The 144,179-nt window shown below is 44.6% G+C and overlaps 1 protein-coding gene and 1 long non-coding RNA gene across 3 annotated transcripts; both read right to left on the reverse strand.

The window, feature by feature from the left end:
- Positions 1-16,003: 16,003 nt before the first annotated feature.
- On the reverse strand, positions 16,004-37,143 carry LOC117071437. 2 transcript variants are annotated; one of them, XR_004432294.1, is made up of 3 exons: positions 36,851-37,143; positions 34,644-34,806; positions 16,004-17,652 (listed from the first exon to the last, which is right to left on the reverse strand). It is a non-coding gene; the product is annotated as an uncharacterized LOC117071437 (long non-coding RNA). The 2 variants fall into 2 exon arrangements; XR_004432295.1 differs by lacking the exon at positions 34,644-34,806.
- Positions 37,144-37,600: 457 nt separating this feature from the next.
- Positions 37,601-121,157, reverse strand: LOC117069714. The gene is made up of 6 exons (XM_033188170.1): positions 121,059-121,157; positions 119,582-119,669; positions 119,354-119,503; positions 42,171-42,304; positions 37,770-37,892; positions 37,601-37,648 (listed from the first exon to the last, which is right to left on the reverse strand). Exons 1-6 carry the CDS (start codon positions 121,155-121,157, stop codon positions 37,601-37,603), a joined length of 642 nt encoding a protein of 213 aa, XP_033044061.1.
- Positions 121,158-144,179: the final 23,022 nt, after the last annotated feature.

Here is a 144,179-nt window from a genome sequence, read left to right on the forward strand (position 1 = left end):
CTTCAGATGTTCAGTAAATGCTCCTGGATGCTGCCCCAGATGGCGACAAAGCACAGACAAAGACATTAAGTTGAAAGATGGACTAACAGGTACCTTACCTGCCAGAGCCAGGAAATTGCAAGGGAAGGAAGAGGAACCTGACTCATCTTGAGTCATCCACGTATCAGGCATAGTCCCTGCCATAGCCCCATTCTGCCTTGTCCTCATTTTACAGATGAAAAAACTGAAGCCATGACTCGGGGAAGGTTAGAGACCAACAAGCAGCTGAGCAAAGACCCAGCACAGTTGTACCCAGCCCTGACACCATTTCTATTGGGACATCTCACCCCAGTTCAAGACGTTCCTCAGGTTGATCCCCTCTGAGATTCTCCTAGGATTCTCCAGATACATAGGATATTTGACAGACCTCTGTGCATGTTTAAGTTCGTGTCTCAATAAGAAGCTATGGAAATTGCAAATTATATTAACAATCATGCAGTACCACACACTGCTGTATTTTCCTAACATGATTTTGATGGGAAGAAATTTCCATAAATTATGTGACTTAGAGTTTTGAGAGCTACGAAGGAGCTTGGAGATTCCTTCACATCTAACTCCCTTATTTCATGTGTATGGAATTTATTTCTTCCTTCACTCACTCAGCAGGTATTTATTGAGTATCTGCCTATGTCAAACATTATGCTAGATGCTGGGGATGCAGACATGAACAAGTCTTATTCACCTGTCAAAGAATTCACAAAGTGACTGGGTCAATGAACAATGCACAAATAAGGGGAAATGTGTGGGGAGAGACAGTGATAAATCAGCATGGCCTGGAGACCACGGAGCCCTATGATTGAAATCTTGTGACCTGGAAAGCTTTGTGGCCTTGGACAAATCCATTTTTATAAGCCCCAGTTTCCTTATGTGTAAAATGGGGAGAAAAGAACTCGCGAGGTTTTAGGAGGACTGCATGAGACAAACTACAAGCACTAGGACCCAGGAGGTTTCTCAGAGGAGGAGTTGCTGGAGCTCAGAGGATGTGAAGTGACTGGGCTACTGGCAGAGACAAGAGGCTAAGCATTGCAGGAACAGCTGGGTGTAAACACAGAGAGATGAGTGGGCTGGCCTGAGTACAGAGGGTAACAGAAAGGGGAGAGGATGGGAATTTTTTAAAATGATGACAACAACAAGAACTAGCAGATAATAGTTATCATTTCTTAAGCAAACTCTCTGCTAAATGATCTGTGTGCATGATATCTCTTGATCTCCCCAACCACTTTTAAGATAGGTACTGTGATGATTCCCATGTTACAGACATGGAAGCCAAGGCACAGAGAGGTGAAGTAACTTCACTAAACCTGCACAGCTAGGAAGTGGCACATCCAGAGTTTAAGCTCAGGCCTGCAGACCAGGGCTGGGGAGTGATGGATTCAAAAACCCTTTGGGCAGCCAAGCACAGTGGCTTACACTGTAATCTCAGCACTTTGGGAAGTCGAGGGGGATGGATCACCTAAGGTCAGGAGTTCGAGACCAGCCTGGCCAACATGGTGAAACTCCATGTCTACTAAAAATACAAAGAATTAGCCGGACATGGTGGCGGACGCCTATAATCCCAGCTACCCAGGAGGCAGAGACAGGAGAATCACTTGAACCCAGGAGGCAGAGGTTGCAGTGAGCTGAGATTACGCCACTGCCCTCCAGCCTGGGCAACAAGAGCAATCAATACTCCATCTACAAAAAAAAAAAAAAAAAAAACACTTTAGGGACCATTACGCCTTTTGCAGATATGGTGAGGAATTGTCGCTATTTTCTGCTCTAAGTACTTCCTATTCCCAGTGACCTCAATCGTGTCATCCAGCCAAAAGGGAGGTAGGGGAAAGGATTCACATTGCAAGCTAAGAGTGAGATTATCCACATGGAGTCTTGCTTTCACACCTTTCTCAACATTTGCACGGCTTCATTAAGGAGGTGACCAGCTGCCACAGCAGGTTTTTTGTTTGTTCTACAGCAGCAGGAGGTACAAGAGAGGTCCTTAAAAGGCCCAAAAGTGGTCACAAGGTCTCAGAGAGGGGCTCAAACCAGCAGATTTGCTGCTGGAAGCCAGCTTTCCTTCAGTGGGCCATGCATCAGGCAACACCAAGCCGCCATACCCAGGCCCAGGACCAGCCTGGGGCAGCAGGAGAGGGCAGGATCTCAAGTGCAGCTCTGCTGGGCAAAAAGCTGTGAACCGCATCCATGAGTTTAAGGGTTTCTCCTGCATCACATGTCATCCGCCACACCATGTATTATCTCACTGAAACCAACCACTCGACAGTGCTGAGGCACAGATGCCGCTCTTATTAGCCCCATCGAAAGATGGAGACACTGAGACTGCGGGGTTAAGTCATGATGCCAAGACCCCACGCCCAGCAGGCGACGAGCCAGAGCTCAGCCGGAATCTTGTTCCAAGCCTCTGTGCTTGACCTCCTCACTGCTCGGGCCTTGCCTCCCTCGCGGGTGTGCTCCCGGGAAGACTGTTTCACCCTCACCCTCTGTCCGTCATACCTGGGGGGACGAGGTCCACCTTGCCGGGTTGCCGAGGGATACCTAGAGATGTTCCCTGTGAAGCACTTCTCATGCTGCCTTGACTGAGCTCAGGCTTCTGCAAACGGGAGCTGTTAACTGCTATAAGAGGGCTGTCCAGGTGTGTTAGTTTGTTACGGCTACCATAACAAAGTACCCCAGGCTAGAGAACTTAAAAAATAACAGAAATGTATTTTTATGCAGTTCTGGAGGCTGGAAGTCTAAGACCAAGGTGTCGCCAGGGGAAGTTTCTCCTAAGGTCTCTCTTCTTGGCTCGTGGATGGCTGCCTTCTCCCTGTATCTTCACACGGCCTTCCTCTGTGTGTGTCTGGGTCCACATTCCCTCTTTGAATATGGACCACAGTCATACTGGATTAGGGTCCATCCCAATGACCTCAATTAACCTCAATTACTTCTTTAAAACATTTTATCTCCAAATACAGTCACATTCGGAGGTACTGGGGGTTAGGACTCCAACAAAGGGATTTTGGAGAGGGGCACATTTCAGCCCATTAGACCAGGGAAGCCAGACAGGCTGTTTCAGCAGGTGAATCCTTCCTTTGCAATTCCTTAGTGTTGGTTCGGACTGCCCCACACTGTGCTTTTACCCAACAATCGCCTTGGAGAGGGAGCAGGGCTTCTGCCAGATGCCACAGTGACAAAGCTGAGTCACTTGCTGTCCCTGCCCTCTGGAAGCTGGCAGTGTCCCCAGTGACTCAGATGTGAGGTGTGACTTACCGTTCACACATCACTTTTCATATTCTTTATAGCATTTAATTCTCCCAACTCTTCTAGGGGAAAGGTTCTAGCACTGTCCTTGCTTTCAGCTGTAGAGACTGATGCTCAAAGACCAGGGGATTGGCCCCAGACCACAGTGACCATGCATGAAAGCTGAATCCCAGGGTTCTCAGCTCTAGTTCAGAGCAGTCTGGAATAGTCTTTCTTCAGCCTATCTGGAATATTCTTTCTTCAGCCACAAATTTCAATATCTGGTCAACAAGAATTTATTAAGTTTCTACTTTGTGCTGGGAGTTTACATAAAAACAGAGGGTGTTAGGATAAAGGAAGGAACCAACAAATTACAAACTGCAGAAATGAACAGATCAATGTGATAGATTGTAAGGGGGAGAATGACTTTAGATGACATGAACTTGGAAGGTCCCTCTGGGAAGGTGACATTTAAGCAAAGACCAAAAGAGGCAAAAGAGGCCATGCAAAGGCCCTGGGATACCCTGGTTTGAGATGATACTGGAGAGTTAGGCAGGGGCCAACTCACACATGACCTTGGAAAATATCATTCTAAATATAGTAGAAAAAAACCTTGGACTTCAACCAAGAGAACGTGAACTGTTCATCCGATGATGTTTGCTAGTCTCTCTGGTGTTCTCTCTCCATTATTGTAGGAAATGGAAGTAGAGTTAAAGATTTCTCTGGGATTGAAATTGTAGTCAAGACTTAGGCTTTCTGAATCCACAGGGCAATGACAGTCAACTTCTTTGCAACTAAAGGGATTTGCAAGGGGTGGATGCATGGAAGACAATGGGTTTCAGTGGAAGCTTTACTCAGGTCAAACCAAAGACACTATACTATTCAAGTCGAGTTTACAGAGGGACCCATTGTTGCCTGGGTCTCCCATCAGCCTCTGGAGTGCAGATCAGCTTGAGTACTAAAACAGGACAGCCAGTTCCCTGTGGCTGTGGTTGAGGCTGGATGGAGTAGGCCTGTGGATGAGAAGCAGGAACAGAAACCTGGCTGCCCTCCCGACAAGCATCTACGGGCGATGAATGAAGGAAAATGGGCGACCCAGTCCCATCTCATTGTGCCTGCTCCGGCAATACGAGGCACATCACGCCACTCTAAAACAGCAGGACTATTTTCTCCGTCCTAATTGACGAACAGCTGTGCTTTAATAGACTACAACGTGTAGCTTCACTGATCTCTCCTTAGGCCACCCTGTGAACTGAAGGCTCCCCAGGGAACCGGGAAAAACAAAATTTTGCCTTTCTGAGTAGGTGAAGGGGTAGTGTTAGTGGGGGTAAAATTTGTTGTTAATAAATTAATAAACAGATAAATGAAAAACTCAGCAAAAAGGATTTCGGAAAGTTGATTTTTTTTCCCCCTTTTACTGGCCATTTAACAATAGTCATCACCGTGAATTCTGGTTTCCCCTTAAGGAACAAGTGAGGACTAACACGATGAAATAGACAATGTTAAGACCTTACAGTGGCCTGGATCTTTGTGGTGTCAATCTCCTTCCAGATCAAGGAGTTTAACCTTCATTACACAGACTTTGGTTATTCCACAGTGTCTTACTTTGTTTTCTCTTGCTACAACTGAATCTCTGAGACTGGGTAATTTATAAAGAAAACAAATTTATTTCTTACAGTTCTGAAGGCTGGGAAGTTCAAGGCTGATGGGGTCACATCTAGTGAGGACCTTCTTGTTGGTGGGGTCTCTCTGCAGAGTCCCAACGTGGTGCAGGGCGTCACATGGCCAGAGGCCTCACAAGAGATAGCCAAACTGGCTTTTTCAGCAGTCCCACTCCGGTGATAACTAACCCACCCCCAGGATAACAAAGTAACTCATGACTTTATTTATTTGTGAGGGCAGAGTCCTCATGATCCAATCACCTCTCCACACTGCTGTGCTAGAGACGTGTTTCCAACAACACATGAACTTTTGAGGGACACAGTCAAGCCATTGCACACTGATGTTTGTGCCTATCTGCTCTGCACAGGAAATACCCTGGAGATTTTGGGAAGAGCAAAGTACACACGGCTTCTGCCCTCCAGAGGCTTAGGGTCTAGAGCAGCACTTGGCAAACTCTGGCCTGAGGCCTCATCCAGACTGCCACCTGCTTTTGTATAGCCCTCGATCTGAGAATGGTTTTTTTACATTTTTAAATGGTTGAAAAAAATCAAAAGTACAATAGCATTTCATGACTCATTAAAATTATATGAAATTCAAATTTCAGGCCAGGTGCAGTGGCTCTAGTTTGTAATCCCAGCAATTTGGGAGACTGAGGCGGGCGGATTACCTGAGGTCAGGAGTTCAAGACCAGCCTGGTCAACATGGTGAAACTCCATCTCTACTAAAAATACAAAAATTAGCCAGGCATGGTGGCATGCACCTATAATCCTAGATACTCAGAGACTGAGGCAGGAGAATCGCTTGAACTCAGGAGGCAGAGGTTGCAGTGAGCCGAGATCGCGCCACTATACTCCAGCCTGGGTGACAGAGCAAGACTCCATCTCCAAAAAAAAAAAAAAAAGAATTTCCAATTTCAGTGGCCACAAATATAAAGTCTTATTGGAAGACAGCTGCACCCACTTGTGTATATATTGTCAATGGCTGCTTTCATGCTACAAGAGTACAGTGGAACAAGAGGGACAGAGACCGTAATAAATATACTCTCTAGTCCTGTAAAGAAAAGGCTTGCCAACACTTGGTTAGTGGAAACGATGATTCAGAAAGGAAGCAGAAGGCAGCCTGCCTTTACTGAGTGTGGGACACCTTAGAACCATCAGGTCATTCAATTGTCACCACCAGAGAGTGTGACTGGGATTACTTTCCCCACCTTATGAAGGAGGAGACCAAAGTTCAGGAAAACTAGCAACTTGCCCAAACTTCTAGCAGAGTATTGGTCACTTTACACCACAGTATTTAAGTTACAGGATCGCAAGAAGCGTGACATCACCTGAGGACTTTGCATCATCTTCCGACAAAAGGGTTAGTGCATTTTTCCTTGGTACATAGTATATTTGCATTCTGTTAGGAGTAAGTCTGACATCATGAATGTTTGTATTCAGAGAGTAAGAATGGCTGAAGAACATATGTATGGGCACCAAGTTCACAAAAGGCTAACTTGTTATGGTTAATTTTACATGCCAACGTGGCTGGGCCGTAGTACTCAGATATATTGTCCAATACTAGTCTAGATATTGCTGTGAACGTATTTTTTAGATGCAATTGACATTTAAATCAGTAGACTTTGAATAAAGCAGATTCCCCTCCATAGTAGGGTGGGCCTCATCAAATTAGCTGAAGGCCTTAGAGAAAAAAATTTTCTGAGGAAGTGGGAATTCAGCCAACAGATGTTCTTCGAACGTGAATGGCAACATCAATTTTTCCATGAGACTCCAGCCTACTGGCCAGCCCTGCAGATTGTGGACTCACCAGCTTCCATTATCACATGAGCCAGTTCCTTACATCTCAGTCTGTCAACTGTCTCCACGTGGGTATAAAGATGCAGATGGAGAGATAAAGAGAGAGGGAGGGAGAGATAGAGAGAGGGAGAGAGAGAGAGACAGAAAGAGATGCATTCTATTGGTTGTGTTTCCCTGGAGTTCCATAACTGACATAGATTTTGGTAAGCAACCGCCGGAAATTGGAGACAGGTCTATTAGCGGAACCACAGCCAGAACCACAGTTTCCTGACTCCAGTCCAGTGCTCTTTAGACTGAAGACTGGTTTTTAACCAGGTCTGGCAACTGCTGAGTCCTGCCATCTGTAAAGCATAGGGTCATAAAAGCAGCAACATCATGGTGATGTCATGAGGATTTAATGAGATGATGCATATATAGCACTTAGAGCACAGCCTGGTGCACAGAGAGTCCTCAGTAAGTATCAGCCAGCATGCTCATTAATATCACTAACTCTGAGCCTTGATCTCTCCCAGCGGACAAGGGCCAAGTCCTTGCTCACCCAGCAGCCGCTGAGTATGCTCTTCTGGACAATATCTCATTTCCATCAAGTCCTGGATCTGAGTGGGCGATCAGTTGTCTGTGTCTGTCTGAACCTTGATCACACATCACCTACTGACTGCTTGAAAACCTACTATTTATGTTTAAAGGTGCAAGAAACAGTTAAATGTTTCCTATTGTTGTATCAGTGAACCAGTTCAGAGATTGCCGACTCAATTCAATCAAAATTAGTGACAAGTGAGCAATTTTCCCATTCCGTTCAGCATGGCGAGCTTTTTGTTTTGCTTTGTTTTATTGGAGGTGATTCGCTGTATCTTTCCTAGAGGTAGAGCTGAGTAACTCCGGCAGCTTCGTGCCTCCTTTTGTCTAGATAAGTGTTATCCAGTAAAATGAACACAATAAGACTATGTTTACCTTAATGCTGTTTAAAAATCACATCGCCATAAGAGATCAATAGCTCTCCACAACAATTTACCGAAGACCTGTCTGGGGAAGAGAAATTCAAATTGCATTGATTTTTTTTTTTCCGTGAGTGTATGTGTGCGTGTGACAGTAATAGTCCATGAGCAGGCGTGTTGACAATATGGCACATGAGCATTGAATCTAAAACACAAGGCGGAAGGAGCCAAGAGGAGGATTGCTAAAGTGTTGTGGCTGTTACCCATTGCCCTGGGAATTGGTAGAGTAAAGACATGAGAGAGGGGGGGATTTTTCCACACACTTCCCATTTTTCCAGAGCTCATAGCCTTGGAGAATGCATGTCTAGAAAAAAACAGTGGGGGTGACCCAAGGCCTCCTTCCTCTTCTGTACAGATAGAAGGTGAAGATCAGTGGCCATGGGGCTCCTGGGGTTGTGTTTCCATGGGGGTCCATGAAAAAGGAGTTGAGTCTCTAAAGACAGAGGCCACTTTTCACTCACCTTGGACCCTGGAACACAGCAGGTACTCAGAAAAGGTCTTTTGAATAACTAGACAGAGCCAAAACAGGAAGGAAGGCAGGGAGGCAAGGGAAGCAATGGACACATCTGGTCGACCTGAGTTAGGTTCTGACCAGCCCACACTAGCTCTTGACCTTGAACATGCTGTCTTTTCTCTCCAACCGCGTCGACACCAGGGTGGTGAGAAGTAAACTGAATTGTCACATATATACTTCCTGGTGTGCAGTAGGCGCCTAAGTCATGGCAAAACAGAGTTGAGACTAGATCTTGCTCTGTATGCCACAAACATCACATTGAGTCTAAATTCCTCTGAAGGAAAGGTTTCCTTGATCCATGAACAGCGCCCATGACATGCAGGGGGACCACCCTGCTCCACGGCTGCAGCTGGTGGACAAGAGGCAGGGCTTGCATTTGCTTCCTGGTAGCCCTGCAAGCCTGCTCCGACCACTTTGAAATATGCTTTGGAAGAAGCAGAATTAAAAAAAAAAAAAGGAGGGGGAAAGGGGGAAGGAATGTAAGTGGAGAAATTATTGGAACTGGAGAGGGGTTTTAATGGTAACGTTGGCATCCTGCAATTTCACACATTAAAACATATTTTTAAAGAAACGACTACAGTGCTGATTGTATAAGGGCAAAGCTTTCCACTCTTCAGACTATTAATAAGAGCTTCCCATAGAGAAGACAAATACATGCTTGATGCATTTTTAATCCTTTGCCAATACATTTGACTAAAGCTGTTTGCTGTTTCAATGACAGGATTTAACTTGCCCTTCTGTATTCAACGTTGCTGATTATTAATGACATTTAGGAAACACAAGCTATAGAGTTACATTCTCTTCGCTGCAGCTTCTCCTCCACGTTCCGTGGAAGCGAACACACATCTGAAGTGGGGGGAAGCCCTCTTCCACAGGCACCCGGCACCATGGACCAGGGCAAAGGGATCATCCCCAATCCTGTGCTGCCCCCTGCCACCTGCATGGGAGCTGGTTCAAGGCCAGGGCTGAGCACCGGCACCCGTGGTTCCAGCTCTTTAACCTTGACAGCCATTTCCAGAAGAATCTCCGACCTATCCGGCGATAGTACCTTGGCAATATTAAACCAAATTCACGGAAGATACTTAGATTTCTCAGGATCTCCCTCATTCAAATGCCAATAATGAAATCTTCCAGGAAGAAGAGGCGGCGAGGAACCTGAATAACTTTGAAACAAGGGATCAAGGGATCACGAGAAAGCCCTTGGATCGTAATAGAATACAAGCAGAGAGAAAAATCCTTACCCGGACACAGCTGATTATTGTGTGCTTTTTTATTATTTTAAGAAATAAATTAATGCTCGGGTTAAAATGAAATTACATGTGCGGATACCCTGCAGGCCACTTCCTTTATTCAGCCGGGTTATGGTATGTTAATAAGAGCATTAACCAAGTGAACACAATGGAATGCCATCCAGAACGGGTGCAGAGGAAAAAGCCAGGAGCTGGGGTGGGGGTGGGGGGACAGTTAGCTTTGGTTTTAAACTGTTCCTGCTCTGGCGGGGAAACGGGGATCAACAGGCAAGTGACAAGGCAAGAGGAATCGAAAGAGAGAGTTGGATTTACAGACAGTGTCTGAAGAGGACCCCCCCCTTTCCATCCACGAAGAGTCATTCGCACAAAAGCCTTTCAGCCTCCCAGTATTATATGCTCAGCCCTGACCCCCTATTGTAATGAAAAGCAGATCCCCCTATGAATCACAGAAAATCAATACTGCATTTTACTAAGTTTGCGTCAATTTTGCACCTTTCAGCCTCCGGATGGGAATTATTGCCGCAAAGATGAGAAATTCTCTTCTCCCCCACTCTGCAGTTGTCTGAGTTTCAGGTTCGGAAAACCCTATCACTATTTAAAAAGAAAAAAAAAAAGGACGATGAAGAAGGAAAAGAAAGAAGGGGTGTTGAGGGGCTTGCAGTTTGAGAGATTTTAATAGCTAATAATAGGAGAGACCATAAAAGCACAGATCCAATTTAAGCGAAAGAGTCCCTGTGTAAGCATTGCTTGTCAGTCTTGGGGTGTACTGTATGGGGCCAGCTCCTGAGCATGGCAGCCCAGAAATATAAAGTCCAGATTTAATTCTGATACAGAGAAATACAATTTCAAAACCGGACGTCTTATCATCGGCATGTCCCACTGGAGAACTCATTTCCCTAGCAAAAGGCTGTCAATGCCATTATGTTGTACAAGGAAGCAATTTACCACTACAGCTAAACAGGGCTACCAGGGCTGTGGGAACTTAAGCATTTGAAGTTATCGCTAGGAAAAAAAAATAGCATTTCAAATGTCAGTGAAATGGGAAGGAATAATTGAAAAGTATCAATCAGAGAAGCAAAGGGGTTTCGAAGGCTGACGGCAGCCTGACTCTTGGGCTCTGCTCCTTTCTCTTTCTTTCCTGCTCTTTCTCCTCCCCTGCTCACCTTACAGCCACCCCTCCCCATTTTCTCTCCTTAACCCTACACCCTCCCATTGCAAGTTCAAATTCAACTCAAGAGAAGAAAAGATAGGTGCTTGGTCCTTGTTCCATGTCAGACGTGAAGGGCAACCTCGTGATCTCCTAGTCTCCAGTGGCCAGCATTACATGGTGCAGATTTGCTCCCGGCCAGGATCCCAAACCACAACTAAGCTCAAGATCGATGGGAGGTCCAACTCTCTAAGTCCTGAGGATCGACACGTTCTCACCAAGCACTGAAATGGTGGCCCTGGGCCCAGTTCCTCTTTACAGCTATTGATAAAACTTGGGGTATGGAGAGCGCTGAATGGCATTTTTACCCTGGTCCCACCACTGATTAGTTCTGATTCACCCTGACAAGGTAATTTCCCTCCCTGCACTTTAGTATCCTTGTCAACAAAATGAGGATAATGGCATCTACTTTGCAGGGTTGGTGTCGGGATAAGACACAGCCTTTATAAAGTAACTGGAATTCTGCCTGGCATGGGCGCAGCTGTCAACATGACTATCATCATTCCCCTGCAAGTCGAAGAACATTCTAATCTCTTGCCAGCTAAAAGGTCGTGTATGATCGGATCACCTCTGAGAGCTCAGTGTTTACCACTGTCTCCTGGCTCTCTTCTGTCCTTCTGGCACTGCAAGCTCATGCCAACCTGCAAGCCTTTAAATTTGCTGTTCTCTTTTTCTAGAATGCTCTCCCGATAGGTCTCTGCATAGCTGGCTGCTTCTCATTCAGTTCTCAGTTCAGCTTGCATCTCAGAGAGGCCTTCCCTGACCAACCTACTGGAGGTTATACCAGCAACCAGCAATTGCTCTGTTATTCCTGGGCTTTATTTTCTTCGTGATACTTATTTTTGAAATCACTGTCTGTCTTCTCCACTGGAATATAAGCCCCATGAGAACAAGGCCCTTGTCTGTCTCATTTTCTATTGACTACTTTCCTCTTGGATCAGGCACCTGGTACAAAGCAAGTATTACATAAATACCACCATTTGTTGATGAATGAATGAACAAGTGAAGGGAAGACCATCCCACTTGAGTAGACACTGAACTCATTCAACACAGCCTGGGAAATGACAGGCATTCCATACGTGTTAGCTGGCCCTCCCTTGCTGTGTGGCTGGTCCTGGACGCACCCATCTTTGTGGGCAAAGCCATGGGGATATGTAGCAGCTGGTCCTGCCTCTTCACAGCCCTCAGAGCTGAATTACAGACTCATGGTGGAAACTCCAGGTGGGCTTGGGTGAAGGTGGTGTGCCCTATGCTGGAGAGGCCCTTGCCTCCAGGCCTCACACTAGGCCCACAGTAGGTCTGTTCAGCCTGCAGCGAGCTCTGGGCCCTGAACCGGGCACTGGTTCCTGTTCCTCGTGCTCAGTCCCAGTTCAGGGCCCTAGGAAGCACTCTTGCTCTCCAGTCTAGCACCCAGGCCATCTGCCATGGGGCCCTGCTTACCCCTCCGTCCCCCACTCTCCACCCACACAGCTCCTCTCGCTTGCCCAAGTCCCACCTTTGCTTGTGCCAGAAAAGCTCTTCCCCCACCTTGTTACCTGCCCAGTTCCTTCTTGTCCTTTCTGACCAGGTCCTGGGTTCTCCCCAGAAAAGCCTCTCCTGGGCCTCCGGGATGACTGTCACCTGCCTCACCTGTGTGCTCACTAGATTCTAACTTTTGCTCAGCACTTAGAATTAATTGGGTTTCCCAAGTTTGTCCCCACTGACCTGTCCCCAGGCTCAGGGATTTTGCATCTGCGATGCATCTACCTGGCTTGGTGGCAGACTCGTGCTAAGAACCATTATAAAGAAGCCTATGTTGAATGGTTTCTGCAGGTCAGGCCCCACACTAAACACTGAGCATTTACCCTCATTCCACTGTTGTCCCCAGTTCACAGGGGAGGGGCCTAAGGCTTAGAACAATTACACTTAGCCCTGCTCCACATGGAGCTTGACACTCAATAAAATGCATTAAGATTGAACTATTGCTAACTACTCTAATTTTCCAGTTCAAAAATACACACTGCTTCCTATTTTAAGATTTTGAAATTCAGATGCATCTTACAATTGATGTAAATATTTAATGTAGGACTGTTTCTCTGTTCTAGAAAAGCTGTTGTTCTGTCTGATGGTGGCTGGCACTTTAGAAATGAGAAGACATAATGGAGTCACCCTAAGGATATCTGAGCTCAAGGACCCCAAATCCTACCCCTAGTACAGAGCTGTTTTTGTTCTAGGGAAACCCCGCTACCAGGCAAACTTTTGGGGATCTCCTTCAGGGAAATGAGTTTCGTGGACTCTCGCAGGGTGACAAGTTTTCGTTCCCTTTCCCACAGTGTGTGTGTGTGTGTCTATGTGTGCTTGTGTGTATATGTGTCTGTGTGTATTTATGTTTGGGTATCTATGTGTGTGTATGTGTATGTCTGTTGTCTCTGTGTGTATGTGTGTGTGCTTGTGTGTCTTTGTGTGTATGTCTGTGTGTGTATGTCTGTGTGTGTATGTGTATGTACATGTCTGTATGTGTATGTCTGTGTGTGTATGGATGTTGTCTGTGTAGGTGTGTGTGCTTGTGTGTCTTTGTGTGTATGTCTGTGTGTATGTATATGTGTGTATGTGTATGTATATTTCTGTATGTGTATGTATGTTTGTGTGTGTGTGTCTATGTGTGCTTGTGTGTATATGTGTCTGTGTGTATTTATGTTTGGGTATCTATGTGTGTGTATGTGTATGTCTGTTGTCTCTGTGTGTATGTGTGTGCTTGTGTGTCTTTGTGTGTATGTCTCTGTGTGTATGTCTGTGTGTGTGTGTGTATGTACATGTCTGTATGTGTATGTCTGTGTGTGTATGGATGTTGTCTGTGTATGTGTGTGTGCTTGTGTGTCTGTGTGTGTCTGTGTATGTATATAGCAATGGACTGAATTGTGTGACCCCCAAAATTTATATATTGAAGCTCTAGGGTGGGGCCTTTGCAAGGTTGTTAGGGTTAGCTGAGGTCATAAGGGTGGGGCCCCCACGATAGCATTAGTGCCTTTTTAAAAAGAGACAACAAAGAGCTTGGTCTCTGTCTCTCCACCATGAAAGGACACAGCAAGAAGGTGGCTGTCTGTAAACCAGGAAGAGAGGCCTCATCAGAACCCAACTGTGCTGGCAACCTGATCTCAGATTTTCAGCCTCCAGAAATATGAGAAGATAAATTTCTGTTGTTTAAACCACACAATCTATGGTGTTTTGTTATGACAGTCCAAGCAGACTAAGACAGATATAGATATAGATATAAATACAGATATAGATAGATAGCAATAGATGCAGACACAGATATAGATATAAAGACATATCAATAGAGAGAGAGGGAGATTTATTTTAAGGAATTAGCACACACGATCATGGGGGCTGGCAGGGCTAAAATCTACAGGCTGGGTATTCAGGTAAGAGTTGGTGTTGCTGCCTTAAGCCTGAAATCTGCAGAGCAGGACAATAGGTAGGAAACTCAGGTGAGATTTCTAGGGTACAGTCTTGAGACAGAATTGCTTATTTTTTGGGAGACCTCAGGTTTTGCTCTTAAGGCCTTTGTCTGAATAGACAAGATCCACCCACATAATGGAGGGTAATCTGCTTTACTGAGTCTACTGATTGAAATGTTAATCTCATCTTTTAAAAAAACGCCATCACAGTAACATCTAAAGTGGTGTTTGACCAAACAACTCGGTACCATGGCCCAGCCATGCTGATACATAAAATTAACCAGCACACATGGTTAAGTTAAAGGATCCAACAGTAAATACTCAGGGAATCTCCATCAAATACTAAATTCTGGACACTGTAGGTCTGAAAACCCACTCGCCTGTGGCATTTCTTAATGCTGTGAGAGATATTGAAGCACCTGATTTGTTTTCTGCCCCCTGGGATTTTCAGAATTCCACTGCACCCTCTAAGTCTTAGAAGGCATTGCCTCTCAGCTCAGGAATGAGTGAGTCATCATTGACTTCCTCTTCATCCAAGTCAGTTCTGTTCCTTCAGCTCTTCACTTCCCAGCATGCTGAGACTCCTTGGTCAGCTCCAGGTGCCCCTCTTCTAACCTGCTTTCCACCATGGCCTCCAAGACCCAAGAAGAAGGGAGCTGCAGGAGCCCTCTCCCCTCTCTGAGGTATAAGGTTATCCCAATCCTGTTTCATTTGTGGATCCCATCTTGTTTTACAGTTGGTTTTTTGCTTTACTTTTCTTTGACTGGACACTCCTCAGCTATTCTTACAGACTTCCAGTGGGCCTCTTGAATCTTCTCCTGTCCCTGTAGCAGAACCCTGGGTTGTAACCCTGTTACATCTAAAATAATTTTCACAGGAGAAATGTTGCTGAGTGTGCTACATAGAGGTACGAAGTGATGAGCATGGCAACAACCATTCTACTATTTCTGTTGCTTTGCTCAAAGATCCCCAGTTAAATAGAATAATTATTCTAGAAATGGTTCTGCCAAGCAGACACCCCAGCTCCCAGTTTGTTGACTGACAAAGTGGAAAATCTCATATTTTGTAGCAAACTGCTTCATAAACCTGAAGGGAGTGTGTTCGTCCACAGCTCCATTCTGGAATGAGAAGTGCTGAATCCAGTTCCCTTGATTCACAGCCAATACCTGCCCAGGCTGAACTGGCTTGTCCTATGGTCATATGGCCTCTGTTCCAAAAGGTGTAGACTGGGTGGGAAGGGGGTTGTAGTGGGGATCAAGGTCTTGGGTTCTGTGCAGCCTTGGGAAAGCCTTTTACCCAATCTTCATTTCGCCACTTCAACTTTAAAATGAGGATAACAACACTTACCTACCTGCCATAGATCACCCAGTTGTTATGAGGATCGAAGGATGCTTGTGAAGGTCATGTAGTGTGCCATACAAATATAAAATAAAAGGGGTAACACAGTATCTTCAATTGCTTCAGCAAAATAACAGCAGCAGACACTTAAATTACACTTTCATGTGCTCTCTCTCTGAGCTTCACATACGTTGACTCATTTAATTCTTAGTCCTCTGTCGAGGGTCCCATTATCCCCACTTTAAAGTTGAATAAACTGAGTCCCAGGGAGTTTATGGAACATTCCCAAGGTCCCAGAAAGACTTAGTGAAGGTGCAGCTGAGACCCATAAAGTCGGCTCTGGGGTCTGTGTTCTTAGCCATTATCCTACGTTGCTTCTCCTACTATACCCTACTTTCCATAGCACCTCACACAGGGTTACTATGCCACATAAAAATCAGCCAACATAAAAGATACCTAAGTCCTGAAAAGATATAAAGAAGTGTAGCTTTCACCCTAGATAACAGGCTTTCAGCAAATATTCGTTATGTGAAAGAGTGATCTACTCAGACAACATTTCTTCAATCTCTTTATTAGTGAAAATTGTGACATCTGAAAAGTATCAAACTGGAGTTGGAGTTTCTAATGAAGAACTCAGCAAGCCAGAGGCTTCCTGATAACATGCAAATCACAGAGAATATGTCTGCCTGGCCAACTCCTAGCTCTGTTTCATCCCATAGCAAAACCAAGGAGTCTCCTTTTTTCTTTACATTATCCCCATGTAAGACATTACAGAGTGAAGAAAAAAAAAAAAAAAAAAAAAAAACTCTGCTTTGAAGAGCTAAGGGCTTGTGTTTTGGAAAATTGTTCTTGGACATCTCTTTAAATATTCTCTATCTTAATTGGTATTAGTGGTATATCTTGCTAAACCATCCAAAACCTCTCCATACTAAATTAATACATTTATTTAACTGAATTTTTTTAAAAAGAAAATTTTCATATGCTACTTTCTTCAAACAGAAACTCTGATGTCAGAATTAAACCTTTGCCCTAGGACCCAGGCTGGCGACTCTCGTTCTAACTTGACCTAACTGGATGGGGAACGAATTCAACTTTGGATGAAATGTGCCAGTCTTTTCTTGGATCTGACAAGAGATGCTTGCACCTCTTCTGAAACAACCTGTATTAGTTGTACTTGGTAGGAAAAAGTTTTGAGTTTTCTTTGTCACTTGCTCACACTAGCCTACCCATGCTTTGCCAATATCCCGTTTAATAAGTGTAGTGTCCACCATGAATCCCAGACGTGGACCAAGCTACAGAGTGGAGAATTAAACAGATCCTTTCTCTTGTTCTGGCTGATATACTACTATTAATACCATTTTAGATATCATTAACAGAACTAGATATTGAGACCACAAAGGTCAAATCAAAGACCTCCTTCCTGTGCATCAATTTGTACCTAAACTCCCCAATAAAACATTTAGCCTGCATTTGGCTCTAAAGAAATCCTGAATATAAATGGCAAAAAGCCAGACCTAGCAACGAATGGGTAGATTTGACGGAGTAAGAAGAAAGTGATAGCCGTGTTAGCCCATCTGGAGAATGAAGAATTGGAGTGTCGTAGAGCAGGGGTCAGCACATTTTTCCGTAAAGTATTTTCAACCTCACAGGTCATACGTTCATGCTCACAACTGATCAACTCTGCCGTTGTGGCACAAAATAATAATAACAATAACAGATGATAACAATAAACAAATGGCCATGGCTGTGCACCCATACAACATTTTTTATGGACACTGACATTTGAATCCCATATAATTTTTATAAGCCTTTTGATTTTTTTTTTCAACCATCTAAAAACTGTAAAAGAGCCATTCTTAGCTTGAGGCCATGCAAAAACAGGTAGCAGGTCAGATTTGGCCCACAGACCCTCAGTGGGGCCTGCAAAAGCAATCTTAGAGAATAATTTGGATGACTTGAGTTCTAGTCCCAGTTCAGCCTCCAGCAAGCCCACTTCCATTCAGAGCCCTCCCTCCTCCACCAGTGAAGGGTTCTAACACATGCTCCCAAGGTCCTTTGAGCTCTCAGATGCCATGACCCTGCGATGGCTGCAGGCTGTCCTACTGAGGACTGTCCGGGTTACTTCCAAATCCCCTGCCACAGCTCCCGGATGCTTCCAAACACTTTGTTCTCATGTCACATTTTTCCCTCATAGGAAGGCTCTGTAATTTTTAAGAAGAAAAAATAATTGATTATAGGACCATATCTTGAAGGACATTTATCTTGAAGGACATTTACCCAATGCTCTGAAGCATGCTCGAAAGGAGGTCATGGGAGCAGGGCGCCCCTTGGAAATGTTTAGACAAAATGAGAGATGGGATGCTTTTCTACATAGAAGATGCAAGGTCCACCAAAAGATGGTAATAATAACAATAATAATACAGGACATTGATAAAGCACTAAAAAAACACAGTGTCCCTCTTGTGGTTTCAAATAAAGAAAAGAAAACCCACGCTTTTCTTCAAAGTGAACTAAAAACAGCAGGATTAATATTGATGCTGCAATGGGAAAAGCAAACAGACAGGCAGGGACAGGACTGCATCCAGCCTCCAAAACACATGTAAAGTTGGAGCTAAAATGTCATATGCATATGTAATTTATATGCAAAAACTCTCCTATAACAGGGCCACTGGCTGCCAAGTCTCCTTTTGCTACTTCCCGATCCTCGCTGAAACTCTATAATTTCATATTATCAGTCACCTACCAAGGGCAAGTCTGTCTGAGGAGAACACAGAAACTTTCTTAAGGCCAGGATATTAAATTCTTCTCGCACATCGCTTTCCTGGTAGCTCAGCAGGTTTCAGCAGGAAGACCTATTTTTGCTCCTGTGCGGGCTCTGTCCCTGGCAATGAGTGACTGGAACAGACTGCAGACAACTCTGCCAAGAATCTGAAGCTCTGATGATGTGAGCCAACCTCAGACTAATAATTTTATATCTCAATATAAGCAAAAGAGTTCCATAAAAATAGACCGTTTTTAACAGGATGGTATTCTGTGCTGAGAGAGGGCTGAAGAACGCGGTGCCATGTGAACATCTTTCCCCTATCTGCGGTACCTAACTTTAGCAACTTCCATATGTCTATTTGTCTGATCACTGAACTTGGGGAAAGAATGTTGAATGAGATGTGACTCTTCAAACTCCACGCCTGGGATTCTTCGGAGGTGAAATACCTATCAGTGTGTATATAACACTTCCTTCTTTCAAGTTTCCAGGAGATAGAAAACAAACAAACCCAAGGCTCAGGCTGTCATATTCCTCATCAAATGTATCCACGCACAAGGCCATGTGCGTGTTCCCGCTTGTAAATTAACGAGAAATATATTGACATCACCGAGGGCAGGTGTGAGAATGGGCTGGTTACTCTAAGACATCTTTTTTCTCAACGTTCAAAGCGGTGACCGGATTCTCAGATGGCCAAATCTCATGGCACACACTGATTCAGGTGGTTTCTCCCTAGAGAATTCCCCTAGGATGAAAGTGGAAGAGGTCAGTCTCAGCATGGAGCTTTCCAAGACTGGATGCCACAGAGGGAGGAGCAGAAACCAAAAAAAAAAAAAAAAAAAAAAAAAGTGTGTTTTTTTATTTGCTTGGTGGGACAGGAAGCCCAAGCATAACATCCAGAAAGCAAATCAGCTGGGTTGAAGGGAGAAGAGAAGGCTTAAAGGAATGGTGTAAAGGCTGTTGTGCCCTTGTATATCAATCTGAGTTCTGCAGAGAGACAGAACTAACAGAATATGTATGTTAAGAGACTATTTTAAGGAGTTGACTGATGGGATTATGGGAGCTAGCATGTCCAGAATCCACAAGGCAGGCCAGCAGGCTGGAGATTCAGAAGTGGATGCTGCAGTTGAAGCAGAATTTCTGCCTCTTCTGGAAACTTCAGTTCTGCCTCCAAAGGCCGTCCAACTGATTGGATGAGGCCCACTCACATTATCCAGAATAATCCCTTTTCCTTAAAGTCACTGAATCTACATGCTAACCACATCTACAAAATACTTCCCCAGCAACACCTAGATTCATGTTTGGTTAAGTAGCTGGCTTAGCCATGTTGACACTTAAAACCCACCATCACACCTTGCATGCAGAAATTAAATTAGGCATGGCTGGGGAAAAGGATCTGCTCAGTGAGAAGGAAACGGGTGGTCTTGACCACACGACAGAGACGCAGGAGGCCAGCTATTCCGAGGATTGGTCCAGAAGACGTAGGCTGAGTTCCTACCGCGTGCCAAGCACTGTGCTCGACGTGGGGGAGTTAAACATGGAGCTTCCAGTGCAGGCGAAACAGACAAGGGGAACAACACTGAGGATCATTGGATAAGACAGTGATAATTCCTCACCTAAATATCTTCCTCAGTTTTTATGTATGTGTGTGTGCAGAGGGAAAAGAGGTGTTCTTTTTGGTCTAGGTAAGGAATGGGAAGAAAAGAACTGACATAGTAGAGGTGGGGAGTGATGGTCATTTTGGGGTTCTGTAAAAGTCTTGGGCACCCTGATCTTTCCAGGATCCTAAGTCCACACATCAAGAGCACCACTAGTAATACAGGCAAATCAAAATCCACAAACATTTACATGAAACACAAATGCACTGTGTGACAAATTTGCATGAGAAGTTAAATATGATCTTTTAAATATCTCATACAAATCTAGGAGACTCACGGGGACAAACAGAGAAAAACATCAGTAGTCCTTTATATTTATCTTTTCATTTTTCCTTCCTGGACTGAAGATTGTAACCCTCCCTAAGATTTCATTATTGCCTCGGAACTTGTGAAATACGATATTGGCATTATTTCTGACATTTCTTCAAAATAGGACCCTTCTCCTCAAAAGATACATTACATAATAAGACCAAGTTGACTGTGGGAAGTCCATGAAGTAGGAAGAAGATAGGATTTGGAAGCAGGAGATCTGGATGGGAGTTCCAGCACTTTCAGTGATGAACGATGTCCCCCCTAGGTGAGACATTCAGCCCAGGAGGTGGTCAGGGACAGTGGATCACAGAGGAAGCTCTGGGGCCAGCCTGCCTGGGCACCTCACAGCTCTGCCACTTGCTAGCTGTGTGACCTCAGGTAACTTGCTCAGATTCTCTGATCCTCAGTGTATCGATCAAATAAGGAAGAAAATAATCCCTCTGTGTTGAGCCATTGTGAGGACTGAAATGGCACAGATAAAGCATGAATACAGCACCTGGCTTTGAGTCTGTGGTTATTTTCTGTATCTTTAAGGGGAAACAATTACAACAGCATCTGCTGTGCCTATTTCCCAGACTTATAGAAGAATCAAAGTCAGACGATGTGAGTGAGGGCTCAATAGAAGCAAGCCAGGCACTGTACTAATAGGTGCTGGCTCTCATTCCACGAACAGTGCTCTCTGAGTTGAGCTCCGGGACCAATGCAGACCACTTCATCTCATGTGCTGGTGGCTGGGCTCTCCTGGTGGCCCCTCCACAAGCTATCTTCTCCCTTTTCCTGCTCCTTTTTCCTAGCTGTCCAGCAGTGACCCAGGCAGCTGTCCTGTCACCTCTAGTAACCCCGGTCACCATCACTGAGTCAGGGTGGTGACAGTGACATCCGCAAGTCTCCACCTCCTCCTTGTCATCTTCTGTCTCATCTGCTGCTGCCTGCCCAGAAGCTGCCATAAAACTTTTTCCCCCGTGGAAGTCCAAGGGAACGCTGGAGACCTGGTCCCAAGACTGTCTCCAACATCAATGTCATGTGTGACCTTGAAGAAAACACTTCCCCAACCAGGGCCACTGTTTCCTCATTTCTGCTGAAGGAAGCTTAGTCTTGGACAGTGGGCGACAGGAAGGTCCAGAGAGCAGGGCAAGGGCTTCAGAGAGCATGATGGTGGGGGTGTATATCGAACCCATTCTCACACACAGGTGGAGCACACCTCTGAGCTCCAGGCCCCTGGGCATGATTGAGAAATGTTATGAATGAGAAAACAACAGAGTACCTTGTTCACCAAGTGCTCCTCTCTAGAGGCAGATAGACCTGAAGTCCCAGCTCCAGCACTAACTAGAAAACTCTGTTTCCTCATCTGTAGAATGGGGATAATAAAAGGGACCTATCTCATAGGATTCTATGTGTGAAGGTTAATGAATTATTACATGCTGAGCTTTTAGGATAGGATCTGGTCAATAAGAAACACTTACAAATGTTAGCTAACCTAACTCATAATATTAAAATTATGGCATATTATCTCATTTCATCTTATATCATTGAGTTTATTTTATTTTTCCAACAACCTTATGGGTAGGTTACTACTGTTTCACAGACAAATAAACTGAGGCACAGAGAGGTTAAAGGATTTCCCCGAGGCCATGCAGGCAGTAAGGGATGAAATTAGGGATCTAACCCAGATAATCTAGCACCAGAGTTGATGCTCGTAACCTCCACACTGTATCTCCTTTTGGTTCTTTGCCAGAATTCTATGAATGTGTGGGAGACAAACAAAAGGATAAGAATTAGCTATCTAGAGCAATGAATTCTGAGACTGTACCAATCCTAGCACTCTATAATTAATCTACAGGGTTGTTTTTCCCACCTTAGCCCGACTTCCTTCACTTCCCAGCATACTTCAAACCCTCTTTGCTTCCTAGATTGCATGCGTGCACTCAGAAAATATCACAGTTACATTAATAACTCCAGGAACACAAGATTAGGAATGTATATGTTCCTGGGAAAAGTTCTATAAGGCATCCACGCCATCAGTGGATAGCAGCAGTGCTACCTGCCATCTTGGAGTCTCTGCACCCTATGAATGAACAATCCCAATGACTCTGAGTGTCTTCAGAGAGAAGCCATTGCAAAATGGACCAGATTTACCTTTAGGGTTTTCCGAGTGAGCCAGGGGATTTCATGAGTGCCACTCTTTTCCCATTTGGATTCTCTTACGTGGAAATCACTTCCCCATTGCATACACAAACAAGGTAGGGCAGACCTAAGATGATCGCTCAGGTTTTGTTTTCTAGAGGCCCCTTAAAATGAAAAAGGAAATGGAAAGAAGAAAAAAAAGTAACAATAATCATAGTAATAATAGTAAATTCTGATTCTACCATTTATTGAGCTCCTGCTCTCTTCTTGGATATTATTGTACAAATTAAGCCATGGAAGAGTAAATCAAGTAGCTGGATCTCCAAGGGCAGAGCAGGAGAAAGGGCTCCAGCTGAGCATGCTCATTTCTACTCCCAAATTTAGCAATCAAGTAACTCAATCTACCTACTTGAGAAGAGTTAGGGTGAGGCAGGTAACCAAGAGTATTCCTCTAACAAGTGTCTCTCCACTTTGAAGGAAATATCAAGAGTGGAGAATGGATACTAACACTAATAACCCCTGTAAACACTCATAACTCACTCCTGCTAACAATTTCCATCATGGAATCTTTCAAAGTACCTATCATAGACCTCCCTAAGAGTTTATCTTGTCCCATTTCATTCCTCCACCCTCTGCCTAAGCAGTGACCAAGAAAAGGGTATTAACCAATTTATTTACTGCTTGTAAATAATCACCAGTTACTTAGGAAAAAGGAAAACTGGGTTTTAAGGTGGTTTACAACATTCAGGCACAGGTAACAGGGGTATGACAAAACTTCCACTTCTAGTCATGATGGAATAACTAGTACTAGATTATTTCTACTGTTGAAAACTACTGTAAAACTGGGCAATATCTGAAGAAAATGTTTTCAGATATTGGACAAGAGTCATCATAGGATTATGATCCCTGAGAGAAAGTAAATGTGTGAAGTAAGTGCTACAATTGTTCTGGCTTTCTGCTTGAAGGTGTTCTACGCTCTGCAGGATAAAGAGGTGGAGCCCAAAAAAACATAGTGGAGTTACTGGACTGAGAAGGCAGAGATTAGAATTTGGGACTGTTGAGGGGCACTGGAATTTACACAGTGGGGTGCCAGAGAGGAAGGAGATGCACAGAAAGGGAAATTCAAAATCTCCATAGGGATTCTTTTAAGTCTCTGGCCATATACTGAACTGTGCATGTGCATGAAAAGACTTCATTTTGGTCTAGCAGGTAACAGCTACTGGGAAGCTATAAGGTGAATAGAGATTTTGAAAATCATACCGTGCTAGTAGTTGGTGCCCTTCCGAACAGACAAGGGACAAAGACCTCAATAGACTCTCCAGGTGTTCAGCTGAATCTCCAGAAAGGCCAAATCTTAGAATTAGAGTCATACTAGCCCTTAAGTAAAGTCTACACTAGACCCACAATAACAAAGCTTTAAAACAAGTCTTAAAAGGATCAGACTGATCCACCAATAAATTAACTACCGGCCAAAACAAAACCCAACAATTTCTAAAGGAAGACAACAAAACCAAGACTCTCATCTATATAACAACCACAATATCCAACATATGATCAAAAGTTATTGAACACGAGAAGGAGCAGAAAAATATAACCAATAATCAAGTGGAACAATGTCAATAAACATGGACACATATATAATAAAGATATTAGAACCAGCAGAAAATCATAAGAAACATAAAAATCTTTAAGTATCTAAATGAGACACTAGATATAATGAGGAAAGAAATAGAAAATCTCTGTAGAAAAATATAGACTATTTTAAAAATTACTAAGTGGAAAATTCTTGAACTGAAATATAAAATAAACCTGAATAGAAAAATTCACTGGATGTGTTGGAATATCAGCAAATTAAACACTGCAAAGAATCAGTATAATTAAATATAGGGCAATAGACACTATTCAAAATAATGCATAGAGAAAGGGGGTAGGAAAAAATATAAAGAGCCTAAGCGACCTGTGAAACAATATCAACTGATCTAATATATGTATAATCCCAAATATATGCAGAGAAGAGAGATTAAGATAGAAAAAATATTTTATAATATAATGGTCCAAATTTTCTAAATTTGATGAGATTAACTTATACTCCAAGAAATTTGGCAAAGTCCAAGCAAGATAAACCAAAGAAAACAACAACAACAAAAATAAACACACTTCCAGAGACATCATGGTCAAATTGCTGAAAACAGAAGATAAAAATAAAATATTAAAAGCAGCTAGAGGCAATTTAAAAAAACTATTACTCACAGAAGAACAATGGTAAGAATGACTACTCTTCTCATTAAAAATAAAGCAGATCAGAATACAACAAAACAACATCTTCAAAATGCTGGGGAAGGGGGGAGCTGTCTATTTATAATTCTATATCCAGCAAAAATATTCTTCAAAATAAAGACATTTTTAGATAAACACAAGCTGAGCTAATCCATCACTAGCAGACTTACCCTCTCAGAAATGTTAAAGGAAATTCTTTATGTTAAAGAAAAATTATACCAAATGGAGGCTTGAATATATATAAAGTAATGAAGAGCCTCAAAAATGGCAAATATATGGATACATTTAAAAGACAAGATTTTTGTTTCTTAATTTCCTTAAAAGATAATTGATTATTTAAAACAACATTAATAAATTATATAATTTATAACAGATGGAAGTACAATGTATGATAACAGTAATACAAACTACAGAAAGGATAAATTGAGATTTAGTGTTATAAAGTTCTTACTGTATATGTAAAATGGTGTCATATTAATTTGTGATAGATTGTGATAAGTTAAACATGCATATTGTAATCCCCAGAGCACCTCTTTAAGAGAAATAACACAGAGGATCCTTTCATGGCCTTTTGGCTAAGATAAGCGTGAAAAAAGAACACAGAAATATAGCTAAAGAGCCAATGTACCAGATAAAATCAAATACTAAAAAATACTTATTTTTTAGAAAAAGTAAAAAAGAAAAAGAAAGAAGAAAAATTAAATAAGACAAGCGAAATTTGAATAACAAAATGGTAAAGCAGGCTTAAACTCAACCACAACAATAGTTGCATTAAATATAAATGGACTAAATATTTTAATTAAAAGGCAGAGATTTTTCAGACTGGACTAAAACATTAAGACCCAACTACATGCTTTTTAAAGGGATGTACTTTAAATAGAAAGAAGAACATGCCCTGAGCTGAGGAGCTTTTGAGAGACTGTGGGAATGCAGGAAAACACCTCAACACAGCCACCCCAAGATAATCCAGACATTCATGGGTCCCAGAAGATCTAATTCAGGAAATGAAACCAGAACATGAAGCCCTAATGAACAGACATGGGAAACAAAAGCACAGCTTTCAAGGCTAGCCAATTTTTGAAAGATCCCAGCAAGTGTTGAGTTTGGGAAAGACTTCACAGTGAGCTGAGCCCAGGCTCTGGGTAAAATCTTTTGGCAAGACTTTGACATGTAATGTGACCTGGCTGGATTCATGATAGTTCCCAAATCCAGAAAGATACCTTCCAGAAAGATGAGGCAAAGTAACTGGGCAGATAGAGTGGGGATCTAAAGAGAGTCCCTGGCTCAGGATCATGAGCCATGGTGGAGTAAGCGGAGCTTTGGCTTGGATCCTTCCTGGCACTCAACATACACCCTAGTCTATCCAATTCTGGGTATGGCTGGAAACTCAAGTTTTTATTTATTCCGTTTCTACACTAATTCACAATGAATTTGGGGCAATGTATAAAAATATAGTCAACACTAAAGAAGAAAATATGTTCTTGAGGAAATCAGGCAGAGGGAGGAAAGGGAAGCAAAATCAAAAAGCCTGGAGTCTGCATACTGAACAGACTCACAGAATGTTTAGAAGTGAGCCAAAAAATTGCTTCTGAGACTCCACAGAAGCAAGACAAACAAAGAAACACAGCAAGCCCTTCTGGGTGGCAGGTTGGGGACACAGCTGGATGAGCTCATAGGTAAAACAAGATGAAAACTGTAGATGGGATTCATCTATTAATGCATCTGTAAGGAACTTCCCCCAGACAGGATCAGAGGAAAACACTGGAGGCTAATATTTTGCAAACTGCAGTCACTCCTTCAAAAAGTCATTATGGAGTACATTCTGGGTGCCAGGCACCGAGCTAAACACAAGAGGAATTATGTGAGTAAAACAAGTGATCCCTGCCCTTTTGGACATTAGAGTCTGTCAGGGAGGCATGTGTTTATTTGTTCTTGTTGGGCATCTAGATCCTGTTGTAGATGCTGGGTTACAGCAGTAAACAAATGATCAGAAATGTAAATGTAACAAATGTCACGACAGAACAATGTGGAAAATGCTGGGGACCATGACATCAAATCAGGGATCTAGCCAGGACTTGAGAGAGTCAGAGGCTGGAGAACAGGGAAGGCAAGGAGTAGCATTTGAACTGAGCTTTGACGAATATAGAGACAGGATTAACAGGCAGAAGATAAGGGACTATACCAGATGGGAACAAGCACACATCCATGAAGGACATGAGACAGGAAACCGCATGGTGTGTCTGAGGAGCAGGTGGGGCTGGGGCACAGGCTATAGAAAAAGAGTTAGGGGGCTAGAAACAAGGACAGGAACAGACCTGACAGGATGGCATTGCTCCTATGATGGATTCAGGACTCAATTTTAAGAGCCATAGGAAGCTGTTGAAGGATTTTAAGTTGGAGCATGATGGTATAATCAGATTTGTATTTCTGCAAGATCATTCTGGCCTATGTGGGGAATGACTTCGAGCAAAGTGGAATGGACACAAGGAGAACAAACAACAGCTCTTTCAGGGATCCAGGAGAGAGACAGGGCAGCTTGAACCAGGGCGGATGGTCTGAAGATACAGACAAATGAATAGATGCAAGAGATTTTCAGGAAGCAAAATAACAGTCTTCAACTCTTCATTTGCAAACCTTTCCTAAGGAAGGCTCTGATCTCTTCACACTGAGCCCGGTGGTTTTCACATCACCAAAAAGATCCCTGGGATGGTGGAAACAGATGAGCACAATGGTTAATGGCATAGACTCTTGGTCAAGTTATGCAACTTTGCCCTGAGCCTCAGCCCTCTCTTCTATGACATGATCTCCCAGTGGGCTTCTGAAGACTGCACAAGCACATGTGATTGCCCTCCTGTTCTCTGGACACAATAAGCAAGTGTCCACCTCTGGCTCTTTGCACTTCCTGTTCCCTCTGCTCTTCCTCAGCTATCCACGTCTCACTCCCTCATCTCCTCAATTTCTCATCTCCTACCTGCCAGATGATGCTGTGTAAAAATGCAAACTCTGTTTGACCACTCCCCCAACACACCCTCTCTCCCTTCCCTGATTTATTTTTTCTGCAGTACTCATCATTCTTATTTTGCATATCTTCCACTAAAATAAAAGCTCCATGAAAGCAGAAATTTTTATCTTTGTTCACTACTGTATCCACAGCACGTGGTGCATACTAGACACTCAGAACGTAGCTCTTGAATGAATGAATAGATCATGTTTGAAAATCATGCAGGCCATATTAATTGCCCAAGGAATAAAAGCGATCAGTCTGTTGACAACACCAATAATACTAATTTTAAAAATTATAATATAAATTCCTTCTTCTGATGCCTTCCACAATGCCAGTTTTCTGTTTGGAATGATTTCTTTCATCACAATGACTACTTGTTTTAGCAATTATGAAAACAAATCTTTCTCACTGGCCTCAGTGTTGTTCATTGAAATCGTGCCCTGACTTTTTTAATTAAAAAAAAGCACAAACCCACAGCATTCTAGGTTGACAAGGACTACAGGGCAGGGCTTAGACTTTATCCCTTAGGATGAAGCCCACAGAGGTTCCCTCTTTCTGCCCAACTTCCTCAGAGCTCATTTTACTGCCACTGGGTTGATCTGAAGGTCAGAGATGCTGAGGCTGTGTCTGCTGCTCACCAATGCATTATCTATTTATATATGTTGCCATTATGTGTAAGGAGCTGAAATTGGAAAGAAGGTAAATAGGACATCTTGATTCTGAGTTACATTTTCCTGTAGTGCAAATGAAACACGATTCATTCTATTCTTACTGCATTGATCGGTAATTTTCATTTTCTAATTTCAAATAAAACCTCTTGCTGCAGTCAAAAGTGGTCGGCTCCTGGATGTAACTTCACAGCTCATTTTAGCTTCATCGCTTAAAGACGTTCTGTTACCATCAGTCTTAAGTGGTAATTCCACTTTTCCAATTAGACTGTGGGAACGAACCAGATAAATGGACTCTTATCCCCCAAGCCATAATCTCAGTCCAGCCATCAAGACTGGGACAATGAGCACCCCAGGAGCTCTTTCCTGTCATTCCACTCCAGAGCCACAGCCCTCCCCGTGCACCCTTTCTAAATAAGCCACGCTTTGAGGGGCAGTTGTATTTTGAGATGTTGACTCCCAAGTGATTTGGACTTCTTTTGAATAGTTCTAACATCCAACACAGTAAACGCCCAGATACCAAGTGGACAGGGCTCGTTTTTAGCATCATCCAAAAGGTAACCCCTTCTATCATTCTTCCTTCCCTCATCGATGTGCACACGCGTGTGCATGCGCACACATACACACGCGTGCACGTCATCTAAACCAGCTGCAGATGCAGAGGCGCCTGTGTCGTAGCATAAAGACCTAAGACTTCATATCAGTAGGCATGAGTTCAAGCCCTGGTTCCACTGTGGGGCCTTGAGCAAGTCATTGCCTCCTTTGGGATGTTAGTTTTCCATATTCATGAAACAGACAGGCAATTTTGAAAAACTATGTAGCACACAGGGATACTGGGAAAGTGAAATGGCATTAGACACAGGAGAGCATTCTAGGGACTGCCAGTATGAGGTCAGAAGACGGCCTGATGGGGGTTGGAGTGGGTCCTGGAGAATCTGATAGGCTTGCTGGCATGGGGCGTTGCTTCATTCCATGTAGCAGGCAGCATTTCATTTCCCCAGCTCCACTGAGGCTTAGTTGCTTTGGCAACAAGAGGAAGAAAATAAGCCTCATCCTCAGGATCTTAGTAGTCTGCTGTGGAGACTCAGTGACGTCTTGCACATGAAAGAATGTTAAAAAGTAAATGCCATGTGAATATATATGATTATGGTTGTGATCAATGTTGTTATTAACTACATAATTCAAATATGCACTTCGTGCATCCTATGATGACCACATGACTAGCCTTTGTGGATGGAGAAACAACGTGGAGACCAAGATAGACATTCCTCTGAGAAGGGCAAGACAAAAACACAGTCGAAGCTGGGGGCCAGACTGCAAGAGAAAGAAACTGGTTATCCCTTGCTCCTGGGCTTCAGGCTGATTTCTTTCTTCTGAAGTCCTTTGGTCATTTAATTCATGGGCTAGACACCTCATGTGTCTCCACTGTACAGAATCACCAGTGACTTTCTTTGAGGTCCTAAGTTACATTTCCTTCCCTCTGTGCTTCATGGATCTAGCATGCTAATCCTGTTTCTTGAATTTATGACTGCCCAAAGCCCCCTTCTCTTTGCCTGTTAATGGCAAGTATGAATTTTTCATACAACAGGGAGAGAGAAAAAAGAGAAGTCAGCTCAAGAATTGCTTTGGATAAGTTGTTTCTCCAGGTTTCTGCCCCCAGGGATCCCTGGCACATCCTTACATCTTCCAACATGATTCTATGGAAAAGAAGAGCCTTTGGGGTCAGATCCCTCTCTCCAGATGTGAATCCTGTCTCTGCCATTTACAAGCTGTGTGAACTTGGGCCGGTTATTTCACCTCTTCAGTACTGCCTTTCTCAACTCTAAAATGGGAACAACATCAGCTTCAAAATGTTCTGGCGGGGAGCCAACAAAATAATGGATGTAAGGTGCCTTGCAGAGTAAAATCAATGTTAACCTCCTTCTTACTCCTCTTCCTTGAAGTGCAGGAGGATAATTTTAGCAAGGGAGAGATTGGAAGTGAAAACTATTACAAAAGGGATGAATGGCCTATAACGGAGAAACGTAAGTTGCTGAAAATAAACTTCAAGCCCTGCAGAAGACATCATTTGGTAGCTCAGATTCAGCGGTAGAGGCCTGCACGCCTCTGGGTGGGTAAACGTTTATCAGACACCCCTGCAGTTCAATCTGCATCACTTACTTCTGCCAAATCTCACGCCCTCTCTTAGCCTCAGTTTACCTCAGCCTGAAAATTGGGTAATTCCTTCCATTTCACGTCTGTGCTGTGATGACCAATGAAGAAAAACAATGCTGTTAACAGTTGGATTTGTGGAGTCCTCAGGGTGGACAAAGTCCTGAAGAGTTAAAAAGTCTGCAAGACACTTTTTTGATTTTTGTCTTTTCCTTTGAATTATCATATAAAACATTACCATTTAAAGAGCCAAAATCTCCTTTACTGTATTAATGCGTGATTGCAAAACACTTTCAGAGGGTAAGACGATCATTTCTTACAGTTTCTCATTTATTTGAGAGGGTCTTTAAAGTTTGCTTTCTTTTTTTTTTTTGAGACGGAGTCTAGCTCTGTCTCCCGGGCTGGAGTGCAGTGGCCAGATCTCAGCTCACTGCAAGCTCCGCCTCCCGGGTTTACGCCATTCTCCTGCCTCACCCTCCCGAGTAGCTGGGACTACAGGCGCCCGCCACCTCGCCCGGCTAGTTTTTTGTATTTTTTTTAGTAGAGACGGGGTTTCACCATGTTAGCCAGGATGGTCTCGATCTCCTGACCTCGTGATCCGCCCGTCTCGGCCTCCCAAAGTGCTGGGATTACAGGCTTGAGCCACCGCGCCCGGCCTAAAGTTTGTTTTCTAAGACAGCACAAAAGGTCTCTGCCACATTCAAGTTTAAGAGACATACAGGAGGCCGGGCGCGGTGGCTCACGCCTGTAATCCCAGTACTCTGGGAGGCCGAGGTGGGCGGATCACAAGGTCAGGAGATCGAGACCATCCTGGCTAACACAGTGAAACCCAGTCTCTACTAAAAATACAAAAAAACTACCCGGGAGTGGTGGCAGGCACCTGTAATCCCAGCTACTTGGGAGCTGAGGCAGGAGAATCGCTTGAACCCGGGAGGCGGAGCTTGCAGTGAGTTGAGATGGCACCACTGCACTCCGGCCTGGGCAACAGAGTGAGGCTCTGCCTCAAAGAAAAAAAAAAAAAGACACAGAGGACAGATGCAGAGACTGGAGCCACCCAGACGATCAATGCCAAAGTGTTCCCTTCCCCAGGGCCCTGTGACCCCAAGTCACGGCTCCCATGGGTGTGTCCTGGAGATCACCAGGGCCCCCGCCGCAGGGCCAGTCTGCAGGGCACAGTCGATCTCACTATTAAGCATCTCAGCCGGCCTCCCGTAACCAGGCACTGTAGAAAGAAAGTCCTTTTCAAGGAACTGTCTGCAGAGAGGACTCTTTAAAAAGGTAGAGGTCTCCAGCCACTGTGGGAAGAGAGAACTGGGTGAGGAGCCCGGCACAAGAAAGAACAACCCACCGCTCCTTGGGCGATGAAACACATTCCATCAGAGCTGAGATAGAAATGGCTTCTGTCTCCTTTTGTTTCGGGGAACAGCCCAGCTGGGGCGGGCCTAGGGGCAACCACAGCAAGCAGTCACACAAAGCCAGTAACATGCCCCCTGAGCCCTTTCCCATTAGGCCTGAGGCAGGCACCCGTGTTGCAGATAATAACTGGCCACTTTGAGACATCTCGGACAGAGACAGGGGTCTGGGTCGAAAGACTCCGTGCAGAGGAGACCATCAGCGGCCCTTCTCCCCGCCGGAGTGGGTGCCCTCGGCCCGTTCCGGGACTGCAGGAGAGATTCTGAGTCCTCTGCGGTGCGGGAGAAGCCCGGGCCGCCAAGAACTTCGCGTCCCTTCCAGCCTCTGGAATTTGGCAAGAGCCGCGGACCCTAAACCCAGGCCCGGGAGGAGCTGGGCGCGCCGCTCTCGGCGCAGCTCTGGGCCTGCACTGTGGGATTCCGCTGTCGCAGCGATCAGCTCACGCGTGGGGACAGAGGAGGCCGAACAGATGCCTACCACGGCACCAGCTGCTGCGCCGCGCCCCGGGCACGTGGAACGCCGAGAGCACTGTGAGAATGGAAGCAGGACGAGCTCGGCCGGCCAGGAGCTGGGGCGGGAGCCTGGGCGAGGGGCGGCACCTGCCCGGGGCCCGCACCTGCTGGAGGGCCCGCTCCGCCTTGCGGAACTGAAGGAGCGACTCGCGGCTGCCGCGAGGACCCCGGCGCAGACGCCAAGGAGCTGAAGCTGCGGCCCCAGGGCGACGGATCCCGCGGCTCCGGCTCTCTGGCCCTGGGGTGGCTGCTGCTCGGTGCTCAGAGGGGAGGAGAACCTGGATTGGCACATGCGGGGCTGCTGGGGTCACCCCCAACCCCAACAGGGCGCCCAGAGGCGGGGAGCTCCACGCAGCTGGGTGGGTTGGGGCTTGTTGAAGCGTCCTGGAAGCAGCGTCTTTAAGGTGGGCTCCAGGTCTGTGCACATAGGACCCCAGTCCTCAGAGCCCCACCTTCCAAGAGCCACAGCGCGCGCGCGCTCTGGGAGCAGTCCCCACATCACACTCTCCCGGAGCCTTCGCACTCCCAGAGCCATCGGACTGCTGGCCACAGCTCCCCCAGCTCGCTGCACTTCTGCGTGTGTGTGTGTGTGTGTGTGTGTGTGTGTGTGAGAGAGAGAGAGAGAGAGAGAGAGAGACAAAATCCACAGAATGTGAAATTCCCCACTTTAACCGTTTTGAAATGTACAGTTCAATGGCTTTTAGCACATTGACAATGTTGTGTAACTACCACCACTATCCAAGCCCGATACCCGTTAGCAGCCACTCCTCACTCCCCCTATCCCAGCCCCTGGCAACCACCAATGTGCTTTCTGTCTCCACAGATTTGCCTCTTCTGAGCATTTCCTATGAATGGGTTCACAAAAGATGTGGCCTTTGTAACTGACTTCTCTCATCATGTTCTCACAAGCTTCAGCCATGTTGTAGCATATGTCAGTGCCTCATTCCTTTTCATGGTTAAATACTATTTTATTGTTTGCATATACCACATTTTATTTCACCAGTGGATGGATATTTGCGTTTTGCTCAACCTCTTGGCTGTCATGAATGGGGCTGCAATAAACATTTGTTTCAGGTACACGTTTTTGAGTACCTGATTCTAATTCTTTGGGTTATATAGCTAGAAATGAAATTGCTGTGTCATACGGTAACTCCATATATAACTTATTGAGTAATCAACAAACTGTTTTCCACAATGGTTGTCAACATCTTTTTGTTATTGGTATATAATGGTTGTATATATTTTGGGATACATGTGATATTTTGACACATGCATACAATGTGTAATGATCAAATCAGGCCAACTGCAACATCATCACCACAAATATTCACCTTTTACTTATGTTGGAAACATTCCGTTTTGTCTGCCACAGCTATTTAGAACTATAGAACAAATTATTGTTATAGAATGTTGCCTTACTGTGCTATCAAACACTAGAATTAATTCCTTCTATCTAACTTCGTGTTTGTACCCATTAACCAATCTCTCTTTATCCCCCTTCTCCCACTTTCCTTCCCAGCTTCTGGTTACCACCAATCAACTCTCTACCTGCATGAGATCCACTTTTTTAATTCCTATATATGAGTGAGAACATGTATTATTTGTCTTTCTGTGCTTGGCTTATTTCACTTAACATAATGACTTCTTACCATATTGATGCTGATGACAAGATTTCATTCTTTTTTATGGCTGAATAGTATTCCATTGTGCATACATGCATGTGAGTGTGTGTATGTAATGTACACATGCAATGAAAGTGACCCTAAGTTATTCATGGTCCCATATATATATATATATATATATATATATATATACACACACACAAACACACACACACACATATATATATATATATCATATCACCTTTTTAAATCCATATATCTACTGATGGAGAGTTAGGTTGATTCTATGACTTGCCTATTGTGAATAGTGCTGGATTGAACTTATTTTTTAAATAGCATTTACCATAAGATACAATCAAGCACATAGTGATTATTTGATCAATATTTGTCTTGCCTCATCAGAATGTAAGCTCCATGAGGCAGCAACCACTGAAGTTCCATTTACTTCCATCTCTCTAGTTCCTAACACAGGGATGAGCCCCAAATGGTGCCCAATAAATACTCATGGAAGGAAGAGAGGAAATATCCACGGATGGCAGAAAGGAAGAGATGGAGAAAAGGAGAAAGAGAGGGAGGAAAAGAGGAGAGATGGAGGAAGAAAGAGAAAAAAACTCATTTGCAAAAATACCCTTAACTATTTCCCTCCCTCTACCCACTGCACTCTGCAAGTGACTTCACAGCTTCTCTTACCAAGAGGTTGAGGCCATCACACCACCACTTGAACCTGGGCAGGCCTTGACCAATAGAATGAGCTGGAGAGGCAGGGTGCCCTTTCTAGGCTTCAGGAAGCCCGTGTGCTTCTGTACTCTCTCAGAATGCTGGCCAGCTGCTGAACGAATGAGCCAGGGCTAGCCTAGTGGATGATAGAGACATTGCCCCAGTCAAACACCAGACACGAGTGAGGATATCCTAGACAGCCAGCCCCCCAGAGAACCAGAGAGGAGCCCCGCCCATGAGATCAATTAAGACTGATCCAGGACAGCCTAACTGCCCAGCTGATCCACCGGCTCACGAGCCCTAATAAATGCATGTCGTTTTAAGTCACTGCATTTTGGGTTCGTCTGTTACACAATAGATAAGGTATACAAAACTGTCTTTCAAAAATCTGTCCCTCTAATGAAATAATGGCATTTGCAACAACCTGGATGGAGTCAAAGACCATTATTCTAAGTGAAGTAACTCAGGAATGGAAAACCGAGTATCTTATGTTCTCACTTGTAAGTGGGAGCTAAGCTATGAGGATGCAAAGGCATAAGAATGATATAATGGGCTTTGGGGGTTTGGTGAGGGGAGGATAAAAGACTACACCTTGGGTACAGTGTACACTGCTCAGGTGATGGGTGCACCAAAATCTTAGAAATCACCACTAAAGAACTTACATAGAACTAAAAAACCACCTGCTCCTCCAAAAAAACTATTGAAATAAAAAATAAATTAAATGAATAAGTAAATAAATCTGTCCTTTTGTTCGTATATCCCCTCACTGTTTAGGCCTCCTCCCAATCCTGTCCACACTGAATCCTTTTCGTTTTTCAACCTCCAATTCAGTCATCCTCCTTCAGGCAGCCTTCCTTGATTTCACCAGCCTATACTACACTTTTCTAAACTTCTATAGCCTCAGTGGCATGGTGTCCTGCTCAAAGTACATTCCAAAACTGTCTTGGTTTGTATGTTAAGCTGATGGGTGACCAACTAGTTTTAAACTCCAGGAGGATCAGGAATTAACTTCTTCCTCCTTTGAATAGCTTTGGAGTCTTATGAATTGGGGCTAACTGACCTCCTTGCCCTTTGCCTTAAAGAAGTTGCACATCTGTAGTCAGGTGCTTGAAAGCGGAAGTTCTTGGTCTGAACCCTGGTTGTGATCCTTCGTATCTGAGTGACATCAGAGCAGTCATGCAATAACTTGCATCTCAGCTTTCATCTGCAAAATGGGCACAGTAATTCCTCCAAGGCGATCCCACAGTTAAAGTGGGTTTGTGTATTAATATTCAGTAAGAGTGAAGCTCTAAGCAGATGTAAGAATTTCTTCTCAGCCCTCATTATCTTCTTTGCCATCTCAACCTGACTTCTTAGTAAAATTGCCTTGTAAAAGAAGTGATGGGCTCCAGCATCTCACCCTGAACTCTCCAGTTATCCTCAATGCTAAAGCAACTACCACGGCTTTGGGAAAGCGGAAAGTGAACCAAGGACTACAGAGCTGGAGCCCCCCCAGCCTCTGCCCTATCAGCTGGCCAACTGACCATTCAACATGCCCTTTGCCATCTGCTGCTTCTGTTATAGCAGAGGTGCTTCACTTACCCTGAGATGCGGGTTCACTTAGTCTGGGGTGGGCCCCAGGCATGGATGCTGTTAAAGCTCCCTTGGTGATTCTGATATGCAGCCAGCATTGAGAAGCACTGCTTCAAAGTAAGCATTGCTTTATTGGTGCATTCATTGGTTTGCTTGTCAAATATTTATTGAGCACATACTATAGGCCAAGCCAGATATAGGTACAGGAATCACCAGCACCCAAAAAAGTGATGAGTCCATGATGGAAACTATTCATGGAAGGAAGGAGGGAAAGAGGGAAGGAGGGAGAGAGGGAAGAGGGAGGGACAAAGGAAGGAAAAAAGAAAAAGAAAAGAAGGAAATAGAAGAAAGAAGGAAGAAGAGAGGGGGGACTCATCCTGCACTTCCTCCATCACCCTGCCCCTGTTGCACCTGTCCTCCTGTCCTCTCACCTCCCACTTCCCCTCAGGAGTCTCAGGAAGCAGGAGTTTGTGCCACATCCACAGCACAAACACAAAAGAGAGAACAGGGCTATTTCAAGCACAATGCTTAAGCACCCTGGGCAAAGGAAACCAGAATCTTGGTGCTGAAAGTGGGTCACCCCAAAAAGACACAATTACCTTTCTTACCCCAAATTGAAGCCAAATACATTGCAAATGGAAGCCACTGGGATCAGAGAAGTTAAGTGCCTTGATGGTAAATGGTCATGTGACAATCTCCTGATGCCAAGTTGGTGTCCTTTCCAGGGTGCCCTGTGCCCTCCACCTCTTCTGTTACGATGACCATGATTGCCACCAGTTCTGAGCACTTCCTGCCTGCCGGGCACTGTGCTAAGAGTGCCCTATGCTATTTCATCCTTACCTAGAGGCCGGCCCTATTACTCCCCTCTAGGGCTGAGGAACTGCGGCTTAGAGAAAACTCATCTAGGAAGTGCAGAACCCGCATGAGAAGCTGGGTCATCCTGGGTGGAGCCGGGGGGAATGTGCTATCCTTTACACCAAGTCGGTCAGAATGTTTATTGCATAATCATTTCTCGTTTTAGAAAGGGTCTGTGTCTTCTTTATCATTGGATTCCTAGCTCTTTGCACCCTGTCTGGCCACACACAGGCACTCATTAAGTTCTTAAAACAGCAGAACATAACTAGCACTTACCACTATTGATAAGTATATATTCATAAGGTGTTTGCTTAATGTCTATCTCTATCATCAGCCTTAAGCCCACAAGGGCAGCGACTGGCTCTGTTTTCTGCATCTTGTATCACCTGCATCCACCCTCTAGGCCCTCAGCAAGCAGCTTTTGAGTAGATGGATGCATGGCTCCGTGGAGATTTGGGTCACAAAGCCAGAACATCGTCACTACTTGATGGGGATAGCTGCTTTCAGATCACCAGAGAAAAGGAAGCTACCCCAGGGGACAAGCCAAGACCCTGAGAGGAACGAGGCCCCCTTAGGTAAGAAATAAGGACCAGAGGCAGAAGGGGCTTCCCTGGCTCCATTTTCAGATGGAGCTTTTTGGAAGCTCTGCCACAGCTTGTTAGCAACACTCACCGGGACCAGGCAGTTAACCAGGAACCAGGTTAGCTGGGAACCAGCCATGAGGTCCGATGTGCTCAGCCACAACTCAAGATGTCGGCAGCTCATGTATGGAGCTCGTGGCCTGGGCTGCTCATCCTGTTCCCCAGTAAGCAAAGGTCAAACACAGCATTCCCCGGCCCCGTGATCAGACGTCCAGTGCTTCACGTTCTTTGCGCTATGTTCACCCAGTTTCAAGGTTGGACTCAAATCCATCCGAGTGTTGTTGGAGGCAGAAACACTGAAAGACGGGCATGCTGTCATTGTGCTTTCTACCAAGGTCACAGTGCATGACCCTTCCCAGCTACACAAAAAGCTGTTGCCATGGGAACCACACAGGGTGTTGCCAACTTGACAAGAGACATTCAAACCAGGAGGGACATTGACCTGACCCTCCCACCCCACATTCTCCCCTAAAGTGCCAGGGGAGAAGGAGCAAAGAGAGTGTCCTTTCCTTTACCTGAAGCACTTGCTTATTCATATGCATTTAAATGAGGATGACAAAGACATAACTTCTATTACAATTTGCTACCAGAGGTGGAGAAAAAAGCTGGAAAGGATGGGGGTGCCATTCATTGCTTTCAGCCTCCCCGGCCCCAGGCCTAGGAAAGAACACAATTCTCTATGTTATTAGCATTTGGTGGGCAAAGGGACAGCTCCCTCAACACGGGGCCATCCCTAATGGATAAAGGAAAAATCAAATATTATTTCTCAGCAGATGTGCCTAGAACTTATTTCTCACGTTACCAAGCCCAACATCGGGGAGGCTTTGCCCAGGAAACCTACATGGCATAGTTCCAAGGTCCTTGAGCAAAGAATGATTTGTACATGGGTGGAAAAGAACTCAGAAGACTTTGTGACCCTTGAAAATTACAGGAAATTCCTATTGCTGTGTCCATCAATAAGGTCTGATGGGAACACAGTCCACGTGTTCATTCCTATATCATCCAGGACAGCTGTTGCCGTATAGTGGCAGAGATGGGTGGGAAAATGGGAGAGCAGGTTGCCAGCCAAGCAGGGCCCAGCACTCCATTGGGCCCACCAGGCACAGTGCCTCAGGCCTCAGTTACTTTTGGGGGCTCACAAAAATGTTTTAATTCTAATTATTTTAAAATCAGAAGAAAACATGAATATAGTAATAAGAAATCCAACCTAGGCTATCTTTGTCTTTATCGTAAATAGACAAAATATTGTATAATATTGTAAAAATAGTATAATATGTTGTAATATATTTTATATTTTCTTACAAAGAAAAGGACCCAAGAAGGTAAAAGTGCCAAGGACCCACAAAAGTCAAGATGTGGCCCTGCCACAAAGCCTGGTGTTTACTCTCTGGCCCTTGCAGAAGGAAGGACTAGTAGATCAAGTCCTGGCTGGGAACCAGGAAATCAAAGTGCTTGCCTATTACTGATGTGCTGGCTGACCTTGAGTAATCCTCTGGTCTTCCCCACACTGCTGGGATTCCCTCCCTGCTCCACCAACTTCCTGGCAGTCTGACCCTGGACCAGAGACTTGATCTCTCTAAGTATTCCGGAAAATGTGGATGATGACAGTCCCACTTTGTAGGGTTCGTGTAAGCAGGGGTAACCTTGCGACCCACAGCACTCAGCCCAGGGGACTTGGCACTTAAAAAGCAGTTCATTCTACAAGGCCAAGAAGCAGGATGAGTCCTTGCTATTTGGACGACAAGGTGACAGACCTCACTTCCCTTGGTAAAGCCCGTCTTGCAAAGCGATCAGGCTTGGGAAGTCTTCCCATGCAAGAAGAGGCCCTGGAAGTCCCCAAATAGCTCTACAGGTTCAAGGGGACTCCCGCAGGCGAGGGGAGCCCTCCCAGGGGCCTCGTCTTGCACTGTCGTCCACCCTGTGGCACCTCTGCCTCGGACACTGGTGGGTCTTTCTGCATCTGGAAACTGCCGCCTGGTAATCTCTACATAACCTTTGCAACGTGCCTGCATATTTCACCCTTCCAGGCGAGCACTCCCATTTTTTTTTTGTCATTCCAATTTCATTTCCTGGGCTGTGTGGACTGCGGGCTCAGCAGTCGCTCCCGTCTGAAGTGACTCCTGGGACCTCCTCACTGTTCTATATGCAAATGGCCTTGCACCTGGGCAGCCGAGCGGGCTCGCAGACAGTTTAGTTATGCAAATCTGATTGATCGAAAGCATATTGCAGGAGCGCGCGCACAGACCTGGGACACTGGCAGCTATATTTCACTGGCTAAATTCCCGAAGAAGGGGGAAAAAATTAAATGCCAGGCATTTTGATGCATATTCCCTTTCAACCCCAGTAGTGCAAGAATGTTTATTTCTGAATGTGTTCAACACTCGGGTTAGACGTTGCTAATGCAATTTTTGCGTGCAGGGTGTGTTATTGCTGAATTAACAGAAGGCTTGTTTTCGGTGTAAAAAGCCAGTTGCTGTGATGTCACAAGCACAATAGGTCTGTCAGTTGATTTGAAATAATTCCCCAGGCAAAAGCAGTAACGGCAGTGTTAAAAAATAATTAGGTCCTTCGGCCTCTAAATGCTCACCCAAGTGGAGGGAGTAACGTTAAGTTCCTCCGACTTTATTCTCTTCTACAACAAAAGGTAAAATAAACCGCAGGGACGCTGATTACATATTGTCATCCTATGTTGAAGGCGTTTGTCTATTTCCCAAACACGGGATTTGAAGAGGGAATATGGAGTAGCAGTAGCAGCTACCGCCTTGGAGGAAATAAATTTTAAAAAAAGAACCTCAAATCTACTTGAATCTGCTTAAAATAATAAATTCCACATCAGACACGTCGCATTCATGCATGTAATTCTGTAATTCCAGAGGTTTGGGAAGCCTGGCTTGTCCCGCTATTCTGCATGGTCCTTATTGATTTATAATCACTGATAAATAAGGTCCACCTACATGGCAGACTATAGCTGCAGAAGGGAAACAGAAAGATATTTTTGCCAGCATCTTTCTCTACAACCCCACCACCCATGGATCAAAATTAAAAATAAATCAATGTTTTATGTGGGAGAAGGGACAGTGATGAGACTGGTAGAAAGACAGAAAGAGTAAACATTGGTGTCTCAACCATTAAAAATGGGGCTACAAAAAGCAGGTCTTGAAAAGTACAGAGCCTTAAGAGAGGAGACGGCAGGGCGTGCAACTTGGTTCAGAAGTTACACTGATTGTGCAGAATGACATTAAAGTCAACGTTAGCAAATACATGCAGTCATTCACTCATTCATTGATGTCAATTACATTACCCTTTGCATATGGCCTTGGACAGCATTAGTGTAGCTGTCTGCATGGAGCTACCTCAGGTGGACACATCCTATGCACATGAATATTTGCCCACAAAACACCTGTCTTTAGCTACAAAGGAAAGGGAAGGAGTGAGATTTAAAGGAGTACTTATGGACAGAATTTGCCACAAGTGACAGACACAGCATGAATCCTTTGTTTGCCCCTAATTTCTTCTTTCTCACTGCCTTGCACACACACAGACACATATGCATATGTGTGCACACATGCACAATACACACTCGCATTGTACACACACATGGACACATGCATGGCCTCATACGTTCACATACACATCAGCATACACCATGCAAACATGCATACATGCACATGTGCACACACATGCAAGCGCACACACATAGTGTTGCAACTACATGTATGCACATGCATGAGTGCACACACACATGCACAGATATACGCATTTGTGCACACGCACATACTTTTTTTTAAAAAAAGCAGCCATCTGACAGGCAAAGCCCAGCCGCAGGGTCAAAAATGAAGACCCTAGGAAAGGTCAAGTTTAATCTCTCCCCACGATGGCCCAGCACACCCCTCCCACCACTGACTAACAAAAGGGCCTCAGCACTTTGACTGACAGAATTCTTAATTGTATCCACTCATTCATGACAATTTGATTAAAATATTACGCCAAAGTCTCACCCCCTGTTTGCTTCGATCCTCCAAATCTAATTTTGAATTTTCAGAAAGGAGATTACCTCCACAAGCATGACTGGGATGCTATTAACTTCTACTTAATCTTTATTACTGATGTGAATTTAACATATGTACCGCTTCGCTCTGCTCCTGTTGTTTTCCTCTCAAAAGTAACGTCTAGGCAATATACAAGCAGCGGGCATTAATTTTCACTTTGATATTCTGTCAGAGTCCAGCTCCCACTTATCTGTGAAGAAGAAGAGGTGTCTCTCAGTCTAGGGCCCTGATTAGGACATGAAACCTCCACCTTCCACTCCTCCCTAAGGTATACCTGCAGGGAGCAGCCTTGGGACTCCAGGTTGTGCAAACGCGGAGGTGTGAGGCTGGCCGTCCTTCCCTCCCTGCCTCAGTAGCGATCAGCAGATGCTAATCAGCCTCACCCTCGGAGAGGCTTGCACAGAAGAGACCAGCAGGTCTAGAGCCCTCCAGGCCACCCACTGTCCTGCCCTGTGCCTCAGAATCACGTCTGAGACAGAGCCCATCACAAAATAAAGGCAAATCAACAATCGGTAACCTAAGAATAAGAACCCGGACAGGCTTTGTGTTTTCAGGGATTTCTCTGTTTTCCATGTTTGTAGGTTTATCCTTTTTTCTTGATTTTTCTCTTATCACACATGGCACGTGAGGGTATGTAATCAAGGGATATGTAAGCATAGGAAAGTCGGAATCATGGCCTCCAAGGTATTGACAGCAGTTGCTTCATCCTGGGTGGGAAACAAAGGTCACAGCAGGTGCAGGGAGCTCCTTCTGTTGTGTTTCTCCCTATCTGTTATGGCTTGAATTGTGTCCCCCCTCCCACAAAATTCATGCGTTGAACCCCTGGTACCTCAGAATGTGACCCTTTTTACAGATAGGGTCTTTCCAGGAGGAATTAAGTTAAGATGGGTCACTAGGGTAGGCCCTAACCCAATACGAGTGGTGTCCTTATAACAAGGGAACATTGGAGGCAGACACACACACTCAGGGAGCACTGCATGTGAAGATCCGAGTCTGCAGCCACAAGCCAAGGAGGGAGGTACAGGGGAGGGAGGCCTGGAACAGAGCCTTCCCTAGAGCCTTCAGAGGGAGCACGGCCCTGCAGACCCCTTAATCTTGGACTTCTAGCCACCAGCACTGTGAGAATAAGTTTCTGTGTTTAAACCACTTTGCTTAAGCTTTGTAATGGCAGCCCTAGTACACGAATACACTCTCCATTCCTATACTTCTTGAATCAGGTATCATAGTATTGCTTTGGAAAATTTTTAAAAGTAAGTGTACAATTTTTGATTCCCATAAATTACAACCCTGTCTTACTGTGTAGAAACAAAGCCTCACCTCCCTTTCCTCCTTCCTTCTTATCTCCTCTAGAGATCCCACTGACCAAACCCAACCAAAACCAGACAGCAAGGGAAGCCCCTTGATGAAGTTCATGAGAAATTTCACACAGGTTAGTTCCTGGGGCACTGAGCAGGGGGAGAAGGGTAGACAGGGGGTCTGCAGGAGCAACAGGAAGACGTGGGAGAATTTAAACTTGAGAGTGACCTGGACCATCTGTCCATTTAGAAAAATCACTTTGACACTTAGTCAAGAGCAGATCATTCTGTTACAGGACACTGAGGAGATGGGCTGCAGTTCTAGGTCTATGATCTGATCAGAAAGAAGGTGAGGAGAGACAGTCTACCCCAACTTTAAAAGGAGCAATTTGCATTTGGCTAATGTGGGTTCTGTGTTCCTGTTAAATACGGGACCTTGCTTGTGATAAGCAAGAACAAGAGCACAGTCTGCCACAGCTTCCTCTACCGCCTGTGTGCTTTCCGTGTCACTGCATCTACCACAGGCCAACCGTTGTGCAAGGCACTATTTATCTTTGTTGGAACTTCCCAGCCCCCAAAAACCACTGGTGTTTGAATATTTGGGGAAAATGGAGTACACCTAGAATAATTAATTCAAGATGTTGTTCTCCAAATCGTACATAGCCCAGATGCCTTCCAAGAGCTCCTTCCCTACAAGGTGAGGGTGTTAGACATCTGAATTCCCAGAAACTGCACAGAGCCTAGAACAAAGGAGTCACTCTGGAAACGCTTGTTAGATAAATGGATGAATGAATTGTTGGGAGAGTTCATTCATTCATTCTTTCATCAAACACAGGTGGGCCGGATGTGGTGGCTCACACCTATAATCCCAGTAATTTGGGAGGCCGAGGCAGGTGGATCACATGAGACCAGGAGTTCAAGACCAGCCTGGCCAACATGGAAAAACCCCATCTCTCCTATAAAAGTAATAAATAAAACACACTTGAGCCCCGACGATGTGTCAGGCTCTGGGTGCTTAGCCCACATAATCAGGGCCCAGGAGGGACTGGGAAACTTCTGGAAAGAGAAACCAAAGATGTTGTTCCCAAGATCAATCATAGCCCAGCTCCACATGTGAGGAGTGAATTCACCAAAACACTTTCAACACTGCTAGAAACAACAACAACCAGAAACAACAGAAAAGTCAAGTTGTGTTTGTTTTTAAAAGTACTTCTTGTTTTGTATGCCAGCGCTTTGCAAGAGACACTGCTGGCAAGGGCTTTTTAATAGACTTTGAAAAAAATCTGTTTACAACATTCACCTCAAAGTTAAAATAATATAAAACTTTTCCTTATTTCCTGCTTCATGGTCTTTTTCCACTTAGCAAGCGTTTGATTTATTTTGGTCCTGTTTTCAGTGGGGCTGAAACTAGGAGCATTTGATTAGCTCACGGGGCCATCTCATGGATAAAGAAAATGTGATATATTTACACAAGGGAGTACTATTCATCCATTAAAAAGAAGGAAATCTTGGCATTTGCTACAACATGGATGAAGTTGGAGAGTATTACGTTAAGTGAAATAAGCCAGGCACAGAAAGATAAATTCTGCATGATCCCACTCATATGTGTGAGCTAAACAAGTTGATCTCATAGAAGTAGAGAGTACAACAGTGGTTACCAGAGACTTGGGAGGGGAGAAGATAGGGAGATGGGGAGAAGCTGGTCAACAGGTAGAAAGTTGCAAATTAGGGAGATAAATTCTGATGTTCTGATGGGCATTAAGGTGACTACAGTACCCCTGAAGAATAATGTATTGCGTATTTCAAAATAGCTAGAAGAGAGGGTTTTCCATGTTCACAACACAAAGAAATGATAAATGTTTGAGGTGTTGGATATGCTACTTACCCTGATTTGATCATTGCATGGGGTATGCCTGTATTGAAACATCACATTGTGCTCCATAAATATGTACAATTATTAGGTATGAATTTTTGTTAAAAACTTCTGTTAAAAAATGAGCCAGCTGCTAGGAGTCAGCAGGACAGGGTTTGTCCTTTGGCTCTGGGCATGGAATAGAGCAGCTCAGGACTTCTGGGCAGCCCAGCCTGAGAGATCTGGTGGGACCACCTGCAGAACATGCCTTAACCCCAGGGAGACATTCAAATATCCAGAATATTTAGCAACTGGTAGACAGGACAAAGACCAAGCAGAATGAGCCCTGGTGTTGTGCCAGAGCTGACCTCTAGTGCCCCTTCCCCTGGTCAGGCATTCACTCTTTCATTGCTAAGTCAAGGGGAGTCCCCAGGGGGGTTCTGGGACAGCCAAGGGAGCTATCACAGCATAGCTACCTTCCAAACAGTAGATAAGTACTTCAACACGTAACAATGCATAAGCTGTGCCAGGGCCTTCCAGGGGATGGAGGCTGCCTTCTCCCCAAGACATCACCAATGCTGAGATAGATGGGTGAGAACTCAGAATTGTCTATTACACACCCAGAGGTCCTTGTGGTCTTGGGTATGTGTATCAGTTTTCTAGGGCCACTGTTACAAATTCCCATAAAGCTGGTGACTACAAGCAACACAAATTTATCCTCTTGTATACAGTTCTGGAGATCAGAATTTCAAAATTGATTTCCCTGGGCTAAAGTCCAGGTGTCATCAGGGCTGGTTCCTTCTGGAAGTTCCAGGGTGAATGTGTTGTTGCTTTTTCTAGCTTCTAGAGGTCTCCCACATTCCTGGGCATGCATTGCTTCAACTTCTGCCATCACATCACCTCTCCCCTGTGTGCCCAATGTCCCTCAGTTTCCCTCTATAAAAACTCTTATGATCACCTCAGATCCCTCTGGATATTTCAGGATCATCTCCCCATCTCAAGATCCTTAACCAAATCAGCCGTATACCATATTAGGTAACAATCACAAGTTCCAAAAATTAGGACCTGGATATCTAGAGAGGGTCGCAGGGAGCTGTTATTCAGCCTCCCACAGCAATACAGTAAGAGTATCTGGGTTCATGTTCCCGCCTCAGGGCCTTTGCAGTCCCTCTGTCAATAAAGCTCTTCCACCAAATATCAGCCTGCTTTACTCTCTCAGTTCATTAAGATCTCACTCAAATGCATCTCTTTGGAAAGGCATTCCTTGAGCACCTTGTCTAGAACTGCTCCTTTTTCCCAGGGAGGCATCTCTTCATCTCCTTACTCTTGTTGTGGTCCTCACAGCACTGATTGGTACCTCACGAATCAGGCAACACTGTTTCCTACCCATTTTCTTCACTAGAACATGAGCCCATGGGACAGAGATTTGGCTGCCTTGTTGACGACTGTAGCCATAGTGATTAGAACAGTAATAGGCTTATAGTAGAAATTCAATAGATATTTGTTGAGTTAATCTAACATGAGGATAATTATAAAAAACAACTTTGTAGGCTTTCTATAAGGATGAAAAGAGATGGCAAATATAAAAATGTTTCGTAAACAATAGAGTTCTGAATGACATAACTCAGCAAACATTTTTTTGAGTGTCTGTTATGTGCTCGATGCTGGGACATAGAATTAAAAAGACAAAAGTCCCTAGCCCTAGTGGAGCCTAAAGTCAAGGGCAGAAAGAGAACAGAGACAGAGACTCAATAGCCACATGTCTCGGTATGTAATTATAAAGTATAATGTAAGCAATGGGTGGATTACCTATTGATACACATAGAAACACCCCCAAAACTAAGCAGTTTACAGTAACAACAACCTTTTTGTTATATCTTATGGTTTTTTGGGTTAGCAATTTGAGCAGGGCTCAGCTGGGCAACTCTTCTGCTCTGTGTGGCATCAACTGGGATTACTGGATAGTATTCAGCAGGCAGCTGGGTGGAGTGGAACACCCAAAATAACTTTACTCACAGGCCTGGTGCCTTGGCAGGGATGGCTGGAAGGCTGAATCCAACTGCGTCCCTCTTCTTTTCATCTCAGGGTCTCGCTACATGGTCTACTCAGGGCTCCAGAAGACCACAGGGGAAGCTTCTAGCCCTCTGGAAGTCCAGGCTCAGAACTGTCACAGTGCCATTTCTACCATACTCTACTGGTGAAAGCAGTCACAGACTGGCCCAGATTCATCAGAAGAAAAGTCTACTCCTTTTCACAGCAGGAGCGGTGTCAGAGAACAGCAGCCACACTCCGCCCACCACAAACATCATAAAGGAAAAGTACCAGGTATACATGTAACCAAGGAGCTGAGTTTCCATCAGGGAGATGAGGTAGGTGTTTCTGGGGTCTATGTGTAGAAGCTGAGAAGGAGAATGAGGTGGGAGGGAGGGTGTTCCTGACAGAAGGAATGGTGTATGCAAAGAAGAAACTGTAGCAGAAAACAGCTCGGCCAGTGTGAGGAACTAGAAAATTCCTGGGGGCAGGGGTGGGAAGGGGCAGGAGATATGGGCAGGAGCCAGGCCACAAGGGCCTGCTTGTAAGTTTCCAAACCCACTCTGTGTCTCAGTTGCTCCATCATTAAAAGGGCGGTAATAATTTTAACCAACCTCATAATGTTAGCCCATGTCAAGAACTTAGAATAGAGCCTGCCTTGTCATGGGCATACTCAATAAGTGATTAGCTGTAAATTATTACCTGAATTCTTTTCAAAGATGCCACTGGCTGCAGCAATGTGAGAAAGGGACCAGAGAAGGTCCCGGTCTGCTGCTGCCATCCCTGATCTGTTGTTGTCTCCTACTTGCTTCCTGCTCTTTGAGCCTCTGCCCAGCTCCTTCAAACTGATGTTTTGGGGTTCCCTGTCTGCTTGCCTTATCACATGGAGTCCAGGCATAAAAGACCCTTACTTCTTTCCTCCACATGCATTATCTCCCCAGGAGCAATTTACATTGAGACTTAGGAAAGGTCAGTACTTGTTCAAGTTCACCAAGCTATAAACCTGAAATGAGCCTGCCTGACCTCAGAGTCCTACTTCTCCACCCAGACACAGTACCAGAGCCTGTCTGGGCGCATTGCCAGTGGCTGGGGCTGAGCAAGTCCTACGGCACGTGAACTCAGCCCCAGCTTCCAGAACCTTTGCCCAAATTCAGGGCCTGTCCAGGCGGGGGCGGAAATCAGGGATTCAGGACACCCACAGTACAGAAATTATGATCGTCAGCTCTGGGGAAAGAAGAGGAGAATGAGGAGGAACTTATGTGGCAGACACTCAGGCCATGGCCCCAGGCCTGGAAGAATCTGCAGGTTCATTAAAGGTGCATAAAGCAGTACCCAGCTTTTTAGCTGGGCACAGGCCTACAAGCACCAACACCTGCCAGCCTTAGGCAGCCCTTGCCTGTAAACCCAGCATCAAGCTCACTGTGGCCTTTTGCAAAGCAGAGTGAGTTATCGGATGTTCTCTTCCAACATGAGACATAAATGCTGGGTACTACGTGCTTTGAGAACTCCCCTCTTTCTCCCTGTTTCTCAGTTAGGGTATAAATAGGCAATGGAGACACAGTAGAGGTTTTTGAGTTAATGGCAGCTGATAAGGCAAGACACTCAGGGTTTGGGGAGTATACCAGCTCGATAACCATCAGGAAGCGATTTACCCTTTCAGAGCCTCAGTGCCTTCATCAGGAATATGGAGATAGAAAACTTCTTTCCCCATATGGTTGCCATGAGGGTTAGCAATAACCAATAGTGCTGCCCCTGACTAAGAAATCGATTTTTTTTTTTTTTTGAGATAAAGTCTCACTCTGTTGCCCAGGCTGGAGTACAATAGTGCTGTCATGTTCCCTGAAACCTCCACCTCCTGGGTTCAAGTGATTCTCCTGCCTCAACCTCCCAAGTAGCTGGGATTACAGGCACCCGCCACCACACTCAGCTAATTTTGTATTTTAGTAGAGATGGGGTTTCACCATGTGGACCAGGCTAGTCTTGAACTCTTGACCTCAGGACCTCCTGCCTCAGCCTCCCAAAGTGCTGGGATTATAGGGGTGAGCCACCACACCCAGCCAAGAAATCAATCATTTGTAACTGTTGCAAGTGTATTGTTATCACTGCCTTGTAGGCGCCTAAAGAAATGAGTGGCACTTCGTGTGTTTTCCTTCTATTACATTAAGTATTTTTGGACCCACTTACCTGTATGACTTTTCTGAATGTGTCATTTGTTCTGACTCATTTGCATCAGGAGTTTCTTTTGCGTGTTCTTCCTAGGACTCATCCATCACCACCCGGCATGGTGCCTTGGTTCCAAAGACCCAGCAAGCACTCATGCACCACATCGCAGACCACCTGCATCTGCAGTTGACTTAATTAATTCTCCCTCAAAACCACCAGAAGTAGGCAGGAAAAGAGTTCTTAGCTCCATGCTGCAGATGAGAAAACTGAGAAACAAAAGGAAAAACAAAAAACAAAAAAACAAGCATGGTTCAGGTCACACAGCTAGTAAATGGCCAGGATTTGAACATAGATTTTATCACCCTCAACTGAAGCACTGGATACGTTTGCATAAGATGTGCATTCTAGATTTAATGAAAAGCATACATCTTGGGTTGAGTAATTACATTTCAGCATAACACAAAATGTCAAATGAGATGGTAGAGAATTAAACCGTCCTAAAATTATTCCAAAGGTGTAGCTACTTAAGAAAGATATTCTTTTTATCCTATAGCAATTCTTTAAGTTTTATTGAGATATAACTTATACACCATAAAATGTGCCTGTTTTAAGTATAAAATTGAACATTTTTAGTATATTTACGGAGTTGTGCAACCATCACCTCCATCTAATTATAGAACATTGACAGACAGCGCTGGTAGGATGTGTCAAGATCGGTTGAAAATGCTCTTTTAGAAGGGAGCTTAGCAATATGTATCGAAGCTTAATGCTACTCATGACAAAAATGAAAACTTCTCAACATAAAAAGTTCTGCTGAAGTTAAAACGTTATATACACTAGGTTGTGCATTTTAGAATTTATCATCACTGAAAATTGAAAAGATTCTAAATTCTGCCAAATCCAGAAATATTTGCCTAGATGATATCACTTTCTCCTCACAGAATATTCTGTCATTAATAGTCATGGTTGTCATATAACCCAGGTCTATGTTAAGATTTCTAGGATGCAAGGTGGCAAATAAAGCATTTGATAAATGGAAAACAATAAAAATTCAACATAACACACTAGAACATAACATCCAAAAATGAAAATATTTAGTAGATGGTATAGAATCTTGATTACAGATTTTGTCCTCAATTTTCATGCATTCATTTAGTATGTTGTTGTCCAAAGTCTACCAAGGATGGCTGTGGTCACCCAGGGTGCTGGCCCCCATGGGCCTTGTTCCAGATGTGGCCCCCTCCCTGCCCTTCCTTGTTCCTGTACCTTCCCTTCCTAGATAACTTAGGGTTTCAATGACTATATCCACATTCTATAGGAGAGACCTATGAACAACAGCTGGCCAGAAAATTAAAGGAATATAATAAGTGTCCATTGAAAACGAAAAAAAAATTGGGTTCAATGCTACACAAAGAATGAGAACCAGATCCACGCACACAAGCTCCCCACACGCACATCTGGCACCCACTTACGGATGCTGTCAGTGTGTGAGCAGTAATGCTCAGCTTTCAATGTGAGGTATGTCGAATGGTTTGTGGTTATTTTAAGCAGTAGCTTTTTTTTTTTTTTTTTTTGCCAGTTCATAAATTCCTTCTATTGTCAATTAAGTGACAAGCCAACGTAGATTTCAGGCCACTGGGGTCCTCCTGCATTGTCCTAGACCTGGGCATAGTGAGAGGAGGCATGACCACCTTCTGTGCACAAAAGAGAAAACATGCCATGTCCCTCAGCACTAGCTCATCACTGGTCCCAGACAGGCCTGCCTAGGTAACAGCCATTGTGGATTCCGCCAAATGCAAGACTCGACTGTCATAGTCCACATCAGAGACAAAGACCAGGGGAAGCCCCAGCCATGTTCCTTCTGCAAGCAGCTGAAAAAGGATGCCAGCCGACCTGCCCAACAATGTTCTCAGGAACACGCAACCTCATCCAATACAATTCCCAAGGAGCTGCCTTCTACCCAGTTTTGGAGAAGGAAGATGACAACTCAGAAAAGAAACCCCCTATGCAAAGGAGGAGGGATGATTCCATGATGAAAATGAAATGCTGGCTGCACTTGAGTGTCCTGTGAGTCATTTGATTTTTCGGAAAGTATATATTGAGACCTAAAATGTTCTCTCCAACCTCCTAATAGGTGTAAAGAAACATTAAAAAGTCTTTTTGGTTCATTCTTCTTGTCAGTGGTGCCCCAAATTGACACACTCCCCCATTTGTCTTTCTGCATACATTTCCCGAGGATCTGGGAGGTGTGCCACCTGTGCCAGGTGTTAGGGACACAGAGATGAGTAAGACAGCATCCATGGTGTAAACAGAGAGTGAGCAGGCTTTCATAGAAAAGAAGAAGTTTTGGGAATGCCAAGATTATCCACTGATTACAGAGGAGATTGAAGAAGACTAGGGCTTGTCCTGGGGTCACTCAACTTCTCCCTCCACCTACCTGAGCATTTTAGCCAGACGCCAATTATTTCAAACTCACCCTTGTCTGCCAAGATGAGTTGCAGACTCCCTTCAGGGAGGAACTAGGGTTTCTTTTCTATCTCTACTAGTCCAAAGCACACACTGGGGAGAAAATAGGTGCTCAATAAAAACAGCAGTGGTCCTGGCATGGCAGCTCACACCTGTAATCCCAGCACTTTAGGATTCTGAGTTAAGAGGAGTATTTGAGTCCAGAAGTTCCAGACTAGCCTGTGCAACACTGCAAGACCCTGTCTCTGCAAATAAAATAAAATAGAATAAAATAAAATAAAATAAAATAAAAAATTTAGCCTGGCGTGGTGACACACGCCTATAATCCCAGCTACTTGGGAGGCTGAGATGGAAGGATTCCTTGAGCCCAAGAGATGGAGGCTACAATGATTTATGATTGCATCACTGCACTCCAGCCTGGCCAATAGAGAGAGACCCTGTCTCAAATAATTATGTAAATATTTGTAACGCTGCAGTGATTTACTGAGTAGTGGAATTTATGCCAGCATCAAATGCTTTTCTTGGAGACCTACTCTTATTTGCTGAAAGGAGAGATTGTATTCCGCAGCCTTGCTTTGAGACTTTGTTGCAAGCCCTGTCCACATTCAAAAGCAAAGTTGCCCAATGAGGAGAGCGTGGTTCTTTCATTTGGGGAATTATTCAGTTTTGCATTCTCCCCTTGGTTGATCTTCATTCCCTTAGCTCATCCCTCACATCCCTTTAAATGAAATGTCACCTCATGCTTTTCTACCCATTAATTTGTCATCTGGGACATTCCGGGCTGGGCAGTTCTTGGTGAGCCCATGGTGGAAGATAAATACCCCTTTCAGCAACATTCCTGGGAATTTCATTGTGGGGGGCTTTGTCCTGATTCTGATGAAGGAGCACGCTGAGGAAATAGTTGAGGGCTGAACCGAGGAGCTGAAGAAACACCAGAAGTAAGATAAATTTTTACCATTATTTCTCCAGTAGACAAAATCATACAAGAATTATAATGGGTCCAATTAGGATTCCAACAAGTGGAACTCTCTAATGTTTAGAAAAAAGGAATGAGCTACTTTGTGTGGAATAGAACTCCCCAAGAAGGAAAAAAGTCTGCAAGCAGAACCTAGATAGCTCTCCGTCTGAGGCACTCACTCACTCCATAAGGAATTACTGTGCACTCCACAGGCCTGACACTGTGGCAGGTACTCCCAATGCAATAGAGACTCCTGTTTCAACGAAGCTTGTATGACAGTGAGTGAGACAGCCAGCCTATCAATAAACGAGGAAGTGGCCCAAGAGTACTCACACTCAGATGTGTAAACACAGCCGCCTTGTTCAGAAACACTGGTCGGGCACTGCAGAGCTATGAGCCATACTCAGTGGTCCCATTCTCAGCTTGCCGGGTAGCAAAGGCACTGTGAATGCATTGAAAGCAAACTGCTTTAAAACTAAATGTAATCCAAATTCAACGAGTTCATCAGTTCTTTGAGGAGTAATTTGGCTAATTGTTCAGTGTTTCAGATTCCTGTCATCCTCCCTTTCACATCCATGGATAGGAAGAGAGATGCGGGCTGGTATTTTGGCAGGTGCATCTCCTGAAGCCATCACATCTGGTTCCATCTTTGAGTATTTTGTTGGATTTTGCTGCTGATATCTGAGGCTGGTGGACTGTGGTCTTTCTCAGCTGGGCCAGAACCTGGTGTCTCCACCAGCTGTCTTCTACTGTCTCAGCCTCCCATTGAGCTCCTTCTGGAACTGCACATACCCAGGAGAGCCTGCCACTGCCACTCTGTCCTGGCCCTTTGCACAATCACTTTGCCCCTGCCACTGCAGGCCTAGTGACCAACACACTTACTCCTTATATCTTCCTGCCATTACATGTTGGTGTGCTCAGAGTCTAGCCTCATCTATGCTGTTGTCATTCTATTCAATGCACACTTCCTGGTGGTCTCACCTGACTCCACCTGCCATCTATCAGATAATGCCTTCCAGACCAAAATCTGAACAAGAATCCTCTTCTGATCTCCAACTCAGTTGCCAATGCCTCTGGTACTCATAGTCCTAGTAGACATCTCTGAAACCTGTCCCTAAAGTTGAAAGCTCCCCTTTCCCTCCAAGTCTGCTCACCTGTGCCCCCTGCCTTTGTAAATAGTGCCATTCACTCAGTTGCCTAAGGTCTCCATTTTAGGATGCCCCTTCTCCCACATCCCACACATCCCACAGTCACAGAAGTCCTGTAAATTCTGCCATGTTTATTTATCTTGGATCTATCTCACCTTAGACATTTCTTTGTCCAACAGGTGTTCTTTCCCTGGTGCACCAAGCAGGGCTGAACGTTCTGTGTCTATGGCATTTCTGTGCTCCTATGCAGGTGTACCCTTGACTCAACCATGAGCTGGTTGGGGGCAGGAACAAATCTCACCAGTTCATCTCAGTGCTTGCTACCCACATTTGGGCAGGGAGGGTGCTCAAGTCAAAGCACACTTGTCAAATGACTGAAGGCAATGAATGAGCGAATCTACGTCAGTAATTCACAGGTCAGTGGGCTTTCTACTAAACCTTGATTTAAAAAAATCAGAATGTGTGAGTGCCAGTAATGACCTGTTTGCATCAAAAATCCTCATCAACGATCTTTCTTCTACAGGAACACTTGGTTTTGTCTCCATGTGAAAAGTTATCCTGAAACAGGAGAGTACACAGAGGGACAGAGGAGCTACATGGGAGCTCTTTGTACTTTCTGCTCAATTCACAAACCAAAAACTGCTCTACCAAATACATTAAGTCTATGAAACTTTTTAACAGTTACTTCGAGGACAAGAACAATTAACTGAATACTTCAACCATTCATCTCCTTCTGTATACACTATCCTTTCAAGACAGTTCTGTAATGAAGGAAAATCAGCCTGGTGGATTTGAATTCCTTCTCTCTTGGTCTCAGTTCTTCATGCAGAGATCAAACCAGTACTATCCCAAGGGTCAGTAATGCAAAACATTCCAGCCTTTCCATCTTGAAGACCTCAAACACGTTGGTACCACCCCCGAAAAGAGCAGAAGTGTTTCCCACCCCTACCAAAACTGCTTTCAGACCATGAAGGTCTCTCCTCGCAGGAAGCTGTTGCAGGATTTCGGACTGAGTCCCTGGCCTTGGCTGTTCTTAAACATGAAACGTGGAATTCTTGAGTACTGGTTCAGAAGCGGCTCTGTGCCGTGGTTGGTCAGCCGCCCTCCAAGCACCTCCACGTGACCATCGCGGTGAGAGATGGCGGAGGCGGAAGTAAATCACGCTGTATCCTTGCCCTCGCCTGAGTCAAACTAATAATTACATCGCTCTCTGCACAGGACAGCACAAAGCTCAAACCAGGAGAGAGAGATTAGCTCTGCTGGGTGGAGGAGGGGAAGAAACAGTGGCCCCTCATCCATTCAAGTACTGCAGCTTTGCAAAGTGCCTTGGCATGCTGGAACCACCTTCCAGCCTTATAGCAAAGTTTGTTCATTTTCCTTGGGGAATCCCTGGTGCCATACATATCTTCTCTGTAAGACTCAGGGGAAGCTCTGAGAGTCCTCGCACCTCACTCAGACGGGTGGTTTGGAGGAGAGGAATCTTGGCTGTTGTTTCCCATCTGTAAAATGATGATACTGATCTGGAGTTAACAGAAAGTTTAGACATCCCTTCACAACTTCACTTCCAAGCATCTCGCATTCAATGGCTATAAACCCCTAAACCCCTGGATGAGTGCAAGAAAATGCTGGACGTGGTAGATTGGTCCCAAACATTTTCCAGAGATTCTGAATCTAGAAAAACCCTTTTCTTCTTTTTCTGGTTATTTCCCCCAAATTTCTGACCCATCTGGCATTGACCCATGTAGGGAACTCTTTCTGTCAGCTGAAGCAGGCTTCACGCCATGAAAATGGGAATATTTCCCATGACTGCATCATACTGTGATTTTTCAGGGAAAAAAAAATGCTCCTGCATGCCTCTTCCCAGAACCGGATTACCCGATAGATAAACTGAGCAGGCAACTGAGCATCAGCTGAACAGGAGCACCCCCCACCCAAAAAAAAAGAGAAAAAATTGTTTAGGAAGAACTTTATATGTGATATTTGCCTCCAAAATTATCAAAGTAAACCTCCGAGGATAAATCAGGACTTCCTGACATTTTCTTCCCTTATTTTATGTATTTATTTTTTGCTTTTAATTATATATGAAAGGGTGGAGAGGAGCCATCATCATCTTTTTGATGTTTAAGGCCTCTAACGTTTTTTCCTCAGATCCTACAACGATCATGCCTTAAACGGGAGGCAAAGAAGCATTTGAAAGATTCAGGGCATCTTGGGGGTGCAGAGGGAGGTATGCACTGAGCCCAGAGAAGGGAAGGGTGGCTGGAGGCACTGGCTGGTGGAAGGGCAGGCCTGGGGACAGCTCCGTAGCTAATCTGCACGGCAGTGCATCCCAGTAGTTAAGCAGGTGGATGGTCACTGGGTTCAAATCTTGGCTCCATCATTGGCTGGATGGGTGACCTCAGGCAAAGGACTTGGCCTCATCATACCTTACTCTCCCCATCTCATAGAATTGTTCGGAGGAGTAAATGCAGGCAAGGTGAAGGGAAAGCGGCACACAGGCAGGAGGATGAGGGAGGAAGGAAGGCCCCAAACAACTTCCAGATTCCTGCCTGGGATGGGTGAATCTGGGATTCACCCTCAATCTCCCACTGGGATTGAGTGCACTTTGGGGCCACTCAAGCCCTGAGTGAGATTCTTCTACAGGGACATACTCCAGTCTTTGGAGAGCTACTTGGGATCCATGGTTGCCTTCAGCGCTGTGGGGTCCATCGCGGGCACCCGGGTGAGTTGTCTTCTCCTCTGTACTAGCTAATATTCCCCACCCTGCCTTGCACACCGGAGGCTCTCGCATGGGACCACCCCCTGCCCACCAGCCGATGGGAGGCACCAGCAGGCTGCAGGTGGTAGTAACTCTATTATCCTACCAATCACTGCACTTGCCCCTTGAGGCTGGTAATGGGGGGTGAGTACTAGCCCCTGATGAGGGTAAGGGCCCCCAGCTGCCACTGGCCCCAGTGTGCAGCTCCATCCTGTGCTGGTTCCCTTCACCTTTGTAAGTAGTCCCTCCATCCAGCTCTCCTTTCTGACCCTCTGTGATGGCCACATCTTGTCCTGCATAACTCTCCTTCTCTGCCCCCAAAACCTCTTCCCCCTCCTCTCGTGGAGCTCCTTGCTATTCAACAGTAAGACCAGACCCCTTGAGATCCCACCAGGGGCACTAAATCCAAAAGGAAAGCATGCATGAAGGAGCCGTGATAAACCCCAAGGAGAAAGAAAAAACGGTCACATCCCAGATCCAGGAGACCCTGTGCCACAGCGCTGCAGGAGTTAGCATTCAGTGGCTATGGGAAGAGAAAGAACAGCTTCCCCAGGGGCTGCCCTGGAGCTGGGGTGCTGCTGTGGCCTCTGACCTCTCAGGGAGCCATGGAAGAGCTTGGTCTGGAAGAGTGTCCCTGAGGCTCACTGGGACTCTGAGGGCACAAGGGCCTTAGGGTGGGTGAGTGGACAGGCTTTAAAGAAAGTTGCCCCTTGACTTACAGCAAGAAGTGGAAGGTAATCTCTTGGGTCCAGATGTAGTGTGGAGCCCCTGAGTATAGTGACTCTCCATCAGAAGGGGACAAATATTTCCCTTGGGGCAGGGCAGGCATGAAATATGTGTTAGTCCATTTTCATGCTGCTGATAAATACATACCCAAGACTGGAAGAAACAGAGGTTTAATTGGAGTTCCACATGGCTGGGGAGACCTTAGAATCATGGCAGGAGGTGAAAGGCACTTCTTACATGGTGGCAGCAAGAGAAAATGAGGAAGATCCAAAGGTGGAAACCCCTGATAAAACCATCAGATCTCATGAGACTTATTCACTATCACAAGAACAGTATGGGGGAAACCATCCCATGATTCAAATGATCTCCTACGGCGTCCCTCCCACAACATGTGGGAATTATGGGAGTACAATGAAAGATGAGATCTGGGTGGGGACACAGAGCCAAACCATTATCAGATAAATTCCAGGGCAGTGCCTGTGAGTCCTGAGAGTGGTATCATGATGAAGAGAATTATATATGCTTGGAAAGGGCATCTTGGAGTAAGGAAGGGTGGCCATGCCCCAAAGCCGAGCTGCTTTCCCATACCCCTGGCCTGGCAGGTCATTAAGTAGTCTTGATCTCTCCCACCGCCCTGGCACTAACTGCTCCCCTTCTTTACTCCCCACACCCTTGTCCAGCCTTCTGGTCACCTCCCAGTAGCTGCTCTCTCTCCCTGGCACGTCTCACCATATACCCCAGCCCCTACAGTCTGAGCCAGGTCTTTTCTTCCCCTGGAGCACCTTCCTACCAGGCTGACCCCAGAACGTGAACAAAAAGCCAGGCAGACTAGAACCAACCTGTTTGTAAATTCCACCACCAAAGGGCTAAAGCAAAGCCTTAAAAGCCCAAAATTGCTAAGCTAACTCCAAAGCATGACTTATTTGCTTCTGTATCCCTGGAAGGATCAGCCCATTATATTTAACGGACTTTGATACTTCCTATTGTAGTACATAAAGGCTATTATTAAAATGAAAGATTGTTACAGTGAAGGATCTGATCCTTGCTACTTTGCTTTTTAAAGCTATCCAAAGCAATTGGTATCAGGACTCGTTGCAAGTTTTTCTGATTATCTGTTGACATTGTCTCATAAGGAATTTCTTTAAAGATGTAATTGACTTCATTTATTCCATGGTCTGGGAAGGTGCCTGAGGCCTTGGGCCTTAGCTGCAGGAGGGGGAGATCGAGGAGGCCCTGCGATTAGAGTACGTCCTTATAAGCATATTTATGAAATAAGAGCAATGGTTTGTGCCTGGCAGCTTGGAATCTAACACTGTGCCGTATCTACCTTATTTGCAGGATTAGAAGCCATTAATTCCTGGAATTGTTCTCTGGAGTGTAAGTGACAACAGCTGTAGCTATCTGCTCACTGTCTTTCCACATGGGCTCCCCTGTACAAGGGATGCATGAACACACACAGTCAAATGGGATGCTGCCGATTCCACGTGAGAGCTAAGACAGGCCTGCCACCAACAGACAGACAGTCCCAGAGCAATCATCTGGACACTCGAGAAAATAGGCTTAGTCCTGATTCCCCTCTCTCTAACCCATTCTCAGGCAGGCACAGGCGGAGAGAGGGAGACTTTCCCATTTGCTCTGATCATGGAGAGGCACTTTGAAAGTATCACTCTGTCCTCACAAAGGGCTAAGTATCAGATTAGTCCAAATCTAACCTCTCTCAGCCTCAATTTCCCCATCTGAAATTAGGAACTTGATCAGTCATCTCAAGGGGACTTTCTGGCCCTTCAAATACAAAGCAAACTAACAAATAAAATCTCCTCTCCTCTATCATTAGGGCTGGGCTCAGTTAAAACTCAGAGTGAAAAGCTGTCAGAGAATAATTATAAATTTCTATTAAAATAGCAATTGTAAATGATTATTGTGTTTCAATAACATTGACTAGGTTTTTGATTAGATAAATTTAAAGAATAGAACAAAAATGTTATCCCCAACAACCAGATAACCCACGTTGGGTATAAATACAGCAATGGATGCATGGATGGATGGATGAATGGGAACTACAGTGCACATATCTTAAATTATTCAAGTAGTCCAGAAAGGAATGAAATGAAATGCAAAAATCTCTCTCTCCATCCCTCCTGCAAACCTGACTCCTCATCCCCCCCTAAAGCTACACTTTGCTAACAGTTCCATGTGTATCTCACCAAGAAAACAAAATTTTTTACACTGATACCAGCATCTATACTAACTAACATATGCTTACTCAAAAGGGAAACATAATATATTTGGCTTTCTGCAAAATTTTTCAAACATACAGAAAATAATATAACAGACATCCATGTATGTATCTTCCAGATTTAAGATATGTTTGCCTTATTTTATTTGCCTAAGATCCAAGAAGAAAGAAAGGATAAAACTGAAGAAAGGGAGGGATGGATGGGGGAGGGAGAGAGGGAAAGAAGGAAGGAAGGAAGAAGGAAGGAAGGAGGAAGGAAGGAAGGAAGGAAGGAAGGGAGGGGAGGGAGGGAGGGAGGGAGGGAGGGAGGGAGGGAGAGAGGGAAGGAGAGAAGGAGGGAGGGGTGAACAACAGAGATACAGATAAAACCCCCAAGTTCCATATCCTGTCCCCTCCCCAGAAGTAACCACCATCTTGAAGTTTGGTATGTATGATTCTAATGTACATTTTTGTAATTGTACTACATGGATTTATAGTCAAGAACAATATATTGTGATTTTGTGTATGTGAATTTCATATTGTGTAAACAGAATGATATCAACTATATCTTCTCTCAGTAAACATTCTTATTCATTCATATTGATGTAAATAGATCTAAGGCATTGTCTTAATCTACTGTAACAAAAATACCATACACTGGGTGGCTTAAACAACAAACATTTATTTCTCACAGTTCTAGAGGCCAGGAAGTTTAAGATCAAATTGTCAGGTGATTAAGGTGTTTGGTGATTCAGTGTCTGGTGAAGGTCTACTTCCTGGTTCATAAACAGCATTTTCGGGCTGTGTCCTCACATGGTGAAAGGGACAAAAGGGCTCTTTGGGGTCTCTTCTATAAGAGCACTAATCCCATTCATGAAGGTTGTACCCTCATGATCTTATCACTTCTCAAAGGCCTCACCTCCTAATACCACCACCTTGGGGGTTAGGATTTCAACATATGAATTGGGTGGGATACAAGCATTCATCCATAACAGATACTCATTTCAATTGCTTCAAAATGTTCTGTTGTGTGACTAAACCACAGTTAGTTCATCCATTCTCCACTGATGGACAGTTAGGATGTTTCCTGTTTTGAATTTTGTTTTTATTTTTGCAATTAAAAACATAATGAGTCATGAATAGTGGCTCACAACTGTAATCCCAGCACTTTGGGAGGCCGAGGTGCGTGGATCACCTGAAGTCAGGAGTTTGAGACCAGCCTGGCCAACAGGGTGAAACCCCGTCTCTACTAAAAATACAAAAATGAGCTGGGTGTGGTGGTGGGCACCTATAATCCCAGCTACTCAGGAGGCTGAGGCAGGAGAATCCCTTGAACCTGGGAGGTGGAGGTGGCAGTGAGCCGAGATCACACCATTGCACTCCAGTCTGGACAACAAGAGCGAAATTCCATCTCAAAAATAAATAAATAAATAAATAAATAAAATATAACGATAAGTGTTAGAGCTCTTCTCTTATCATCTGCATCTATCTCATTTTTTAATCACTTAGAAAGAATTGTATTGAATGGATATATCATAACTTATTTAACTTGTCTACTATTAATGATCAGCATATTAGTCCATTTTCATGCTGCTGATAAAAACATACCCAAGACTGGGCAATTTACAAAAGAATGAGGTTTACTGGACTTACAGTTCCACGTGGCTGAGGAGGCCTCACAATCATGGTAGAAGGTGAAAGCCATGTCTCATATGGCGGCAGACGAGAGAAGAGAGCTCGTGCAGGCAAACTCTCATTTTTAAAGTAATCAGATCTCATGAGATTCATTCACTATTACGAGACAGCACAGGAAAGACCCGCCCCTACAATTCAATCACCTCCCACTGGGTTACTCCCATGACATGTGGGAACTGTGGGAGTTACAATTCAAGATGAGAACTGGGTGGGGACACAGTCAAACCATATCCTTCAGTTAGGTTGTTTTAAGGATTGTGTTCTTATAAACAACACCCAAAGGAATATTCTTTTATCAGTTTTTGGGCATACTTTTAGGGAACATTTCTAACAATAGAATAACTGTGTCAATGAACCCATACAATTAAAATGTTGATAGATCTAACAAAATTATCCCCTGAAAAGTCCACAGCAAATCATATACCCCACCAACAATGTTTGAAGAACACTCTTTAATTTTGTCAGCCCGGTAAGTAAAAATACTATCCCAAATGACTTCCACATCATATCCAATTTATCTTTTTCATTCCTCATTCATAAACTGGAGAAGAGTCGTGATAGTATACTGTTTCTTCAGACAACTGTGGGCAAATTGTTTTGCAGATCTCATATTTAGGACTGCTCCAGGTCAAGCAAGAATCCAGACTGGGAGTAAGATTTCTCAGGCCACCTGAAGCACATCTCTCAGAAAGCTGGGCCCCTCAGATGGTTGACCCCAATTGTCACCATGATTTGTGAATGTATGGATGAGAGATTGATGAACAAATAGATGGGTAGATGAATGGATGGAACAATGGATGGCTAGGTGGATGAATGGATGGCTGGGTGGGTGGGTGGATGGATGGATGGATGGATGCATGGATGGATGGATGGATGGAAGGGAGATAGATGTGGTAGATTAATAAATAAGTTGATGAATGGATGGATGGATGAATGGATGGATAGGTAGGTAGATTAATAAATAGGTGGATGGATGGATGGATGGATGGATGGATGGATGGATGATAAATTAATGAATAAGGATTGAGGAAATACGGTTTCCATGGGCTAAGAGGCAAGGAGTGTAGCCTTAAGAGGTTATCTTACATCTTGTTCAAGCCTATCCAACAGAGAGTCTAGCACCTCCACTAAGGAGTTAGCTCTTCAATATTTTTGACATTAAAAACTTTGCAGATTTGTTTTTGATCTCTATAAAGTACCATACAGGCTGGCCATGGTGGCTCATGCTTGTAATCCCAGCACTTTGGGAGGCCAAGGTGGATGGATCACCCAAGGTCAGGAGTTTGAGACCAGCCTGGTCAACATGGTGAAACTCTGTCTCTACTAAAAATACCAAAATTAGCCAGGTGTGGTGGTGTGCACCCGTAGTCCCAGATACTCAGGAGGCTGAGGCAGGAGAATTGCTTGCACCCAGGAAGCAGAGGTTGCAATGAGCCGAGATTGTGCCACTGCACTCCAGCCTGGGTGAGAGAGTGAGACTTTGTCTCAGAAAAAAAGTACCATCCAGTCTCCAAAAGTCTTGAAGCAGCAAGAATTATGCAGGGAGTAATGAGCTGCATAAGGGTTCCCTGGGATCTGGGAAGGTGAGACCGAACCATGCCCTTATGGGGCAAGTTGTAGCTGCAAGTTAGACATAGGGTGGAGCCCTACAACAGCAGCAATATGGCAGGGGTAAAAAAGAGAACTTTGCCAACTGCATCTTTCAATTCTGAACCAACAATATGAAATGTTATTTTGTCAGCTAAAGGTATTTGTAGATAAAAACAGCTCGTCCTCATGATTCCTTCTCAACTGGACTTTTGATGGGCCGACTTTCTCAGGTAGACACCATTCTAGAAGGGGCTTCGTGGGGCAACAACATGAAACACCAGCATTCTCACCTTTTCACAAGAGAACACACATGAGCAAAATTAAGCCAGAGAAGCCTCGCCATGGAAGTGTCAGGGTTCCAGCACTACATCTGCTTGAGAGATCTGGCCACAAGTAAATTTCCAGATGATAGATCATTGGAAGATGTCTAAAAGCATTAAAACATTTTCTACACTTTTGTTATTCAGACCTAGACCTGTTACTGTTGAGAATGTAAGAATCTCAACTCGAATTAGCTTAAAGGAAAAGGAAAGAGTTGATTCCAGAATGGAAGTACCCAGGCCTGACTGAATCCAAATGACGGCAGCAGCCACTCCAGACAGCCTGTTGCTGCCACTATCATACCAGCTTCAGCAGGGAGGTGCAGTGGGGGCTGCACATTCCATGAGGCTGGTGGGAGCCAGGGACAAGCGAGAGCCCCGCCCCTTTCCAGTTGGTGTGGGAGCTCCCTGGGTGGCATTGCAGCTGCCCAAACAGTGGCTGCAGACCAAGGTCTCCCACTCCAAGGAGCAGGGAGGCGCTCCTGTGCAAGGAACAGCACTATAGACTCAGGCATCCCTGAACTCCTGGGGGCCCAGGAAGGCCCCTCTGCCCCCGCAGGATTGGAAGTACCTGCTCCCACTGCCTGGCTTCTCCCTGCTCTGGTACCCCTTCTGATCTTGGAGCAAAGTTAGGGCCCAGCTCCAGAATGGCAGCAGGAGGCAGACAGATTCCTGGGTGGAAGGAGGCAGGTCCCCAGTGAGGCCCCTCCTTCAGGCCAGGGAGGGCCTGAAGGCTGGGGGCTGGGGTGCCAGTCCCGCAGACAAGAGTGGGAACTTCTAGTGCCTTTTCCAGGCCTACCCATGGCCACTCATGGACCTCCCCTCTGAGGCTCATAAAAGCCTGAGGCTCAGTCAGAGCTGAGCAGATAATGGGACAACTATCTGCAGAGAGGAGCTATCACTCTAGGGCCTCCTCTATGCTGAGAGTTTCAGAGACCTGCAGAGATATCAGGACTACCAGCTGCAGAGAAGAGCAACCCATTTCAGGGCCTCCTTTCTGCTGACAGCTGGGAAGATGATGGGGTGACTTGCCTGCAAAGAGGAGCAACCCACTCCAGAGCCTCCTCTCTGCTGAGAGCTGCAAAGATGAGAGGATGACCTGCCTGTGGAGAGGAGCTTCCCACTACGGGGCCTCATCTCTGCTAGGAGCTTAACTCTAGTTGAGACACCCTGGCTGCGGAAAGGAGCTACCCACTGTGGATCTCCTGTGAGCTGTTCCATTGCTCAATAAAGCTCCTCTTCATCTTGCTCACCCTCCCCCTGTCTGCATACATCATCCTTCCTAGTCACAAGACAAGAACTCAGGACCCACCAAATGGCAGAGCTAAAAGAGATGTAACAAAAACAGGGCTGAAACATGCCCCTTGCTTGCCATGTTGTGAGTGAAGAGAAGTAGAGAAGAGCTGTGGCCCTTTGGGGAGCCCAGACCTGGGAGCTCCCCAAGCCAGGACTGTGACTTCCTCTTTGGGACCCTGTGGTTCCTGAAGTCTCCAAACTTCCTGGCATCACTGCATTCCCCAGTGCCAGCTGGGGAAGCTGTTTGTGGTGTGCCTGGTCCAGCTGCAGTCTTGCAGAGAGCTGGCACCCATGCCAGCACCTGGAGCTGCTCACCCCATGGCAGCCAGCCAGCATGTCTGACTGTACAATGGTCAGATCCCATGCTTGCTCACACACACCCCTCATTGCTCTGTGCCTGACTCCAGTCTTCCTTGGAGGCATGGGATCCAGGCTGGTAGCATGAGCTGAGTGCAGTCTGCCAGGCTGAGTGGGCAGAACGAGCACAGCGGGCCAAAGCAAAGCTCAGGGAAAGGTACCACTGGACACAGGTTTCCAGTCAGAAAAGTGACACCCCAAAGATCCCATAACACAAAGTCTCAAAAAATGTCCTAGGGTCTTTCATGCTTGTATGTGATTCTTCTTGGCTTTTCTTCCCATGCCAGTCTTATTCCTTCTTTCTGGACAGATAGCCCATGTCAGTTCCCAGCCAACAGCATTAAAGATGACGCTCCACAGGAAAAAAGTGATATTATCTCTTTAGGTCCAGCGGGGGGTTGTGGGGGAAAGGCCTATGAAGGGTTCTAGTTTTCCATATATACTTTTAAACCAGTCACTCCAGGTAGGTTGAACAAGACACCTTGCTTAGGTCTAAAAGGATCAGGTTCTATAGTTTGAACCTGGGATAGTCAGACCCAGAAAGTCCACACCGAGTTGGAATGTAATTCCTCAAAAAGCCAAAAGAAAGAAAATGGAAAATGTGCTGGGCTGAGCAAACAAACAAACAAAAAAACAACTCACAGCTACCAGTAGCCATTATACCAGCAGTGACCAAGGGGAGTTGGGGAAACAAGACCATCAGAGAGCAGGGGAGAACCTCATCACCAACAGCATTCAGAAATGCAGGGCCATGGTGATGACTCTGAGTTAGTTTTTTCTGTTCTTTAATTCCCTGCAGTGAATGCATCCCTGATTACTGCACCAGGGGAGCCACCCTCACCCACCCAACCCCATGATGGGCTGTGCCATCCACTGTTGTCTAATGGCCCATCTACTCTACTACTGGTCATTCCCTGAAGGTACAGAGACAAAGAAGACATGGTTCCTGTCCTCAGGGAGTTCACATTTCTTTTAAGAGAGATGCAGGTAAGACCAGCAAACAGCAGCACAAGCACAACTGTAACAGAGGCTTTGTAAAAAGCATTGCAATTTTAGTGAAGAGAGAACTCGGTTTTGCTAGAGAGGAAGGGACATGATCCACTGAAGGAAAGAAGGCATAGGAGCTGGACCCATGGTTGAAATGGACATTTTCCAGGTAGAGACAGAAGAGCTGGAAAGTTCAGACAGAAAAAAAGAGGGGGGCTTAAGCAAATGTTCAAAGACATAGACAACATAGATGTTTATGGAGTTTGGGAAAGAGCAAGGTGCCTCTTACTCTCAAGTATAGGAAGCCACTGGGGAGAGGCTCAGAGAGACGCTGGAAACGAACACCCACAAGACCTTTCCAAGGAAGGACCATCATGATGCCACGAGAACAACCAGAAACTATGAGTCCCTTGTAGAGGGGGCTCAGAGGTCCTGGAGGCAACACAGAAGTCAGGCTTTGATGGGCCTGCAAGTCCTGGAGGACTGGGAGGAGTTGAGCTGGAAACTGACTGCCCCAGAGCTCCTACTGCTGGCAGATCAGAGACCTCGTCCTCCTGCTGGCTCAAGCAGAGCAGTCCAGGGCCAAGCAGGGTCAGTTGCACAGGTTACAGGATTGAAGCCCTACAAGGCCTGTGACTCGGCCTCTGGCTCCCACACCCACCTCCTCTCTTGCCACCTTCCCCTTTATGCACTGGTCTTATTTCTGTTCTTTGAAAACTCCAAGCCTGTTCCTGCTGCAAGGCTCATACGCCTTGTAATTCCATGGCCTGGACGTTCTTTCCCCAGGTCTGTGAATGGCTGGATTCCTTGCGTCATTCAGATCTCAGCCCAGCTGTCATTTTTTCAGGCTTTCTCTGACAACTTTACACAAAGGGTTTCCTCCATCAACAGTCACTTTCACATGATCCTGATTTATTTTATTACCTGAAATCATGAGTAAATCATTGATTCACTTTACAACATTTACTAAGCACCTAAGTGCCAGGCACTATTCTGATGCTGCGGATATGACAATAATCCTGACAGAGTCACTGCCTTCACAGAACTTTTGTTCCACTGGTGAACAGAAATAAATATAAACAACATAATATCTAGGAGTGTTAAGTGCTATGAAGGAATAATTCAGTGCCAGGAGATTAGTACAGATGAAGGCTGCTATTTTATTTAGGTAAATTAGGAAAACATCTCCAAGAAGGTGACTTCTCAGCAGAGACATGGATGAGCCAAGGAAGTGAGCCAGGTAAGTACCCGGGGAAGAGCATTCCAGGCAGAGGGCACATCAGTGCAAAGGCCCTGAGGCAGGGGGATGCCTGGTGAGTTCAAAGAACAGCATGGAGGCAGCCCTGATGGATTCCACCAGGGGCACAACCTTGACCCCACTGGACCCCATGAGCATGGAGCCTCATCAGTCTCACTGTCCCCAGATTTCAGACCCAATACAGTGCCTGGTCCATTGTCAATGTCACATAAATATCTGTGAAATGAATCAACTCATTACTACAGCATCCCTTCCCTGGCCCTGCAAACTCGTACTAGTTGAACGTTGACATTACAATCTGAACATGCAAGTTACGTTTTAACCTGTCAGACCAAATCCTTTTCTTGTGGCAGATTCAACTGATATTCAAGATGCCAGTATCTTCACAGGAGTCAAGCAGCCAAGAGAGGGCCTCGGTTGCTCACTGACCAGATTAGATTCTTTGTGTGAAGAGGGTGTATGGGTGCACACACCATTTCCCAAAGAGATAAATGCAAAACCAAGTTTAAAAGGCAGCTTTGATGCCACCGACCTCCTACTTGATAGTCCTCAGAAACTCACATCTATTTGTTCAGCACAGGAAGAATAATCACTGGCTATTGCTTCTTGGATCCCCTATTTCCTTAAAGATGATCACCCCACCAGAAGCTTCCCACCTGGGATGGGAAGGGTGGATTATCTGGAGGTTTTTTACTATTAGATTGCATAAATGTCATCCCCACTGTTGGCACCTAAATATCATTGGGTTCTTAGTCAACATTGTAAGACACAGCCTGTGCTAAAGAAACCTTGCAACATGAGCAGCATTGTAATTGTAGCACTTAACTGGATATTTTAAAAGGCGGAGTAGGATTAAAAAAAAGGCAACACAACAGCATTTTTCTAACCAATCAAAACCAAATTATACCTGAGCAACATAATTGGAGTTTAATGAGTAGTTTTATGTTGTGATAATCAAATCACCATATTGATGGGGTTTATCAGGAGAAATACAATGTTAATTACTAAGGAATGATAAAAAATTAATGCAACTCCAAATGCAACATCCCACACTACATACGGAAAGGCCGTGCGGACAGTCAGGAAGCTGGTCATTTTTCCTTTTAATGAGCCCAATAGCTTCCAGGCATGGGAGCTCTGGCTGGGCAATGTTTATTTGCCATTTTCAATTAAACATGGTTCAAGGGCTGGATGTCATCCGTGTGTGCTAATGGGAAGCATTCAAAAGGGAACCAACTCCATCCCTGGGCTGTCACGGGAGGAAAGAAAGCTGTACGTTTTGAAGGCATCATGGAATCCCTTCTTTTTGGTATTCATGGTGTTAGAGAACCTGTCAGGTGAAAGCAAGAATAAGCCCAGACTCAAAAATAAATAAAATAAACTCAGATTTTAAAAGTCAACTACATTCACACTCTCCTATCCAAAACAGATCTTAGAGCATATTGGAACAGCAGAGAATGACTCAGTTGGAGGTCTGGCATCACTGAGAACTTTGCGACTTAATATGTTAATGTTAGTGTTTCACAGGACTCACTAAGAGAGTGACCATGTGTCCCTCACCTGACCCCAGTGGGAGCAGCCTAACACACCCTCCTGGTAACCTGACATGAAAACTAGCTGCAATAGGAAGGAACCTCACAAACTGAACCTTCTATCCTAGTCCCTGCCGAGTCGTACCAAAGCAATGTCTGTTTCTCTTCCAAGGTTTAGAAAAGACTAAGGGAAACCCGGGAGGCGGAGCTTGCAGTGAGGTGAGATCTGGCCACTGCACTCCAGCCTGGGCGGCAGAGCGAGACTCCGTCTCAAAAAAAAAAAGAAAAGAAAAAGAAAAGACCAAGGGAATGTTATCATCAGCAATGAGAAGAAAAGTTGGCTGGCTTAATTAATTAATTAAGGGATGCTAGTTAAAACTTCTCAGACTTTTTTTCCTCTAAACACATAGAAATATTCTCTGATTTTCTGCAAGACACTTTATGGCATCGAGAATAATATGTGGTCTTGATGTCCAGGTCTACTCATAGAGTCAGGCTCTCTCATCCTCACTGGGAACTATTAATAACTTGGGCATGACCTGCCCTCTCTTTCTGAATGTGGGGATTTGGAACCAGAAGCAACATCAGCGGGCACCAGGTGTGACCTTCCATTCCACTGGCCAGGAGTGGTTGTAATAAGTAACTATGCATGTGCTCAGGGCTTTGCATTTGCAAAGGAGGTTCACATATGCCGTTTCGTTTGAACTTCATAACTTTAAGTGGGTGGCGTTGTCCCCATTTTACTGTTGAGGAAACTGAGGCTCAAAATGTCGGATGTCTCACCTGAGGTTATGCAGCCACGGAGCAGCCGAGTCGGAACTTCAACCAAGTTGCCATCTCCAGTGAAGAGCAAGTTCCCGTTGATGTTGTTCTGGGACTTAGGGTGGTGTCTCTTGGCTTACAGAATAAAGCCCCACATTTATCCCCACAGTTGAGACCCTTTGTCACGTGGCTGGCCAGCCCTCCATCCCACTGCCCGGCCTGATGGACTCCTGTATCAATCCACAAGTTTCCTGGCAGACATCCAATATCCGCTTGGCTCTCCCTCTCCCATGACTCTGCTTCCACTGGCCTCTCCTTGGGAAGCCTTTTCCCAGTGTCTTGCTACCAAGCCAACCTGTTCTTCCTGGACCAGGTCATGCCACCTCCTCCAGAATGCCTGCCCAGATCCCCCTGGCCAGGAATCAGATCTCATCCCTCCATATTCTCAAAGCTGCCCAATTGCAATTCATTTATTAGTTGTATAATTAGTTATTCAATGACCATTTCTCCTCTTGACTGCACATGCCAGGGAGCCAAGGACTCATTGTGACACACAGTAGGCATTCAAAAATGATGTGTAGAATGAGTAAATAGATGAATGAATGAGCGAATGGATGAATGAATCACGTATTGAAAATCTTTTATGTGCAAGAACCTGTGCCAAGCACATTACACACATGGTACATACTTCAGAGGACTGCAGTCAGGATGAAATGAGATAAAGCAAATAAAATGCAGGGCCCAAAGTCTGACACATTATAGATGCCTAAGAAATCTTAACTGTCGTGGTCATCATCATCATTTTTTATTATCATATCATCATATTGTCTCAATTAAATACTTAACAACATTTTTTTACCTCCGATTTTATCCGTATATTACAGATGAGGAAATTGAAGCTCAGAGAAGTTAGGCAGCTTATCTAATGTCACACAGCTGGTAAGTAGTGGAGCTGAGATTCAGGTGGAAATTCAAACACAGGTTTGTCTGACAATAGCAAAGCTGTCTCCTTGGCCATCACACTATTCCACTGCCAAATTTGCAGGGAGCCTGGAATTGCATTGTTAAGGTGGCTCTAAAGTGCAGAACCATGCCTACCTCCATCTCCCCATCAGCTCCAGACAAAGTACTGTACTACACAAGTCAAGCTTATGTTGGTACAATATTCTTTGGGACAGAAAGAAAATGTCTACAGGGCAAGTTTAGGACACAGGTGGCTTCTGTAGCCACAAAGTGTTTTGTCCTTTGTCCTTGCCCATTTGTCCTCAATCAGCTGAGCACATGGGTGCCATAATCACTCTGGACACCAACCCAGACAAAACTGCTTTGTAGATGATGGCATCGGAAAAATTTAAAGAACCAAAAGTGATAGTTGGAATGCATCCGGTGATTCTCTGATTTTATGCAGGAGGAAACTGGGAGCTGGGCATGGTGGCTCACATCTGTAATCCCAGCACTTTGGGAGGCAAAGAAGGGAGAATCACTTGAGTCCAGGAGATCAAGGAAATTGGAGACCCAAGAACAGTCAGCAAATTAGTTAGAGGGGCCAGACCAGAGCTCAATCCTCTGCCTTCTAGTCATTCTGCTTTTTTCTACTACACAGATAGCATATTTTTCTCAAATACGTGGCTCCATGTTTTCTGTCCACTAAAATGTAAGGTCTTTAAAGGCAGAGACAAGAACATAGTCTGGTCCAAAGTCAATATTTTCTCACCATCTCTCCTTCCCAGATCCTGCCCATTGGAGCCCACCCAAACACATGAGGGTCTCTGACATGGTAAAGAGAACCTCAGCAGAGATGTGGCTATGGCCCAGATTTCGGTATCACTCAACCACTGAGAGGCCCAAGAGTCATTGCAATTATCTTGTCCAGTGTTTCTCAGTCTCACCTTAACTAAGGACCCTCTTTTCTCAGCAAAAGTTCAACAAGAAGTCTAATTTGAAAGCAGAAGTCAGAGCATTCAGATCCTGTCTACCTCTATCCCCAGTAAGGGCCTCCACAGGCATAGTTGGAAATCCTATCATCTGGTCTACCCAACCTGTGTATGCCAATCACCATGACAATAACACCTGTGTCAAAAGTTTATTTCTCACTTATCTCATGTTCCAATGCAGTGGGGTCTCTGCTCCATACAGTCACTTGGGCACCAGGACCCTTCCATTGCATGGCTCTAACATCTCCTAGGACTTCAGCATCCTCCACCAAATCCCCTACATCTCTCCAACACAGAGAGAGTGAGTTGGGGGCTGCACAAGAGGTTTATCCCACTTCCACAGACACTGCACAAGTCACAGAACAATTCTACAGCCTCACCTAAGTACAAAGGAGACTGGGAATTATAATCCGACTATTCAGGAAGGAAAGATGGGATTTGGTGAAAGCACAGCATTCTCTGCCACTTCATCACTTTATACATGAGCACTCTGAGGTCCAGAGAGGGAAGGTGGCTGTTCCCTGGTCACACAGCTTGCTAACACCCAAATCTATTGACTTCCCAGCCAGGGCTCATCCATGCAGTGCAATCTGCACCCACAGGAGGTAACATAGTAAAACAAGAAACAAAATAAACAACAACGATAAAATGTAAACCTTTGCACATAGGCAAACCTGGATTTGAATCTTCATTCTACAACCTATCAGTTGAGTCAGGTTGGATAAGTCTCTGGCTCTCTCTGAATCTTAGTTTCCTAATCTACAAAGTGGAGGTAGCAATACTGACTTTAATAGATCATTAGCAGAATTCCATGCACACAGAACCCCCAGTCCAGGGAAAGAGGTAGTGGAGAGAGAGACTGGACCCCAAAAGCTTTTATTTTGCCCCACTCTTGCACCCCCTGGGCCTTTCTGATCCCCCTTTCGCTGCTCTAATATTTCTTCGTAGCATTTATTACCTTCTAACAAAGTATATAATTTACAAACTTATCTTTATTGTTTATGTCTGTATCGCTCTCTAGAATGTAAGAGATTTGAAGGTATTTTGTTTGGTGAATGTATCCCAAGACCCTAGAACAGAGCCTGGTACAAAGGAACCATGCAGCAAGCACTTGATGAATGAGCGAATTATTCAATCAATTACTCCATCACAGGATGGCACCTAATTGTCATCATGCTCATTCATCAGTCTTGCTATTGCCCTCCTAGGGCATCTATCCTCTAAAGTTCTCTCTCCTCTACCCATTTTCCACGAGGAATATGCTACTGAACAGACCCTGGGTTGTTCATTCCTCACTTAGTCACACCTGTTGGGAGGTGCTTTGGAATCATAACCCGTGGCATCAGAGTTCTTGGCAGAAGAGCCACCAGAAATAGAAAAATGTAAAATTACTCTGGTTCTCCATTCCTTTTACAAAATACCTTCAAATCTCTTACCTCATGGAGTTTGCATTCTAGGGAGAGAGACAGACATAAACAATAAAGATAAGTTTGTAAATTATATACTTTGTTAGAAGATAATAAATGCTATGAAGCAATATTATATCCTTTCCTCCCACTGGCCAAATCTATCTGGAATCCAGAGAAAAAGAGATTTCATAAAATATTTTCTGAAATGCAGAAGGCAGAGAATAGCAGGGAATGGATCCAAGAGCAAACTGGCACATAGTGTTGTTATTTTTTTAATCTCCAGCATCGGAACATACCTGGCACATAGTAGGTGGCCACTAAGTGGTTCATTAGATGGTAGAAATAATGTATTCTATATGTTTTGTGTCCTGCACACTTTCTGAGGTTGAAATCTTACATGATCTATTTATAACTGACTCCAGTGATCCCCACCTTCTGGTCTTAACACACTTGTGTCATCCCAGCAGTTGAGTGTGAATAGAACCTGTGACTTTCTTCAAACCAATAAAATATGGCAAAAGTGATGGGAAGTCACTCCTATGATTATGTTAAACTAGTTAAGACTCATATTACAGATGGCCTTTGCTGGCTTGAGGAAGTGAGCAACCATGTTGAGGAAGTTTGCATGACAAGGGGCTGTAGGAAGCTTTTGGCAGTTGTAGAAAGCCTCTTGGAGCTGAGGGAGACCTCCAGCTGTCACACAGAAAAAGCCACTGCCCCAAGACTCCTACAGAAGCAGGGAGATAAATTCTACTGAGAACATGAATGAACTCAGAAGCCAGTTGTTCACCAGTTGAGCCATCATATGAGAATGCAGTCAAGTCAATGCCTTGCCTGTAGCCTTGTAAGACCTGAGCAGAGGATTCAGCTCAGTTAAGCCATTCCTGGACTGCTGACTCCTAGAAACTATGGAATAATAAGTGTGTGTTGGCTTAAGTTGCTCAGTTTGTCACAACTTGCTACACAGCAATAGAAAATTAATATGAACACTAACTTATTGGGGTGGGGAAGGGGAGGATAATAAATGTTGAAAGATCATGCTATGCAATCATCAAATTCCATTTTCTTTCTCCCCAGTAGGTAACTAAGCTACAGTCTTCAGCTTTCCTTGCCAGAGATGTGGCCAGGCACCTGAGAACAAGCCAAAGGAATGTATGCAAAAAGCTACAGCTGCCACTCCAAGGCCTGTGGTGCCAAGTAACTTTCTACTTGCTTTTTCCCCATCCTCTGGCTGAATGGAGAGGCTTCTGGCACCTCGAGGGGGCAGAGCTGAAGTGGAAGCCAGATTCCTGACTCGCTGCTTGAGAGGCTGCCTAACACTCACTTTTTAGGAATTTACCCGAGTCAGAAATAAATACTCGTTTTGTTAGGCCACTAAGGTTTTTAAGTTATCATTTGCAGCTACTAACTATTGTAAATAGGAAGATAAGTAATCTGTTTTGAGCCCTCAGTATGTACTAAGCACTTGGCTAAACACTTTACATAGGTTATCTTATGCAACTATCTGGTCAAGCCTGTAATGTAGGTTTTGTTCTTCCATCTTCCAGTTTAGAAAACTGAGACTCTGGAAGGTTAAATAACCAACCCCTCACATGGCTAATAAGTAACAGAGGCCAAATTAAAAACAGACTCTGACTCCAAAGACAATGGAATCTCTAAAAAAGACATGACCTGCAGAAGACAGGAACGAGGTATTTTGGGACATGAAGGTAAAAACAATTCACTCTGATCAAGAAGATGGGCACATGCTCCAGGAGGAGGAGGCCTGTGAGATGGTCTTTGAAGATGGGCAGTACTGAAACAGATCAAAGTGAGCAATGCATCTCCAGCACAGAAAACAACCTGGGCACATGGGCAGAGGTGGAAAAGTACAGCACCCAGATGGAAGAGAGGGAGGAGCCATGTGTCCAGGGTGCAGGTGCAATAGGAGATAAGGGGGTGGCAAGGCTAGAGAAGCAGTTGCGGTTTAAATTATGGAGGATCTTGGATTGCCAAAAATACAATAAAAAATAAACAAAGGCATTTAATTGCCAAAAATACAATAAAAAATAAATAAAGGCATTTGTACTTACAATATTAAATGTTTTTGAATAGAAGAGTTATATAATCATAGCTGTACATTGGAAGCCTAATTTAGCATAATCTTATGTAAGCATAAATACTCTCTTCTAATTTTTGTATTGGTGAAAATAACACATAGTTTTCTTCCTCACAGCTAGAGAGATTTACCAGAAGTGATTTCAGTAAGCGCTAATGAAACCCCCTTCCTAAGCACACAGAAGTAGTTTCATTAGATGACAGTCACACTTGCCATGTTTTGTTGGCAGCAGTGCCATATCTACAAGTGTATATGTGTGTACATGCATCTATGTGTGTAACACAGATAGAAATATGCACACAGCCTGTGCAGAAGGGATGCTTTGTCCAGACCAACGCTGCCACTGGCACACACACAGGACAGACGGTGATGCCAATGCCTCCTGAAATGCTGTGTGTCTCTTTCACATTTCACAAGAGGGGCAGTCATCTCCTTTGCAATTCAAGTCCCTGTCATGTCTTCAGACACGTGACAGATTTCCTTTTCATAAACAAAAGAGCTGCTATCCCATCCATGACCACAAACAGCACCCCATGATTTCAGGGCCTGAGAAGGAGCATCTGAAGGGCTACTGCTTGCTGACTTCTATTCAGTTCCACAGATACATGTGGGCCGTGGGCAGGTTATTTGGCCATAAAGAGGTGGCTCCTGAACCATCTCCCTCCTAAGGGAGCTTCTAGTCAGGAGGAGGAACTAGACATACCTGCAGATGGTTAGTAGAGGGTAGCCGTGACTGTGCTGGTCCCTACTGTGGGGTGCTGCAGAGATATATCAGAAATTGATTGGCCCAACATTTGGATGGACATTTTCAAGGCCACTGCAAATTCCCGTGAGTCAGTCTTCAGGCACTCCTCCTTCCCAGCTCCTCTACTTGAGCTCAGTCCGTGAGCAGAAAGAAGGCATTTGAGCTGAGCTCATGAAGGCTGCCCAGCACAGCAAATGAAATGCAAACTTTGGAGCTCAATATCTTGCTTCAAATTCTGGTTTGACTGTTCCAAAGATCCCTAGACTTTGAGTAAGTGACTTACTTTCTTTAAATACTAGAGAATATTGGGGGAATTAAAAGAGAGACTGATAATTGATTAGCTGCCCGGCACAAAAAAGGCACTCAGTAAATAACTGCTATTATTATCCATAGTTCCTTCCCATAGTGAATACTGTGTGTGTAAATGGTATTGCGGAGATACTTGGAATTTGGGAGAGATGTTTCAGCAAGTCAGGAACTTCTGGGCAGTATGTGATCTGTCTTGATCACTTAGACCCAAAATGCCAAGTATCAAGGTCATTTCAAGTCTAGAATCATCGACCAATACATCCTCACTTTGGACCAGCTGCAAATCTGATTTAAAAAACTTCTCTTTCTTCATCTGGATTGTGAGAAATGATCCACTGGACTGAGCCTGAGGCAGAGGCCTGGGCACAACCAGAATTCCTTCCTGAGCAATGACATTGACCCGGTGACTGATTTCCTCTGGGTTTAATTGTTAACAATAACTCCCTAACACCTCCTGGTATTTTACCCCCATATACTCATCCTGTCTGCCAAGATATCCTGAGAGATTTGATCAAGTTCCTCAGGGACTCCAACATTAGACACAACTATGGTGTTCTCTGAGATGAAGATGGGAGTTTGCTCAATAATGTTACACAACAAAATTTGGGTCTGCTTGCTCAGTGCACAGAATAAGCCAAACACTGACACCAGGATTTGCAGCGAGAGAAAGTGAGACATTTATTTGCAGGGTCTCCAAGGGTCCCTCCAAGCAAAGAGGGATGGGCAATTAACACTTAAAACCCAACCTCCCCAGTGGCTTACAAGCATGGGTTTTTTAAGACAGGGTACATTTCAGGAAAGCAGAAGTTACCAGCAAAAATGTAAATCAACACATGGAAGTTATGCGTTGCTTCAGCCCGAAACGGTAGACATCTTGAAGTGGAGCTTAGAGGGCATAGATGGATTTAGATATTCTTTCATTTGCAACTGATTAAGGAAGCAAGGCTTTGTCTAAAAGCTTGGGGTCAGCAGAAAGGAATGTTAAGGTCTGGCCTATGGACATCACTCTCTCCAGGCCCCGTAGGAAAAAATTTAGAACAAAGAGTTCAGTCCCCGTTACTGCAGTCTACATGACAGCAGTGGACATTTTCCATCCAGTGGGGATGTGGGTTTCTGAAAACAACTCAAGAACATGGGTTAAGGTGTCATCTTTTTGTTTCTACAGGGAACAAAAACACCTTGTGAGCCTTCCTTGCTTGGAATATGACTGCTTATGTTACCACTCTCTTCTTGTTTATCAGGTTGCTCATTTACTCCTCAAGACTAACCACGCGCCTGGAATTTTCCTTGAAGGGACTTAAGATTTTTCCTTTATTTGTATGCTTGGGGGTTCCTGGCAGGCTCCTAAAAGGCGTCCATGCTCTATCTCAACAGGGGCTCATGAAGAGTGATAATTACAGACCACACTTGAAACCCTCTTGATAGAGATTCGAATCTGGACTCTACCACTACCGTGAAGCTTTCTGAGTCCCCAATTTCCTCTTTAGAAAACTTAAAACCACAAGCCAGATTCGTGGACTTGCAGAGGAAGTTCACTGTGATACAGCCTGATTCCCATCTAGCCCCAGGCCTGGCCCTTGTTAAACAGTGGCCTCTTTGCTCTATGCAAAGGGTTTCTAGCTAGAAACTTGGAGAGGAAACAACGCCTTTGCCCTTCTAAGCCAGGTGCATAGGTTTGTTTGCTTGAGCTCATCTCAGAAGATGAGAAAAGGGGCACTAGTCCTGGAGACTCTCCAACAAACCACTTACCAAATCTCTATACTTTTTGGCAGAACATTCCAGTTTCTTGCCTACTCCAAGAACAACATTTGCAAAAGCACATCATGGTAGACACATCAGTATATCCCAGACTGGGATGATTCTGGCCAGAACCAGAGAGTCCCACTTTCTCCCTGGGGGTTCCTTTCTGAATTAACAAAGGAGTGTCAGAGCTGAGCTTCATTTGAATATTCCAGCCATTAATCCTGGGCACTAGCCATTAATCCTGGGCACTAGCTCTTTGGGTGCTTTGAATACATTTTAAGGATCATTGCAAATTTGATTGCCATCAATAAAATTGCAAACAATATAATTATATTTGTTTGCTTATGTCTAAATAGGTGCACACATGTGAAATGTGAGTATGGTAATACAAGCAAACGCGCATGCATATACATATTCGTGCTTTCAGATGTATATAGATTCGTACCTACACAGCACAGAAATGCCCTTCTATAACTTGCAAAAATAATCTACTTCTTCTATGCTATACTGGAAAAAAAATCAAATCTAAGCACGGAGCAACTGAAAAAACTACATGTATCATTCACCTGATTTCAATTGTGCTTCCCTTTGAACCTCAGCCAAATCATTTTGTACATTAAAAATTGGTCAGGGATGATAAGATTCCATTTTCATGGTTGGTAATGCAGAACCAGGGAAAGAATACAATTACAGACCCCTGAGTAAACTCTGCGAATGTCAACTTGATGTAAATGATCAAGTGTCGACAAAGGGGCCAGGGAGGGAGGGAGGGCTTGGAGAGGAAAAGAGAGCTGAACTCCAAAAAACAGAAAGAGACAGACAGACAGAAAGGATGAGAGATGACTCCAGCATCCCTGTCAGACCATCATGTGACTGAAACATGTAGCTCTTGGGGCTCAGGAATTTTTTTAAGCACTTGCTCTCAGACCAGTCTTGACTGTGCCCAGGTTTTGCACCTAAATGCATTTATTAATTGCCCTAACATTTACTAGGCACCCACTTAGGCCAGTCAATGCCAAACAACGGGAATAAAATAGGTTGACTGCAAAAGGCTCAGGTCAATCCTGTGGCATTTCCCAGAGGAATAAGAATAGCAGATGTCCAAATAAAGAAACTACCCTGGTACCCAAGGCTTTCGTGCAGGTGGACACATGTACAAAGATCTCTTCTGAGACAGAAAAGTCAACTGGCTCAGCCAACTCCTCCCACCATCATCTGGGTCAAGGGGATAACATGAGATAGCCCCATTTTACTTTAAGGCTGCCCCTAGTGGGACATTATGCTTCAAGACATGGCCAGAAAATCAAGGGTCTCAAGGATCATATCATGCAGAAAACTGTTGTAAGAACTGGGACTGTTTCTCTTGAGAAGCAAAGACTCAGGGGCATGATGTCTGTCATCAAGCATTTAAAGGAATGTTAAGACTTGGAACAGGGTAAATCAGGCTTCTAGAGAGTTTTGGAGGTCAGACTCAGAACCAGAAGGTAGAAATGGCCAGAGCAGATTTCTGTGCATTGTAATAGAGGCAGGCCCAACAGACTGAGCTGCTTTGGAAGGTAAGAGCTCCCTGTCACTGCAGCTATAACAGAAGGCTGGTTTATCACTTGTGTGGACTATCGTAGGAAGCATTTCTGCATTGGAAGGAGAGAGGTATTGACTGGATGATATTTAAAGATCCTTAAATGGGGAGATCATAAATTAGAATTTGAGTAAGAACCAACCTTGGGGAAAAAGCAGAGGGAGGAGAGTCTGAATTCATAACCTGCCCTCTATATATCTTACATGAGTTCCCCAGGTCCTGGCTTCTCACATCCTGGGTCATCTTATATCTAGCAAACAGGACCACACAGGGAAACCTGCATAGCCTCTTGTCCTAGATGGTTTCCACATCCCTTTTCCCTGGTTGGAATGTGCATTCATTCTCTGACTCAACAATCTTGGGTACCTGTATGCCAGGCACTCTTCTAGGGTCTGAAGCTACAAAGGTATGCAAGACACTCAAGACCTCTGGTATGTACCTGATCTGTTAGTGCTGGACATGAAGGCAGTCAGGCATGGACTCAAGTGTTAGTCATGAAGTCAAGCTGGCAGGAGCCCTTCCAACCACCTAGAAACTCATCAGTACTTGTGGGGATATTATATGGCACATGGTCTCTGGAGCACAGCCAAAGATAAGCTTCACTCAACTGAAGGCAAGGATTGCACCTTCAGGCCTTCCCTCACCTCTCTGGTCATGGTGTTATGGTGATGGAGGGTAGCAGAACGAAGTAGCTATGAACTGAAATACAGCAGTTGGACAATAAGTTTTCACCTTATGAAAGGCATTGTCCACATGCGTTCCTTTAAGCCAAGCTTGGGAAGTCATATTGCCACTCTTGTGATGCTAGACTGTCAAAAAAGGGCTCTGAGCTTCTGGGCACCATACTGTTTTTTGTCTTCTCTCCATTACCATGGGAGTCCAGGGAGTGAAGGGTGGGTTCCCATTCTGGGATTCTATGACCCTGGCTTTGTCTTGGATTTCCCACTTTCCTGCCCTGGCATCCTCACAAGGGAGTCAACTGGCTCTCCTTTAATTCCAGAAATTGACAGGATACCCAACAGGTTGCTTCCCAGTTGCCTGTGAGGATGGATCATCAAGTGAAATTCAATTACCTTGTAATTACATGTGTCAATACCAAGGCCATCTTCCCACCAGCAGTAGATTCAGAAGAGTTGTCCTTATGCTCCTGCCTTCCCATGGAATCTAACATGGCTGGAAGGATGTTTGCTCAGCCGGTGTCTCTACCCAGGAAGAGCTGGAGATGAACAGGAGGCCAGCAAAGGAGTTCTGCAGGTGACAACATCAGAGGACCACCAGGATCTGGTTTAGAAAATGGGGTGTGTTGAACACAGCCACTTCTGAGGTCCCATCTTACTAAACGAACCTCAAATTATATCCGCCACCATCCTTAAGGGCGAGACCCAGGTCTTATTTTTCTGTTTTCCTAGAGTCTCCTGTTATACCTAGATAACTGACTTGCTAGGTAAGAACAGAACAGAACAGTGAGAAGGGATTTTCTGTCTTTCCCACAGGTGCTTCAGGACCAGCTCACAGTGCTGACTTGGGAGGTGGAAGGCTCTGAAAAATAAGAGACTTCCAAATCCACTCTTCTAATGGCCCACCAGCCTCATCCATGAGGAAGTCCTGAGTTGTTCTATGAAAAGCATCCTCAGTGAGGCAGGTCTGGGGGCTAAACATGCACAACATGCATGGAATGGTGAAGACAGGAGAAAAGCTGACCCGGGATGGGATCCACTGGGGACTGAGGATTGTGTCCTTGGCAAGACCCAACGAGAACAAGCATTTTGCAGGACAAAAGAAAACACATTCCCCCTACCATCCCATCATCATTCAAAAGCCGAGAGCAAGACTGATTTTTCCAATTTATTTTAGAATTATCAACCGAACTGATTAAAGCAGCTACCAACTTCGGTTGTTCTTTATGTGTCGTCCTCATTTCACATTTCCAATGTTTTTTCGCGTGCAGGCTGCATAAATTATTGAAACATTATTTTATTTATCCATCCCCCTGTGACAGAAATAGGTTTTCTGAAAGCAGATCTTTCCCTAATCAGTTTTGTTTTTCTTGGTTTTGCTTCCAAATAGCTCTGTGAATTTTAGCTGACAGATGTGTAGCACTGGTTTGCTTCTTTAGGGTGAACCAAGCCACGGTGGGAAGATAAAGAGAGCAGTTCTGGATTCCAGAGTCCCTGGAAATGTGTTATTGGTGGAGATAAGTACCTAGGAGATAAGAGACTCCCCAAACGTGTCCATATAGTGTGCAAGAGGGAGATGGTAAAACAACACTGTGAGTCATCGGGGCTCGGGGCAACGGAGCCTAACTTCATGGATTCTTCCCCTGGGCTATAGACCTCCACTTCCAGACAACGGGTCATGTCCAGTGGGAGGCCAGAAAGCAACCAAGTCCCAAGATGACCATAGACCGTTGTGGGTTTCTATCTTGTATAAAACCAGCTCAGTGTTTCCCATCACCACAAAAGATAGATATTCTCAGGAAATCAGCTGAAAAGGGCCACTTTGACAGCTACGAATATTGAAAGTGTGGGATCTGTTGCATCTTCATGCCTTTGATTGGTAGTACTGGGTGATGAGGAGCAATATATTTAGCCAAGGAAGGAAACATCCAGATGTCAAACCAAGATGTGCCAAAGATAATGCTAAGGCTCCATGTGCTGGCATGAAGGGACTTTCAGGGTCTGGAGCCATGGGATCTACAAAGAGCCATGCATTGTGTTGGTCCCACCCTGAACTACAGTGCATGGGAAAGAATGGGAGCCAGAGAGAAAGATGAGCAAGTCACTCCTCCAGTTTCACTGAAACCCGCATCCTCTCAGGCCAAAAGTGAAGGTAACAGCTTGACTTCCTCACGCCAACTGCCTTGAGATCACAGGTTTGCTTCTGCACCTGCCGCCCCCCACCCCCCGCCCCAGCCCTTGCATTGACTGAGAGGCCTTGGGTCCTTAACAAAGTCACAATCAAATGCTGGCCCTGTCATTTCTATTTAAGAGACAGAGAGAGACACAGCTGAGATCTAGAACCATCTTAGTTCACAGAGCTGCAGCTACACAGCCTTAGGAGTTTGGAGTCATGGGCTTAGCTCTTTAAGAATGTCAGAGAATCACGTAGAAATGAATCTGGTATACCACTCAACTCTTCAGTGTGCTAAAACCTTCCTTGGGTCCATGCCATTCCTAACGTAGTTCCTTGATTGTAATTGCCATTGATGGTAAACTACCATCCTGAGGAACAGCTTTTCCATTGTAAGACACATTCCAACCCCAGAAGCCAGAAAGAGGGGGACGTGCCCATTTCACAACGAAGGAGGTGTGGTAAGTATCTTTGCATATGCTGTTCCCTCTTCTCGGAATGCTTTTTCCTTGCCTGGGCCACCCACCAAACTCCTACTCATCATGACAGCCTTGGGTAAACCACTGACTTCTCCATAAAGATTTGCAGTTCTTGTTCAGCAGCCTATGGCAACCTTTCTTGCAGTGATTCTATCTGAGGTCAGGTTTCCTGCAAGCAGAGGCTAAGCATAGATCTCCACCCAGGCCACAGGACTCACTGTGATAGAGAGTTCTTCAGGATAGGTTGATAAAGGAGAGAGGGCTGCAGGACAGGCAAGGAGTTAACAAGGAGGCTGCCTCAGGTCAAGTTAGGCCATGACCTGCTCCAAGGGTAGGGTAGGACCTCTGGAGCATAAACACATCCATAGAGTTCCTCCTTGAAGACTTTGTTCCTCCTGAACTAGTCATTTATCAACAATCTGCTGCCCACCAAGCCAAGTGGACATCCATCTGCCAAGGGCAGTTCTCCAGAGAAAGGGGACAACTAGAGTGTTCACAGCCAGCACTCTCAGCAGTTGGGCACTGCAGTGGCTGCATAAAGGGCATCTGCATGGGGCACCAATGGTACCCATACAAACCTTCTCCCAGGGTATTTTATATACGGTGCCATTGTGATAGTAATGATCATTTGCTGAGCTCCTACTTAAGTCACACTCTGTAGTTGTGGCTTTGTTGTAGTTGTAGTTTGCCATCCCATTTACCACAGATGGCCTCAACAGAAAGCAAAATCCCTATTGAACAGAAGCATCAGTTCAGTGCACCCTGAGCCAGGCCCTTTCTGGGCTCTTATGGTAGATTATTGCATATCCCCTTTTGCCTGGAAGAGGATGAAGTACAGCCACTTATGGCCATGAGACTTCCTTGCCCCACTGGCATCAGGCTTGGTCATATGACTTGCATTAGTCATACTATGGGTGGAAAGATACACAATACCACAACATGGTAAAGCAGAAAAATTCAGGGGTCAGGAGAGGTACCAATGAGGACAAGGTCTGATGGCCTCAGATCTAACTAAGTGAAAGAAAAGAAACATGCCACCATGTGTGCGAAGTCCCTGTGGTGGAAGGGAGCATCATGTAGTCAAAGATTTTAAGCAAGGCCAATGGCTGGAATGCAAAGAAGGAAAGCACAGTATAGGTGAGGGCTGGAGACTTGGCTGGGGGCCAGAACTGCAAAGTCTTGTAGGTCATCTAAAGGATTTGGATCTTGCTTTTAAAAGCAATGAGGAGACAGAGAAGAGTTTACCACTGGGTTTTTCCACTAACAGTTGGGTGGATTAGGCAGGTCATGTGATTTCTCCAAGCTTCTTTCCTTGTTTGTAAAATAAAAGTACAGGACAAAGTGACTTATCCTGTTTCCTTCTTCCCCCTTTTCTGCCTTTATTTTATGGTTTGAGGCAGAGAACATTCCCATAGTAAGACACAAGTGTCCCAGATCATGGAATCTCATCTTTGGCAGGATTTTCCTGAAATATGAGTGATATTCACATCCACCAACTGTCACATCACACTGTATTTCTAACATTAGTCAATAAAAAAATAAAAAATCAATTCGGTTAATCTTCTTCAAACAAAAGAAGAATACAGAAATCTCTTAATAAGAAAAAAAAAGCCTATTTATAATCAGATCAAGAAAACTGCATGTAATGTGCTTTGTGCCTCAAAACTAATTTCTTTAAAATCTTTAATTTAGAGTGCACAAAATAACTATTTTAAAAAATATGCAATTGCATGACTAATTCCATATTAATGAAACTCAACATCTGTGGCTTTTCACATCTGATAGAGTTTAAAAATTACCAAATTAAAGGAAAGGATTAATTTGTTTTGATTTACTAATATTGGTTAGCCATTAAAATTTATTTTCCCCCATTCTATGATTTGTTTTTCTTTTTTGGTCATTACCTAGCTCTGTCCTGTCGTTCAATAATTTTAGAATTACAGTAATCACCTTAAGCATCTTGCCATTCACGCAAGGTATCATTATTCATAAATATGCACTCTGCTTCTTTTTAGCTGAACAAAGTCAATAGTCGTAAAACATCATCATCATTTTTTCATTCAACTCAATTCCCAGCAACTTCATTTCTGAATTTCTCTTTACTTAGAATATCTGATGTCCAAATGAAATTGGAGCAATTGCCAACACAAACATATGCCCCTCTCCAGTTCGCATGTGGTTTTTCTTTCTCGGCGTTTGCTGCACAGCATCCAAGTCTTTATCTGAGTCTTTCTCCCCAGCTATCCACGCTTCTAGCCACTGTCACCTCTACGGTTGATTTATGCTTGGGACACACCAATTAATTTTACAACCAACTACTGAATCAAAGTTCGTTCAGCATCTCCTATGGATAAAACCCAGTGCCCAGTCCTATGGGGGCATGTAAGGAAACATGCCTCTTCCTGCCCTTCCAGAGCTCACAGTCCAGTGCCAGACACAGTGACAGCACACATGAAACTGACGTGAAACAGAAGTCCAGTCTCACAAAACAAAACTTTGTTTTTATTGACTTAGGAGCTTTACAATTAGGGGACCGGCAAGGAGTAAGGGTTAGGTGCTTGTCATCTTGCTACCCTTCGTCTCTCTGGTCCTCAGTTTCCCCAACTATAAACTGTGGATAACAGTAGTCTCTTCTTTGCAGGGTTGTTCAGCCAAATGAGAGGAAGCATTGGGTTGTTGAATAGCCAAACGTAACTAAGCATTTAAACACTATGTTTAGCACTAAACAACCCTCAGTGTTTATTGAATAGATAAATAAAATAAATGTTTTCAAGTAACTCCTTGCTGAGAAGAGCTTGTAAAGGAAATCTCCATATAAACGAAGCTCATACTATCTACCTGATGCTGAAATAATCAGTAATTTTCTCAAATTATTAGGGCTGGGGTGGGGGTCGACGAGTCATCAGGAAAGACAGAAATAAATATCAGAGAGCACTAGCACGTGGCCAAACAGCCTCTCAAGCCCACATAGTGGCCCTCTCTGTAATGATTTCTGAAATAGCATCCACACATGAGATAATGCTCTGTAAACTGTAAAGTGCTTTACAAAGCTTAGTTGAAAGTAGTTATGTCACCTAAGCACATAGAAAAACTTCTATTGCCTCTTGTGCAATATAACTTTAGATTCAAAAATATGATTTATTTTGGAGAAAAAAAAAGTCCTCCTGATTTCCATAACGCATCATGGCAAAAGGTATTATTGAGTTCTTTGTCTAAAGTTTGCTTAAAATTTAGTTAGCTTGCCTTGCTGGAAAAAAAAAATCAAACAGTTTTGTGGAAAATTCAGTGTTCAGATCTGTGGGGAATTCATAATTGGCATTTCCATAACCCAGCTGTCTGGCTGTTGAATGGAACCCTAGAATAAATAAATAAACTAACAAATGAAAAAGCAAACACTCAAGTTCTGTGGTATTTACAAAAAGAAAAGGACAATACAGAATAGAAATAAACTGTCATGAACGGGTCTTACTTAAAATGGCTTGATTGAAACCCTTCTAGTATTCTAAAAATTGAAAGTGACTTTTAACAACCCAAAACTATAGCAAATTGGGAAAAACACAAAGTCTTCCCAGTACCATTATTTTAGAAGAGTCCAATTTTTTTCTGCTGTGATATAGGAAATATTCTGTGACTCAGAATTTTCCATGTTTCCTTTTTTTTTCTTTTTCTGGACATTCTAAAATGAGCTGCCTTGGGCTTGGAGTGAAAAGGGCATTTTATGAGAACAATTAGCAAGAAACAAAAGTGGGGTTCAATTTGCCACTTTATTCTGCATCACTGGAAAAAAAGAGAAAAGAAGGATCATGGAGGTCTGTGGCAGAGACTACTAATAAATATTCAAAATCTGTTTTTCCTTTCCTCTTCACTAACAAAACCCCTATATTTTGGCAGGTGGTAATTTGCCAACTTAAAAAAAAAAAAAAAAGGAAAGTACATTTCCCATTTTTCCTTGCAGTTGGGGCAGCCTGTGACATGTAGGTAGTAAAAGTTGAATGGAGTTTTCTGGAAAGTTCTTTAAAGGGAGTTGACTCAGTGGGGAGCTACATCCTTTAAGCCTTCCTGCTCATCACAGACCCAATAGCTGGAGATGCAGCAGCCATCTTGGCACTATGAGGAAAAGACCCCAAAAATTATAAGCATCCTGAGCCTGACATTTTGAAGTTGCTGAGCCCATGCTAGCTAGCAGCTGCTTCCTTCTAAAATGTCTTATTAAGTGAAAAGATAATACCTTTTTTGTTTAAACCACAGTGGTCCAACCTCTATTGCTTGAAATTCCTAACTGACACCAGGTCCTTCGTTTTCAGATTGCTTTTTCGGTGGGAGACTGTGGATTTCCAAATAAGATTAATCCAGAAAATCACAAAGCAAAGATCGACAAATATTTACTGTGGATTTTTAATAAGTGTGCTTCTTCTAAGTCTCAGAGTCACTTAATTTCAGCCACACACTCTGAAAGAAGTTTAGCATGGCTAAAGATTTTGATCTAGCAGCCATCTCTCACATGTGTGGAACATGAGTATTTGCTCTGAAATATTTAACATGTACACAGAGTTGGAGATGGCAGAACAATCATCACCATGTACCACCTAAGAGTTTAAGAAAGCATTACCAACACAGGTGAAGCCCCAGGTGTGTCTTCTCATCAAATCCTCTTTTTCCCCTACCCTAAAGTAACCACTTTTCTAAATTGAGGACTCATGATTTCTTTATATTTATACTCTCAAAGCAACATATAATATCTTGGTGGTTTTTTAAAAAGAAGGCTCTGGACCCAACTTCCTAGGTTCTAATCTTGACTCTGATATTCACTAGCTGGATGAGTTCCATCTCAAAAAAAAAAAAAAAAAAAGGAAATTACTTAACCTCCCAGTGCTTCAGTTTTCTCATTGTCAAATGAGGATAATAATATAGTATTTACCTCACAGATTTATGATGAGGATTAAATGACCTAATAAATGTACAATCTGCCATCTAGTAAAGACTAAATGAGTATTTATTATTAGTAGTAGTATTCTCATGAGAATGCATGTGGTTTTCTATGGTTTCTTTACTCATATTTTATTTAAATGTTCACACAATTTTAAATATAAACCATAATCTAATACAAAGGTTATTGCATTTATAATAAACTATATTAAGTATATAATTGTTTATACTTGATGTCACATATGATGAAATTTTTTTCACAAATAGAACTGTATTCACCTGCTCCTCCTCTTCACTACCTCAGATGCAGGTGACATTCACGTTCATCTGATTCTCCCTTCAAAGTCTCTGTCTGATGTACCCCTTCTCTGCATGTCCACTGCCACTTGTGGTCTTGGTTTCTTACCGCCTCTTGCATGGACCACAGGAATAGCCTCAACTCCAGACTGCCTCCCTAACAGTGTCTGATTCACTCTCCACAAAGCAGCCAGAGTGCTCCTTCCTGGAGAAAAAAATAAACCTATCTGATGAGGTTCCTGGTTACACACCTGTAGCATATGTAATTTTAAATTGCAAAATTAAAAATAGTTGGACCCCCAAATTCACCTTCTTGAACAATATCCTGTAAAAATACTAGGATATTTGTCCCTAGGAGCATTTATAAAAATGTTTATTACCTATAATATTAATAGAAAATCTGGGATCCACCTAAATATGCTTTAATATAGAAATGGGTCAAAGGCTGTGTCTCCCACCTGTAATCCCAGCACTTTGGGAGGCCAAGACAGATGGATTGTTTGAGTTCAGGTGCATGAGATCAGCCTGGGCAACATGGTGAAATGCCATCTCTACTTAAAATTTTTTAAAAATTAAAATATAGAAATGGTAAAATGAGTTAAGTAATATCTGTTATTCAAAGACTCCTTGAATATATTATTAAGCAAAAAAAAAATTGGAATATATTGTATATAATAAATTACAATTTACATAAGGGACCATATAAATATGAGTGTGTAAATGAATACAGACAAGTCTGAAAAAGACATTATTAGCAGTGATTGCCTCTGAGCCAATGTGTGCATGCAAGGGAATTGGAAGAGGTAAAGAGGGATTTTGATTTTTCAACATGTTTTCTGCATTATTTACATTCATGCCAAGTGTCTACTTAGATATTACCTGATATTTTACCCAAGAGCAATACATTTTTTATTTTAAAAAATATAATGAAAGATGCAGAAGTCACAAAGCTATAAAGTTAACAATCACAGGTTCACAGAATGTAGAGAGGTAAAAATGACCAACATTTTTTCTTTTTCACTTTCTTTCTTACTTCTAAAGATGTCATACATAAGCAGCATTATGAAGTAAGAAAGAGAAGTTAAAAATGTAAAATTTATTATTGTCATTTAAAACCTGAGGGAGAAAAATAAAACCAGCTGACAGAAGACAAATGGCCGCACATCACCCCTTCATTCAGCAGATATTTATTAAGCCTTGGCACATCACTTAAATTTTTAGAACCTCAGTTGCCTCATTTTTAAAACAGAAAAGCTAATACATGTGGTTCAGATGATTAAATCTAAACAAATATGAAAATATATCAGCACAGCACTTGACACATAAAAATACTTATAACTGTCCAAAATTCACAGAACTAATTTTTTCTCTCTGCTTATCACTATCATTACCACTCTGTAATTCATTATGCTATGTCTAGATGTGGATTTTTATTTTTTAACACTGCTTGAAACTTTTCAAATTCCTCTTTATGGCTCTACATCTCTTTGTTGGTATTTATTTGTATTGCTGTATGCTTCATTCAGGAGGTGAAAGAATGTTACTCATTTGCAGCTTCCAATTCACTAATTCTCTCTTCAGCTATCTCTAATCTCTCATTTACTCCATTCAACTTTTGCTTTATAACTATATTTTTTATTTCCTATACATTCTTTCTTTCTCTCAACTTTTTTCTCTTTAAGATTGGTATTCTGACCTTAATCTAGTTGAAAATTATAAACATACTCACTTTAAATCCTTTCAGATTTATCTACAGCACAAGTGACATAGCATAGCAGTTAAGTATTAGGAATTCAGAGCCAGACTGGATAGATAAATTTTGGGTCTGCCACTGAAATAATTGTAATTGGAATTAACCTTACTGTACCTCTATTCCCCTTCTACTTAATAATTATGATCATTATAATCCACAGTCCATAGAGATTTTATGAAGACTAAATGAATTAATGCACATAAGTCATTTTGAACAATACTTGGCACATGTTCAACCTTTAATACATGTTAGCTATCATTATTATTATTATATTATTATTATCTCTATTTTCCTAGGTTTGAATTCTCTAATGTGTTGGGTATACTGGCTGTCTCTTGTTGCACTGAGTTTCATGTGATTTTTAATTTTTGTTTAAGAGCTCATTTTGCATGGAAGTTTTTTCATGAGGATCTCCCTTTCAATAGGTTTTACAGATGTTTCAGTTCAGACCTTCAATTTACCAACCCTGAAATAGGTCTTCCACTAGGGGTCTGAACGTCCTTGAGATAGATTATAATTACAATCATTAGCCGGGCGCAGTGGCTCAAGCCTGTAATCCCAGCACTTTGGGAGGCCGAGACAGGCGGATCACAAGGTCAGGAGATCGAGACCATCCTGGCTAACACAGTGAAACCCTGTCTCTACTAAAAATACAAAAACTAGCCGGGCGAGGTGGCTGGCGCCTGTAGTCCCAGCTACTCGGGAGGCTGAGGCAGGAGAATGGCGTAAACCCGGGAGGCGGAGCTTGCAGTGAGCTGAGATCCGGCCACTGCACTCCAGTCCTGGCGACAGAGCGAGACTCCGCCTCAAAAAAAAAAAAAAAAAAAAAAATTACAATCATTATACCTCTGCATCATTCAGGCTTGTGGAAATGACTTTTAGACCCAGTTTTTCTGATTCCACATACCATGCTCTTATCACTCCTCTACAGCTGCCTCCTTCACAAGTGTTGCAAGGATGCAAACCAGCAGCAGCTTGCAGGGGATTGAGAAAAGTAATGAACTGGAAGTAACAGCAAAATGGTCACTGAATTAATCAGCTCTGGCTGCCATAACAGAATGCCACAGACTCTATGTTTTAAACAATAGAAGTTTATTTTCTCAACAATCTGGAGGCCTGAAAGTCCAAGACCAAAGTCCAGCAGAGTTGAGTCTCTGGTAAGGGCTCTCTTCCAGGCTTGTAGATGGCCACTTTCTTGCTGTGTGTTCACTTGGCCCTTCTTCAGTGCATTTGTGGAGAGAGGGAGAGAGAGAGAGACAGAGAGAGAGAGAGAGAGAGAGAAACAGAGAGAAAGAGCAGTCTCTGGTGTCTCTTCTTCTAAGAACACTAATCCTGTCAGATCAGGGGCGCATCCTTATGAGCTCATACAACCTTAATTACTTCCTTACTCCAAATATAGCCACAATGGGGATTAGGGCTTCAACATATGAATTCAAGAGAGGGAGGGACTCAAACTTTCAGTTCATAACAGTCACTCATTCCAGGAGCTCAGCCACAAAAAGGAAAATTATATGGGCTAAAAAACAAAACTGGACAGTGAGGTCAACAGAAAATTTTTCTAAGATTAGGGAGTTCTTGACACGATTAAAGATTTAAATAAAAGAAGGCATGATTCTGCTCTTAATTATCTCTATATGTTCAACACCCAACACAGTGCATTCAATAACTTATTGTTGAATAATTACCGAATGAGTAAATAAACAAATAAGAAAGAATGAGGTTGGCAAGAGAGAGATCAAGGCCACCAGTAAGTCTAGAAAAGAAGGATTTTCATCAAAGGTAGGACAAAATCATCATTAAGATTTGGTGGTTTGGTGGTATAGTCCTGGTTCTACTACTACTGACTAATTGTGGGAACTCAGAAAAGTTTATTAGCCTGGGCCTCTGTGTCTTCATCTGTAAAATGGAAATAAAGATAATGCTTCCTTCATAGGATTGTACAGAGGAAAAATTAGGCAATTCATAAATTCATGCATTTATTCTTTCGGTAAAGATCTGTTAAATGGATGCATGGATGGCTGTCAAGACAAGTAAGAGAAAAGCATGTTTTCTTCTTTAGAATATGTTTCACTAATGCAGAACTTCAGGTAATCTTAATACATGGGAAACTGAGCAATTAAACAGACCTATCCATATCAAAATATAAACAAAATGTAAAATCTGGGCAACTATAAGCAAGATTATACTATTCTGAGGTTGTTTTTGTCATTGTTGTTTTAAGTTTCATAATGTGTTACTATTTTTAAGGTCAAATTGGTTCTATATGCAAATACTGAGTTCCCAGCCATGATTAAAATTGAAGGGAACAAAATGAAAGTCAGACATTTTCTTCTGAAAAAGGAGAAAATTTAAAGTTTGTCTAGAAGACAAGATAAATTGAAGCCAGTGGTGATAATCCCCCAATATCATCTTTAGTCAGATGGCTTATATCTTCCATGATGAAGGTGAAACTATTCTTATTTGGAACCAAGAAGTGAAACCACGGTCTTTATAATCTGATTTGGTGCTAAAAGAATTATAAGGATGTAAGGATAGGTTTATAGTGATCACACAGTCATTCAACTGAAGGTGAAATAAATAAATTTCAATAACCCTGGGGTTGAAACTGAGGATCTGATCATATGGTCTTAATCTTATTAATGATACACGAAAGCTCAACATGTCCAAAGGAACAGTACATTGGAGGCAAAAAAACCTAGATTGAAGACCAGCTTTGCTGTTAATTTGCTGTGTTGCCTTGGAGAAACCGTGTACCTTCTCTGGTCCTCATTTTCCCCACGTGAAACACACATGCTCTGATTCCTGCCATGACTTACTCATAAGAAATAAGTAGATTAATAGCAAGAATATTGTCCTGTGAGGTTTTCAGCAACCTATCTGGGCAAAAGTCTAGCTATTGTTAAGGCTGGGGTTGTCCTTAGTGTTTTACAAAGGGAGTTAATTTTCACATCCCTAAACCTTAGAAGTCAGGGCATAGGGCAGAAGGAGGGGCTTGAGGCCGATTGATGTTTTCCCAAGCAGAACAGTGTAAGAAAAGGCCCTAATGGAAATCCTTGCAGGTCATGTAGAGGGTGCAGGTGGTGATAAGAAAAGTTAAGGGCTCAGAGATTACTATGGATGAATGTTCATGTCCCCCAAATTCATACATTGAAACCCTAACCCCCATTGTGATGGTATTGGGAGATAGAGCTCCTAGGAGATGATTAAGTCATGAGGGTGGATCCCTCATGTGTGGGATTAGCACCATTATAAGAGGACACTTAACTCTTAATAGCTTGGGGTAAAAATAAATAAATAAATAAATAAATAAATAAATAAATAAATGGAATTTTTTTTAAAAAAAGAAAAGACACAGATTTCCCCCACTCTTTCCCTCCCTCCCTTCTTCTCCTCCTTCTTTCCCCGTATGAAACTACAAAGAGAAGGTGCTGTCTATAAGCCAGGAAGCAAGGTCTCACCAGACATCAGACCTGCCAGCACCTCGATCTTGGACTCCCCAGACTTCAGACTATGAGAAATAAATACTTATTGTTTAAACCACCCAGTCTATGGTACTTTTGTTATAGCAGCCTGAATGAACTGAGATAGAGACAAATCAGGACCTACTGTTTAAGGACCAGAGAATTAAGATCAAGAGGGGAAATTGATGTAAAATTGCCATTCTTGGCCTTAAATCTCTCTCCTAAGTACTAAAATTGGCATTTGAGGACAGCTCTGGGTCTATCCATCAAGCTGGGTATATGGACAGGAATATCACCCGTTCACAGAGTCTCAGAGTTGGAAAGAACCACAGTTGTCAAAAAGTGAGCCACCGTCACTCATTTGATGCTGCATCCAGGCCCTGGTGGAGTTTGCCGACTATATAATAGCAGATCTAAAAAGTGATGGTCATGCTTGAGTGCAGTTACTCTTACTGGGTCATTGGCTTTCTGAACCAGAAAGCCTCATGTGCATTGCTTTTGTGCTTGCTAGTCAAATGTCCCAGATCTAGTCATTAATTCAGTAGTTTCCCAAAAGTGGGGGCATTTCCCTCTGAGGGGGAACACGCAATGATTTTAGGTGGCTTACAGACACAGCATTAAAAACATTGATTCATGTGTTATCTTTCATCTTTCAGATTACATCCAACAGGAAGCCTCTGGTGCACGCTAGGATGACTATAGCATTTTTCTAATGTTTGCAGGTCTCCCTTTGAGTCTAACTCCCATAGTAGGCAAAACTCTGTAAATGTATTTTCATTGTACATTTCACAGTTACCTTCGATCTATGGCATGGGATCTCGATTTTCCATTTGTAATAGTGATATAAAAGTTCCTTTTTAAGTAAATATATTTACATTTAAAATTAGTTAAAGAAACAAAAGTGCAGTGACTATGGCAAAGAATGGTGACTTAATTCAGGGATGATGGAAGGCTGAAAAACAATAAGTTAATTAAACAGAGCCCAAAGGGTTCAACAGGTGGGAAAGAGGGAAGGAAACTGGCATTTATGGAGTGCCTGCTATATGCCAAGGCAGATGTTAGGCATTGTTTATACCTTGTTTGCTCAATTGATATTCATAGTGAATTTGTAAAAGTAAGAAAGGAGAATGGCTTAAAAGTGCAGACTCTGAAACCACTTACTAGTTGTAGGATGTTGACTAAGTGACCAAACTTCTCTATCTCTCAGATTAGGGTTGCCAGGTTTAAAAACACAGAATGTCCAATTAAATTCAAATTTTAGGTAAACACTTTAAAAATATTTTATTGTATATTTTTAAGATGTATAACATGAAGTTCTGATATACATATACCTAGAGAAATGGTTGCTATAGTTAAACAAATTAACACATATGTATCGTTTCACATAGCCGCTGTGTGTGTGTGTGTGTGTATGTGTTTGTGTGTGTGTGTGTGTGTGTGAAGCAAGAATACCTAAAAATCGACTGTTGGCAAAAATCCTGAATACAATACAATGTTATTAACTATCATCTGCGTCTGGTATATTAGACAGCTCTACTTGTTCATCCTACATATTTGCAACTTGTATCTTTCGATCTCCAACTTCCCATTCTCCTCGACCATCATCATCTCCGATTTCACACGTAAGTGAGACCATGCAGTATTTTTCTTTCTGTGTCTGCCTTATTTCACTTAGCATAATCCCTTCCAGCTTCAACCATGGTGTGGCAAATGGGAGGATCTTTTTTTTTTTTTTTTTTGAGACAGTCTCTTTCTGTTACCTGGGCTGGAGTGCAATAGCACGATCTCAGCTCACTGCAGCCTCCACTCCCCAGGTTCAAGTGATTCTCCTGTCTAAGCCTCCTGAGTAGCTATGATTACAGGCACCCTCCACCACACCCAGCTAATTTTTGTATTTTTAGTAGACACCGGGTTTCACCATGTTGGCCAGGCTGGTCTCGAACTCCTGACTTCAGGTAATCCACCTTAGCCTCCCAAAGTGCTGGGATTACCAGAAAAAGCCACCGCACCCAGCTGGTAGGATCTATTTTTAAGGCTAAATAATATTCTATTGTGTATGTGTGTGTGTATACACACACACACACACATATATATATTTGTATATATATCACAGTTTCCTTTTCCACTTGTAGATGGAAACTTCAGTTGCTTCCATAACTTAGCTATTGTAAATAATGCTGTGATGAACCTGGGAGAACAGGTGAGGTGGTGATTTCATTTTCTTTGGTATATACCAAGAAGAAGCATGGCTGGGTCATGTGACAGTTCTTTTTTAAATTTCTTTAGAAACCTCCATACTGTTGTCCACAAAAACTGCACCAATCTATGTTCCCATCAACAGTGTACAGGGCTCCCTTTTGTCTACATCCTAACAGTTTGCTATCTCTTGTCTTTTTGACAATAGCCATCCTAACATTTGTGAGTTGATATCTCACTGTAGTTTTCATTTGCACTCCCATGATTATTAGTGATGTTGAGCACCTTTTCATACACCTATTAGCTATTTTTGTCTCCATTGAACAAATGTCTATTCAAGTCCTTTGTCTGTTTTTCAATCTAGCTATTTGTCTTTCTATTATTGAGTTGTATGAGTTCTTTATACACTTTGGATGTTAATCCCTTATCTGATAAATGGTTTGCAAATTTTTTCCCAATCCACAGGCTGCCTTTTCTTTTTTATTGTTTCCTTTGTTGTGCAAAAGCTTTTTAGTTTGATGTAGTTCCATTTTGTGGCCTGAATTTTTGGTGTGATAGCCAAAAAATCATTGCCAAGGCCAATGTCCAGGAGCTTTTCCTTTATGTTTTCTTCTAGGACTTTTATGGTGTCAAGTCTTAGTTTAGGTTTGTATACATTTTGAGTCGATTTTTGAGGTATGGTGTAAGATAAAGCATATGAATCAGAAAGGAAGAAATAAAATTGTATTTGCAGATGACATGATTCCATATGCATTCCATAAAACCCCCAAAGAGTCCATAAATATATTGTTAGAACTAATAACTAATAAATTTAGTACATTTTGTAAATTTACTAATAAATTTATTAAATATTTTTATTAATTATTAATTTCTTTATAATGTATTTATTTATAAATTAATAAAAACAATTTATTTATTAGATTTTATATCATATTATTAGATTTCATATTATATTAATAAATGTAATTAATTACTTTTAAATTGTTTATCAATTTATTAAATGATTTATTAATAAGTTTATTAGCAAATTTACTAAATTTAGTAAATTTGCTAATAAATTTAGTAAAGTTGCAGGATACAAAATCAATATACAAAAATCAGTTGCATTTCTGCACATGAATAATGACCTTATGAAAAAGAAATTTAAAAATTTTTCATTTATAATAGCATCAAAAATAAAATAAAATAAAACATTTAAGAATGAATTGAACCAAGGAGATAAAAGATCTGTATGCTGAAACTCTAATGAAAGAATTGAAGAAAATCCACACACAAAAAAGATATCCTATGTTGATGGATTGGAAGAATTAATCTTGTTAACATGTCTGTACTCCCCAAAGCAATATGCAAATTCAGTGCAGTCCCTAAATTGCAATGATATTCTTCACAGAAATAGAAAAAACAATTCTAGAATTTGTTGGAATCACAAAAGGCCCCTAATAGTCAAAGCAATTCTGAGAAAGAAAAACAAAGTTGGAAGCATCACAGTTTCTGATTTAAAATTATATTACAAAGTTATAGCAATCAAAACAGTATGATACTGGCATAAAAACAGACACATAGGCCAATGGAATAGAATAGAGAGCCTAACATATACAGTCAAATAATTTTTGAAACAGTGTGAAGAAGACACATGGGGAAAAAACCAATCTTTTCAATGAAAGGTACTGGGAAACTGGATTTCCACATGCAAAAGAATGTGATTGGACCCTTATCTTTAGGACATACTTATATTAAAAAATGTGTTATTTATCTGAGATAAATAACTGGGCATACTGTATTTAATCTGACAGTCTTTTCTAAGCTTCTTCCTCTGCAATATGGTGATAATAAGTCTCTACCTTGTAAGTAAATTAACCCATGTTAAGTATCTAGAACAGAGCCTGACACATGGTAATGCTACATAACTGTTTTATTATTAACTTTCTAATCTTTTCATGAGGTGACCATCAAAATTCTGCCTCCAAGACACCTCCATGGAACTCTAGGACTCTGTGGCACATAGTTCAGGAAACCACTCATCCCAACCTAGCATCTATTTTAAGCAAACCAAGAAAGCTCCCTGAGAGCAGGGACCATGCCTGTTTTCCTAAACAGTATATTTCCAGCACAAGCACAAGGCCTACAACGAGTTGAAACTCAGTTAATATTATTGAGTAAACAATTAAAAGATTATCTTGCAGATTAAAAAGGCCAAAATAGATAACTGTGTGGCCAGTGGTTGTACTGGTGCTAGAATCCACCAGTAAATATGCATTGAGAAACCAGGTTAGGTCTTAATGAGCATGTAGTCTAGCTAAAAAGATAAACACTAAAGACCTCCAGGAAACAAGAGATGATAGCATACAAGAGACACCCGATTTATGGTGTCTTTTGGAGCCTCTAAGAATGGGGTTGTTTTGTTCGGGTCTAATCCAGGCCTCATCCTGTGAAACTGTGTCCTGACACTGCCAGTTCACACTGCCCAATTGGAGTCTCTGGATTGACTTTTGCAATGAATTCACATAAATGGTTAAACAACAACCAGCAAGTGTTACTTTAGCAGCTACTGGAAATTAGCCCTACGAAAGGCACAGGTGTAATTCAGAAAAGCATAAGCCAGTAGTGTGACCTCACAGAGGCACAGTCAGAGAGATGAGACAGATACTTTAAACCTCAAGAAAACAAGAGATGAAACATAATATTGAATGAGGAGGAAAATGTTGGTGTGTCCTATGTGGCCACTGGAGAGAAAATTAGGACCAGTGAGGAGAAATTGTAAGAAGGCATATGTGAAGGTAGTTTCTAACAAGTAGAACTATCTAAAGACAGAGTGAATGGCACAGGGAAGCAGTGAGTCCCATGTCACTGGAGGCATATGAGGGAAGTCTGGACATTCCTTCGTGGGAATATTGTACAAAAGAGTCCACAGGAAGTTGGCCACACTGGTCTTTGTGATTCAGTCTGCACCTAGTATGTAATGTAACCAGTACCTGAATTGCATCCTCCAGTTTGGGGTTGTCCACATTACTCAAGAATCAAGCCTGTATCTGAGACGATACTGTGCTTGACAGCCAAGCTGAGAGCTGGGCTCAAGCTCCATGAGCCACACTTCCCCTAGCTGCTAAGTGTTGGGGGAGGTGTGGGGAGTGCAGAGGAGATAAGCATGCCAGTAGGAAGGGGACAGTTTTCCTCTCCCCTCTTCAGAACTATTTGCACTCCCAGCAAAGCTGAACTGCACAAACCACACCACTTACGAGGATTGTTTTACATCAGAATTACAACAAGATTGTACAAAGCTTTTTTATATAATTTATTTTTTTTGTACCATTAGAAGATATTATCTGAGTTACGCCAAAACCATCTGGAAAGGCAGGAAGGCACTCGGCCTGCTGCCTGGATCCTCTGCTCAGCTCAGCAGGCCTGGCATAGAAAATGAAATGCCACAGCTCGCACCAGCCGCAACAGCCCCTTCACCCGCTGTCCATACGCATCTTTAACTCAACCACAGACACCCGCCCAGCACACTTCTTCTGCACACTTCCACCTCCTCTTGGGCCTTCTCACAACTGCGTCTGGTAGAGAGATACTGCCTGGACATCTTTCAGCAGGGCATTTTTTTTTTTTTATTGTTTGCTTTTCAGTAAGAAGCTTGAAGAGCCTTGGTACTTAATTTGTGGGTAGGAGAAACTTAAATGGATAGAATGCAACCCCAACCATTTTTCCCTTGAACCTGTGTGTCTGCTGCTACACCACCCCCACCACCTCCATACACCACGCACAGGGCTGCCACTCAAACTCAGAGACTTGCCCAGCAGACTGGACCTTGTTAGATAGGCAGGCTGAGGAGTGACCAACCAAAGGTCTGAATCATTTAGAGCAGCCCAAGTCCTGAGTCTCCTTTGCTATATAGTGAGCCATTATCATCCCAAAGTCTGAAAATACAAGCATTGAATTTTTCAAAGAGAAGTATATATATGCCTTGTTTATAAACAGCAAAGAAAAGAAGATGAGATACCTGGAAAATATATATTTACCAAAAAAAAAAAAAAAACAACAGATCCTGATTATTTTTAATTGGATTGGAAGGGGTTACTTCATTATGCAGCAAATTAGAAAATTCATAATTTATCATTGCACCCAGTCGAAATGCCACCCAACTGAGTCGCACCCCTGTGAAAACCATCACATAGTAGCAAACTGTCAAGCCTGCTGCAGCCGACGGGCAAAATTAATATGCAAATGTATGCAAGAAATTAAAAAGCAGAATTACCCAGGCAAATGAGGTAGCTATACTTGAATTGTTAGAATTATGAATAATTACTGCGAATTTTCTGCTCCTAATATAACTTGTTTTTTGATAAACAAAGACTTAATTATCGAGATGCGCTGGAGAATTTCCGTGGCGCTCATTAATCTTGCAAAAAAAACAAGTCCCTGGTGCCCAAGCCGTAATGAAGAGCGCGTGCCCTGAATCTTCAGAAAGATCACAGGCACCAGGGTGCCAGGGCTGGAGAAAAAAAATGACAGTGCCAATGTCCCCTCCTGTACCCTGGAGTGTCATAACGTCTTCCACTAACTATCAAAGGGACTTATTTATGCCAGCAGCTGAGCTATAAGTCCAATTTACGATGCCTTGAGCAGTGGTGAAATGATCTGTTGATGTGCGGTGGAAATGCCATCTTGCAGTGGCGTGCGCTGGTCCCAATGATACCAACATGATGAGGACCCCGAGCTCCGGCGCTAATGGATGTCGCGTGACAGACCGTAATCCGCAAGAGGGAACATCTTTTAGGACCGGTCTCGATGGTTCTCCATTAATCTTGGTTGTGCAGCTCACTGGTGTCCATGGGAACAAGGGCATTATCGTAAACACTGGTTTTAAATTTTCTCATTAAGAGTGGCAACTTGAAGGAGCAAGACCAGGCACCACCCGACGGGGCAGTGGCCCGTGTAGCCTTCACTGTCTCTAGTGACCAATGCCCAAGCCCGATGGGTGGACCAGGGAAGCTGTCCTTTCTTCCGGTCAGGACCAGCAGGCAGAGGGGAGCCAGGAAGGCAGCCTGAGGCAGGGCTGTTTCCACAGCCCACAGCCCGAGAAGCCACATGGCCCTGTGCGAGCTGGGCTCATTTACCAGAAGCTTGCAAAGGGGCCATCCCCCACCAGGTCCTCCCAGCACACAGCCGAGGGGGCCTGCTGAGCGTGTATTATTACTTAAAACCTGGCATCTAAGTGGAATAACTGAGTTCCCGTCATCATTAGGCCGATTAGCGCCGTGACAAACCCTCACAGATCATAAGGCAAAATTACAAAACATCACTTCTGGAGCTCTGAGTCGGCTGAAGGAGCTCCCGGCTGCCTGCATTTTCAAACATCTCCTTTCTGAATTCAGGCCCCCAAATACCCTGATGTCTTGACAGAACCATTTCACTGTGTAGGCAAATTGTCACCTTTTACACCAGGGCATCTGTCATTTTTATACTCAATGCTGCCTCTCCTTCCTCCTTGCTTGCCCACTCTCTCTCTCTCTCTTTCTCTCTCTCTCTCTCTCCTCTCTCTCTCTCTCTCTCTCTCTTTCTCTCTGTCTATCTCCCTCTCTCTTTCTCTGCCCCCAGTCTTGGTACAAACCCCTTGGGAAGCCAGCACCCTATCCAGGAATGGACTCATATATCTCCTGCATTATACTTACACAAAAAGAAAAAACCCTCAACAAGCCAGATAGAAATGATGTATCTCCGACATCATTCATCTCCAGATTTTATTTTTATGCAGAACTCAGAGCAGCTTGTCTTGCATTCTCTCACATTCCCTAAGATTAATTCTCACCATGGGCCTGTGATAGGATTGTGAGGGTGAGAAGACATTCAAGCTCAACAGGGAATGAAATACAACTCAGCAACTCCATCTTCAGCCACTCAGACCAATTCCTGAGGGGACGTTCCTGGAGTAGCCATCCTTCTCTTCAGGTTGAATACTCCCCCAGAAAGAGGGAGGCAGGGGAGTCCATCATCTACATGTTCATCAATCCACCATTGGACATTTGACCAATGAGTAAAATTGAATAGCTACTCAGTCCCTAGCACTGGAAGGTCACAGTAGAATATAAGTCACCAGAGAGAAAGACTCAATATTCATAGCAAACTCTACCACTTAAAAGCTGTATGACTGTCTTACTCTATTTTCTGCTGCTATAACAGAATACCACAGACTGGATAATTTATAAAGAAACAAATTTTATTTGGCTTATGGTTCTGGAGACTGGGAAGTCCAAGAGCATGTCAGTGGCATCTGGTGAGGGTCATCCCATTGCAGAAGGGCAGAAGACAAGCTCAAGGGCAAGACAGAGACAGAAAGGAAGCCAAACTTATCAGGACTTCTGCAATAACTCCTGCAATAACTAACCCACTCCCTAGGTAATCCATTCATGAGGGCAGAGCCTCCTTGGCCTGATCACCTGTTAAAGACCTCACCTCCTAATACCATTATAATGCCAATTCATATTAACATGAGTTTTGGCAGAGTCATTCAAATCACAGCAGTGACCTTGAGCTATTACTTAATGTCTCTGAGCTGCAATGTCCTCAACTGCGAAAAGGGGACAGAATGTGGCAAGAATTACATGGCATAAGTATTAAAACCTCATCACAGTACCAAACACATGATAGGTCATTTGCATTTTTATTATTGGGCTAAAAAATAAATTAGGCTAGTCTCAGCCTATCCTCAGGAAGGGTAGAGTTCAGGTGGGTGTCACAGGGAGGCAGTACCAAAAAACATGATACAAAAAATTAGCAAATAATAGTGAGCAAAGGTGAATTATCCTGACTTTAGAAAGTGTCAGTGGGGATTGAAGTAATCAGTGAAGTGACAGACACACCAAGATTTCATCTCTTACTCAAACCCTAACCTTCAGAGCTCTCTGCTCTGAGACACTAGGCTAGGCTCTGGAAGCCACACGTCTGTTTTCTCTGCTGCTCCCTGGTAGGCTCGCAGAAAAAATGAATTTGCACTTCCTGTTCCTCTGTCCTTCCTCTTTTCCTTCTTCACTCCAGCAGCAGCAGTTCCTTTCTGCACCAGGAACTGAATCTAGTTGGAATGTTTTCAGTACCTACCAGACCAGCTTTCCTGTGCACCATGCTAGGGAGACCAAGTTTTAGTGCTGAAAGTCCCACACCCTAGGAATCCCCTTCATCTCAAGGCAGACCAGAATGGTTGCTCACCCTTCTCATCTCAGAGACACCAGAACCAGCCAAGCAGCACCCGCTCCTCAGAGGTCTAGGTTCAAGCTCCACAAACTCTGCTGTGCTTTCTAAGTTCTGATATTTCTACCTTCTTTCTTTGTCCCCAGCCCTGGGAGGGGGTTAGGCCATTTTCTGCTGCAAAAACAGAATACCACACACTGAGTAATTTATAAAGAAAAGAGGTTTATTTGGCTCATGATTCTGGAGACCGGGAAGTCCAAGAGCATGTCACTGGCATCCAGTGAGGGTCATCCCATGGCAGAAGGGCAGAAAACAAGCTCAACCCCGGGGCTGCTTCCTGCTCCCATGATACCTTAATGTGCTCTTTCTGAGGATGTGATTAACAATCTCATAAATAGTTAACGCTTCTTTATTATTAATTGTAGTAAAATATACATAACACAAAATGTACCACTTTAACCATTTTTAAGTGTATAGTTCAGTGGCATTAAGTACATTCACAGTGTTGTACAACTGTCAATACTCTCCATATCCAGAGCTTTCTGTTTGTTTGTTTTTTGGGTTTTTTTTTTTCAGATGGAGTCTCACTCTGTTGCCCAGGCTGGAGTACAGTGGAACAATCTAGGCTCACTGCAACCTCCACCTCCCAGGTTCAAAAGATTCTCCTGCCTCAGCCTCCCAAATAGCTGGGACTACAGATGTGTACTACCACGCCTGGCTGATTTTTTGTATTTTTAGTAGAGTTGGGGTTTCACCATCTTGGCTAGGCTGGTCTTGAACTGTTGACCTAAGGTGATCCACCTGCCTCAGCCTCCCAAAGTGCTGGGATTACAGGCATGAGCCACTGCACCTGGCCAATCTCCAGAACTTTTTCATCTTGCAAAACTGAAACTCTGTACCCATTAAACAACTCTGTATTCTCTCTCCCCTACCCTGGCAATCACTGTTCTACTTTCTGTCTCTACAAGTTTGGCTGCTCTAGGAACCTCATGTAAGGAATCATACAGTATCTGTCCTTTTGTGTCTAGCTTATTTTTCTCGCATGTTTCCAAGCTTCATGCATATCACAGCATGTGTCAGAATTTCCTTCCTTTTCAAGGAAAGGAATGATATTTCTGAATAATATCCCACTACATGTATATAACACATTTTCTTTGTCCATTCTTCCACTGACGAACCCTTGGGTTGATTCCACCTTTGCCTATTTTGAATAATGCTGCTATGAACATGGGTGTGCAAACATTGCTTTAAGACCCTGCCTTCAATTCTTTCAGACGCATACCAAGAAATGGAATTGCTGGTTCATAAGCTAATTCTATATTTAATTTTTTGAGGAGCCACCATAATACCTTCCACAGAGGCTGCACTATCGTACATTCCTACCAGCAAGGCACAACGGCTCCAGTTTCCCCTCTTCCTTGCCAACACTTGTTACCTCCTGTTTTGCTGGTAATAGTTATTCTAGTGTGTGTGCAATAGACCACTTCTTTGTTAGATTTACTCTGTTGGACTAACAGGCATGGCTCCATCTCCTGGTTGGGCCCTGGGTGATACAGAAGGCTTCCAGGAGGAGCTGTAATTGGAGCAAATCACTGGAGGATGAAGCACCCAGTGGGTGCTGAGAGGGAGGGCATCAGGGCAGTACTATACTGTTGAGGAGAAGGACCAGAGAAGAGTGGGATTGGACCCTTGCCAGTTTTGGGTGAGGCCATGCAACTCACATAGCCAAGCTGGATTCTATTCTCCCAGCAACCTGTCCCTGAAGCTGAAGTAAGTGTCCCCTGACTGCAAACCCAGCAGTGTGCTCCCAGATCAACACTTCTCTAAGCGTCTAAGGAGCAGACCTAGGAAGCCTCTGATGAAGTATGCGGCCCACTAAACAAATGCAAAACCTGAGGCCTGCAGGGAGGCAGTAACTCAGCCACAAGACCCTGTGAGAACTCAGCCTTCTTGATTCACTCCATCTCATAGCACTGGTCTCAGTCTTTCTCCTACATACCACCCTCCGTGTAGAGGAAAACACCTCCTTTGCCTTCCCAGGCCCAGTGGTGGTGGTAATAAAAATAAGCAGGTTGATTGAGTGCTGACAATGGACCAGGCACTTTACAAGCATCACGCCACTGTCCAGCCTCAGCATTGTCCAAGGTCAGGTCGATCACTGTTCCCATTTTACAGATGAGGAAACTGAGGCTTAACAAGTTTAAATGGGCTGTCTGAGCTACAGAAGTTGAATCAGGATTAGAACCCGGCAGTCTGACCCCAAAGCCGACATGCTTTGGCCATTCCACCCCTCCCCTCTGCACTGTGGGAAGATGTGAAATTTTCCAGAGGAAGGACCTGAATCCTCAGAGCTGCATGCCCCCAGAACGCTGAGAGGGGCTGAGACGTGGATGCTAAGAACTTTCAGCGACAGCTGCTGATGGCGAGTTGACTTAGCACTCCTAAGGCAACATGTGGAAGGCAGAGGCAGTAATTGGGAGAGACAGAGAGAGCCCAGAGCCAGGCAGAGCAGTCCTGTCAAAAGTCCTGAAGAAGGCAAGCACGTTCTGTATTATTTTTTCTGCCCATATTTATTATTTATTTAGGAATGTGTTTTTCCCCCAAGCTCTTTCTGAGGCTGTGGTGAAGAGGGCAGGCTGTGTGGGGTGAATCCAAGGAAACGTGGACTCACCCTGCACAGAGGCCCATGCCCACTTCTACCGTGCACTCAGGACTGGGATCAACAAGGGCCCTGATAGGGAACCGTGGCCCTGGGCAAGGCTGGTGCAGAAGCCTGACACCAGCCCTGGGTTGGAGCAAGTGAGCAACCCAGCCCTCCAACACAGGCAGGTGTAAAGGCTAGGCTCCCCCAAGGAGCAAGATCCAGAATCTGATGCAACTCTCCTCTCTGCCCAGGGCCTCTCAAAGATCCAGTGAAAGCCCCAGACCTATTTCTTACACACCTGGGGGGTTTGTAGAGCCCCCTGAAGCCCACTGTGGACAGCCTTGGGACCCACAGACCCCAGATTAAGTACCTATGAGCTTGCCTCCAAGATTCTTAGGGACAGGGATGGGCTTGTTGTGGAATCCCTGACACCTAACACTGGCTAGCCCATCACAAACCCGCACGCATGTCCTGAATAACAAAGTAACTCCAGGTAGATTCTCATGGCTGTTTTGCAGGTGAGGAAACTGAGATCCAGAGAGGATGTGCAATTTGTGCAATGCCAGGATCTGTCTCCAAAGTCCAGACTCCATCTTCTCTGGCTGCTGCCTTCAGTGGTGCTGGGTATCACAGTGAGAGGTTAGCATTTCCTGTATGTTCAGGTGTGCAAGCGCATCAACACATTGTCTCATTCAATCTCCACAGCAACCATAGCAACAGGCCTAGCATTGCGTCTGTTTTAAAGCTGAGGAAACTGAGGCACAGAGATGTTGAGCAACTTACCAAGGCTCTCAACAGGCAAGTGGCAGAGCTGGATTTGGACCAAGCAGGCTGCCCCCAGGGCTCATGTGCCCACCAAGTGGGCTCTGCTGCCTCCCCCAGGGGATCTGCCCAGGTTTTGGAAGGCGGGAACGCCCCAGACTCCCTGCCCTGTGGGAGGGGACTTTGAGGGGCAGCAGCATGTGGAGCTAGAGGCCAGGCACAAAAGCCAGGCAGGCCCCCCAGGCGAAGCCAGGAGCCAGCACTTGCTAGCTGTGAGCACCTCAGGCCTCAGCTTACTCAGCAGGAACAAAAGGTGGGGAGGGGCTATCCCCACTTCGAGATGCACACCCAGCATTTGGCACAGACATGCAGGCACAATCCAGGTGATCTGCAGAAAGCACTCAGAACAGTGTCTGGCACAAGTGGAGTGTCCATAAGAATGAGTTACCGCTGTGGTTATTATTACTGTTAATGCTCTTTAACCTCCCTCCCACATCCATGACGGAAAAACTGAACCATCAATATGGGGGGAGGTGGTGGGGGTGCCTAGAGAAAATGATAAGCAGGGGCCTGGAGTCAGCACGCCTGTCCCAAACCCAGTCCAATACCCTGGAACAGGTTCTCAACCTCTCTGTGACTCATTCCCTCTGCTACTCCCATCCATGAACCAGGGATAACAGTGATAACCCCCACCTCATGGCCTTGTTGCAAGCACTAACTGAGATGGCCCATGCTGTCTTTAGAGCCATGAGGGCACAGGGGAAGCATTCCGTAAGTGCTGCCTGTTCGTGTCATTAGTGGTCACAGCCTGGTCTGTCTTAGAACTTCATTAGGGCCGGGCGCAGTGGCTCATGCCTGTTATCCCAGCATTTTGGGAGGCCGAGGCAGGCGGATCACACGGTCAAGAGATCGAGACCATCCTAGCCAACATGGTGAAACCTTGTCTCTACAAAACAAAAAAAAAAATACAAAACTTAGCTGGGTGTGGTGGCGGGTGCCTGTAGTCTCAGCTACTCAGGAGGCTGAGGCAGGAGAATTGCTTGAACCCAGGATGCAGAGGTTGCAGTGAGCTGAGATCACGCCACTGCACTCCAGCCTGGCGACAGAGTGAGACTCCATCTCAAAAAAAAAAAAAAAAAAACTTCATTAGAAATGTCTGGTTTGGTCAAGTCCGTGCACTTCTGCTTCAGGTGGCTGTGCCAGACCCCAGGCTGGAAAATCACACACAGCTTCCAGACTCAAGAGACTCACAATTCCATGTGGACAAAAGTGACCCCACTTAGTTCTTATATAAGGTTGGCTGTGAACTAAGCCATGGCTGAGAGACGCAAGGGAAGTTGCAGTGCTTACCACTAGACCTGGACAGGGTTTGAGGGACTGAAGCAAGACTCAAAAGAATGAGGATAAAATGGTAGGGAAAGGGCATTCAAGGCAGAAGGAACTGCATAGGCAAAGGGCCAGAGACTGTTCACAGATCACTACTAGAATATATAATGCCTTTGTGTAAACTGAACAAAAGGCACCTTGAACCCAGTGCGGGTATCCTCAGTCTAAATTGTACAGCTTGGTGAATGGGCATTGGGCCATATGCCATGCCCTACCCACCCCTTGGCTGGGAGCCCTCGTACACAGTGAACAACCTGACCAGCCATACACAGGGCTTTGGGTGTTCAAGAAAATGAAGACTCATTTGATGCTGCTGGAATGTGATGTTCATGAAGAGAAGGGTGCAATAAGAAGTAACATTGGAAAGATGAGATGGGCCATCTCATAGAGCAGGATAGCAAACTGGAGAGGGAGAACTAATTGGCTGTGTGTAGTCTATCAATCAGGATTGTCTGCCTGGAGCAGGAGGTGGAGTACAGAGAGGATGCAGACACAGATAGTTCAGAAAGAGCTGAGATTGATTAGTGATGTCTGTCATAGACACAGAAGGGGAGGCAGCTGAAGAAGCTTCACATAGCCTGTGCTCTCCTTGTCTCAGCAGGGATGGCAAGCTAAGGGATACCATTTTATTCTGGCGATGTTGCCAGGAGGATTTTCCCCATAAGAGGCTCTTCTGGGGCAAAGTTAGGCTGCAGCTCTGTGGGCCCCCATTTAGTTCTGTCTTAAATAATCAAAGTGCAGGTGGGGGAAGGAGAAAAATTCACCTGCTGTGGTGGAATGAAGCTGCAGCAGCTCGATGGGTCTGCCTCTGCCTCGTGTACACAGAGCCTTGGGCACAGACACTTGCCCCCAAGGAGTTTGAGAGACAAGTGCAGCTCTAAAAATTAATTTTTAATTGGCACACCATCAACACGGGAAGGAACAAAGGAGGGAAGGAGAAGCCTCCCTGAGCAACCCCATGGTTCCCCACATTGCCCAGTGACCATCTGAACCTATGCTGTCCACTGGAGTGACCACAGACTCCAGCCTGAGCACTGGAAACACAGCCTGAATTGAGTCTGAATTGAGATAAGTCTTAAACACTCGCCAGATTTCAGACTTAGTGTGGACAAAAAAAATACAAAATACACCTCACCAGTAATTTTCGTATTAATTACATGTTGAAATGATAATATTTTGGATAACTGGGTTAAATTAAATATAGTATTAAAGTTTATTTCTCCTGTTTCTTTTCACCTGGCCACTAAAAAACCTACTACACATGTGGCTCCCTGCTCTCAACTTTCCACAGGTGATTATGGCCCGTGCTGGGACCAGTCCCAGAGGTTTGGGCTCTGGCGACAAATGTATGTGAGGAGGGTGTGGCCCAGCCCACAGCTGGACTCCTTCCTATACAGCGCAAAACCTGCAGCCTGAAATCCCAGAGGAGAACCCCTGGTGCGTGGGTGCATGAGATTTGTGCTCTTCAAGGGAATCGACTTTACTTGTTTTATTTTATTTAGACTATTTTCTAGAGCAGTTTTATGTTTGCAGAAAATGTGAGTGTAAAATACAGAGGCTTCTTGTATGTTTCCCTTCCCCTCACATTCACAGCTTCCCCCACTGTCAACATTTTGCCATTGCACTTGTTGCAACTGATCAACCAATACTGACACGTTATTAATAATGAAAGTCCTTACTTTAGATTGGGGTTAATCATCTGTGTCATACATTCCATGGATTTTGGCAAATGGCATGTATCCAGCATCAAAGTGGTGTACAGAATAGCTTCAATGCCCTCAAAAGCCCCTGAACTCCACCCTTTCATCCCTCCCCACTTCCTCCCAGTTCTTAACCACCACCCATCTTTCTACCATCTCCATAATTTTGCCTTTTTCAGAATGTTGTATGGTTGGAATCATATACTAGCCAGCCTTTTCAAACTGGCTTCTTTCATTCAACAATGTGGACTGGAAGTTTCCCCATGTCATTTTGTGAGTTGACAGTTCATTTCTTATCTCTAAATACTATTCCATTGTATAGCTGTATCACATTTGTTTATTCACTCACTTATCGAAACACATCTTGATGGCAACTAGGTTTTGTTTATTTTTAAACGGATTTTAAACATCTAGATTCTTCAGTTCTTCTATTATTAGTAATTTAGAAGAAGAATAAAATACAGTTTTAGAAGAGTGAGTGGAACTAGGCCATCTAATACATTGATGGCAGATGTGCGAATCGCTGCACCTGTCCTCAAAGGTGTGTCTCAGATCCCCCAAGGAAGGAGAGGTCCAAAAGAGTCAGGTCCAGGGGGCTGGGATTCAGGAATGCCCCAGGAGCACCTGCTACCTCCAAATCGAACTGGAGATGCAGGACTTGCTGAACAATTGTGCTGGGGTAAAGGGAGGATAGTGAATGGTCTTTCATTAGCTGAATACCAGCCAAATGCCACGTTTTTAATCCCAACCAAAACCCTGTGGGGTCTGAATCAGCAAACTTGGTTTTCAGCTCAGAGACGCAATGCAACTTGCCTGAGGGCACACAGCAAGTTAAGCACCAGAGTTGAGCTTGGGGGCCAGGCCACCTGACTCCAAGGTCATGCATGTACATTTCAAAGTAGAGCATCCCCTCCCCAACCAAGAACAAGGCCCTCATGACTGCATCTTTGGGATGTCGTACCCAACTTCATCCTGGATCTTGCCCAAAATTTCCATTCCAACATCTTGTTATAAATGTAATTTCCATGAGAATACGAATCTTGTCTGTTCTTGTCACTACAGGATCTGCAGTACCTAGCACGGTGCTTATCACATAGTAGGCACTCAGCAAATAGTTGTTGAATGAATACATGAACAAATGAATGAAGAGACTCACAGTCTGGGAGAGATGAAAAAGGAGGAATATACCTGGATAGAGAGTGATCCAGGGCAGAGGTACCTGAGGCAGCAGGAACATTCAGACAGGGTCCCTGATCCAGCCTGGGGCATTAAGGGCTTCCTGGAGGAGGTGATGCTTATGCTGAGCCTCAAGAATGAGCTAGAATCCAAAGAGGCAAGGGAAGGAAACCCCAAGCAGAGAGGGAGGACCAGGATAAGTACAGTGGACGCATAGAAGGGGAGACAGAGAGAGGCCAGCAGAAGCCGTATATGTTACTGGAAGAGTCCTGGAGTCTATCCCACAGATACAGGACGACGGTTCCCAAAGGGAGTGCAATCTATGTGTGGGCAGAGGGGTGAGGCTCCGTCACCTGGAGGGGAGACTTTGGGCCCTGGAGAAATAGCAAACGGTAAAAGGGGTGTGTGGAAGCATGCAATAGAGAGGCCACCTCACATCACATTTGGCAGCCTGCCCTTAGGTGCCAATCAGGCCTAGGTTTTGGCCAGCTGCGTGACCTCACCTCCAGCAAGACACGTCTCTCTCTAAAGCTGTGTCCTCACCTGTAAAACCGGAGTCATGTGTGTGTTCCGATCAGGGTTACACGAATTATCGCAAGCACAGGGCCTGGCACACAGGAAGTGCTTGATAAATAGTAATGGTCGCTATTGATAGATAGGAGCTATTATCGTTATTTATCAAACCATCACATGGGAATTTTTTTTAAAGGTTGAAAAGCACCACCCTAGGGAGCCATTAAAAGGGTTTTAAGGAGGACACTGATGGGATCTGATTTGCAATTTAGAAAGATCACTCTGGCTGCCGACTGGAAGATGGATGAGAGGAGGAGAGAAAGTCAGAGACCAGCAAGGAGGCGATCTCCGTCACGCAGGTGAGAAATAACCAGGACAGGCATCGCCAGGGAGCTGAAGAGGAGCCGGAATGGAGGCATCTCATGGCGGGCTGCTCAGGGCTGGGTGATTGATTGGCCCCTGGATGAAGAATGGAGGCGGGCATGAGCAGGACTCATTTGGAACATCAGCCGAGAAAGCTGGACCAGCACCCATTTTCGAGGGCATGAGGAAGCAAGGAGAAGGAATACAGCTACCTTAAGCTATCCCTGTAGAGAAAAGAGTCTGGTGAGAGCTCATGACCTCCAGTGGGCCATTACCTAACACGTTTTCTTTGAAGATGAAAAGTGGATGCCATTCACCTTTATTTTTCATTCTTGACCAGTGAACTCTGCAAAGACACAGTCATGATGTCTCCTTGGGTTGGAACACCACGGGCTTAGTTTAAATTAACACAAAGCATTGGGATCCTTTTTGTTTGGGGTCGGGGGAAGTTCATTCAATGACACAGTTGGCACTGTCATGTCCCAGCATTAATTACAGAACACCATTGTTCCATGCACAGAAAGGGAACACCATATGTTTTTAGGAAAACCCTTTTATTTTTTCAGACGGAGTCTAGTTCTTTCTCCCAGGCTGGAGTGCGGTGATGCGATCTCAACTCACTGCCACCTCCGCCTCCCAGGTTCAAGCGATTCTCCTGCCTCAGCCTCCCCAGTAGCTGGAACTACAGGCACGTGCCACCATGCCCAGCTAATTTTTTGTATTTTTAGTAGAGATGGGGTTTCACCGTGTTAGCCAGGATGGTCTCCATCTCCTGACCTCATGATCTGCCCGCCTCGGACTCACAAAGTGAGCCACCACTCCTGGCCTGGTTGTCTTTTATAAAGTTTTTTAATAAAGTTTATAAAGCAGCATTACCTGCTCAGGTGAACATGTTGATCCAGATCGGCGGTCCCCCTCCCCCACACCGACATTCTTAGTCATGTTGTGCTTTTCATTGGCATTGGTAATCACTCTTTCCTTTTGCATTTCTTGTTCTCTCCTGCTCTCTGCATTTAGCCATTCTTCTCTTTACTTACAGGAGGCTGCCTTAACACTCCCCATAATCGTACTTAATACTCTGCAAATTAATAGCTGTTTTTTTCACAATCTGCCTCTCTCTAGATACATATATAGTTTTTGGCACCACTCATTGCCTCTCCCAGTTCTGCACATCCAATGTACAAGGTACGGTCACTGAATTTAAGATCTCAGTTCATAAAAGTACAATGCATGGAGAAACCATCAGTGACAGCAAAACAAGGTCCCTCAAGCCCCGTAGCTCGAGGCTCAGTAACAGATGACAGCACAACATATCTTCGGGATAGAGTATTTACAAAACTACTTTAAAAGAATTGCGTGTCATTAATCACAAGTTCTTAAAAATCAGTCTTTTCTTATTTGTTCTAATCTAGCTAAATGGCCCTGGAAATACAGTCCGTGGTTTGCTCGATAAATGCAAGTAGAAAATCATAATGTTCTCATCCAATTTCCAACTCATACATGGTGTTATGGATTTTTTTTTCTGCTAGCATTTCTCCAGTCCACTAAATATTCCAGACATACAAGAGTCTTCATTTGATTCATTCTAATAACTTTTTTCATCAATATGACTTTTGAGAATGCATTGGTATAGCAAATTAAATATTATTTATGACTTTAATTTGTGTCCTATTTGGATTTTACATTCACAGGGCCAACTTGGCTATCATCATTATCATATTGTTTTAGCCTACTCCTAAAATTAAAATCCACTCTCGTCTTTAAATGTTTTATTGTGCTTGTCGTTCTTGTTTTGTGCCGTACCGAACATGATTAATTCTGTTAGCCAAGTGCATATGGCCTGCCTGGCCACCATCCATTTCCTTCATCACGGCTGCCTGTGAGTGAGTACTTTATTATTACTTTTTTCATCTTTTCAATTACCAGATGTGCTTCCCCGTTCTCGGAGCTTCAGCACTGTCCAAATCCAAGCCTTTGCTATGGCTTTTGAGTCCAGTGCAATCGGCCCTGGCCCCAGCCTCCTCCCATGCCTCCCTTCCCCTCACCCACCACGCCAGCCTCCCAGCTTCCTGTTAGTTGCTGGAACACACCAAGCTCTTCCCCGCCTCTGGGCATTCCCACCTCCCCTTCCCTCTGCTGGTAACACTCTTCCTTCACTTTTCCCGTGACCAGCTCCTTTTCCTCTCGCAGGTCTCCTCTTTAAGAGGTTTTCCTGGACCCTTCTCCAAATGAAGCACGTCACCATCACCACCTCCCCCATTCTTCTGCATCAGGGGCCCCACCCTTTCTCCTCCTAGCATGTATCTCTGTTTGTAATATTTGTTCATTCATTACTTGTGTATTGTCTATCTCTCTGCTGTACCAGAGCAAAGATTTTGTCTACCTTGTTCACTTCTGTGTGCCAGGGACTAGGACATACAGAAAGCTTAGGTGCCCTAAGAAGAGAGGGGAAGGGGTGGTGAGGAAAGGAGTTGGCAGCAAAACATTCCAAATCAGAGGATGTCAGGACCCAGATATTCTTCAGAAATCTCCTCTGCTTCCCCATTCCCTTCCAGAATGTCTAGGGTAAGTAGAGAATGACAAACACTTGCCCAGACACTCTGGCGACTCCTGAACAGGTAAAAGTTAGTACCAAGGGAATAAGGGGGTCTTGGGGCCTCATGGCTCCTTTGGGGGATTTTTCTGGTGATAGAGTTAAAATGACACTGCACTGAGGGCTGACAACACCAGAAAGGGTTGTGGTCTCTCAATTTCCCATGAAGTACTTAGAAATAATCACGTGTAGATCTTGGCTTCTAAATACCATTCTGCACTAAAACGAACCAAGGTTCCTTAGAAAAATGGCTGACCTCAGGGCTTGGACAGGAAAAAAATATAAGATGAGCCAGGAATATTTTTCATGCCAAAAAAATAAGAAAGCATTCAAAGGATGATGGAAAGATCTTCAAAAATATAGATGCCAATGTGAAAGAGTTCCCACTGGCCAAATCTGGGACTGGTAAGCAATGAAGTAAATAATAATCATAACGGATTATGACCCATTGAATAAAATAAATTCTAATTCTTGGGTGCATTCTGATATAAAATAAATAAATAAATAAAACAGACTAGAAGTAAAAGACGGAATCACCTGGTGATCAGAAATCCAGGCACACTTGCCTTTAAAGGCCAGCTCTGCTGAGCAGGAGCTGGACCTCCTGATGAGGAGTTGCAGCAGCTCTCTACCCATCTGTGCATGAGACAACACCGGCACCTTGCTCACAGGCTGCCTTGAGAAGTAAATGAGTGGATCACCATAATGGAAGCACTAAGCACAGTGCTTAGCACCCGGGAAACACACATGACCGTCGCCAGTCTTGCGTTATCATGATTATTCTTTTTACTGCCCTGGACACTGACAGAAAATAACTAAATCACCCACACGAACCATCTCACTCCATTCCAAACAATTTGCATTATTACTATTATACAAATAATTCAGTAGAGGCCACAGCTGAGGCATTCACAACAGGACTTCTGAGGTGTTCTAAGAAGCTCTGTTCTAGGTTCTAGGAGAATCTTCAGCTCTCGCCTGCATTCTTCTATGTCTCCCTACAGTAAAATGCAATGACAGCCCAGTGCCTAGGGGACTGACTTATTGTTCCTATAAATCCTCTCCTTCCAAATTGGGCCCTCTCAGGGTCAGCAGCCAGGAGCCTCATAACCAGCTAAATGAGGCAGGAATAGAGCTAAGCCTGAAGTCTCCACGCCCCTCAAAAGCAATGGTTCCTGGTAGTTGCCTGGCACTTCCACCCAACAAGGAACCATCTCCCCTTGGTTTTGTTTACCTCGTTAAAGAGTGTGCAGGGAACTTCAGAGAAGGAAGCTGTGGCTTCTGAGAGTTTCATAACTTGCCCAAAATCACACAGTGGACCAGAAACAAGTTCAGTTCCCCTCTTAGAAAATCCTGCCTTTGATATGATTAAGTCCTTACAGAAACTGTACACACCAAGGACTATGTTTGGGTCCTTTGAAGAGAGCATTGGGCTTGCCCTGAGCCATACAGAGCATAGGTGGCAACACCAGCTGTGTTGAGCCTGGGGTCCTCCAAAACACGGGAGAGCCCACAGGGGCCTTGACAGAGAAGGAGGTGCAGGATGGAGGCAGACCCAGGGTATCGGCTTATAGAGACAAGGAAAAGCAAAGTGACTGAGCAGGTTGCAGGGGGCCAGGACTTTTGGCCAAATGAAAAGGATTTTCCTTTTCGAAGAATAACTTGAATTCTGATGGACCTGGGTTAAACTAATAGTTCCTACATTTAGGATTCTATTACCTTGGACAAGCTACTTAACCTCAGTTAGCCTGTGTTTCTCCATTCATCAAATGGGCTTGTATTAATCTCACCAACTTGGTGAGTGTTACCCTGTCCCTTCTTGTGCTTTGCACTAAAGACCACAGTTAGACATGGAGAAAATAACTAAATCACCTACACGAACCATTTCACTCCATTCCAAACAATTTGCATTATTACTATTATACAAATAATTCAGTAGAGGCCACAGAGGTTGCAGGTTGCAGCCAATAAGAACAATAATGAGGCCGGGCGCGGTGGCTCAAGCCTGTAATCCTAGCACTTTGGGAGGCCGAGACGGGTGGATCACGAGGTCAGGAGATCGAGACCATACTGGCTAACACGGTGAAACCCCGTCTCTACTAAAAATACAAAAAACTAGCCGGGCGAGGTGGCGGGCGCCTGTAGTCCCAGCTACTCGGGAGGCTGAGGCAGGAGAATGGCGTAAACCCGGGAGGTGGAGCTTGCAGTGAGCTGAGATCCGGCCACTGCACTCCAGCCCGGGTGACAGAGCGAGACTCCGTCTCAAAAAAAAAAAAAAAAAAAAAAAAAAGAACAATAATGAGATTATTATGTTCTAAATTACTTATTTATTTTAGCTTCTTTGGAAATCAGAATGCATCTTAGAGCTGACATTCTTACAATCAAGTGGCAGAATTTTTTCTTTCTTGGTGCACAAAATAAGCAACACAGCTAACAATAGATGATACCTTAGATATGAGAAAATATGGTAATGATTATTAAAATTTTCTAACTTAATACTTTCTATGTGCAAGGTACTATGCTGAGTGTTTAATAGGCTTCATCTAATTTGATGGTCTATGAGATAAATTCAATTAGAGTCACTTCATCAATTGATATGGTTTGGCTCTGCATCCCCACCCAAATCTCATCTTGAGTCATAATCCCTATGTGTCAAGGGAGGGATCTGGTGGGAGATGACTGGATCATAGGGGCCGTTTCCCCCATGCTGTTCTTGTGAGAGTGAGTGAGTTCTCACAAGAGCTGATGGTTTTAAGGCATGGCACTTCCTTGCTCTCTCTCTCTCTTTCTCTCTCTCTCTCATCTGCCACTGTGTGAGACATGCCTTGCTCCCCCTTTGTCTTCCGCCATGATTGTAAGTTTCCTGAGGTCTCCCTAGCCATGCAGAACTGTGAGTCAATTAAACCTCTTTTCTTTATAAATTGCCCAGTCTCAAGTAGTTCTTTACAACTGTGTGAAAATGGACTAATATACCGATGAAGAAGCTAAAGGACAAAATTATTAAGTAGCTTACACAAAGTCACAGACCTAGTGTGTCGGTCAGGATTGTTCAGAGAATCAGAACCAATTAGATAGATAGATAGATAGATAGATAATAGATAGTGATTTTACATAATCTATTTATAAATCTATGTATTAGGTATACCTTATATATATATACATAGACACCTGTATTAGCCCATTCTCATGCTGCTATAAAGAATTGCCCATGTCTGGATAAGTTATTTTTAAAAAGAGGTTTAACTGACTCACAGTTCTACAGGGCTGGGGAAGCTTCTGGAAACTTAAAATCGTGGTGGAAGGGGAAGCAAACATATCCTTCTTCACATGGCGACAAGAAGAAGAATGAGAGACAAGCAAATGCGGAAGCCCCTTATAAACCATCAGACCTCGTGAGAATTTACTCACTGTCACAAGAATAAAAGCATGGGGGAAGCTGCCCTGTGATTCAATTACCTTCCACCAGGTCCCACCCACAACACCCGGGGCTTATAGGAACTAGAATTCAAGATGAGATTTGGGTGAGGACACAGCCAAACCATATCAATACCCCAAAATACGTACATAGATTTATTATTTATCAAGATATTTGTTATATATAAAGAGATTTATTTTACATATAAAATAAATATATGCAGTATAAATTATACATATACCTCTCCAGTTCCAAAAACATGTTATGAACTCTCTCTCTCACTCTCACTCTCTCTCTAGATCTTTCTGGATCTCTCTCTACAGATACATCTATAGATCTAGAGAGAGTGTGTGTGTGTGATAGAGAGAGAGTACAAAGCATGTTTTTGGAACTAGAGAGGTAAATATCAGAAGAAACTATCAAAATAGTTGAAAGTGTTTGCTTTGTGGATCAGGAATCAAGAGAAGGAAGTTCAAACACAGAGCTGGTGTTTTTCACCATGTAGAACATATAGAACAATTTGATTTTAAACTGCATATATGTATCACAACAATAAAAATTAAATTAGCGTTAAAAAATGAAAACAAGCTTCCAGCACGGCGAGAATCTGGGGGACTGACCACAGTTTACCTTCTCTAACTCCTCCTTCAAAATCTCTCTGCTCCAGTTTAACAAGCCTCTTCCACCCTGGTGCCTCTCTCTTCTCACCTAGAAAATGGGACTGCAGAGCTGCCTGGAATGCCAGCAAGTGGACCCACGAGGCAAAGTACTTTCTGATCTTTCTCTCCCTTACAGACTATCATAGTAAATGTGTTGTGCCCTAATCAGACTCGAAGGATACACAAAACCAGGTATGATGTGGCCCCTGCTGGCCTCTCTAAGGACATTTCAATCCGCTCTCCCCAACCCTGATGCCGGCCGACCAAGCTCTTTCCCACCTCAGGGCCTTGGCAGGCTCTTCCCACTGCTTTGGACATCGTCCCCATTCCCGCATTCCCTGTAGCTGGTTTTGCCTCCTGCTGCAAATTTAATTTGCAGGTATGGCCTTCCTGCAGTGGTGTGGCCATCCCTAACCAAACTAATTAGGCCCTCATTCCATGTTCTCTCCCTTCTCAAAACATAGCAGTATCACATTTTAAATGTGATACTGGTTTACTTGTTTGTTGTCTATTGTTACTCAATAGATTGTAAGCCCCATGTGGGATAGGAGCAAGTTCATTTTATTTTTAAATTTTGCATAGCACCTGGCAAACAGCAGGCCCTCAATTGAATGGATGAGAGGAGAATGGTGGCAGCTAAATGTCACAAGAGACCACTGTGTTTACACCAAGCCCCTATATGCCTTAGTTAGTTTTGACCAGGTCTCCACTTGACTGAGTCCCCAGGCATAAAAGTCTCTAGTTTAGGCATTAACGTGGAAGCATGACATCAATTATTTGCAGTGTCCTGGAGTTCATAGCAGTTAACACTTTACATACAGCATGGCTATGGTCTGATGCCTGTGTCCTCCCAAAATCCATATGTTGAAATCCTAACTCACAAGGTGGCATTAGCAGGTGGAATCTTTGTGAGGTGATTAGGTCTTGAGGGTAGAGCCCTCACGACTGGAATTAGTGCTCTTATAAAAGACCCCAGACAGCTAGCTTGCCTCTTCGACAATGGGACACAGCAAGAAGGTGCCGTCTATGTATGAACTGGGAAGCAGGACCTCACCAGACACCAAATCTGACCAGTGCCTTGACCTTGGACTTCCCAGCCTCCTGAACTGTGAGAAGTAAATGCCTGTTGTTTATAAGTCACCCAGCCTATGATATTTTGTCATAGCAGGGCCCACGTGAACCAAAACAAGTACTCACTCTAGGCCAGATCCCGTTCCAAGCAATTTACACACAGAAACTCACTGGATTCTCATCACAGCTCTACTAAGTGGGTGGAGTTTTTAATCCCCATTTTACAGATGAGAAAACTGAGACAACAGAGAGCCTAAGCAAGTTTCCCAATCCACGCAGTTGGTATGTCAGGATGCAGACCCAGGGACTAGCTCCGGAGTCTACAGTCAACCACTGCATGACACCCACGAGAACAAAGTCAGGTACGAAACATGATGTAGCTTGCCTTGTGAAACGCACTCACTGCCATTACAAGCCCTCACTGTGTGCTAGACACACTCCTGGGCACTTTTCATATTTGTCTCCTTAGTCCTTTAATGCTGCCATCAGATCAAACAATCATTCCCGCTTACAGCTGCCAAAATCCCCGAGTCTCTTGGCAGGTGAGTTGAGAGCTGCCATTTGAATCCAGGATTCCCTGCCTTGAAAGCCCGTATGCATTTTCTGCTGCTTCTTGTGCTTTTGTGCCGGAAGAAGAGGAGTTGGAGGGTTGAGCAGAGCGAAAGAAAAAGAAAAATCAGCCAGTGTCTCCACTAAACATTTCTAATGGCAGGGAGTTAAGTAATGGAGTACATCCCACACATAATGACAGTCACTCCAGCTTGGAAGGGGAAAGCCATTATACCTCCTTCTAAGAATAGACGTCAGCATAATTGAAATGACAATTCTTGTAATCCTCAGATAATGAAGATTATTTTGAAATGAAAATCTTTTTCCGTTTTTCTTTTCTTTTCTTTTTCTTTTTTTTTATTTACCTACTTGCAAGGACATTTTTATTTTCAAAGGAAGGTCATTGAGGTCTCCCTCGACGGAAGCCCCACATTCTTTCTGAGCGGGTAAGTCCGCCTTGATCGTCCATGCTCTGTTGCTGGGCGGCTTTGATTCCAAGTGTAGCAAGGGTGTGGCTGGAGGGTGGATATAGGATTTGGAGCCATGCTGATAACATGGCAAGTTTTCCAGGAACGAGGGACAAGGTGACCTACTGGGTCTCTCTCCGTCACCCTCAGAGCCCATGGGCAGTGGTGGAGGAGAAGGAAATTGATCTCTGGAAACTGCCCTCCCGGAGGCCACCTGAAGTCGAAGACAAGAAGTGAGATTCAGAAGCCGCTCCAGGGTCACACTGTCTGTCTCTGGATCTTAGGGAAGGAGCTGCCCCTCACAGTCTCACCTGCGAATCCACTCTATCTATCTTCTGTCAGCTGTGTGGCTTGTACTCACCTTCCTGAAATTTCTTTCCCCTTCTCCTGACTAGAATTTTCTGCTTCTATCAATATCTGGGAACTTGAGGGAAGGGGTCATATATTTTTACCTTCTGTTACCAGTAGAATTGTGCCGCCACCAAAAAGACGTTAAAGTCCTAACTCCCAGCGCTTGCAAATGTGACTACATTTGTAAATAAGGTCCTTGCAGATATAAATAGTTATGATGCAGTCCTACTGGACTAGGCTAGGCGCTAATCCAATAAGACTGCTATCAGAATAAAAGGGGATATCTGGACACAGTCGGGCACACAGGGAACACACCCTGTGAAGAGCAGAGTTCTGCAGCCACAAGCCAAGGAGCTACCAGAAGCTCAGAGGGAGGCCTGGAACGGAGCCTCCCCAATGCCTTCAGAAGGAGCACAACCTTGTCCACACACTGACTCAGGCTTCCAGACTGCAGCCCTGGGAGGCAAGAAACCTGCTGTTTAAGCTGTTGTTTTGCAGCCCTGTGTTATGGCAGGCCTGGGAAACTAATACAATGGGTCATGTTATTTTTCTCAATTTCACAGATGGATAAGTTGAGGCTCCAACAAAGGGAGCCACCCAAGATCTCATGGCAGGTAAGAGAGAGTGGGACTGAACTCAGCTCAGGCTGACCCAGGGCCCTAGGGACTGAGGCTGTGGGAACCTGGTTTCTGGCTAGGACTTCACGAAGGGTCTCAGGGGCACAGCTCAGAGACTCCCTGCAGCTGAGCCCCTCGGGGGGAGAAGAGGCAGTGGAGCTGCTGGCCTCTCTGATGGATGGGAAATAAGCCTCAGGGCCAGCCTCACGCGTCCCATGATCTGGTGCTCTTCACCTGCCTTGCTCAGGAGAGCTAGGACCCATCTTTTAATTCCTCCTGTTAGACTAGTCCCCATTAGGAACATGAACCCAAATGTGGGACTTTCTAATCTTTGCGGGACACTTCAGGGTCTGCTAAGAAGCAGGCCCTCTCTGCAGTCACACATAGCAGCAATGAGAGCAAGACCTGGGGGTGGGTTTTCTTCCAACCTGGGGGCGAGTTTTCTTCCATGTGGTTGAAAACAGTTCCATCCCAGTGGCTGGGGCAGCCAGGGCTAGGCAGAACTAGAGGACCTCTCTCCAAGACACAGATGAAGGGCTGGGGGAACCTGTTTCAAGGACCGTAAAGTCCTATCCAGGCACTGGTGCCTGCCTTGGCTTTAAAACAGCCTCCTCCTTGTCACCTGTGCATCTTACCTGCACAAATAGCACCATGGACCCAACGTGTCCCCACCCCTCACACACCAGCCCTGCACACTCCCCCCACATCTCTACACCATCCTGAAGAGATGTCATCTTGTCCTCTCATGGTTCCTAGCTGAGCCAAGTCACAATGGCGTTCAGAAGGCAGTTCCAGCCTCACAAGGAGAAAGGAGACACTTGGTGGGGTAGAATGAGCACAGGGCAAGCAGCCCAGAAAGCCACATTCCCATCCTGTCCCCACCTGCCACGATTTAGCTCTGTGAGCCTTGCCTCCACCCCACCTCTTCTTCTGATCAACATCTAAACCTCCTTCAAGATTTAGCTCAAGCCTTGCCCTTGCAAAACCTTCCAGGCCTCGCCACCATGCACAGCCTGGGCAGGCTGCCCACAGGTCCCACGTGCCCTTGGCACACTTACCCCCTGTATTATCAGTGTCTTGGTGCTGTTTGCCAACCTGACTGTGGGCTGCTGAGTTGGGGGGGCACTGCATACTGCCAGTCTATGTCGATGTATTAGAAGTGACCCAAGGGGCAGTCCACGAGCTGGCAGAGGACTGCATGGTGGCCTGAACTCCACCCCTCATTATTCGGTACTTGGGTAGGGTTGGGCAGTACCTGGGAGAGTCACATTATAGTTGGGGGCTCTGGCCATAAGGCAGGCTGCCTGGGTTCAAACTGTGGCTCTGATACTTAGTCGTTGTATAGAAATCTTGAGTATGCTGCTTAAAAGCCCTGTGCCTCAGCTTCCTTGTCCATAAAATGGGAAGACTACAAGTGACTCTTACAGAAATTATGTGGGTCAAATCCACATAAAGCACTTGGAAAAAGATCAGGCACACAGTGAGTGCTCAGTAAATGGCAACTTGTCTTCTCATTGTTGACTCATCTCTCTTTCCAACATCTGGTACATAAGTCAAAGGCAATTGATCTTACCACAGCAGAAGAGTCCCCTTATTTATAAAACAAGGGGATTAAAGGAACCGATCATCAACCTCTCTTCCATTCTGTTTTCTGATTCGGGGTGCATTTCAGACTGCCATGCAAAGTCCTCCTCCGGTCCCCAGGATTGTCCCCTTCCGGCACCAAACCAACACACCAGCATGCAGAGGCAGGGAGGCCACAGTGCAGGAAGGAACAACTCCTGCCAGCAGACAAGCAGAAGCATTTGTGCTGAGGTTTACAATGGTTCGTAGAAGCCTTGCAGGCTGGCCTGTTTCACGACATCCAGGTAGGCATTTTGTTAATGCCCAGAAACCTGAATGGTGACAATTAGTTTCCAGCTCTGTAACACTGTCCCCTTCAACCAGTCAGGTCCCACCCTCCCTGCTCATTAGGGTGAAACTCTTGTTAGTGGCTTTGCAAGTTGGGGGACGGGAAATCATCAGAAGCGGGTGGGTGAGCTCCCGCAAGTGTAGACGTCTCACTTTCTCCCAAGGCAGCCCACGGCCCCCTCCTCTCCATCTCTCTCATGCCAAGCTTACCTCCTATCCCTGGGCAGGTGGGGCAAATGCTTATCATCTGCCTAATTGTGGAACACGATAATATGCTAGATTTCAAAATAATTAGGCTGATGGTAATGAGGGTTTGATGGTTTCTGCGCAATTAGACGGATGGACACAAACACTTTGTTTTTAACCTATGCTGGGGCTAATGACCTCAAGTGGGAATATGACAGTGCTGCATTTTAAAAGGAGGAAAAAAATACCCTGGGAACCTAAAGGAAATTAAATCACAGGGCAGGCTCCTTCCCACAGACTCGTTGCTCTGGATACCTGAGCAGATGTTCCCCAGACATCCATAACGAGGGATTTCAGGCTGAGGGGGGCATGGCGTCAGAGGAGCTAGCTCGCTCTGGGTTTGAGCCCTTTCTGCTGCACCTATTGACTCTGCAACATGGTGCAAGCCACTTATCTTTGCTGAGTTTCAGGTTTTCATCCATAAAATGGGGATGATAAAATCTACTGTGCAGGGCTCTTGTGAGTTCCTGGCACCCAGTAAATGTGTGATAAAGATTTCGTGGAGGCTAGGCACAGTGGCTCATGCCTGTAATCCCAGCACCTTGGGGGGTGGATCATGAAGTTGAGAGTTTGAGACCAGCCTGGCCAACATGGTGAAACCCTCTCTCTACTAAAGATACAAAAAATTAGCTGAGCGTTGTGGCACACACCTATAATCCCAGCTACTGGGGAGGCTGAGGCAGGAGAATCACTTGAACCAGGAGGCGGAGGTTGCAGTGAGCTGAGATTGTGCCATTGCATTCCAGTCTGGGCTACAGGACAAGACTCTGTCTCCAAAACAAAAACAAAACAAACAAACAAACAAAAAAAAAAAAAAAACAGTGGAATAAGGGCAAGTTCAGAGCAAAAGAATCAAGAGGCCAGAGCATGGCAGAGGCCAGATATGGGCAGTGAGAACTTTTCAATGGCCGAGTAGAATTGGCATCATCAAAGGTTCAGGTAACACTGGCTGTTTAGAAATTCCCTTTAAAAAAAAAGGGGGGAAGGAAAAGAAAAAACCAGAAACAACCAGTTTAATTGAGGCTTAGATTAGAGTCACAGTTCCACCATTACAGAACCATGGGGCTTGAGAAAACTCCCTTCCTCTCTGCGAGCCTCAGCTGCCCTGTGCATTCAGCTGAAGCCTATATCCATCTCACCTGTCAATGCATGGGGACCAAGGTCTGCAAGGTCAGACTAGGGGGTAAGGCCCTAGAAACCCCATGAATGCGTCAGAGCCATCAGACAATGTGGCAGTTATGAGTGGGTACCCATGGACTGTTATCTTCAAGGCAGGTGACAGAGCAGGTTGGGAGAAAATGACCTCAGGGCATGGGCAGGTGGACGGTATTTAGTGGGGGGAGTTACTCACTCAATACACTCTTCTGGGCTGTTGGTCTATTCAGGACCCAGCATTCGTGCTTGAAAGAAAGAAATAACGTTCAGCTCCTGCCAGGTGAGTCGTCACAGCACAAAGTGACAGGCCATTTAAGTGAAGTTTGCAGGGGGCATAAAGGACAGAATGACCAACTCTGCCTGGACAAGCCAGGGAGGGCTTCCTAGAAAGACTCAGCCTAGGCCTTGAAGGATGGATTGATGTGGCCTTGCACCAAGCTCGGGGAGTCAAGATTAAAATTCCAATGTACCGTGCATGTGAGTGACCCAGGGAAATACATTTCTCCTTAATTCCTGGAGAGAAAACTAAAAACTTTCTTGACAACTGCAATTGAGGCAGTTTTCTCTGCCTCACAATTTTGTATGGCTAGGCTGCTCCGGCAACCTCTACCAAGTTGTCTACCTGTCCTCACCCTCCTTCACTGCCACTCTGTCACCAAGCTAAGAAGTCTGGTTGGGAGTCACCAACACCAAGAGGAAAGGCACAGCACCCGAGGAGTGTGGTTGGTCAGCACCAGGGACAGAGACACAGCCGTCGCACGCGTCAGTCACCCAGCATGCAGATCGTACCTAGACCCCCACTGGGGCTTTTATGACCTGTCCTCCGAATCCACATTCAGGGCCACTTTCTCCTCTTATGACATTTTGTGGCACTATTAGCAAACCAGGTGCCAAGTTTTGCTGGATTCAATTCAATGTTTCAGCACTGCACTTGGAGACTTTTTCCAGGTGCCATTTTCCTCCAAACTGACAGGAGCCCCACAGACGCCAGGTATTGTGACACCCTCTGTGAGTGTGGGAGTAGGAGGCTGGAGCCCACTGGGCTCTGATCCTGGGGCCAGAGAGAGAAGAAGGGCAGATGTTTAATTGAAGGCAAGGTTCTCAGGACTCCCATGGGCCTCACCTGAGTCCCAGGCTGATGCTTCCTGTAATCCCCCCTTATAGGAGAGAAGCCCACAGGGCCTTGCTCTGATTGGCTCTGACTCCTCTCTAGCCCTGGGGAGCTACCCCGCTCCCCTAGGAAGCTAGTCCAAATAGCAGAAAAGAGGATCTGCTCACATTTCAGTAAATGGGAGTGAGGGGAATCCTGGTGATGATGAAAAATGTCCATCAGTCCAGTCCAGTCCAGTTTAGTCTCCCAGCCCAAAAGTCAGAGCCTGTGGTGCTCAGCCTGTTGGTGCCACTTTCCTGGTTAGCCACTGTCACTCCATGAGCCACACCGAACAAAGACTTACACACGGGGCTCGTGACACCTGCATGTCTCACAGGGTGGTTGGGCAGATCATGGAACCTTACTGGCCCTTCACCCACACTTCTTCATCCCTGTATGCCCTGCTGGACAGAGCAGCCTCATGACATTCCTGAAGTGTCCACTCATTTTAAATTTGGGGCACTTTGCTTTGCTGTCAGTAATTACTCAGTGCATGTTAGCCACTCGTATTGTCATTAGGGCACCTGCTATGCACCAGGCGCTGTGCTAAACATTGGAACTTTAATGGTGGACACGACACGGGAATCCCACTGTCAGCTATCAAATGCCTATATTTTATGACAAGTATTTGCTGACCCATGGTTTCACCCAATAGACAATGGCTTCTCAGTGTGCCAGCACCACGGTGCAGCACCACAGCTCACCCACAGGAGGCGCTCCATCTTAGCCAAGTGAATAAAGACAATGGAAAATATTGTGAAAATACTGTAAAGTGCCAAGAGAATGTGAATTGTTATTAACAGGAGAAACACAAAATGTCCTAGCCATTCTGCCACAGATATAAAAATCAGAAGAAACAGCAGAAAGATAGAAGATCCACTTATGTTTCAGTGAATAGAGTGGTGCCCAACCTTTTTGGCTCCAGGGAACAGTTTCATGCAAGACAATTTTTCCATGGACCAGTGAGGCGATGGGGAAGGGGATGGTTTCAGGATGAAACTGTTCCACCTCAAATTATCAGGCATTAGTTAGATTCTTATAAGGAGCACGCAACCTAGATCCCTCACATGCACTGTTCACAATAGGGTTTGTGCTCCTAGGAGAATTTTTTTTGTTTTGTTTGAGACCGAGTCTCGCACTGTCACTCAGGCTGGAGTGCAATGATGCGATCTTGGCTCACTGGAACCTCTGCCTCCCAGGTTCAAGCAATTCTGCCTCAGCCTCTCCAGTAGCTGGGATTACAGGCATCTGCCACCACACCTGGCTAATTTTTTGTATTTTTAGTAGGGACGGGGTTTCACTATGTTGGCCAGGCTGGTCTCAAATCCCTGACCTTGTGATCCACCCGTCTCGGCCTTGCAAAGTGCTGGGGTACAGGCATGAGCCACCACACCTGGCCAGCTCCTATGAGAATCTTCTGCCGCTGCTGATCTGACAGGAGGCCAAGCTCAGGCGTTAATCCCCTGCCGCTCCCTTCCTGCTGTGCAGCCCGGTTCTTAACAGGGCATCCACCAGTACCAGTCCATGGCCCAGGGGTTGAGGACCCCCAGAGTTAATGGAAGCCAGGGGAATCCTGGTAATGATGAAAAGTGTAATCCAATAAGATTGTAAGGGTTGTGGGAGCTCAGAGAAGCAAGAGGTCCTTTTTTAGCTGGGCTGGTCAGAGCCTCTTATGGTAGAGGGGATATTACAGCTTGGACATGGAGAGATGGGCCAGAGGGGTAGTGGCACTGGCAGGGCTGAAGGAACGGATGAGAGGCAAGGACTGGTTGGGTTTGACCAGATCAGATCTTCAACACATTGGCTGAATTTCTAACATTGGCTGTTCAGAAATTCCCTTTAAAAAAAAAAAAAAAAGAAGAAGAAGAAGAAGGAAAAAAAAAAAAACAGAAACAACCAGTTTAATTGAGGCTTAGATTAGAGTCACAGTTCCACCATTACAGAACCTGCTGTCCCCATGGTACTGACAAGGCCACTGAGGCTCAGAAGACCCATAACAGCCCAGGAAGTGGGTACAGGACCCACACCCCGTCCGTCTGAGCCCAAAGCCTCCGCCCTTCACCCTTTTCCCAGGACCTTCTGGAATGAGAAGCTACAAAGGAACACAGGAATCTCTCTTTAACCAGTTCCTGAACAAGATTCAGGTGCAGAAGCAGAGCTCTGGGTGGACCCCCACGTTTCAAATGGGGAGGGAGGATGAGGTTATAGGCAAAGGACAGACCACAGTGGCCCTTGGATGATGAACTTTAATCTGAAGGGAGCACACACAGAAGGCTTTAGAGTGGAAAAGTGGCACCATCATTGCCGTGAAGGTAAGATGAAAGATAGATTGGAGAAGGAGAGAAACTGGAGGCAAGAAGCCCTCCTGGGAAACTGTTGGAATCATCCGGTCATTGAGTAATGACAGCCTAAACCAGGGCAGAGGGAGCAGTGATAGAAAGAGGGGGATGGAACTGAAATATATGATGGAATAGAATTGGCAGGACTCACAACTGATTGGATGTGGGGGCATGAAGCCAGTCAAAGATGACTTATTCAAGATGCCGTTGGTGTTTTTAATATAAAATATAAATATGAACACACACAATCATATATTCTTTAATACTTATCTGATTTGAAGAAATAGCCCCCTATCTCACCTCCCAAAGACTTAGGATGACTCAAGACAATATTAATAATGATGTATTTTATAGTATATGAACTTTGCCATCTGTGATAGAGGCATCAAAAAGTCAATATGAGTACATTGACAAGCTTGTCAATGAATGAAATTAATTTTCTCTTTCTGCTGCATCGCTAAACATAATTTCAGAATGTCATGGTAATATTCACTGTCCATTATCATGGCTGTGCGACAGAGACAGTCAAGTTAAAATATGCAAAGAAATGGCTTTATCATAGCATCTAATGCACAAGAAGCACACTCACCCACTGAAACAGGCATTTGCTCCAGGGAGTACACAGCCCCTAATTTCTTGTCTCAGAATTTGTCAGATTTGCAGCTGAGAGACCTCTGCCCTTTGAACGTGAGAAAATGGATTTTAACATGTTGCCCAGTTTTAACCTACAACCAAATGTTCTCTAGTAGAACAGATGGTCAGGCCTAGAATGAGACCTTAGGGATCAGAAAGTCTAGCCTCCTAGTTTGAAAAACAGGGAGAAAGAGGCTTACAGAGGATGCCACACAGCAGAGCTGGGATTTGAACCCAGGCTTCCCAATTCTGGAATCTGGTCAGCATCAGCAGGCCCTTCTGCTGAGGAGGAGATGGGAGAAGAGCTGCCTAGAGGGTGTGGCCACTGGCTATGGAAAGAAAGCAGAGATCAGCTTGATTAGCCTGGAAGAACATGTGGGCAAGAATGCCAGCTCATTGGTGCAGTCAACCAGTCATTGAGCAGGTGCTAGGGACAAACAGTGGTTTAAGCTTTGGGGGCTCAGCAGAGAACCAAACATACAAAGCCTCTGCCCTCACAGAGTTTACAGTCCAGTGGGGGGAGACCTAAGTGTGTAGTGAATAAGTAAATAATCAAGGAAAATGTGGATTGTGATGAATGCTCTGAAGGAAATGAACAGGGTGACGAGGGAGAAGGAAGCTGGGAGGTGGCCTAGTGTGGATGAAAGGGACCTCCCTGAGGAAGGGACTCCCAGTGTCTGATCCTCTGAGCCACTCTTTGCAAACAAACAGAAAAGGAACAACAGGGGCCATTTCAGCTCCTTCCTGTGTCCCCTTTGCGGAGTGTGAGCTTGTTTAGACCTCTCAGCAGCCCAACGGGGTAAGTCCTGCTGTCCCCATGGTACTGACAAGGCCACTGAGGCTCAGAAGACCCATAACAGCTCCGGAAGTGGGTACAGGACCCACACCCCGTCCGTCTGAGCCCAAAGCCTCTGCCTTTAACCCTGCATCACATGCAATTTTGTTCAGTTCAGCATCTCTTGTTTGGGTTCTGCTTCTCTCTCTACTTGGAACTTTCCAGAAGGCAGGCCTCCTAAAACCTGTGACAGCTATGAGGGTTGATGGATTCCCTCAGGAGCCCACATTGCATCAGAATCAATGTGGGCTGCAGAGCCTGGCAAAAGCCATCATGGGGCCTTGCGATGTCATGAAAAGAAGGCTGAAGGTCAAGGCTTCAGTAAACCAGCAGCCACTGCTGGGTCTCACTTCCATCATCTCTAAAATGAGAAAAAAAAACACTTACCCTGCCTATACCGCAGGCTCTTGGGATAATGGAATGAATGAGAAAACGAATGAAAAACATCAGTTTACACATCGCCTTCACCACAGCACACTCTTGGGGGGCAGGTGTATCAACACCTGCAAATATACCAAGAACTTTACTGCATCAGTGTCCTTATTCTGAAGATGGCCACATGGAGACTCGGAACAGTTAATTGATTCATCAGTGCTACGGGGAAAGCTAGAAATCGGGTATTTCTGAAGTTAAAGCCCATGCTCCACCACCCAAGGAGAAATATCTTCATCCTTGGCCAAGGCAAACACGCTCCATGTGGCCTCTCTGCTGTAGCCGCTCACGGGGAATGGAGTCACAGAGCCTTCCCATGGGGGCTTCCTCGGGGTGCCCAAGCAGAACAAAGAGTGGCAGTCGCTGAAGAGTGGACACTTTAGATGAGGTACTTTATTCCAAAACTGGAATCCCGCAGCTTCACACACTCACACAGAGCGTTCGTTCCCCGCTTCTGGGCCACACCTAAATGGCTTTTTCTTTCCTTGCCGACAGAGGAAATTGCTTCGTGAAAGCCAGTGGCCTTTTTTATTTTCTCTCAATGGTTGGAAGGGTTTTTTGCCTTCCAGTTGACAACGTGGATGACAAAGATGGATTTTCTGAGCAAATATTTGTGTTGTTTGTGACCGTGTTTGTGAGGCACAGAGCAGGCAGCTGGATAATGGAACCCCTTTGGGAGAGGAGCTGAGGACCGAGTTTTTTTGCACCTTGGTCCTTTTGGGCCATGCCACTAATTGGAACTTACTGTCCCATTAATGAGTTTTCTCTCTGGAGATTCGTGTGACCATTTCGACTCTGAATTCCCTGCCTAATGGACTATTGAACAACAGAGAGCGCACATGCTTCATCTCAGAGGATCCCTGTTCAACATACAGCAGTCCCCAATTAACCCTGGGGCTTAAAAAACAGAGTGGCAAAGTGACTCCCAGGCCAGCCCCTGGAAAAAGGCCTAAATTGGTATGATGCAATTGCTCTCCCACCCTGAAGAAGGCCAGTGTGGCCACCATCTAAGCAGTGGATGCTGAGCCCCTTGGTGGCCAAGAATCAATTTTTATCCTCAACAGGCCACACTTCCACTTCTACTCATTAGGAGACTGATGATGACCCCAGTGAGTGAGGCTCAGAGGACCAGAGACTTCAAGCAGCTGCCTGGAAAATGGGTCTATGATAAAAGTGGGGTCAGCCAGAAAGGTCAGTCCCCAAGATGCCCAAGGGGGAGGCAGACAAACATGCTCTTCCCAGCTGGAATGGGACAAGGATTTCTTCTTCTCCAGAACTTCCTTGTTTCACCTTGACTATAGCCTGCTGAGATTTGCAACACCTCCTATTCTACGTAAAATGTAAATCTGATTGCCAATGGCCCCTCCCTGCTCACAACCCTTCAATGGCTCCCTATTACCCTCTGAGTAAAATCCAAGCTTCTTAGGGTGTAATATAAGACCTCAATCTGCCTCTCCAGTCTTACCTTCTTCCCCCATGTGCCTCCTCAGACTTGATCCCTAGAAATACCCAGTTGCTATGGGTTAGGGTTAGGATCCATGCGCCTTTGTTGTTTTGCACCCTGAGCCCTACTGCAGCTGCACCCCCTTCCCAAAAGTCCTTCTGCTCACTGCTTTCTGTCCTCCAGGCCTGACTGCAGATTTATTCCCTTGAAGAAAACTCGGGTTGGGACCTCCACGCACCCCCATGGCTCTTATTTAAGTTCCCTCACTCTGTTCCCATAACAGCCTATGTGGACTACAAACACGGCATTCATTGTAGAGACCTGAAATTATTTGTATGGGTGTCTTCCCTGCTAGAACAGGGTTTTCCAACCTTGGTACTACCGCTGTTCGGGGTCTGTTAGTTGTTTGTTGTGAAGAGACTTTCTGTGCATTGTAACAACTAAACATTTCTCCAGACATTGCCAGCAGAATGGCCCCCAGTTAAGCACGTATGGGGCAGACCATAAGCTCCTGAGGATACACAGAGCAAGAGCCTATGGAGGTCAGAGATTCCTGAGAATGATCCCCACTGCCCTCCTCCCCAGCTGAGGTGTCCAGGAGCAAGGTGCCTCCCCTCCCTGAACCTCAGTTTCCTCACCCATTGAATGGGGATAATGACATGTGGCTTAGGGCTGCTGAGAGTAGCAGCCACGGGTAATGCTGACAGTCAATAGGCATTGCTCTATCATGCAACTGCACGTCTTACTTTTTTTTTTTTTTTGCTTTTGAGACAGAGTCTTGCTCTGTTACCCAGTCTGGAGTGTAGTGGAATGATCTTGGCTCACTGCAACCTCCACCTCCTGGGTTCAAGTAATTCTCTTGCCTCAGCCTCCCCAGTAGCTAGGATTACAGATGTGCACCACCATGCCCAGCTAATTTTTGTATTTTTAGTAGAGACAGGGTTTTGCCATGTTGGCCAGTCTGGTCTTGAATTCTGACCTCAAGTAATCTGCCTGCCTCAGCCACCCAAAGTGCTGGGATTACAGATGTCTTACTTTAAATACGCAGGAAACAGTGCTAGATTCAGATTCACCTGACCCTTGTTGAGCCCTGCCATGTCCCAGACTTTCATGAGTGTCATCCCATTCAGTGCTCACCATGATTACTGTCAACATTTACAGGTAAGGAAACTGATGCCCCGGCATCAGCTGACTCATCCGAGACCTAAAGTCGTCACCTGTTGAAGCTCAGGTTGGAACCCCATCTTCCAGATCCTAGACTGCTGGGGTCTCTTTCCTTTCCAGAACCTGGCATATGCCCTCCCTCTTATGCCCAGCTCTCATCCCACCTTGTCTGGTGGCTCCTGTCCATCCTCAGGCCATGTCTTCATGCCAGTTCCTGCAGGAGTCTGTGCGCATGGCACCTGCATTTCTCATGATCCTGTCCCCCATCCCTACTAAGCCATAACCTCCAGGAGGGCTGAGATAGAGATGAGTTTTGCCAGTTTGTCCAGAGCATGGTGCAGCACTGACACAAACCATGTATTGAATGCATGAATGAGTGAGTAATGAATAAAGAAAGGTAAGCTAATGGGACTGAACTCTAACCAGGACCATGGCACTCAGCATGCCAGAGAGAGTTTCCTCGGCTCTCAGAAGGTCTTTTCTATGCAGGGGATTCCAACCTCTTCCAGAGACACTGCCTCCTTACAGAAGCCCAACACACAACATTAAACAGGGATGATTATATAGCAGTGACACTCAAAGCTGCATTTTTGTAGAAGGTGGCTCAAGCTCAGTGATGCATGGTCAAGCAGAGGCTGAGGCAAAGCTGTCATAGCCTAGCAGTCAGTGGATGTGGAGGGACTTCACCTGAACGTTTGGGCCCCTGACTTCGTCAAGTTCCTCCACTTCCCTGTGCACTCTGAACACCAGCTCTCCTACTGTTCCAGCGTCCCCCAGACAATGCTGGGCCCTGACCGCTGCTTTCAAATCACTTGTCTGCTCCTCCCTATGGTTTCAGCCTCTGTCTAGATGTGGTGTTCTGGGAAGGCCATCCTTCCCTCCCACTTGGACAAGCCCCCATCGTGCCTGCATTTCCCCAGCACCCTTCTCCAGCTGCATCCCTGTCAAAAACCATCAAACCTATCTGGGCGCACCCACCACCCAGGCGGTGGCGCACTCCCGTTATCCGAACACTGGGAGGCTGAAGCGGGTGGATCACCTGAGGTCAGGAGTTCTCCATCAGCCTGACTAACATGGTGAAACCCCGTCTCTACTAAATACAAAAACATTAGCCAGGCATGGTGGCACATGCTTGTACTCCGAGCTACTTAGGAGGCTGAGACAGGAGAATCGCTTGTACCTGGGAGGCAGAGGTTGCAGTGAGCTGAGATCGCGCCATTGCACTCCAGCCTGGGCAACAAGAGAGAAACTCCGTCTCACAAAACAAACAAACAAACAAACAAACACCCGTCAATGCTTAGCTCTTCTGCTGCAGCACCCCTAGTGCCTGGCGCGTCGCAGGTGCTCAGTAAACTCATCCAAGACGGAGGAATGAATGCATTTTGCACAGGTACTCACGTCTGGGATGTGGTGGCCTGGTTCCCCTGAACGCTGAGTCTCTGTAAGTCCCCTGCTTATTCCATAATCACCAGGCAACCCCGTGATGAGGACTCCACATCTCTCCTGAGGCCCACCCATAGGAGAGAACATCTCAGTCATAACCCAGGAATTCTGAATGACACACTGTTTATAATTCTCACTGGAATTGAGCACATTGATTCTGGCTTCATTAAAATAAAACCAAGTACCATGGTGACTCCTTGCAAGGAATTGCCCACACATTTGCCCACTACCACCCTCTTTCCCAGGACAAATATTGAAATGGTCCCCCCTTTGTCTCCTCCCACCTCCCAAAAAAGAAGGGGGGTGGAGAGAAGAGAGGAAAAATCGACAGTAATCTTGCATCTGTCTCATCTCTTTGTAAAAGAAAAGCAGTATTTACTGAAAAATATTGTACAAAAGAATCTCTCCCCACAAGAAAAAAGATGTAATCATCTATTTAGTGAAAAAAAAAATGCAGTTTCTTAAAAACACAGCCGTACTCTGCATATGGTCTGTTTAAATGCATTTTATTAAGAGTTATACTACTTAATGATGGCTTAAAGAATTGCTACATAAACAATACCATTTTAGCATAAGAGGGTTTGAATATTTGTAATTCAAGCCAGTAAAAACTCACTCTTCAGTGGTTTATGAAACTTGAATACGTTGATGTGGCAGCACTCAATTAATGTCAGGCCGTATGGATTTCAATCTGGCTTGAAATATATTTAAACAAATGAAATAGATACAAATGTTGGCTCTTTGGCCAGCCAGGGCTAAAAAATCCATTTTCTATCCCATTTATAATAAGAACTAATTTGAATGTAATTTATCTAAAGCACAATGTTTCCTAATTTTTACATGCAACCATTACTTACAGTTTAAGTAATAGTTATATCCATGGATCTTAGTGCACTTAATTGAAAATGCATGTTATTAAAATCCAAGACTTAATCCTTCAAAAATAAAAGCATTATCCTAAAGAATAATTGAATACTCAGACTCAGAGCAAGGGGAGGGGGCGGTCAAAGCTTTCTTTAAAAAAAAAAAAAAAAAAAAAACTCCCCTTTAAATACTGCACTTCTCTCTCTTTACGTGGTATTAGAATTATGTCAGAGTGAAATTAGCCACTCTCGACCCGTTATTTCAATTCAGATTACAACTGCCTCTCATCCAAGTGTCAGACTTGGCACCAGAGTCAAATCCGTCTGCCGAGGAATGACATGTCAAGGGTGACAGTGACAAATTGTCACTAAGTGAGGAATAACACATGACAGGGCATGTGTCCGTAATGAGGCATATGCATGCCAGTAAGCCTCAGGACGCGCGGGGCTGAGGGCGGAATGCTGGAAGCGCTCCGGATGCTGCGAGTTCTCATTAGGGCTCCGCGCCTCCTTGGATGGGAGTTTCCATCATTAAAATAAATAAATAATAAATAAGCTCCTAAGTGAACAACACATGGACAAAGGCCTATTCTGGTAAAAGAACAAAAACAGAAAAGAAAAAAAGAAATCCAAATGTTTGTAAATTTCTTCTTGAGGGCTTAAAATAAAATAAAGCTTTTCTTCCTGACCTCATCTTACATCTTCATGATTTGTTTCATCCTTTCTTCCTTTAACTTCATCAAGATCAAGGAAACACAAACTCCAGAATGAAATAATTATTTCTCTGTGTGTTTGTACAAATATTTCCATGAGCACTTTGAGAGATGGTCCCATTTGCTAAGCGGAGGCTGTCACAGAGACATTTCACAAAGGCACCCCAAAAGTGAATTTCTCATTGGTCTCTAATGAAAATAATGGCATTTTCACCCCAAGCAAAGAGCCAGCAACTGGGAGGAGGGTGTAGAGGCAGGTGAGATATACCATCATGAAAAATTAACTCAAGGCCACAAAATAGGCAGCATTCAGAAAGGAAGATAGAATCACCTATTGTTCTGTTTTGCTGTGCTTTGCTTTGTTTCATTTTGTTGTCTTTAATTTCCTGTGTGGGACCTCTGGAATTGTTGCTTGTCCCAATGAAGAAAAATATTTGTATACCCAAGTCACATGGATGCATAATGGAGTGCTGTTGGATTTTATTGGATAGATGGATAGCTGGATGAATGAATGGACAGATAGGTAGATGGATGGGGGAAGGGATAGCTGGATGGATGGGTGAATGGATAGGTAGTGGGATGGGGAATAGATAGGTAGATGGATGAAGGATGGTTAGGTAGATGGATGGGGGATGGATAGGACAATGGATGGGGGAATTATAGATGAACAGGTGAAGGGATAGTTGGATGGATGGGTGGATGGATGGGGGATGGATGGATGGATGAATGGATGGATGGATGGGTGGGTGGATGGATGGACGAATGGATCGATGGATGGATCGATGGATGGATGGATGGATGGATACATGGATGGGAGGATAGGTAGATGGATGGATGGGTTGAGGGATAGTTGGTTGGATAGGTGGATGGACAGATGGAGGGACAGTTAGATGGATAGGTGGATGGTAAGGGTAATGGATGGATGGATGGATGGATAAATGGATGGCTATGTAGATGGATAGGGAATGGGTGGGTAGATAGACTGGGGGATGAATAGATGGATGTATAGGTGGATAAATAGTTGGATGTTATGGGTGGAAGGATAGGGGGATATATGGGGGAATTGGATGGATGGAACAAGAAGTTGGGAACGACATGGCCAGGTCTGTCTGCATGGTAGAAAGATTGCTCTGGCTTCAGTGTGTGCAAGCAAAGAGGAAGCAAAGTGATGAGATAATGGAAGCAAGGTGATGAGAGAGGCGTCTGCTGCAAACTCCCACCTTTGAAATAATACAGCCCAAGAGAAAGTGCTGAAAGAGATCAGGAGAAGTAAACAGGTTTAAGGGATGTTAGAAAGCAATAGTCAACAGAAATTTGTTAACTAGCTGGATTTGTAAAGTGGAGAGAGAAACCCTAAATGATTCCCAAGTTTCTGGTAGAATAGTAGAACTACTGACTACGACAGCAACACAAAGAGCAGGTTTTAGAAGCCAGTGATAAACTGACCATTTGGAAAACGCTGAAATCTTGAGAAGGAATCTAGATTTTGGAGCCCTCAGCACATTGATAGGAATTCAAGCTGCAAGGGTAGAAGAGAGAACTCTGAAATCAAAGACTTTATTTTAGCAAAATTGGAGCAGACTCAAGGGGCAACATTTACACATTTCTATAGCACATGTTTTTTATGTGCAAATCTACATCTTTTAAGTTTTAAACACTAGTTTGTAATCTGCTTCTTTTCTCAATAAAAATATCATGGACATTTTCATTTATCCTTTTTTTTCCACATCATTTAAAGGCTGTTTCAATTTATGAATATGTCATAAATTACTGAATCTATCTCTTATGGTCAGGCATTTACATTATTTCTAGGTTTTCCCTATCATATGCATCTTCCTGTGATTTTGGTTCTGAATAACTGATCTTTGCAAGGGCTCCCAAGAGCTTAACTGTGATCAAAAGGAGGGTGAAGAGGAGACGTGAGATGCAGAGAGCCAAGGTGCTCTCAGTGAACATGCTGGGAACAAGAGGTCCAATGATGAGAGGTAATTTAGGGATCACACACCATCTGGGGTGAGAGGAAAGATGAAGATATCCAAGGTGGCTCTTCTAAGAATTCCTGTCTGCCTCTGCACCTCCACAAGTTTCATGGAGCCTCTCCAGGAAATTTCTTAATAAACTACTCATTTAAAAGTCACTTATTAAATTCAAGTCACAAATATCTATGTATTGCTTCTGACTGGCCTAGATAGACCAGTTGAAGTAAGCAACCTAAATATCTAGTGACTTAACACAATGGAGTTTACTTTTGCTCCTGCTAAACATCACAATGTCTTGTGTGAATTTGCAGGAGACTCTGCTCCATAGCGTCCCTCAGGGATCCAGGCTGACAGATGCTTCACCACTGAACAGTTTCACCATCTGGAAGATTCTGCCTCTTTAGCTGCCATGGTAGAGGAAGAGAGATTAGAGAATCTCACATGGGCTTTCCACTACCCCTGCCCAGAAGTCTCAGACATCATTTCTTCTCACAGTCCATGGGCTAGAACTGACCACAGGATCCAACCTACCTGCAAGGAAGCTGAGAAATGTGGGAAGATGAATGGAATATTGAGTGAGTTTTCCTGTCTCTGTCTTAGATATAAATAGCACATCCAAGCTGCCCCAACCTGGGACAACAAAATAAAGTCACTCTTCCATTAAATGCCCACTGTACAATGGCAAAAGATTAGAAACAGCCTAAATGTCTATCAAAGGGAACTTATTAATTATATCACATCTATCATAGAATACATTTTAATCACAAGGAGAAGGCATTGATATATTTCAAAAGAGAATGTATCAATATGAAACAATTTCAAAATATGAAATGAAGAAATTATTACACAGAACAGAACGCACAGAATACTACCATTGGGCAGAAGGGGATATATTTATGATTGCATATTTGTGAATATTGAATTTTGAATATTTGTGAAATGTCTCTGATAGGACACACAGGCAGCTGGTGACATTGGTTGTCTTTAGGCAGAGGAGGAATGGCTGAGGCATGGGAGTGGATAGGACAAGTTTCACTGCTACTCTTTCTATTTATTTATTTATTTTTTGAGATGGAGTCTCACTCTGTTACCCAGGCTGAAGTGCAATGGCACAATCTTGGCTCACTGCAACCTCCACCTCCCGGGCTCAATTCTCCTGCCTCAGCCTCCCAAGTAGCTGAGATAACAGGTACGTGCCACCACGCCTGGCTAATTTTCTTTTTTCCTTTTTTTTTTTTTTTTTTTTGAGACGGAGTCTTGCTGTCTCCCAGGCTGGAGTGCAGTGGCGCAATTGTTGTTGTTGTTGTTTAGGTCTTCGAGTTTCAATATACCAATCCTGTACTTAGTTTGTTAAGTGCATACCTAAGTATTTCACTTTTTTCTGAAGCAGTTGTAAATGGTTTTGTGTTTTTTTTTTTGTTCATTTGTTTTTGTTTTTTTGAGACAGAATCTTGCTCTGTTGTCCAGGCTGGAGTGCAGTGGTGTGATCTCAGCTCACTGCCACCTCTGCCTCCCAGGTTCAAGCAATTCACCTGCCTCAGTCTCCCGAGTTGCTGGGATTACAGGTGCCCACCACCACGCCTGGCTAATTTTTTTGTATTTTTAGTAAAGACGGGGTTTCACTGTGTTGGCCAGGCTGGTCTCAAACTCTTGACCTCAGGTGATCCACCCACCTCACCCTCCCAAAGTGCTGGGATTACAAGCATGAGCCACTGTACCCAACCTATTTATTACTTTTTTTGAGACATGGTCTCACTTTGTTACCCAGGCTGAAGTGCAGTGGTGTGGACATGGCTCACTGCAGCCTCGACTTCCTATGCTTGAGCAATCCTCCCACCTCAGCCTCCTGAGTAGCTGAGACTACAGGCAGGCACCACCGCGCTTGGCTAATTTTTTTTTTTTTTAATGCGGTAATTTTTTTTTTTAATTTTTTTATAGAGATGACATCTCACCATCTTGCCCAGGCCGGTTTCAAACTCCTGGGCTCAAGTGATCCTCCCCATCTACCTCCCAAAGTGCTAGGATTACACGTGTGAGACATCACTCAGGCCTTTCCTATCTTTTAAACGTTGAACTTTGACCTATTTTTAAAAATAAATGCATAACCTATTCAAAAAAATATAAAATTATTTTGTAAAAATCTTTACTAATACTGACTTTGAGCCCCCCGCACACCCATGGAGAAACTTACACACACACACCCCATGAGTGTGCTGGTGTTACTGAGAAGTTCCAGTCGCCTGCCTCTCTGGGCCTCCTATGAAGCCACTCCGCCACAGGGATGGCTGCCAATAGCCCCAAGGAGGCCACTTTCCTCCAGGAAGAGCCTTTCTCCCATGGTAGTGGCTGCTAACACTGCCCTCTGGCCTCAGGGAGGAGCCCCTGCCCTGATTCTCTCTGACACAGCCAAGACCAGGCTTGCATATCTTTCCATTCATCAGGGGAACCTCAAACCTGACAAAGCAGACAGGACATTCTGCTTCTGGATAGGGGACCCAGAGGCCACAGACCCTGCTGAACGCTGCTCCCACTTTCCAGCCCAGGGGCCACGCAAGCCACACCATGGGAGCCACCTCCAAGTCCAGGTCCCACATCCCATGAGACCCAGAGAGAGAAAGTCCCTTCCCAGCCTGAATTTCCTGTCCAAGGGTGGGCCTCTCTGTGGGACAACTGACAGTGAGACTAGCTGCTCCCAAGGAGGCATGGCCTTGCCCTCTGACCCCCGTAGGACAGGAGCCCCAGAATCCACGGGCCCAGCCTCGATACTTGGGCAGGTGCACAAATGCATGAAGACTTGCATGTGAGGCTCTCGCACCCAAGCAGTGGTGCAGTGGGGACGAAGCCGATGCACAGAACATCCAGGACAGTGTGCAGAATCCTGTGCCAAGCTCAGCCCTGGCAGGGATGAGATTCCAGCAGAGAGAGAGGTTCATGGAGGCTCCAGTCCACTAATTAATTTCAAGTGTTTGGGGAAATCACAGAAAATTTGCTAAAGACAAATCCCAGACCTCCAATTGACCAACTGCTCCCCCTGCTCCTCTCCACTGAAGTCTAGTTCTCATGCAAATGTGTCTCCAGCCAGCCCAGCTCCTTCTGTCAGGCCCCCTCTCTGCACCAGCCCTCCCCAGGAGGTCATCCGGCAGCTCCAGGGAGGCTTCAGACATTAAAATCATGGTGGCCCCAGGCTGCCATTCCTCACCTCAGCAACAAGTGAGCCTTCAGAGGTTACAGATTTCTTTTATTTATGTTTTTTTTTTTTTTTTTAAGATGGAGTCTTGCTCTTGTTGCTCAGGTTGGAGTGCAGTGGCGTGATTTCGGCTCACTGCCACCTCCGACTCCTGAGTTCAAGCGATTCTCCTGCCTCAGCCTCCCAAGTAGCTGGGATTACAGGCGCCCGCCATGACACCCAGCTAATCTTTGTATTTTTAGTAGAGATGGGGTTTCACCACGTTGGCCAGGCTGGTCTCAAACTCCTGACGTCAGGTGATCCACCCGCCTCAGTCTCCCAAAGTGCTGGGATTACAGGCGTGAGCCACCACCCCCGGCCTGGTTGCAGACTTCAATTGTGTTATGGTAGGGACTGTGAGTCCTTGATCTGGCCGCTGAGACCCCAAAGTGATCACAGAGATCCCAATCCAGAGATTCCAGGGGCAGGAGGCTAATGCTGACTATGTCCTGGGCACTGGGAAAGAGCAGTGAGCATGACAAAGTCACTCTGTCCTGCAGTTCCTGTTGAAGACACCCACGTAGAGCAAGAAGGATAAAGAAAATGATTACAAACCAGGATACATAACACCCTAGAGTACAGATGACCAGAGCTGGCTGGGGAGAGCTTGGACAGAGCCTGAGCCCCTGGGGGAGGGGACCGGTGTGGACATAGCCTGAGCCTCTGAGGGAAGAGGACCGGTATGGACATGGTCTGAGCCCCTGGGGGAGGGGACCAGTGTGGACGCAGCCTGAGTCCTGCGGGGAGGGGACCGGTGTGGACACAGCCTGAGTCCCTGGGGGAGGAGACCAGTGTGGACACAGCCTGAGTCCCTGGGGGAGGGGACCAGTGTGGACGCAGCCTGAGTCCCTGGGGGAGGGGACCAGTGTGGATGCAGCTTGAGTCCTGCAGGGAGGGGACCGGTGTGGACACAGCCTGAGCCCCTGGGGGAGGGGACCAGTGTGGATGCAGCCTGAGTCCCTGGGGGCGGGGACCAGCGTGGACACAGCTTGAGTCCTGCGGGGAGGGGACCGGTGTGGACACAGCCTGAGCCCCTGGGGGAAGGGACCAGTGTAGACAGAGCCTGAGCCTCTCGGGGGAGGTGACTGAGGGCAGAAGGTAAGGAGGAGAAGAAGGGCTTGGGTGCAGGGAGAGTAGGTAGTTATTCAGGCAAAGGGAGGAGTGTGTTTTACATGGGCCACAGAGGAAAGTGAGCTAGGCGTGTTACCACTGAGTTAGTAGTTGGACCCTGCACAGCCATCTGCGGAGGGCCGTGGTGGGTGTCTGGTGACCTTAGACTGCTCAGAGCGGAGCCACCGTGGGAAAGACACATCTACCCGGGGTGAGATTGAGAAAGGGCACTCTCCTGTATGTATGAGTCTGCCAGGGCTGCCGGCACACAGCACCACATGCTGAGCAGCTTCAGCAACCAAAATGCATTGCCTCACAGTTCTGGAGCCCAGATGTCTAAAATCAAGGTGTCGGCAGGGTTGGTTCCTTTTGAGTAATTTGAGGAAGAATCTTCCACTCTGCTCTCCTAGCTTCTGGTAGTCTCAGGTGTTCCTTGGCTTATAAATGACTAAATTCTCTTCTTATCTTCACATCCTCCTCCCTCTGTGTGTCCATGCCCAAATTTCCCCTTTTTACCAGGACACCAGCCATATTGGATTAGAGGCCCCTCTAATAACCTCATTTTAACATGATTGCCTCTGTAAAAACCCAATCTCCAAATAAAGGCACATTCTGAGGTATTTGGGGGACATAATTCAACTCATAAAACTCGAACAACTAACAAATGTTGATCCTGCTCTTTCTCACATCTAAGTGACTAGAGGGCACAGATCTTTCCAGAAGTCAGTCAACCATCTGTGGCTTGGGGAGCTGGAGAGGGGAATAAAGAGAAATTGGGGGTGACATTTGTTGGGTTGTCTCGGCAAGGGGGCCAGCCCTTGGCCATGCTGCCTGGGTTCAAATCTCCAGCTTTGTTCTTTGCTAGCTCTGTGGCCTTACACAATTTTTTAAAAACCCAACAAGCCTCAGTTCCTTCTTCTGCAAAATGAGAATAAAATCATAGTACCTATCCCCTAGGGTGACTGTGAGAATTAAATGGGAAGATGCACGTGAAATGCCCAGGACAGTGCCAGCACACAGTGAGCCATCAGTAGAGGGTAACTGTATTAACAGGCTCTGTATCTTCAGTCTCTGACACCTCGGGAGTGTTTAATTCATGGGTGGCAAGTAAGAAAGAGAATGAGGGAATAAAATATAAACCAATAAGCTGGAGTAATTTGCACAGGCTGAGAAATGTCCACTAGTTGTACTTGTCTGTGGAAACAGACAAAGGTACATGACGAGTTGAAAAGATTGCTGATGTCATGGCCTGTTCCCACCAGCGAATCCTCCGTGGGAGAAGGTAAGTTCATGGTTGCTCCCACTGTCTACTGGTAAATGTTTTATACTATTTACGAGGCAGAGCAATTACGTATAATTATTCCATAATGCAAACACATTATGAATACTTAAAGCACCATTTTTTTTCCTCCTCCTAAGGAATCTGGTTGAACTCTGTGCTAAAGATATTTTGTGTAATTGAAATTTGGAACAGGTGTAGAAAGGAATAAAGAGCCTTTCTGACTAAGGTTAAGGAAACTGCAATAACCCTTTTTGTGAACACAGGAAAGCTGTTCTAGGAAGACCCAGGAAGGGTTCTGTTGTGAAACTATCCTGCACAGCAGGGCATCAAACACAGCTGTGCATAGAGATCAAGAGCTTCAGTGAAGCGGTCCTCCAAACCCAGTCACTCTCTAATATCCCCCTTTTACATTTCCGCACCACACTTAACATTTACAGAATTATCTTTACTTGTTCACCTGTCCATGGCCTGCCTTCCCCACTAGAAAGGGAGAATTGGTGGTCTCATTCACCAGTGTGTCTCCGTAGCCATGGCATCCAGATGAGGGCCCAGCACACAGCAAGCATTCAATAAATACGTCAAAGAAGCAAGTAAATACAGGAATAATAGGTCACTCCCTGTATTAGTCTGTTCTCATGATGCTAATAAAGACACACCCAAGAGTGGGTAATTTATAAAGAATAGAGGTTTAATGGACTCCCAGTTCCACATGGTTGGGGAGGCCTCACGATCATGGCGGAAGGTGAATGAGGAGCAAAGTCACATCTTACATGGTGGCAGGTAAGAGAGCATGTGCAGGGGAACTCCCATTTGTAAAACCATCAGACCTTGTGAGACTTACTCACTATCACGAGAACAGCATGGTAAAGACCCGCCCCCATGATTCAATTACCTTCCACCAGGTCCCTCCCAGGACACATGGAAATTATGGGAGCTACAATTCAAGATGAGATTTGGGTGGGGACACAGTCAAACCATATCACTCCCTAAAGGGAAGGAGTAAATGGAAAAGGAATTATCATTAAATGGGCACTTGCCATATGGATGCAGTCACATGATCTCATTTAATCATCATAAGCCCTCTTGGGGTTCAGTATTTTACCCCGAATGCACAGATGAGGACATTGAGGCTCGGAAACATTAAATGATTTATTTGCCCAAGATCACACCAGTACAAAGTTGTAGAGACAAGATTTGCGCCCAGGCCTCAGCCCCTTTCACTCTCTGGACTGTCTTTTGCATCAAACATCAGGCACTCAGATCAAAGGAGCATTTTGAATGGGCAGCCAGATCACCATAAATCACCCAACTGGACTGTCTCACTGTAATCAGAAAGGAGCAACAGACACAAAAGCTGTTCTCAAAAAGGAAAAGGGGATCCCAGTGGCCAGGGGAGGCCATTCATTAAGGGGGCTCATTTGCCTGACAGCTGAATGGAAACTTGAACTGCAGCCTCTCATCCTGAACTTCGACTTGGCCTAATTCCATATCGAGTGACAACAGTTTGCCATCTGTTCTGGGTCTGATCCTCCGAGGACCTCAAAGGGCAGATTCAATCTCCCTCCACTTGGCCTTGACATACATACCCCATCCATTCTTACATAAGAAACAGTTTATTCTCTGGCTCCTCTCACAGATGGCTGGACAGTGGCCTGTTGCCTTATCTACCACACCACCTGAGAGAGTTAGGGGAAGGGGCGGGCACTTTACAGTGAGGATGGAGCTGATACAAGCCCTCGTAGGCAGAGCATTTCAGTTGGGGTGGGACAGGTATAACCCACCCCACTTTGCTCTAAGTGTTGTCTTACAGGGCCACATGGAAAGGTTGTGG

Source organism: Trachypithecus francoisi, unplaced genomic scaffold (assembly GCF_009764315.1).
Source record: "Trachypithecus francoisi isolate TF-2019V2 unplaced genomic scaffold, Tfra_2.0 Lachesis_group3, whole genome shotgun sequence".
NCBI lineage: Eukaryota > Metazoa > Chordata > Mammalia > Primates > Cercopithecidae > Trachypithecus > Trachypithecus francoisi.

Bases quoted from the DNA above. Each gene is read 5' to 3' on its own strand.
- LOC117069714 (XM_033188170.1), bottom strand. From the start codon at position 121,157: ATGACATCTCTTCAGGATGGTGTAGAGATGTGGGGGGAGTGTGCAGGG. The intron at 42,305-119,353 runs GTAAATAAAAAA...TCTTATTCTTAG, and splicing joins AAAAATGTCCTTGCAAGTAG to GTTACCGATTGTTGATTTGC. The intron at 37,893-42,170 runs GTGAGGCTGATT...ACTGGGGAACAG, and splicing joins CTGTGCAAGCCTCTCCGAGG to GATGAGCAGCCCAGGCCACG.